The sequence below is a fragment of the Quercus robur genome, chromosome 4, assembly GCF_932294415.1.
Source record: "Quercus robur chromosome 4, dhQueRobu3.1, whole genome shotgun sequence".
Taxonomy (NCBI): Eukaryota; Viridiplantae; Streptophyta; class Magnoliopsida; order Fagales; family Fagaceae; genus Quercus; species Quercus robur.
The window spans coordinates 19,606,627-19,750,805 of record NC_065537.1 but is presented as its reverse complement, the minus strand read 5'-3'; the positions used below and the strand labels follow the sequence as shown (position 1 = coordinate 19,750,805).

At 38.1% G+C, this 144,179-nt stretch overlaps 6 protein-coding genes, 1 long non-coding RNA gene and 1 pseudogene across 9 annotated transcripts; 1 reads left to right on the top strand and 7 right to left on the bottom strand.

Annotated features, from left to right (window-relative positions):
- Positions 1 to 34,508: 34,508 nt before the first annotated feature.
- Positions 34,509 to 35,751, bottom strand: LOC126721510 (leucine-rich repeat receptor protein kinase EMS1-like). The gene has a single exon (XM_050424558.1). It carries the CDS (start codon positions 35,529 to 35,531, stop codon positions 34,509 to 34,511), a length of 1,023 nt encoding a protein of 340 aa, XP_050280515.1. The 5' UTR covers positions 35,532 to 35,751.
- Positions 35,752 to 36,643: 892 nt separating this feature from the next.
- Positions 36,644 to 38,348, bottom strand: LOC126720802 (probable serine/threonine-protein kinase PBL1). Its single transcript, XM_050423625.1, has one exon. The coding sequence runs from the start codon at positions 38,149 to 38,151 to the stop codon at positions 37,111 to 37,113; it is 1,041 nt and encodes a 346-aa protein (XP_050279582.1). The 5' UTR covers positions 38,152 to 38,348; the 3' UTR covers positions 36,644 to 37,110.
- An 8,649-nt stretch (positions 38,349 to 46,997) lies between these two features.
- On the bottom strand, positions 46,998 to 48,379 carry LOC126720801 (phytosulfokine receptor 2-like). Its single transcript, XM_050423624.1, has one exon. The coding sequence runs from the start codon at positions 48,155 to 48,157 to the stop codon at positions 47,093 to 47,095; it is 1,065 nt and encodes a 354-aa protein (XP_050279581.1). The 5' UTR covers positions 48,158 to 48,379; the 3' UTR covers positions 46,998 to 47,092.
- Positions 48,380 to 50,748: 2,369 nt separating this feature from the next.
- On the bottom strand, positions 50,749 to 62,273 carry LOC126720800 (probable glutathione S-transferase; annotated as a pseudogene).
- A 17,810-nt stretch (positions 62,274 to 80,083) lies between these two features.
- LOC126720799 (uncharacterized) lies at positions 80,084 to 82,734 on the top strand. 2 transcript variants are annotated; one of them, XR_007653691.1, is made up of 3 exons: positions 80,086 to 80,247; positions 80,766 to 81,145; positions 82,300 to 82,734. It is a non-coding gene; the product is annotated as an uncharacterized LOC126720799 (long non-coding RNA). The 2 variants fall into 2 exon arrangements; XR_007653690.1 differs by lacking the exon at positions 82,300 to 82,734 and having other exon boundaries at positions 80,084 to 80,247; positions 80,766 to 81,534.
- A 1,740-nt stretch (positions 82,735 to 84,474) lies between these two features.
- Positions 84,475 to 86,201, bottom strand: LOC126720798 (serine/threonine-protein kinase WAG2-like). The gene has a single exon (XM_050423623.1). It carries the CDS (start codon positions 85,980 to 85,982, stop codon positions 84,624 to 84,626), a length of 1,359 nt encoding a protein of 452 aa, XP_050279580.1. The 5' UTR covers positions 85,983 to 86,201; the 3' UTR covers positions 84,475 to 84,623.
- A 14,138-nt stretch (positions 86,202 to 100,339) lies between these two features.
- Positions 100,340 to 111,984, bottom strand: LOC126720795 (lysine-specific demethylase JMJ25-like). Of its 2 annotated transcripts, XM_050423619.1 has the most exons (14): positions 111,339 to 111,983; positions 110,571 to 111,050; positions 110,369 to 110,484; positions 108,371 to 108,470; positions 108,126 to 108,267; positions 107,744 to 107,807; positions 106,855 to 107,662; positions 105,776 to 106,105; positions 104,425 to 104,952; positions 103,724 to 103,796; positions 103,553 to 103,638; positions 102,405 to 102,524; positions 101,541 to 101,602; positions 100,340 to 100,709 (listed from the first exon to the last, which is right to left on the bottom strand). In XM_050423619.1, the coding sequence occupies exons 1-14, from the start codon at positions 111,570 to 111,572 to the stop codon at positions 100,667 to 100,669; spliced, it is 3,186 nt and encodes a 1,061-aa protein (XP_050279576.1). In that variant the 5' UTR covers positions 111,573 to 111,983; the 3' UTR covers positions 100,340 to 100,666. The 2 variants fall into 2 exon arrangements, with proteins under 2 accessions (XP_050279576.1, XP_050279575.1); XM_050423618.1 differs by having other exon boundaries at positions 110,571 to 111,984.
- A 22,530-nt stretch (positions 111,985 to 134,514) lies between these two features.
- LOC126721507 (uncharacterized) lies at positions 134,515 to 135,072 on the bottom strand. The gene has a single exon (XM_050424555.1). It carries the CDS (start codon positions 135,070 to 135,072, stop codon positions 134,515 to 134,517), a length of 558 nt encoding a protein of 185 aa, XP_050280512.1.
- Between the last annotated feature and the right edge of the window lie 9,107 nt (positions 135,073 to 144,179).

Here is a 144,179-nt window from a genome sequence, read left to right as displayed (position 1 = left end):
GACAAAGAATTGAACATTCAAGACCATACCGGATCAGGCCAAGGAACAATTGGTACGTGGCCTAGTCAAAGGCATAGAACTATACATTCCATCAGGATTCATCACATCATACTGCCATGCTAGAAAATGAGGATAAGCCTCCATGAAGGAACTAGAAGAACTACCAACATGGTGGGGAGAGGGAATTTCTTCATCTTCCTCTCTCCCTTCCTCTCCTTCAAAAGATGGAGGTTGAAAATACAACATGCAAGTATTGTTACTGTTGAGGTCTAAAAAAAGGTCATAATAAAATAAGCCCAAAACAGAAGAACAAGTCAAGCCCAAAAGGAAAAAATTCAGGCTAAGCCCAAAGCAATAGATACGGATGACCCATGGGGGAATAAAAGGAAGGCCCAGAGGATCCTGAAGCCCAGAAAAGAAAGAAGCATCCAAAAAAGAGACCACGGTAAAGTATAAAGAAGCAAGGATCCTCAATAAGCGCAGATCCCTTTAAGCACAAATAAAAAAGAAGACTGGGACAGATCGATAGAAAGAAGACAGAAGAAGAAAAACAAGAAATAAAAGCAAAAAACGCGAGCGACCTCTCATGGCACAGACAGAAAAAGGGCCTCGGGGAACCAGGACAGGGAAGAAGAATGGTAACAAATGACTTTCAAAAATGGCAGAACAGGATTTCGCCCAAATAGGAAAGAAAGGGAAAAGAGGAAGACGCCAGAAATAGGGATGCCGAGAAGGGCATATCTCAGCACGTCCCAAAGAGGATGGCCAACCAGAAGCTTTCGAAGGAATCAGAACCAAGAGAAGGAAAGAATGAGAGAAAACAGAAAAGGGACTTACCGAGACGATGGGGACAGAACATGCTCTGTTTGCAAAAGAACAAAACAGGGGAACCAACGGTTCCCCAGGACGCCCAGAAGACTCCATTATAAAAGGAGGGGATGGGTTATGAAGAAAGCAGCGAGAAAAAAAGAAAGAAACGCAAGAAAGAAGAAATTCTCTAGGAAAAACTATCAGAAAAATCTGTGCAGAAAGAAAATACTAAGGGAAAAACAAATACTGCTTCCCGATATCCTGTAAAGGCCACTATTGCACATACTCGGATTCAACGAGAATCAAACTTTGCAAGTTTTGAAGGCTGAAATAGCCATTCAAGACTGCAATTTTTGAGCTTGATTGGACCTTGTATCACGTCCTAGTGAGCTTTCTGTAATCAAACAGATAATGTATTAATGAAATACTGTTTCATAATTCCCAGGATCCCCACAGCATTTTTTTTTATATCGTCTTGCTAATCCTGTTTTCCTTTCCTTCTGAACTTACGTTGTTAATTTTTGGCACTCTTCGATATCCTTGTTTGTCATTTTTCTGTATATTGTCAGAAGTATTCTCTGCATTCGCTTGATTCTTAAACAGCTCGTTAGCTGCGGTAAGTCAAGGCCCGGTCCACCAAATCCTTCCTTTTCATTCAGGCCCGGGATCCTTGGGCCTGAGTATCCCGAAAAAGGCACCCTCACATTTTGGCGACTCCGCTGGGGACTGGGCAAAGAAGAAGGAAGAAACAACCCCTTCACAGAGAATGCCTCCAAGACAAAGAAACAGCAAAGGAACTAATGTGCCACCTACGGCCTCTGAGCCTGTAGGAGAAAACGAGGAAGTCTCCAGGCAAGGAGGTGGGATACCCTTGGTAGAACAGGAGGTTGTGTCAGAACAAAGACACGCAAGACAGGAACCAGACCTAATGGCTAGGATGACAACAATGTTAAAGGATCTGGAGCAAGAAGTTCGTCTTCTCAAAGAAGGCAGGACACAGGAAATCAGAGACAATATTCCCCCTACTGGCCACCAAGATGGGACACAGCCAGAAGGAGGGTCAGCAGTGGGAGGAAGAGCCAACCCTCAGTACTTGACATTGGCAGACGTTAATGCCCCCCTGGAGCAAGAAAGGGAAAAATTCTCAGGGATCCCCAAGCAATTCTCTCGGGATCCCCCGTTCCCTCCAGAACTTCTTGGCAAACCATATCCTAAGGGATACGAACCCCCAAAGTTCCATCCTTTCGATGGAAGGAATGGAAGTGCCGTGGAACATGTGAGCAGGTTTGTCCACACTATGGGCCCCTATGCAGGAGACAAAGAATTATGTCTAAGGGAATTTGCCAAATCCTTAGTGGATAGGGCATACACTTGGTACACCACACTGAGACCCGGGTCCATCAAGACCTAGGATGAGATGATGGAAAAATTCTGCGCCAAATATTACCCTGGTGAAGACAAAATCACTTTCCAGAACCTGCAAATGGTGAGGCAGAGACCTGGAGAAGATCATGTTCAATTCATTAAAAGATTCGAAGATGTGTCCCTAGACTGCTATGGAGACCATGAAGAAAAGGAGCTCGTGGAAACCTGTATAGCCAACATGCTTTTTGATTACAAGCTCAACCTTGAAAATTTATGTATCACACAGTTTGCTGACCTGCTACAGAGAACCAGAAGGACAGCGCAAACCATGAGAACCAAAAGGCTGCCCGCGTCCCAAGCTATGACAGCATCAGCAGGAGAGAAAAGGAAGAGACCAGATGGGAAGGTGTTTGAGGAACCACCGGTGATCCCATGCACAGCTGAGGAGTTAAGCCATGTCCTAGACAAATGGATTGGAGATGGGGTTGTCAGGCCATTCACTGTGTCCAGGCCACCAACCGAAGAAGAAAGGAAGAATCCTTTATTTTGCAGAATCCATAATTATGTGAAGCACTCCACTAAGGACTGCTGGACCCTTCGCAGACTCTTCCACAAAAAGTTGAGAGAAGGAACCTTGGAACTCACTCAGAAGGAGCCAGAAGTGCAGAGGAACCCCTTGCCTAACCACAAAGGAAAAGGGGTGGTAGCAATAGTAATACACGGGAACCCGGCAGAAGCAGGAGAGTCTGAAGGATCCTTCCACCCGAGCACAGTCAGAACCCTCTAGAAGAATCCTAAGTTCAGGTCACTATTCAATCAATTAGGATTCGGACCAGAAGCAAGAAGGGTGGCCATAGAGTCTCTCATGAGCATAGCAGCAGATTCAGTGATGGAATGCTTTACAGCTGAGTCGCATGCTAGTCGAGCTTTCCTAGAAACAACCAATGCAATAACCTTCACTGATGAAGACATGGAGATTGAGCACCCAGACCACCGTAGATCCCTTTATCTCATGGCCACCATAAACGGTGTTCAAGTCAGAAGAGCACTGGTGAATACGGGGGCATCACTCAACCTCATAGCCTTAAGTACCCTGGAAGCTGTTGGCTTAGTTGACAGAAGGATCCTGGGGGCTCCCATGGAGATAACAGGATTTGGAGGATCGGTAGAATCAACAGAAGGATACGTGCAGCTAGCCTTAAGGGTGGGGCCAATAGTAGCTCTGACAAGGTTTCATGTGATTGATGTAGAAGTTTCTTATCACGTGTTGCTGGGACGCCCGTGGCTTCATAAACATCGCCTTATTCCATCCACGTTCCATCAATGCATTAAAGGGAGACTGAATGGGAGGCCCATAAGGATCCCTGCCAATCATAATCCTTTCAGCCAGGGAGAAGTGAACTTTGCAGAAACGATGTTTTATGATGAGTTGGAGCCAGATGATGAGAACCCCACCCCGGGGACCCCGGGGGCACCTATCCTAGAAGAAGAAGGAGGAAGGGGCACCCGTGACCTGAGAAACCTTCTAGAAAGAAAAAGACAAAAGAGGGAGCCCAGCTCTTCAGGATCCCGAGAATGTGTGGTGGTACGGGAACTTGGGGGAAGACTAATTTATTGTTTGTGAAGGTGCGCGGGACCCGAATGTATTGTGCAAGAAGGTCCCGGACCACCAAGCTACATGATGGCCCAAGAAGAAATCCCAGAAGAACCAGTTAAGGAGGCCCAGATTCAGCCTGAGGAAGAACTAAAGGAAGTAGACTTGGGAACAGAACCAGGATCCCGAAAACCTATTTTCATTAGCAGTCAATTGGTGGCTCAAGAAAGAGAACAACTGGTAACCTTGCTTCAAAAATACAGAGATGTGTTTGCATGGACCTATGATGAGATGCCTGGTCTAGACCTGGAGTTGGTAGTCCATTCTCTTAATGTGGACCCAGGGATGAGGCCAGTAGTCCAACCAGCTAGGGTCTTCCACACTGAGGTAGAAGCTCAAATAGTCCAAGAGGCCAAGAAATTACTAACAGCTGGTTTTATCAAACCCATTCAACACCCAAAATGGCTTTCCAACATTGTACCTGTGAAGAAGAAAAATGGTCAAATCCATTGCTGTGTAGACTTTCGCAACTTGAACAAGGCATGTCCTAAAGATGAGTTCCCCTTGCCCAATATCGACCTCCTTGTAGATTCAGCTGTTGGAAACTCAATGTTCTCGTTTATGGATGGGTACAGTGGATACAACCAAATCCGCATGGCAACCAAAGATGCAGAGAAGACGGCATTCAGAACTCTGATTGGGAACTTTTACTACACTATAATGCCCTTTGGCCTCAAAAATGCGAGGGCTACGTATCAACGGACCATGACAGCCATTTTCCATGACATGATGCATGAGGAGATGGAAGATTATGTAGACGATATTGTGGTCAAGTCAAAAACCAGAACAGGACATTTCCAAGTACTTGAGCAAGTCTTTGAAAGATGCAGGAAATACAAGTTACGTATGAACCCCATGAAGTGCGCCTTTGGAGTGTCTGCTGGAAAGTTCCTTGGGTTCCTGGTACATCACAAAGGCATAAGCGTGGACCCAGCCAAGGCCACAGCTATTGCCACGATGAGAAGACCAACTACTGTTAGGAAACTCAAAAGCTTCCTGGGAAGGGTCTCCTATATCAGGAGGTTTGTGCCTGGTTTAGCCTCAGCTACAGCAGGCCTATCCAAACTATTGAAAAAGTGAAATGAATTTACCTGGGGAACAGAGCAGCAGGAAGCTTTTCAAAGAATTCAGGGCATTATGAATCATCTACCCACCCTCCAGGCACCAGTACGTGGGCGACCTCTGTTGCTATACTTAGCATCAAACTCTCAGGCAATAGGAGCTTTGCTGGCACAAGAAGATGACCAAGGAAATGAGCAGCCCATATATTATGTAAGCAGAACACTCAAGGATACCGAGACCAGGTACCCCAGAATAGAGAAAGCCTGCCTAGTGATCGTTTATGCATCCCAAAGGTTGAAGAGGTACTTCTCAGCTCACCAAATCCTCTTGGTAACCAAGTCCCACCCCATAAAAGCACTCCTGCACCAGCCCCTTCTCACGGGAAGGATAGCACAATGGCTAGTGTTGCTCTCACAATATGATATAGGTATGAGAACTCCTAAGGCTGTCAAGAGCCAGGCCATAGCAGATTTGCTAGCTCAATTCCCAGGGAAGGAAGAAGGCCCGCTGAGCGAAGAAATCCCTGGTGAGGTAGCAGTGATGGAGATCCCAGGGAAGAAATGGACCATGAGGTTTGACGGGTCAGCTACAGCAACTTCAAATGGGGTAGGAATTGTACTAAGCTGTGAAAATGGGGATATCATGCCCCTGTCTTTCAAGCCTGGTTTCTCATGCTCTAATAATGCAGCTGAGTATGAGGCATACTTAACTGGGTTGACTATAGCACTCAGCATAGGAGTGAAACATATGAGAGTGCTGGGAGATTCTAATCTTGTAGTCTCCCAAGTGAAAGGTGACTTTGCATTACGGGAACAAAGCTTAGCAGCCTACAGGACTTGGGCACAAAGGCTGGAGATGGAATTTCAAACCTTCAGCATAGAATACACTCAAAGAAGTGAAAACAGGTTTGCAGATGCTCTCGCCACCCTGGGATCCCAAATACCATTTAATGGGAGGGATACGCTGATAAAAATAGGAAGGCAGGAACATTCTATTGTAAGGATCCTCCAAGGGATGTACCCCGGGGAATCCAAACAGTGGGACTGGAGGGACGAAGTCAAAGAAAGGATGAAAGAGGCGAACCCTAGAGGGAACATCAAAGAACTAATAAATTACACTCAGATAGAAGGAGAATTGTATAGAAGACTGCCAGGAGGAATATTGTCCAGATGTATCACCGAGAAGGAAGGAAAATCGAAACTAGAAGAATTACACGCCCAAGCATGTGGAGTTGCAGAAAAAGTCAACCTATACAGAAGGATGCAACGCATGGGGTATTACTGACCAGATATGGACAAGGAAGCAGCAATCATACAGGGGAAATTCCAGGAATGTCGTTTGGCAATCGATAAAGAAGAAAGCTACGCGGTGTTTATTGCAGAAGATTGGCGGGTTCCTTTCATAGGATACCTGGCTCGGGGGATCCTGCCAACCGACAGGGAACTGGCCCACAAACTCAAAAAACTAGCGTGCAGGTATTTCTTGCAGAACGACATTTTATTCAAAAAAGGATACCAAGGGGATCCCCTCAGGTGCCTGGGACCAAAGGAAGCTAGAGAAGTAGTCAGAGAGGTGCACTCTGGAGATTGCGGAAGTCACCCAGGGAAGAGAAGGCTGTACAAGCAGTTACTGTTGTTGGGATATTACTGGCCAACGATGAAAAGAGACTCTGAGGAGCTGGTCAAAACATGTCATGCTTGCAAAGTCCTAGGAGATGCAATTCACACTCACCCAAATGTCCTACAGGATATGACGACGCCATGGCCTTTTCATACTTGGGGGCTCGATCTCATTGGGCCCATAAATCCTCCATCCAATGGTTATATATGGATCCTGGCAGCCACAGAGTACTTTACAAAATGGGTAGAGACCATCCCTTTGAAAAAAGCTACTGGAGCAGCTGTAGCAAATTTCATTCGAGACCACATCATTACAAGGTTCGGGATCCCCAGAAGATTGATCAGCGACAATGGAACCCCATTCATGAACAAAGATATGAAGGGATTAACTGAAGCATACCACATCAAGCATGGAAGATCTACCCCATACTACCCACAAGGAAACGGCCAAGCTGAAGCTACTAATAGGGTAATATTAAAAATCCTTAAGAAAATGAAGCATGAGTATGGAGGAAAATGGAGTGACCATCTGGCAGATGTGCTTTGGGCATGTAGAAGCTCTGTAAAGACAGCCATAGGATTCTCCCCATTCTCCCTGGTTTATGGAACAGAAGCCATCAGCCCTGTGGAGTTAGTCATTCCTACACCAAGGGTAGTTCTGGAGGAAAATCAGGGAGAAAGTGAGGACGCAAGCAATGAAAAGAGGCTAGTATATCTGGAAGGAGTAGAAGAAGAAAAAGAGCTGGCCAAGAAAAGGAGCCAGAGATACCAGTAAAGAATGACCAGAGCATATGCACAAGCAGTACGCCCAAGAGTGTTCACTAAAGGGCAATTAGTGCTAAGGATGGCGGAGCACGTGAGGAGGAACCTGCCAGGGCCTTCCAAGTTCACCCCAAAATGGGAAGGACCCTACATCATCAATGCAACTCATGAAAGTGGGTATTATTACCTTGCCAAAGAAGATGGAACAGTCCAGACAGAGCCCATAAACGGGAAATGGCTGAAGCAATACTATGCATAAGGACAAGGGGATCCCGGTACCTCAGGGTCCTTTCACTAGCTTCACTATCTGCTAAGTTCTTTTTATTTTTGTCTTTTTATTTTTCAGCCTTTATCATGAATTCTGGTCTAAGATAATTTTGTTCAGGAACATGTGATAGATTGACACTTTGTGGTCAATACTGCACCAAAAAACTTTTTCTTTGTTCCTTAAAAATGACCATGTTTTAATGAAATTCCTGTTTCTTCAACATTTAAGTTTTTCTTTAAATACTGCAAAGACCAAATTTGGATAAATTTAAGGAAGGATACCTAAGTCAAAAAGGGGAGAGTATGTAATACCCTTTTACATATGGACCAGGATCCACCTCACAAATAATTTCAGATATCCCACAAACAGTCCCAAGTGCATAGGTCTAGGATCACAGAATAAAAGTAAAATATCTAGGATACCTAGCCTAGCACTTGGCAAAAGGGGAACCTGTCAAAGTTCATGAACTGGGACCGTATCTCAAAAAAAAATATATACATAGGGAAGGATACCAGTGTACCTAGTTCAGTACTTGCATAATAGATTACCGGGTACCTGGACCAGAATTTACAGTGAAGCCTGTGGAAACCATGGTCCAGGACTCAGGAAAGAAAAGAGCCATAGGAAAGAAAAGGTAATATACCAAAAAAAAAAAGGCAGATTCACATACTAAGAAATAAGAAGCAGTTTTGAAATACAAAAGAGAAAGCAAAGAGCAGAGCAATGTTCAAAAAAAAAAAAACTTATACAACCCCAAATTGTTCATGTAAATCTGAAAAAAAAAAAAAAAAAAAAAAAAAAAAAAAAAAAAAAAAAAAAAAAAAAAAAAAAAAAAAAAAGAAAGAAAGAAAGAAGAAGAAGCTAAGGAATGAGGCCGGCCAACAGGGAGGCATCCGGAGAAATACCAGGCACAGCCAAAGTAGAAAGGATCCTCTGCCGCTTGACCTTCAAGTCTTGTAAAACCTTGTGAGCATGAGCCAAAGCTTCCTCGGCAGCAGCTATCTTAGTGTCTATACTCTTGAATGATTGCCTCTGAAACAGCATATGAGCCAGCAGACGCAAGTGATCCAGCAGAAAAGACAAATTGAACTTGGCCTCTAGAAGGTCTTGCACCACCCCTCTCCACTCCAGAAGCTTTTCTTCAGACAAGGAATCTACAGAGGAATTCCTTAGGGAAATCAGCACAGCACACAGCAACTCCATCAAAATATTGCCTAGAAAAACGCCTCCCCTGAAGCCGCTGGTAAAATCCCCGTGACTCTTGAGCAGGCTCTCTAGCAGCGGCAGGCCTTCCACAGGAACAGAGAAGCGCAGGAAGCTGCCATAAGAAGACCCAAAAACATGGAAGTGGCTGGCAGGAAGACTGTTGAATTCCAAGAGATCAAAGCGAGCCAAGAAAGAAGAAAGCCTTGAATCAAGATCTGAGGCAACCATCTTCGAGGCATCCCCCATCGCCGTGTCATCACTTGCAGAGACAGGAGGACTTGCAGCCTTTTGCTCTGGATGAAGGTCAGCAACTTGAACATGTCTCACAATTCCTTCAGGGATAACAGGCTCAGAACCTGCAAAGCCTGTATCAATATTCAAAAAAAAAAAAAAAAAAAAAAAAAAAGGAAGAACAGATTTAGTCTTTTTTTTTAAAAAAAAATGGAGAAAAAGAAGAACAAACCGGTTCCAGTTTCTTGGGGCAGAGCCTCTTCTTCCTGATCTCCTGACTTCCCCGAAGATTCTAGGAAGGAACATAAGGCAAGTTGAAGAAAAGGTGAAGGACCAATGGCAAAGTGGCTAAAGGAAGGGATAGATGCAGGGGGCTTCGCCATATAAAAGAAAAAAAAAAAGAGGGGGGAAGAAAAGGAAACACGATGGGAGCAGCTTGCACTCACCTTCTGAACTTTCTGATTCTAAAGAAGAGGTAACACTGGGAGCGGATTTCTCACTGGTTTGACCTAAAAGGAAAAGGAAAAGGAGGAACTCAAGAAAAACTGGAAAAGAAAGTAAAAATATAACGCTATTTCAAGGAAACAAGGTTTACCTGTTTGTTTGGATAAAGGAGTGTCTCCCAAAGCACCTTTATCTGACAAGGATTGAGGAAACACAGTCCTGATAGGACTAGGAGTGCGTTCAAGATGGTGACTTTGAAATGACGGGATCCTAGAAGCTTTGGGATCCTGAGAATCCTGGGAACCTTGCGTCGGTTGCCTGGTTTCCTCAGTTGGATCATCAGTAGGGGGCTCCTCCCCCATAACAAGAAAAACAACAGAAAGAGCTGTGATAATTTCCTCCCCCAGAGCCTTGTTAGTTATAGGAGGGGATACCTCCACCTAAAGGAAGAAGAAGCGGAGAAGGCAGTGCCAAGTGAAAAAAAAAAAAAAAAAAAAAAAGAGAAAAACACAACAGCAGGAAATGCTAACAACACAATGTCAGAACAAAAGGGAAAGAACAAAAGAAGGGGGGCAACACACGTACCACGTCGTCTCCAGAAGATTGGCTCTTACCCTTCTTGTGATCAGACTTGCGCTTGGACTGCAAAGGAAATCACCACTCGTCAGCAAAATAGAAATAAGTGCAACAAGGTGAACAGGTAAAAAAAAAAAAGAGAGAAGAAGGAAAGAAGTCTTGCCCTTCTCTCTCTCTCTACAGATTCTCTGGAAGTCTTTTGCTTACTACGAGTACGTCCAGAGGGTCCTAAAGGAGGCTGGGATACCAAACCAGAGGATCCTAAAGAACCATGGACTGAAGCAGTCACAGGAACCTGGGGAAAAGAAGACTCTACCTTGGTCTTCTTCCGGGTCCTTGAAACCAAAGGTTCCCTGACATCCTTGCCTTCCTGAGATGCCAAGTGTGCTAGAGATTTCCCCGTTTTTCTTCTTTTCGCCTCAGAGCCTATCTCCACACCCCCTGTACTTTCGCCTACATCAGCAGCTTTCATTTTCTTCGACTTGACATCCTTACCTTTACTCGGAGCAGTGGCAGCGCTTATTGTCTCTGTTGCACCCTTTTTGATGGGCACCCCAGAGGAAGCACCAATGATGAGACTATCACCCAGCTAGGTCTCAGGAAAATCCTGACCATAAGCCACCCAACCTCCCCTGGAGGCATGCCACTCCGCAAACCCAATCTTGTTGCTTGCAACAGTAGAAACAATCCCAGCAGTAGGAAGGGATAAACGTCTATTGGATGTCGGAGCAGAAACAATGCTAGGATTCGGGGCTTCCCGAACTGTACCAGTGCCAACATAATCAACAAAAGACTTTTGTATTCTTCTCCAATAACTGGTATAGCCACTAGAAGCAAAGACTCCTCTCTGGGAGTTAGGCACTGCAAATTGGGGGCTCCTCCGTGACCAATAAGAAAAGGCCTGCAGCCTCAAGAAAGAATCCAAGGAAGGAAGGGATGGCACCACATCCTTAAAAACTGGAGGAATGTCCTGATCAAAACCAAATTGTCGGAGCACCCGGTGTGCTGAATAATGAGTATATTTTGGGCCACTTGAAGAAGGCACAGGAAGCCAGGAGGGGCTAATGCAGGCAAGATAAGCCAGACTGCCCTCATCACCACGGCGCAAGTCAAAGGTATTACCTGTAGAAGATAAAAAAGAAGACAACACAGAATCACACGCAAAGCCAGGACCAAACTCACTAGGGGATCTCCAATATAAGCTCCCTGCTTGGTCAAACAACTCCACAAGATTGAGGTCACCACCTTTCAAGCTAATCCAACGAAAAATAATGGGAAAGACATCGGTAGAATTGCCACAAAGACCCTTCACTATGTCGGGGGATCCTTGGAACTTATCCTTCACAAATTTCAAATTCCTGCACTTAGCCAAAGTAGCTGCAGAACGGTCCCACATGAAAATCTGAAGAATAGCACAATGAAGAGATGAAGTGATCACATAACAAGAATCACCCTCAGCCTCATCTCCATGAAGCTGGTCCAATTGAGAATAAACATGACCCAAAAACAGAGGGGCCAAAGGATACTGGGTACCTCGAGCCAACTTGATTGCCAACGGAAAAAACGAAGACTTAACTCCGTACCCAGGGAACTCACTAAACAAAAACTTACTAAGCCAAAAAGCCAGGAAACCGGCCCACCTCACTTCCTTATCTTTTTCACGAGAGAGGGTCATCACCCATCTCCCCATCCTAGCCGGCTTACCACCAGAAGAGGCGGCGCGACCACCAAAATGACCAAATAATTTTTCTTCTACCACGAGATCCTCACCAGAAAGGTTAATATCAAAGGGATTCTCTTCACCAAACACCGGGAGGAGGAAGTTATTAACCACATCCTCCAAGGTGATCGTCAATTCACCAGTAGAAAAGAAAAAAGTATGAAGGGAAGGACACCAACGACGTACCAGATGCCTGAGCCCTTTGGCGTCTCTGAAGCCCTCAAGGTTTCTGGAAATAGCCACTGCCTTTAGGATACCGGCGCGCTCCAAACGACCCACAAACTCAGCATCAGACAGTTCCTTGTCTACCCATATAGGCCAACCCTAAATCTTTCCCGGAACAAAATCAAAGAAAATAGGAACCGCCTCTCGGATTCCTTGTCTGATCTGGAGATCGAAAATCTCTCTAGGATCAGGAACCTGGGCGGGACCAGCGAAACCCGCTTGGCCAGAAAACATCCAAACGTGAGGGGATGGAGGAGCCTCACCATGAGATATATGAGGAAAAAATAAACTGAGAGAATACCAAGGATCCCGTAAAGGGAAGGCCGGACGTTCAGTAATCCCGTGAGAATCACTCAGAGCAGAACCAGAAGAACCTTCACCCTCAGAAGGACTGGGAGTACGCTCTCTCCTCTTTCGAGAAGAAGAAGAAGCCATCAAAACAACACGCACTATGAGAAGAAAAGAGATTGAAAGTGCGAAAGGGAGGAAGACCAGAGTAACAGAGAAGAAGAGAAAAAGAAAGAGAAACACAAAGAGTGAAAAACTCAGAGAAGCAAAGTGATAAGATGAAACGGCTACAATAAAGGCGCAAATAGCAGTTGGGGAAAACAGTTTATGGAAAGACGCGCCAGTTGCCAAGAAATTTAATTTGAAGTAGGGATTAATCAGCAGTTATTAATGAGAAATAACGGGAAACGAGAAAAGTGGGTAGAGGAGTTTTACCTCAAATACCCAACTGCCACGTCCCGTATAAAGAGGAAGCTGCAAAAAGTAATAATTATAAGGGAATGCAACACGCAAAAAGGAGGTGACTAAAAGCAGCAGAAAAGGGTCGGGATCCCAAGTAAAAAGGAAGGGAACCCAGTAGAAGTTGAAAAAAAAAGGGGGATACCACGAAAATCTTAGGAAACCTAAATCACTCACGCGTGGGTTTCAGGCAACCCACGAGCTCGGGGAGCTAAATGTTGAGGTCTAAAAAAAGGTCATAATAAAATAAGCCCAAAACAGAAGAACAAGTCAAGCCCAAAAGGAAAAAATTCAGGCTAAGCCCAAAGCAATAGATACGGATGACCCATGGGGGAATAAAAGGAAGGCCCAGAGGATCCTGAAGCCCAGAAAAGAAAGAAGCATCCAAAAAAGAGACCACGGCAAAGTATAAAGAAGCAAGGATCCTCAATAAGCGCAGATCCCTTCAAGCACAAATAAAAAAGAAGACTGGGACAAATCGATAGAAAGAAGACAGAAGAAGAAAAACAAGAAATAAAAGCAAAAAACGCGAGCGACCTCTCATGGCACAGACAGAAAAAGGGCCTCGGGGAATCAGGACAGGGAAGAAGAATGGTAACAAATGACTTTCAAAAATGGCAGAACAGGATTCCGCCCAAATAGGAAAGAAAGAGAAAAGAGGAAGACGCCAGAAATGGGGATGCCGAGAAGGGCATACCTTAGCACGTCCCAAAGAGGATGGCCAACCAGAAGCTTTCGAAGGAATCAGAACCAAGAGAAGGAAAGAATGAGAGAAAACGGAAAAGGGACTTACCGAGACGATGGGGACAGAACATGCTCTGTTTGCAAAAGAACAAAACAGGGGAACCAACGGTTCCCCGGGACGCCCAGAAGACTCCATTATAAAAGGAGGGGATGGGTTGTGAAGAAAGCAGCGAGAAAAAAAAAAAAAAAAAAAAAAAAAAACACAAGAAAGAAGAAAATCTCTAGGAAAAACTATCAGAAAAATCTGTGCAGAAAGAAAATACTAAGGGAAAAACAAATACTGCTTCCCGATATCCTGTAAAGGCCACTATTGCACATACTCGGATTCAACGAGAATCAAACTTTGCAAGTTTTGAAGGCTGAAATAGCCATTCAAGACTGCAATTTTTGAGCTTGATTGGACCTTGTATCACGTCCTAGTGAGCTTTCTGTAATCAAACAGATAATGTATTAATGAAATACTGTTTCATAATTCCCAGGATCCCCACAGCATTTTTTTTTATATCGTCTTGCTAATCCTGTTTTCCTTTCCTCCTGAACTTACGTTGTTAATTTTTGGCACTCTTCGATATCCTTGTTTGTCATTTTTCTGTATATTGTCAGAAGTATTCTCTGCATTCGCTTGATTCTTAAACAGCTCATTAGCTGCGGTGAGTCAAGGCCCGGTCCACCAAATCCTTCCTTTTCATTCAGGCCCGGGATCCTTGGGCCTGAGTATCCCGAAAAAGGCACCCTCACAGTTACCAAGCAAAAATATGAAAAGGAATTTGCAAGATTAAGAAATTTGACTTTAGAAGGGAAAAAAATATCGTTCTACCAACTAAGCAACCTTGCAGATGAAGTCAGATGAATTCAGAATAATTCCCTTCTACTCCTGCAATAGTATAGCCATCATGGGCCCGAGCAATCTTTTCATTAGCCAGAAAGTCAGCCAACCAGACAGTGTGACAAGGAGGAGTTGGAATTGTGGTAGGAGGATACTCATGTTCAACTTGGGGCAACACTTGATCACCAAGATACCAATACCTTCCATGCCCACACTCAAGCAACACTTGGCGGCCATTCAACTCTAGAGACTACTCACACTCTACATACCCCTCACATCCAACCCAAGGATTTAAATCCATCTAAAAAGTCATAAAGGAACTCAGAATGAGAAGAGACTGAACCATAGCCAAGTGCCAAAGATTTCAAAAGAAAGAGGAAGGAGAACTCACATCATCAATAGTCAAATTATCAATCACCAAGCGCCAAATTTCCAAAGAACGCCTAGAAGGTGTAGACAAACGATGTTTGAGCAACCAAAGCAGAAATCTAGGAAAAATGCCAACAACTTCTTCCTGGATTTCAGGACCAACTCCAAAGTACTCGTACATCCAGACCTAAAAAATTCACAACACCATTACCACATAGCCAAAATAACTTTCCAAAACCCACATGACCAAAAATTTCCATAAAAAAAAAAAAATATATATATATATATATATTCTCACAACCAATGCCCCACCAAAATTTCACCACAATCAAAATTTTCCACACATCCATACACAACTACCAATTTTTTTCCATAGCCATGCAAAAAAATTCCCACAAGTTCATGCCCATGCACAAATAAATTCTCACATAGCCAAAATCATAACCACAAAAATTTTCCATGAACCAAAATCACATACCCAACAAAATTTTTCACAGTCGAAATTTTACCATAATCAAAATTTTCCATATTCATAAATTTACCCACAAAATTTTGTCATGTCCATAAAACAAAGTTTACACATACCAACAAGTTTTTCCCACATACATCATGAACATATTCATATAAGACTAACACAAATTTTTCACAATGCCAATACTCCCAAAATCCAAGCCAAAATTCATCCAACAACATCACCATCTACCTACATTGTCAAAATTCCATAAGCCACCAACATTGTCCAAATTGCACCATGATTAAAGAAAAAACAACACTTCGAGAATGCTCCAAAGCCAACATTCTCCAACATAACCAATCATGCAATGCCCCAAAAATTTCTGTTAGGACATATGTGATTCAATGTTAGGAATATATGTCAATATTTTATGTAATTGGCTAATCTTTTGACAACATGCACTTTACTTGTAATTGGGTAGATCTAGGATGTGTTTAATACTTCAAGGAACGAGATTTCAAGTTCAAGTGTTAAAGCCATGCAAGTCTGTCCGAGAAACAAGTGAAAGAGTGCTAGATTTTAAAGCTCGACAACTAGCATCTATAGAGTCTTAAAAGTTGTTTCAGCCTGTGGCTCAATAGCTAGCTCAATAGATGGCTATCTATCGAGGTTTATGAAATTCAATTTTTCAGAGCTGATTTTCATCCAATGCGTGAGTATGTGTTTAGACTTTCTTTTCTCACAACCATAAACATATATTAGGATTATTTTAAGGGTCATTAGAGGTTACACAAGTTGCACGAGTGTGAAGCAAGGTTTTGTTCAAGCAAATTGTGACCGGAGACAGAATTTGCCATAGTTCATCTTTCTCTTGAAGAAGCTGCTATGTTTGTACACCATAGGGTTTTGTGACCAAGGAGCTTCTTGATCTTCATCGTGTGATGAATTGAAGAACTTTACAGCCAACATCCTTCTCAAGTTGGTGATTAAATCACGTACTGAGATTCGCGCATCTATTGGTTAGTCACGTACTGGGAGCCGTGCATTGAAAAAGAGAGACTGTCACTACAGAACAAGTCCAATTGGGTATTAGGGTAAGGGTTCAACTGTAGGTTGGTATAAGATACTAGAATTCCTTTACTTGTAACCGCTTGTTTTGATAATAGTGGATTCTCGGAAGTGGTGACCTTAAAATCACTCGGTGGGGTTTTTGCGGTGTAAATTTTCCACATTCGAAAACAAATCAACCATGTCAATTTAATTTCCGCTGCATTTAGATTAATTGGTGATTTTTTTGTGCTGCCACGCATATTGTATGTTAATCTTATTAATTAATCAACTTGGCTAATTAATTGGTTAATCTATCACAAGGGGTCAATACATTCTTGGCCTATCAATTTCAAAATAACCAAATGACAATATCTCACCATGAAACTTTCAATGAAATATGAAATAACATTTTTTCTAAGCAAAAAAAAAAAAAAAAAAAAAAAACAACCTAACCTTGGTTTCTACATGACAATATGGAGCATAGGTCCTAGGGTCTTGAAGAAGCCCATCATCATCATGCCAATCAAATGTTGGATCATATTTCTTACCATGAAAAGCAAGAAAAGAAGATCCTTTGGAGGAAGAAGCCATCTTGATGCAAAGAAAATGGGTTTCACCAAAAATGGGTGTGTGATGAAAATGCTCAAAACACAAGGATCTAAAGAAATATTGATAGAGATGGATGATGGAAGGTTAAGAAGCTTAGAAAAGTGTTTTTTGTGAGAAGAAATGGTGAGATGAAGAAGAAAAATCAAGTGGAAGAAGAAGGTGAATAGTCTCAATGGAGGAAGCGAAGTTGATAAAAGATGAAGCAAAAAGGAAAAAGGAAGAAACAAAGAAATGAGGGGCCAAAATTTCGGCCTCCACACTTAAAACTCAGCCAAAAGTTGAGTTGACTCAATCAACCCAAAAAAAAATCTTTTTCAAAGTTTTCAAGTATCTTTCAAACTCAATTTGGAGTTTTCATTCCCAAATTTTCAATTCCACATTCTCAATGCCCAAATTTTAAACTCAAATCTTTAGTTTTCAAAAAAATCTAAACCTCAAATTTCATGATCAAAATTTCAAGCCTTAATTTTCAAAATTCTAAGTTTCAAAATTTCAGAATTTAAGTTCCAAATTCCAAGTCAAAATCTCCAAGTTCCAAAGTCTCAAAATATTAAATGTCAATTTCAAAACTTCCAAGTTTCAAAAAATCAAATGCTTCTCAGAAGAAGAATCTTTTGTCAATCAAACTTTTCTTAATAAAGATTCAAATCAAGAAGGAACAAATGAAAATCACACATCTCAAAAAACAGTGGGATCAAAAAGCTCTCATAATTTAAAAATCTAGCCCCCAAATTTTGACTTTTTGTAGGCAACACTCCAGATCGAAGTAGAGAAGCCCTGGATTGACATTTCAACAAACTCCAGATCGAAGTAGAGAAGCCCTGGATCGACATTTCAACAAACTCCAGATTGAAGTAAAGAAGACCTTTGATCAACATTTCAACAAACTCCAGATTGAAGTAGAGAAACCCTGGATTGACATTTCAACAAACTCCAGATTGAAGTTGAGAAGACCTTTGATTGACATTTCAGCAATTTGGATCAAAGTAAAGAAGACCTTTGATCGACATTTCAACAAAATCCAGATCGAAGTAGAGAAACCCTATATTGACATTTCAACAAACTCCAGATTGAAGTAGAGAAGACCTTTGATCGACATTTCAACAGTTCGGATCGAAGTAGAGAAGACCTTTGATCGCCATTTCAACAATTCTAGACTAAAGTAGAGAAGACCTTTGATCACCATTTCAAAAGTCTAGATTGAAGTAGAGAAGACCTTTGATCGCCATTTCAACAGTCCAGATTGAAGTAAGGAAGACCTTTGATTGCCATTACAACACCTCCAAATTGGAGTAGAGAAGACCTTTGATCACCATTTCAACAACTCCAGATTGAAGTATAGAAGACCTTTGATCATCATTTTAACAACTCTAGATTGAAGAAGAGAAGACCTTTGATCGACACTAGAAGCCCTTGGGTCGTAGACAACTCTAGTTTCAAGGTAGAGAAGCCCTTTTGCCCTTTAGTTTCCTTTCATCAAGATCGAGGTAGATAAGCCCTTGGGTCACAAACAACTCCATTATCAAGATCAGGATTGAAAAGTCTCTTAGTCACCCCAATTGTCAAGAATCATTTCTAGAGTCTTCAACTACCAGTTAAGTCAAGTATTTTCATTTTTTTCAAAAGATAAGGCACTAGTTCTATGTTCCAAAGTTTTAGGTTCGAGGGCTAGGTACTCTTTGAAAATTCAACTTGAATTAAATCATGGTTGCTAAAATCAGTGTCTTTGTCTACCTTGAAAGATATCGCATGATCAAGTTGCACAGTCAACATACATTGTGTCTAGGTAGAGTCTACCACACATGATCAATTTAAATTAATTAAATAATTTTGTGATTGGTTGATAATTAGTGTTTAAAATAGGGATGCATGCATAGGAATAAAAGGGATGATTGGATAACAATAAAATTGTGGATAATCTGAACTTTATGAAGATTTATTTTAGGGTATTTATCTACAAGATAATTGTTCCTGGAAAAGCCTGAATTATCCAGAAAAGAGATTAAAAAAAATAAAATAAAAACATAGACTAAGGATGAAAATACGTCAAGGTGCGGGGACCGGATCAAAAAACCCTAAAAGGAGAGTCCAAAACACTCCCAAACACGGAAGAATGTTCGATGTCCAAGAACCCATTTAGCACTTTTGGAGTGTCGAACAACACTTTAAAAGGGCCAAATTTCCCCCTTTTGGGCTTTGGCCCAATGCCCTTCGGGTGATGATAAGGCATACCCTTTTTAATCTTTTCGTAAAAGGATGAGTCCCAATTTGTGTTCTACACGTCGGAGCTATTTTTTAGAGGCTTCTGGCCTCTATAAATAGAGGTTGGGTCTCATAATTAAGGACCTTTTTTTATGCTTTGAGAGGCATACGTTGTGAGGCTCTCAAATTGCTGATATTTGCTAATTCTCTCTAAGATTTGCTACAAAAATTAGGGATTTTAGGTTTCAAAGATAATTGAATAAGTTTCTTTGAACCCTAAAACATCCTCTCAAGAACAAGGAGTGCTCATGCAAGAGGTTGTTTTCAATCACCCTATCTTTTTTATACTTCTTTTTATGTTGATGAATGTTTTTATCCATAACATGAATGGTTCATCATTGTTTTGTTTAAAGCATGATTGTTTTTTTATGCAATTTTTAAAATTTCTTTCTTAAATATCAATAATCTGCATGTGAACAATTCTTTTTCTTAAAATAAAAACAAATCTGCATTGTAGGAACCAAGTACAAGACTTCTGGGCCTTAGATCACTTGGGCTCACAATTTATTTGTAGTGGGCTTAAGGATTTCCTACAATGGGTCGTTCTCGGCAGAGAGACTCAAAGCAACACTCAGTTGATACTCTCTCCTTGACTGTTTTCTCTCAATTTTTCTGAACCCTTTCTTCTCCCAACTTTCTTCTATTTATAGTCAAGGTTAGTGGGGAGATTATGATTACAGCCACCGTTAGTGCTACTGAAGGTCCAATATTATCTGATTAAAGTGGATGTTTAGGTGAGAGGGCGGTGCAGCATTTATGATCTTGGAACTTGGCTCCATCTTGACCGATTATGTTCGGCAACTCAGTTCCCTGTGAATATCACATTTTCCCGGGAACAGTTCATATATTTGACCGGGAACGTTTGACCGATCACCTCTTGGAATTCAATACTCTACGCTTGTTTGTACATTAAGGAAGCTCCAAGAAGGGCGCAGTATAACTGGACCTTTCTACTAGGCCTGTGCCCAAGGCCGGTATGGGACTCGGCCCAGGGCCTGTGTGGGACTGGGCCCAGGGCCTATATGGGACTGGGCCCAGGGCCTGTATAGGCCTAGGATCTCGGTGCTGTACAATAGCCCCCCCTTGATTCATACTCGGTCGCCGAGAAGAATCAAGGAGCTATCTGGGCCTTTTGACCTCGGGAATCTTCTAGCCTGGGACTTATGACTGTTACTTCTTATTAATATTCATCTCAAAAGACGCGCCGTTTCGCGGCGCTAGGCGCACTCGTCATTATTGCCTGACGGTTCGTGGACCGAAGCGACGCGCGAATCGGTTACGTTTGGCATTCGCTGGGTCGCTCGTAAATTGTGCCCATTTATTGCTTGATTAAACGTTTCTTCTTCCCCCATTTCTTTTTGGCTTTATAAATAGTCCCTCTCTGAACACCATTCCATTTTTCCTTCGCCTCTGATCTTTAGTGCTTACTCTCTGCCGACCACATTTCTATGCGCTTGCTTGCTCAGTGTTCTTTTCCTCCTTAGAACCCAAAGTAAGTTTTTCTTCCCCTTCCTGTTCCTTCAGCTTTATTTCTTTGAGTTCACTTTTGTAGTTTTAGGCTTTATAGATGGGTTACTCTTACCTTCTAGAATCCTCGACTGCTTTGGCCACCTTTAGGAGTAAATTTAATATTCCCGATGACGTGGATGTGGCTTACTGCCATGAGAGTGATATGGAACTCCACCGAGGGCAGGGTACAGCCTTCTTTCCTTTGATGTCCATTTTAGAAGGTGGGGTCAGGTTCCCCGTAGATCCCCTCTTGATAAACACACTCACTTACTATGGGCTGTGCCCTGACCAGCTTCCCTCCAATTTTTACCGGGTAGTTAGTTGTGTCAGTAAGTTGAACCACACCTTTAACTTACAGTTAGACCACCATGACATTAACCAAATGTACAGCCTCTGTGGGAGCAAAGCCACCAATTATTACCTAAAGACAAGGGATGCTCGGGTACGGCTAATATCATGCCTACCTGATTCGAACAGGAACTCCGCCGGGGAGTTCGTCAGGGTGCGTGGCAATTGGTTTGCCGGGGAGATCCCTTGCCCCCTTACACGGCGTGAAGTGGGTTTGTACCATCCCCTTCATATAATTGCTTTCCTCCGCCTCTTCTTTTCTTCCTAAAAAAATTTTTTATTGTTAGAGACTAATGCGCCACCTGTTCTTTTGCAGACGGCAAAGTGTTTGTTCAGGACCTCAGAGCCGTCCACGCCAAGGATTTAAACTTCGTCCTCCGTTCCGAGATATATGTGCATTGGGACGGACAACTCCAGGCCTCGCACTTGATCCTCGGAGTGGAGCCGATTTATTCTACTTGGCAGCCTTTCAAGCAGGCACTGATAGTTGACAGCCCCCTGCTATCATACATAGACGTCCGGTACGTAAACTTTTTGCCGTCGAAGCTTACAACCGAGGAAGCGAGGGAATTTGGTCGGCGGTTTACTTGCGCAGACGAGCTAGCCCCTTTGCGAGACGAATCCGCAGAAAAAGCATCTCGGCGTCTTAGGGAGATAGCCCATGAAGCCATACAGCAAGGAGACCAAGCGCAAGGGCAGCCCATTCCCGAGAATCCAGCCGCCGTGCCTCAACAACAAGTGACAGAAGCGGCTGCCTTGCTAGCTGAAGCTATCCAACCTAGTGGAAGGATGGTATCAAGGAAGGTGATGTCAATAGAACAGTTCGTGCCAGGTGCCCGGCAACCCAATCAGCCCCCGCCTTCCCAGGGCCGGGGTCAAGTGCCTCAGCCCCCACCCTCCTCGCAGGCCGGACGTGCCCGAAAGAAACAAAAAGTTACCGATCAACCTTCCACGGGCCTGGGAGATGCCACTGTCCAGACTCCTCCCCGACCAACAGGTGGAATCGTTATCCACGAGCCGCCAACCGAAGCTGGCACGGGGGGCGCGTCCTCCTCCCAAGTGGCTCCAGCGTGGAAGCCAAAGTTCCTTTTGGACGGCAAGCCATTGCCCTCAACCGCCTGTGTTCGGATGTGGGAGAAGGGCGAGGGCGGCCGTATTGCCCAAACTTTGGCCGAAGCTCTCCTACTTCCCGAGGACGTGCACGCTTTTGAGGAGGGGTCCGAGGAGTCTGTGGGGCGCCGGTTAGAGTGGCACGCCATTGCGGTAATTCTTTTGTCTATCTACTCCTTCATATAGATTTCCTTTTGCTTCTTTTCTAACCTTCGTGCTTGCTAGGCCGCTCAAATGGCTCACATTGTGGCTGCCCGGGCACGGGAGCTTGCCGAGGAAAACGAGCACGAGAAGGGGGCGCGGGAGTCAGCAATTAAAACGGCTAAGGAAAAGATGAAAGCTCCTGAGTCTGCTGAGAAGAAGGCTGCTGCTGCGGAGAAGTACCGGGCATTGGCCGAAAAGAGGTATGCGGAGCTCCTGACCAAGCAGAATGAGACGGAAGTCAAATTAGCCGAAGCCATCAGCCTTAACACTTCCAACGCCGATGAGATAGCCGATCTCAGGGCAGGCTTGGCGGCCGTGGAACAAAAGTGGTATGACATAGGTTTTGCTGATGCCGAAAATTCCGCAGAGCCGGTGGTGGCTCGGGCTCGGAATATGGGTTTCGAGGCCGGGTGGTTTGCCGCTCTCCAGGCAATGGCAGTTCCTGAAGATTCGCAGCTGAGAGACCCCAGCCAAATTCCATTTCCAAACCCTGTACCTGCCGTCCAGGACGCCCCGGCTGCTATTGACGAGGAGGAGACGGCCAGTATGAGGAAGCTGGTTGAGCAAATCGATTCTCACGCCGAGCCCGAGGAAATGGAGGCCACCAGCATCCCGACTGTGCAGGAGCTTCTCGGTGAGGACCCGCCTTTCCCTCTGACCGTCCAGCAGGAAGTGACACCGCCGACCCAACCTCCCAGCTGATTTTACTTTTATTTACTAGCTTATTTTTAATTTGTTGGTTTTATTTGCCTATGTCACCGGGATGTGGTGACTGAACAATTGTCTTATTTTGCTGGTTTTATTTGCCTACGTCACCGAGATGTGGTGACTGAACAATTGTCTTTATTTGTTTAATTAGCAGACCGTTTTCTTTTCCTGTTTCAATTTGTTGAATGAATTTATATCTATTTGTGTGTTTTGCTTGAATTATGCCAGTGCTATGGCTGCTTAATAGAATGGTACCCCCGAAAACCTGTTGTGCGGCGCTTTGGGTAATTTGAAAGCGCTAATGGACTTAGTATTTGTAAAAGAGTTAGGTTTTCTTCAGGCTTTAGTATAACCGAGAATCGTGTTTTCGTCCTTAGAGTATTCGCTTGTAAGGTTTCCACCTGTTCGGAGATTTGAGTTTAACCGAGAATCAGGTTTCTGTCCTTAGAGATTTATTCATAAGGTTTCCACCTGCTCGGCGATTTGGATCGAGCCTAGAGTCAGGTTTCTGTCCTTAGAGATTTATTTATAAGGTTTCCACCTGCTCGGCAATTTTGATCGAGCCGAGGGTCAGGTTTCTGTCCTTAGAGATTTATTTGTAAGGTTTCCACCTGCTCGGCGATTTTGATCGAGCCGAGGGTCAGGTTTCTGTCTTTAGAGATTTATTTATAAGGTTTCCACCTGCTCGGCGATTTGGATCGAGCCGAGAGTCAGGTTTCTGTCCTTAGAGATTTATTTGTAAGGTTTCCACCTGCTCGGCGATTTGGATCGAGCCGAGGGTCAGGTTTCTATCCTTAGAGATTTATTTGTAAGGTTTCCACCTGCTCGGCGATTTTGATCGAGCCGAGGGTCAGGTTTCTGTCCTTAGAGATTTATTTATAAGGTTTCCACCTGCTCGGCGATTTTGATCGAGCCGAGGGTCAGGTTTCTGTCCTTAGAGATTTATTTATAAGGTTTCCACCTGCTCGGCGATTTGGATCGAGCCGAGAGTCAGGTTTCTGTCCTTAGAGATTTATTTATAAGGTTTCCACCTGCTCAGCGATTTTGATCGAGCCGAGGGTCAGGTTTCTGTCCTTAGAGATTTATTTATAAGGTTTCCACCTGCTCGGTGATTTGGATCGAGCCGAGGGTCAGGTTTCTGTCCTTAGAGATTTATTTGTAAGGTTTCCACCTGCTCGGTGATTTTGATCGAGCCGAGGGTCAGGTTTCTGTCCTTAGAGATTTATTTATAAGGTTTCCACCTGCTCGGCGATTTGGATCGAGCCGAGAGTCAGGTTTCTGTCTTTAGAGATTTATTTATAAGGTTTCCACCTGCTCGGCGATTTGGATCGAGCCGAGGGTCAGGTTTCTGTCCTTAGAGATTTATTTATAAGGTTTCCACCTGCTCGACGATTTGGATCGAGCCGAGAGTCAGGTTTCTGTCCTTAGAGATTTATTTATAAGGTTTCCACCTGCTCGGCGATTTGGATCGAGCCGAGAGTCAGGTTTCTGTCCTTAGAGATTTATTTATAAGGTTTCCACCTGCTCGGTGATTTTGATCGAGCCGAGGGTCAGGTTTCTGTCCTTGGAGGTTTGTTTGCAATTCTCTGGGTGTGCGGTTACGAAATCAAAAACAGCATATAAAAAAAAAACGTTCATCATGCTCTTAATTTCAATGAAATACAAGTTCTGGCTTACATGGATGATCATGCATAGAATTTCTTCAAGTTGTTGGCGTTCCATGGTCGGGGGAGCGGCCTCTCGACAAGGTCCTCCAAGTAGTAGGCCCCTGCACCCGCAATGGCTGTGACTCTGTATGGCCCCTCCCAGGTTTGAGCAAGCTTCCCTGCAGCCACGTCCCGCATGTTCCCCACTACCCTTCTTAACACTAGTTCCCCGGCACTGAATTCCCTCCCCCTTACATTTCGGTTGTATCTTTGGGCCAACTTCTGTTGATTATCGGCGAGCCGTACGGTCGCGACCTCCCTGCATTCTTCTAGCCAATCCAAATGCTCCATTATCAGGTCGGCGTTCTGGACGGGGTCAAACCCGGCGACCCTTGCACTGCATAAGCTCACCTCGGTTGGTATCACTGCTTCTGCTCCGTATGTCAGAGAAAACGGGGTTTCCCCCGTGGATCTCCTAGGGGTCGTGCGGTAAGCCCACAATACACTAGGTAGCTCCTCCGCCCATCTTCCTTTCGCCCCATCCAACCTTCTCTTGAGCCCGTTCAAAATAGTCTTGTTTACTGCTTCAGCTTGGCCGTTGCTTTGTGGATATGCCGGGGTTGAATACTTGTTCCTGATGCCGAGCTCGCTGCAGAAGGTCCGAAAAGCGTTGCTGTCGAATTGTAGCCCATTGTCTGTTACAAGCGAATTCGGCACCCCAAACGTTGTAACTATGTTTTTCCATACAAACTTCTTCACATCCGTATCTCGGATATTAGCCAAGGCTTCGGCTTCAGCCCACTTCGTAAAGTAATCTACAGCTACCAATACAAAACGGCGGTTCCCCGTTGCTCGGGGGAATGGCCCGAGGATGTCAAGCCCCCATTGTGCGAACGGCCACGGGCTGCTGACAGGGTTTAGGTGTCCTGCAGGCTGATGGATCATTGGGGCGTGCTTTTGACACTGTTCGCAGCTCCGAGCGTATTCAGCGGCATCCTTCTGCATCTGTGGCCACCAAAACCCCTGTGTCATCGCTCTGTGCGCTAAAGATCGTCCCCCAGCATGCCCGCCACACACTCCCTCATGTAGCTCGGTCAGAAGCTCTTTGACTTTTTCGGGATGTAGGCACAAGAGGTAAGGGCCTGCGAAGGATCTTCGGTACAACTTTCGATCCGCAGAGAGCCAGTATCGGGGAGCCATCCGGCGAATCTTGTTGGCCTCGGCCTCATCCTCTGGAACTTTATCTTCGGCAAGGAAGTCTATGATCGGGTTCATCCAACACGGACCAGCCACTGCTACCTGCGCAACTTCTACTCCGGCCTGGTCGGGAACACTCTTCACATAGATGCTTAGCTCCCTTATAAGTTCTATCGTGATAAGCCGCGACGTGTCCTCGATGGCCGATGAGGCTAACGTGGCAAGAGAGTCAGCGTGCTTGTTTTGTGACCGAGCCACCTGGGATATCTTTACCGTTCCAAACTGACTGATAATCTGCTTTGCCGTACTTAGGTAAGCTTTCATTCGGGGGTCCCGAGCCTCGAAGTCCCCCGTGATCTGATAAACGACCAGCCGAGAGTCCGAGTAAATCTCAACATCCTTCGCGCCCAGATGCAATACGGCCCTCAATCCAGCCAGTAGGGCCTCACACTCGGCTTCATTGTTCGAGGCTTTGAACCCCAATCTGAAGGAGTGTTCCAGTCGTATACCCTCAGGGGTGATTATGACAACGCCAGCCCCAGCCCCCATAGCATTTGATGCGCCGTCCACAAATACCCTCCACGGGCGAATCTCCGCACTACAGATTACCTTGCCTTCGCTCTTGGGTGTGAATTCTGCGATGAAATCAGCGAGAACCTGTCCCTTCACCGAGCTTCTAGGTCGGTATCTTATGTCAAACAATCCCAACCGAGTCCCCCATTTGGCAATCCGACCTGTGAAGTCCGATCTCTTTAACAGTGACTGCAAAGGATACTCGGTGAGGACGAACACCGTGTGTGCCTGGAAGTAATGTGGCAACTTCCTCGTGGCGTGCACCAGGGCTAAAACTAACTTCTCAAGGGGCAGGTACCTTGTCTCGGCGTCTACTAAGGTTTTGCTCACGTAATACACTGGCATTTGTACTCCCCGGTCCCTTAGTAACACAGCACTTACGGCATGTTCGGTGACTGCAAGGTACATAAACAGATCCTCCCCGGGCTCCGGGGCCGTCAACCTCGGCGCCTCTGCCAAGTATTCCTTTAGCTCTCGAAAAGCCTCATCACAGCTCTCGTCCCATCGAAACCCCTTCCACTTTTTCAAAAGTTGATAAAACGGCCGGCTATCATTCCAGTGAGCACTTGCACCTCTTTAGGATTGTTTGGTGGTTTGAGGCGGTTCACGGCCTTTATTTGGTCGGGGTTAGCTTCTATTCCCCGAGTAGAGATCAGATATCCCAAGAACTTACCAGCCCCCACTCCGAAAGTGCACCTCTCGGCATTCAGGCGCAATTTGTGCCGTCGTAGTATCTCGAATACTCCCCGGAGGTCTTCGGTGTGCTGTGACTCGATTCTGCTCTTTACCACCATGTCGTCGATATAAACTTCAACCGTGCATCCAATCTTTTCTCGGAACATTCTCGTCATCATTCGCTGATACGTGGCCCCAGAGTTCTTCAATCCAAACGGCATGACCTCATAGTGATAGTTTGCATTCGGGGAGATAAATGCTGTCTTTTCTCGGTCTTCGGGCGCCAAGGCAATCTGGTGGTAGCCCTGGAAGGCATCTAGGAAGCTCATCCTCGGGTGCCCGTATGTTGCATCTACTAACTGATCAATCTTGGGCATCGGGAATGGGTCTTTGGGACATGCCTTGTTCAAGTCTGTGAAGTCCACACAAACTCTCCATTTGCCATTCTTCTTCTTCACCACGACAGTGTTTGCCAACCACTTCGGGAAGAATATCTCCTTTATGACTCCGGCCTCCCTCAGCCGCTGTACCTCCAGGTTTACTGCATCGACGTGTTCTTTTGACGCTCTTCTTGGTTTCTGCTTCTTCGGGGGGAATAATGAATCCACATTGAGTCTGTGGACAATGAATTCGGGATCTACGCCGGGCACTTCATACGGGTTCCATGCGAAGACATCTATGTTCTTCAACACCTCCTCGGCAACTTCCGTCCCAGTTTCTCGGGGTTTCCGTAATTGCTATGCTGTCTCTTTCTCGGCGTGCTCAGCTTGACCGAGCTGTTCCTTTTCCCACCTGACCGCGGCTACAAGGCATTGCTTCGCCACCTGTTGGTTCCCCCTTACCTCTGCAACTCCATACTCAGTAGGAAATTTTACTTTCACGTGAAGGGTGGACGGAACAGCCCCCATGGCGTGAATCCACGGCCTCCCCAGGATTGCGGTGTAAGGTGCGAATGATCGGACTACTATGAATGTAACTATAACTCCCTTGCCTTCCATGTCCACTGGGAGAGAGATTTTCCCCTTGGGAATCACAACTCTCCCGTCAAACGAGACCAATGGCGTGTCATACTTCGCCAAATCCTGGGTCTTTAACCCGAGCCCTTCGAAGAGGTTCGGGTACATGACGTCAGCCCCGCTACCTTGATCAATCATCACCCTCTTCACCAAGAATCCGCCGATCCGGGCTGTCACCACCAAAGCATCGTCGTGAGGTTGGATCGTCCCTTCCAAATCATCTTCTCCAAACGAGATGGCCAGCCGTCCAACTTTCTTTTTCTTCTTGGATGATTCTCCCTCCGTGCAAGCCACTGTCATTACCCTTTTTGCCGCTGCTGCTCTTCTTGGTGCGGCATGGATGACGTCGATTACCCCCAGGGGTGGTGGAAGGGGGTTCCTTTTCTGTTGGGCGCCCTGCCCGGATTCTCGGTCAACGGAATCTGCTACAAACTCTTTCAGGTGCCCTGCCTTCACTAGCTGTCCGAGATAATCTTTTAATACCCTACACTGCTCGGTGGTATGCCCCTTGTCTCTGTGATAGGTGCAGTATAGGTTTTGGTTCCTCCGAGATGGGTCACCCCCCATTTTGTTCGGCCATCTGAAGAATGGCTCGTTCCTGATCCGTTCCAAGATTTTGTGCACGGGCTCTTTAAACACCACATTAACCCCTTCGATTTGCACCTCTGGTTCCTGCATTCTGAAGTCTCTTTTTGGCTTTGGCGGCAAAATGCTTTGCCGAGATCTCCCCGCAAAAGGAGCTTTCCCCCTGCTTTGCAGCCGGTCATCCTCCAGGCGTTTGTACTCCTCTATGCGTCTCATCAGTTGCCTCATGTCCTCCGGGGGTCTTCTCGTCAGCGACTCCCGCAATTCAGAATCTTCGGGGAGCCCCATCCTGAAAGTGTTTGCAGCAATTTTCTCATTTCCTCCACCAATCTCGTTGTAGAGTTCCCAGTATCGGCTGGCATAACTCCGAAGAGTTTCCCCGACCCTCATTTTCATGGAAAGCAATGCGTCGACCGACTGTTGCACTCGGCTGCATGTCACGAACCTGCTGTCGAATTCCTGAATCAGCTCGGCGAAGCTGTGTATAGAACCTTTCCGCAACCCATTGAACCATCTCAGTGCGGTAGAGCCGAGACTAGAGGGGAATACTTTACACATCAATGCATCGTTGTGCGCATGCAAAGACATCATGTGGATGTAATGGCTGACATGTTCCACGGGGTCCGTCCTCCCCTCATACGAATTGAATGGCGGTCGCGTGAATCTGCTCGGCAGCGGGGCCCGTTCAATTTCATCGGAGAATGGAGACCGGGCCGCCATCCGCAAGGCTCGGCTCATGGCATCCACGGCAGCATTGTGGTGCAGTCGTTCCTCCGGCGATTCTGATCCTTGGTCATCGTAACCATGCGACCGTGAGCGGTTTCGTTGATGACGTAGTCCCCGTGGTTGCCGGTGTGACTCTTGGGAACGCGATCGGTCTCGGGATCGTTGCGTACCAGATCGGCTGGAGCCCTCGCCCTGATTTCTCCTTTGCTGGGGGTTGCGATTCCTTTCATGTCGCCGATCCCTCGCTACCAGCTCTAAATCCATTACCAGTCTGCGCAACCACTCCAACTCTCGGTCTCTATCATCATGCTGCCGATGCGCCGAGACGCCGGAAACCATCCGATGTGTCTGAGCCGACCCTTCTCCCAATCCGGACCTTTCCTCCTCCCTTGGTTACTCCCTATCTTCCCGCCGTTTCTGCCTTCTCTCCCTCCACGTTGACCCCCGAGAAGATCCTATGGAGCCGCTCGGTGCCCGCTCTCCTGAACGCTCCTCAGACATTCCTTTCGTTTGAGTCTCAGTCAAACCACGGCTTCGTAGGAGGGCCCCACGGTGGGCGCCAATTGTAGGAACCAAGTACAAGACTTCTGGGCCTTAGATCACTTGGGCTCACAATTTATTTGTAGTGGGCTTAAGGATTTCCTACAATGGGTCGTTCTCGGCAGAGAGACTCAAAGCAACACTCAGTTAATACTCTCTCCTTGACTGTTTTCTCTCAATTTTTCTGAACCCTTTCTTCTCTCAACTTTCTTCTATTTATAGCCAAGGTTAGTGGGGAGATTATGATTACAGCCACCGTTAGTGCTACTGAAGGTCCAATATTATCTGATTAAAGTGGATGTTTAGGTGAGAGGGCGGTGCAGCATTTATGATCTTGGAACTTGGCTCCATCTTGACCGATTATGTTCGGCAACTCAGTTCCCTGTGAATATCACATTTTCCCGGGAACAGTTCATATATTTGACCGGGAACGTTTGACCGATCACCTCTTGGAATTCAATACTCTACGCTTGTTTGTACATTAAGGAAGCTCCAAGAAGGGCGCAGGATAACTGGACCTTTCTGCTGGGCCCGTGCCCAAGGCCGGTATGGGACTCGGCCCAGGGCCTGTGTGGGACTAGGCCCAGGGCCTGTATGGGACTGGGCCCAGGGCCTGTATGGGCCTAGGATCTCGGTGTCGTACATGCATCTTTATTGGATGTAGATCTGAATTTTTCTTAATCAAAAACAGATCTACATCATTATTAGATGTAGATCTAAGTTTTTCTTCAGACAAAAATAGATCCATATCTTTATTAGATGCAGATCTGAATTTTTTTTAGGTTAAAAACTTATTTGTATCTTTCTTAGATACAGATCTGATTTTTCTTTAACATATGCAGATTTTTGAAATAAAGAAAAAGATTAAACATGATTGTGTTTGTGTTTGTTTGATTTAATTTATGTTGCATAAATTTAAATTATGGGTGAAACTCTCTTCTTAAACAATCTTTTCCATATTTTTTAAAACATATACAAAACAGATCTGATCTTTTACAAACCAAAAAACCTTTTTTTTTAGTTCTTAAAAACAGATCTGATATTTTTCAAATCAAAAGACTTTATTTTATGTAATAAACACAGATCTGAATTTTTTATCTCCAGAAACTACTTTTTTCTACATACTACAAAATAGATTTGGTATTTTGACAAATCAAAATCAATTTTTTTTACCAACCAAAACAGATCTGATTATTTTCAAAAGAAGAGACTTCATTCATAAATAAATTAGTGTGATTTAATTTTTGTTTCACATGTTCAACATATCATTCATGACATGCATAAAAAGGTACATTTGTCACAAGAGTCTAGAAGACCAGACTCTGTCTGGGCAGAATGGGTGCCTAGCACCTTCCCATTTCGTAACCTAGCCTCCAGATTTAGGTCTTTGGATAAGTAGATCTAGCCTGTCTGTATTTTATTTTGGGTAGAATGTAACTTGGACAAAATGCCATGTAATTATTTGGTAGTTTGTAACTAGGACCCAAAGCCATGTAATTTTTCAATTTTTCAAATATGTAATTTTTTATTCAATCAATGAAGAGAATAATTCAGTCATGTATTTAGTTTTTTCTTATCTTTTTGAATAAAAAATAAGTGGCGACTCCATACCACTTACCCAAAAAGAGAGGTGCCCTAAAAAGCACTCCAAAAATCTCTCTTTTTTAAGAGGCAACTTTCAAGGTCTCTCACATTGGAATTAAAATTAATATGGGATACTATTCTTTGGATAGGTAGTGTGGGGTGCCTAACACCTTCCCTACTCATAACTGAACTTCCAAGTCCAAGATTTTTGGTTTGAGAATTTAGTTTACCTTAATTAATTAATTACTCTTGAATTAGTTTTTAGTTAATTAGGTAACTAAAAAAGAATTAGACAAATAGGTGACCAATCACACCTAATACAAAACCCATGGTTAGTAACGACTCCTAAAATTAAAATAAGAAAAAGTGACTTACAAACACACCTCACCTAAGAAGCACATGCACACAAGGAGCCATGTCACTAAGGACCCAATGTGCGACAAACCTAAAGCCTTTTTTGGGGTGTCCACAATGTCACCTTAGGGTCATAATATAATATAATCTCACGGAGCATGTCTAGGAAAGTGGTCGAGTGTGAATGAATTGACATGAGTTTATTATTTAAAACACACCATTCATTTTATGCCTCATAGCTCGTGCAATGATGAAGAATCTATTTTTCGACATAATCATGAGTAAATTATATTGTATGGGATCAAGTGTTGCTTGAGTTTTGAGCTCATGAGGGATTAAAGAAACTTAATTGGGTGTGATCAAATAATATGGGGCATAAAGGTGATATTATGAGCAATGTATTATGTTAGTTTAGATGATGACTTAATTTAGTACTTCTACCCTAAAAATTCCCGTTGGATTGCACACTCTATTTTCTATATAAAGAGAGGATTGGACAAAAGATTAAGAGAAGTCAATTTTGACTCTAGTACCCATTGTGAACAAGTGAGAGATGTCAGTAATTGGGCAAGATTTGACCAAACCTATAACCTATGGCCCATGTATTGTCGACATGGGTTATCGAATACATGGACTTAATTTGATGAGTTCAAATTTAAACTAATCCTAAGATAAGTTGTCAAGATTAGTGATCAATAGTGAAGTGATTTAAGATGAGTGGTTGAGCATTTTTAAGGACCACTCATCTGATAGTAGTTTTATCCCTATTTGTATTTAAATACTCCTACAACAGTCATATTACTATAGACTAGGAGAAAAAACATACATATAGTTTTTGTAAGTACTCTCTCAAATAGATTGTCTCTCTCTAGGGATACCAACTACAATGCCCTAGGATTTGGAGAATGGAATATACGGAAAGACCTTAGCAGGGTCGGCCCTAGACATTTTGGGACCTTAGGCAAGAACTAAAATGGTGTCTTTTTTATTTTTATGTATTAATTAAATTAATATTTATTTAATATTTTTATATTATAATATATTTTATTTAAAATCTATACTAATTTTGTGTTGTATTTTGTTTAAAATCTATTTTCATCTAAATTTTGTGTTGTATTTTGTTTATTACTAATAAAAAATTTATTCATTTTGGAGCCTTAGGCAAGAACTAAAATGGGGCCTTTTATATTTATGTATTAATTAAATTAATATTTATTTAATATTTGTATATTATAATATATTTTATTTAATATCTATTTTTCTTGCCTTTTGAGATGCAAATTGACTAATTTTGTGTTGTATTTTGTTGAAGCAGTGGAGAGAAAGAATGAGAGAGGCAGAGAGCAAGAGCTGAGAGAGAGAGGCGGAGAGCAAGAGTGAGAGAGAAAAATGTATGAGTAAATTTAAGGGATTTGAGATTTTTTATTTGTTTTGATTTGAGATTGTTTTGTGGGTAATTTTTTAGACCGAAATTGCACTTTATCTAGTTGAATTTTGATTTTCTAGAGGTTAAGGATGATATTTTTGGGATAATTGATTTTGTTTAAACCAAAAAAAAAAAAAAAAAAATGGGTACCAATGTTTACAAGGATGTTCTAGACTTTTTGTTTTTTAGTCACAAGCATGTATCAAATTATTTGGAATTTCATCTGAAACTTTTTTTTTTTGTACTGCCCATTATTTTTCAAAATTTTGGGGCCCCCTTCCACTAGGAGGCTTTAGACAATAGCCTAATTGACGTAGTGGAAAGGCCAGCCTAGGACCCTTGTAGCCCCTTCAATGACTTGAAGGTGTACCAAAAGGTGAAGAGATCGTAAGGAAGAATTTGTAAAGTTAGCAAAGAGCAAGATTCAGCAAATGTATGATTCATTCTACCAAAGTACGTGCACATACAATCTATTTAATTTATTCTTCAACAAACAGTCTAGAAAACATATAACACATATAATTTATTCTTCAACAAACAATCTAGAAAATGCAATACAAATTCACATAGGAATTGGATTTAGCAATCGAAAAACCTTAGCCATAGTTGGCCTTTCTCTTTTTATCTCACTAGTACACATTTCTGGCGATTTTGGCCCATTAGCATTTATTTTTAAAATATTTAGGCTCGAAACACTGTTTGGGAAATATATAGGAATATATCACTTTTTAGGTACTCGAGCTTGGCAAGCTCGAGTACCATGTTTTTTTAATCCACTATCGCCCCATATTCAAGGAGCCTTATACTGGCGTTTTTAAGCCCTATAGTGACGTTTTCGGGCCCTATAGCGGCGTTTTCCTGCAAAAAAATTTTTTATAAGTCCCCATAACAGGTTCAAGGGGCCCTATAGTGGCGTTTTTAAGCCCTATAGTGACGTTTTCGGGCCCTATAGCGGCGTTTTCCTGCAAAAAAAATTTTTAGTCCCCATAACAGGTTCAAGGGGCCCTATAGTGGCGTTTTTAAGCCCTATAGTGATGTTTTTTGTCCCTATAGCGGCGTTTTCCTGCAAAATTTTTTTTATAAGTCCCCATAACAGGTTCAAGGGGCCCTATAGTGGCGTTTTTTGGCCCGAAAACGTCACTATAGGGCTTAAAAACGCCACTATAGCGTTCCTTGAATATGGGGCGATAGTGGATTAAAAAAACATGGTACTCGAGATTGGCAAGCTCGAGTACCTAAAAAGTGGTATATTACTATATATTTTCCAAACAGTGTTTCGGGCCTAAATATTTTAAAAATAAATGCTAATGGGCCAAAATCGCCCACATTTCTGCAATTTCAAAATACTCTTTCACATGGGCCTCTATTAGGCCACCCTCCGTCAAAATACTAGCATCCACCATTTGCATATGCTTATCTTGGGCCAGCATTTTCCTAGCCCATTCAACTATCCCAACCTCTTCCCCGTCCAAAAGTGTAGGCAAATTGGGACGCTTTCCAGTAGCAATCTCGAACATCAAGATCCCAAAACTGTAAACATCAGCCTCGAGTGTAGCTGTAGTAAGGCCTGCCTTGTACTCAGGGGGCATGTAACAGTAACCCACTGTCCCCGCAGATTGTGTGGACGCATAAGAAGTGGAAGTGTCGATCCTCCTTGCATGGCCGAAATCACAAATATGGGCTTGAAAATCGGAGTCCAAGAACACATTGCGGGACTTAATATCCTGATGAGCAATGGGCTTGTCCAAACTATGCAAAAAAAAGAGGCCATTAGCCACACCCTTGACAATTTGAATCCGGGTGCCCCAAGATAACGTTAACGTGTCCACGTCCTGCTCCTGCTCCAAGTGCAACCAACGGTCCAAACTGCCATTCTGAAAAAACTCGTATATGAGGAGCCTATCGGAGCCGCTAATGCAATAGCCGAAAATCTTAGCGATATTTGGGTGATGGAGCATCCCCAGTGTCACCATCTCCGCCCAAAACTCCCTAAAGCCTTTGAAAGCGTCTGGGTTGAGTCTCTTGATGGCCACGGTGACGCCGTTGGAGAGCTGGGCCTTGTAGACGGTTCCGAAGCTGCCACCGCCGATGACAAACTCTGGGGAGAAGTTTTTGGTAGCCGCCCTCAGCTTAGTCATGGAGAATTTGAGGTTGGGGTCGAAGGAAGCGCTCTGATCGACGGTGGTGATGGAAGGTAGCTGGGTTGTTGTGGATACGAGTTGGGTTATCTTGGGTTTTCGACACCGGAACACCCAGAAAGTAATGATCCCGGTTAGAGAGAAGAAGAAGAGTAATCCGTAGGCTGTTGCTAGGAAAACGTGATCCATACGGATCAGAAGAAAAAGGTATTCAACATAAAAGAGAAAGACAAAATATGTTATTGTTTGAGAGTTTGAGACTTCTTAACACCAGATTCATTGTTCAGAAACGCGTTCGACTGGAATTGGAGGGATAAGGGTTTTTGCGGTTTCATGGAAGAAGCTGGGTCTTTCACTCAACAAGTCTTCGGACAAAGACTTTCGTGGATAATCAATTAATGGTTGTTTAAAAGAATTCTATCAACTACAGTACTTAATTAGTAGCATGATATATAAAAAGGCCAGCATATATTAAACCATCTATTTTTAGAAATATTTTCTTGAGAATTGAAAAAATTATCAATACTTTTTTAATTTTTGATAAATTTTTTTTCAAAAATGATTAACTATTGTGTGCCCTTCAAATAAACATTAGCAAAATCCTATATAAAAAATTTAAAAAAAAAAGTTTGAAAACTGACCTTTTAATATCTCATTTATAATTGATAATATATAGTTATTCCATTTAATCTTCTTGTGACAAAATCAACTAAAAATATGATTTTATCCATTTTAATTTTGAAATTATTATTATTTTATATATATATATAGAATAATACTAGAAAAAATTTTGTGAGAAATTTTGTAAGTGATACATATATTTGAAAAAAAAAAAAAACCTAGTTGTTTTATATAATCAATAATTGTTGTATTACATGTTTGAATTTTATTATGATTACTTTGATTATTATGTTTATATTGCAACTCACTTGGGTCGCAGTTCTCACAGATGCAGTAGTTTGACGTGCACTTATACATGAGGATGACTTTTTTGATGAGTAGAACCGGATAAGGATTTAACTGGAGATGTAATTTGATTGTGATTTTAGGAGGTTTTGTATTGTATGTAGCACACTCATAGAAGACGATGACCTACCTATTGAGTCGGAGTTGGTATTAGCTTTAACCGAAGATGGGGAATATATTGTGAATTTGGGGACATGGTGGGCAGCCCATGGCTTGGTGGGAATTATCATGTATGGTGGCTGTACAGGAAAAAAAAATTAAAGAGATGTTCATTTTTTTTTTTTCCCACATTACATAATTGTTTATTTAGCAGTACGAAATGCAAAGATCCAAAATTCAGAAAGCACACCGAAATTTTTTTTTTAATGGTGTTCTTATTCTTATTCAAATTGAAAAGCCACTTGCAAATACACACGTCCAAACAGAAACAAGCCTAGAAAACAAAGAAACCACAACCTCATTAAAACAAACATTGACATTTTTAACTGTAGTTTCAGGAGCAGTCCCATACCCAGACCCATATGATCCTGGGGGATTATTCCCTTCCACCCTGGTATTATGGGTTGTGTTTCTCCTGGGCCCAATAGGATGAGACTCCTCCACCACACGCTCATGAGTCACTTGACCCAGCTGTCCCTGTCCAGTCCCTTGTCCCGGCATTGCTCATATGGTGTGCCCCAATTGTGGTCCCACGAACAACCGTGGTAGCAGTATACCCATTATGCCCTCCAGCTGGAGTGGCTGCAGCATTGTGCTGCCTTGCCTGCTGCAGCCAAAAAAATCTAGACAATGCAATACAAATTCACGTAGGAATTGGATTTAGCCATTGAAAAACCATAGCCATAGTTGGCCTTTCTCTTCGTATCTCACCAGTACAGTTTGCTGCAATTTCAAAATACTGCTTCACATGGGCCTCTACTAGGCCATCCTCCCTCAAACTACTGGTATCCACCATTTCCATATGCTGTTTTTGGGCCAGCATTTTTCTGGCCCATTCGACTATCCCAACCACTTTCCCGTCCAAAAGGGTTGGCAAATTGGGGCGCTTTCCAGTAGCAATCTCGAACATTAAAATCCCAAAACTGTAAACATCAGCCTCGAGTGTAGCTGAAGTGAGGCCTTCCTTGTACTCAGGTGGCATGTAACAGTAACCCATTGTATCCGCAGATTGTGTGGACGCATAAGAAGTGGAGTTGTCAATCCCCCTTGCTAGACCGAAATCAGTAATATGGGCCTGAAAATCGGAGTCCAAGAACACATTGCGGGACTTAATATTCTGATGAGCAATGGGCTTGTCCAAACTATGCAAAAAAGAGAGGCCATTAGCCACACCCTTGATAATCTGAATCCGGGTCCCCCAAGATAACGCGGCCACATCCTGCTTCTGCTCCAAGTGCAAGCACTGGTCCAAACTGCCATTCTGAAAATACTCGCATATAAGGAGCCTATCGGAGCTGGTCATGCAATAGCCCAAAATCTTAACGATATTTGGGTGGTGTAGCATACCCAGTGTCACCATCTCCGTCCAAAACTCCCTAAAGCCTTTGAAAGCGTCTGGGTTGAGTCTCTTGAAGGCCACGGTGACGCCGTTGGAGAGCTGGGCCTTGTAGAAGGTTCCGAAGCTACCACCGCCGATGATAAACTCTGGGGAGAAGTCTTTGGTAGCCACCCTCAGCTCAGTCATGGAGAATTCGAGGTTGGGGTCGAAGGAAGCGATCTGATCGACGACAGTGATGGAGGATAGCCCGGTTTTTGTTGTGGACACGGGTTTTTGGGCTTGTGGGGTTTTCTTGGGTTTTCGACACCGGAACACCCAGACTACTGCTTGGAGAACGCGATCCATACGGAACAGAAGAAAAGGATATTCAACATAAAAGAGAAAGACAAATATGCTATTGTTGAGAGTTGAGAGTTGGAGACTATATTCATTGTTCAGAAACGCGTTCGTTTGGAATTGGGTGGAAAATGTGTTTGCAGTTTCATGGAAGTTGGGTTTTTCACTCAACAAGTCTTCGGAGTTCGGACAGAGACTTTCGTGGATAATCAATTAATGGTTGTTTAAAACAATTCTAGGAGAAATCTAGCCTTTTGCCCTTGTTTGGTAAAATATTTGGTAATATGTCTTTGTTTGTAAATTATATAGGGGGATGTCCCTGTTTTGGTACTCGATGACCTTAAAATCGAGTTACTTAAAGAACTCGGTTACCTTAAAACCGAGTTATGCCCTATCAAACTTTAAAAAATAAATAAATAAATAAAAATTGCATAGAACTCGATTTTAGGGAGATCGAGTTCCAAAACGTCACTATAGGGTTTTAAAACGCCATTATAGGGTTAAAAAAAATGCACTATAGGGCTCTCTCAACTTGCCATGGGACAATCACACTTAAGAAAAAAATTTGCAAGAAATGAGGAAAACATGAGTTAGAGAGAGAAGAAAACTTACAGAAATGAGGAAAAGCTCCTTGGACAGGCTTTTTATGCTGAAAAGAGACATGAGTTTGGCTGGAGATTTGACCGAACTCAGAATATGTGCACAAGAACTCTTGAGTGTAAAAGTAAAGAGGCAAATCGGTTCAAATGGGTATTTATACCTCCAATTAAAAGTAACCGTGCGAATTTTCACTACAATAAATCTGGGTTTAGGCGACGTTTGTAAAACGTCACTAAAAACCCAAAAAATATCGTTATAGACACAAATGGTTTACAGTGACGTTTTTTTTTTTTTTTTTTTGACGTTCGAAAACGTCGCAATAGAGCGGTCGCTATAGGTCTATTGCGACGTTTCGAAAAACGTCACTATATATTACTCTTTAATGGCGTTTAAAAACTTTTAGTGACTTTTATAAAACATCACTAAATAATATAACATTTTCGTACATGACGTAGGAAAATACATTTAGCGACGTTTATAAAATGCCGCAAATAATCACACCAATAGCAACGTTTCAAAAACGTCGCAAAAGAATTTGTCCTTTTGCTTTTTAGTTACGTTTTTAAAACATCACAAAACCTACTCATTATTTTTCTTTTAAAATATTAAAAATGCTATATAAACCTACTGAAAATTCAACAATAACTAACATATGCTTGCCATAAGCTTGTAATAGATCAAATAGACCTATCATCATTATTCCACAATATCAAATGTTCAATGTTAATGAGTCATGGTGCATGAAAATTTAGTAACAATATATAGATATGTATATATATATATATATATATATATATATACACACACATATAAAGAGCATTTAGTTGAGATTATTTACACATTAGTGGGTAGTGAGCTTTTAAAAAAAATTAATTTCAAGCTAGCTAAACCTCAAAACTAATAACAAAAAAATTCAAAATCTACACACTACAAAAAAAATTGTAGGGAAAAAAAAAAAACAAAAAACAAGATTTACAAACTTGTACATAAACTTACAATAATTCAGCCTTTGATGCTCAGGTCTTTTTGCTCAAAAATCCAAATTTGAATAAGAGTTTTCTATACCAAACTCCAACAAAAACAAGCAAACAACAAAAATTAGCACAAAAGTTCCATGACCTATTAAAGAAAAACTAAATCAAAACAAATTCATAAGTCAAAATACAAAGACTCCATGACCCATTAAAGAAAAACCAAATCAAAGCAAACCCATAAGCTAAAACACAAAGACACTTTAAAGAAACTTGAACACCAAAAAAGAGGGAAAAAAGAATAGTGGTGGCAGTGGGTGGTGGCAACGGGTGGTGGCTAGAGAGGGAAGAGCTCATCCATCAATGGGTCAGCAATGGCAAGGGCGGTGGTGGTAGTGACTTAGTGTGAAGAAGTGATAAGGGTGGGGGGGGGGGGGGGGGGGAGAATATGGAAGTGGGAAGGGAAGTTTGTTTGAGGAAAAAAAAAAAGAATGATAAGAAAGAAAAAGGAATGAAAAAATGTGTAAGGAAAGGAGACCAAAAAAAAAGGGATAAAACAGTGGGAACTTTCCCACTCAGCGAAATTTTGAATGGGAAAATGACAAATTTTGGGGAAACGTATATGTTTATCCAAAAAGTCACTATTTGTTTCCCCAAAATTTTTTGGACTATATGTTGGGTTAAAAATGTCACTATAAACAAAAAATATGCCACTAAAACTATACTTTTTGCGGCGTTTTAAGAAACACTGCTATTGTTTTGGGTTACAACAACGTTTTTAGAAAAACGTCGAGAAAGGATCACTCTTTAGTGGCGTTTTTTAAAAACATCACAATATACTACTTATAGTGGTGAATTTAAAAACGTCACTAAAAAAAATGCCACCTAAATCCAAATTTCTTGTAGTGTTTCCCGCCCATAAAGTTAAAGAAATCTCCACCGTTAGATTATCATCACATCGTTGAATGTGGGGAGCATAGAGCTGCCAGAATTTAATGAGGGCGCGCTTCATATACAGAAGCACCGGGAACGTGCCTTGGACAGGTGAAAAGATTCTGGCACTGACGGAGGACAAGACCTGACAAGCCATGACAAAGGCCTGAGGACATCAAAATCCTCCTCTCTATCTGAGGAGCCATATAGCAGGATTTTAAGGGGCTATTGTGGGGTCAAAGAATTTGGCAACCTCAGCCCACTTTATACTAAGCCCAAGGCCTACACCGAGGAGGAAGAAATGCCCAAGGACGAACGAAGAAAGTCCAAATTGCCAAGAAACATCGCCGAGGACAATCCTGTTCTTGGCCAACCGAAATCGTAGAAGGGAAGAGCGGCACGCCATCAAAGGTAGCCTTTCAAAGCATCCCAAGAAAAAGGACAAGTACAGTAGGTCAGTCATAGGAGCATGGTGGAGGAGCAATTCAAAGAGAAACTGTCACCTCCACATTAAATGCCCACAACTAACGTTCTAGCCGCATTAATGAGGAAATGACCCCTGAACAATGCTGCCTTGATTGATGCAACTCACAGAAGGCTTGGGAAGGCGGCTAATGGGACAAGCACTCAAGTAGTGACCTGCATGATCAACAAATGGAGGGCCAAGATCAACTGAAAAGGAATATATAATGTAAGAAATCCTCTAGGAAAAGATGGAGGGGGAGTTAGAAAGAGAGAATACGGTAGCAATTTGTATGATCTTTGAAACCTTTTTAACCAAGTACTGAAGATATAATAAGAACAATAAGCTCCTTGGATGAGAGCCGAGGACAGAATTTCACACTTTAGTCCACGTCCTTGTTATTCAACCCACTCATAACCATGCCTAGTTGTTGTAACCCTCACTAAGGCCTAGTTCTTAAACCCATTCTCTATAAATTTATTGTATTGAGCTAGTTGGGCCTAAGTCCACTCATCTAATAGAAGAAGTGCTCAAACCCAGTCCCTACATACATAATATATAAGCCAATTTATTTCTCATCATCTTGCGAGTTAATTTCATCTAAGTAAATGTTATCTTCATTTTCATCATCTTATAAAATTATTTTTTTTCATTAGCATTTTCTTCATCATTATCAAAAAAAAAAAAAAAAAATTATCTCTTCTTGTTCTTCTATGTTTCAATTACTTTTTCTTTATCTTTCTTAGTGTCATTTACAAATGTGAAAGCAAAGTATCATGTATGTAGTACAAATTTTGTAAAGGAAAAGAGAAAAAAAAAAAAAAAACTCATGGACATATTTTTTTACTAGGCTCAATCAAGTAGCCCAATATTTTGTATTAAAAACAAGTCTAGAAACTTTTTGGACTCAAATTAGACCACAAATTTTCACCCAAAAAAAAAACAATAAACCCAAATCTCTATGTATTGTCCAATACATACAATTCACATGATACGAAATGATTCATACAATACACATCTATGTATTGTATGATTCATAAGCATGGTTACTACATATTTATGATGAAATATTTTTTTTCACTTGATGTATGTATCGTATATTATACGATACCAAAAACTATATATGCTAATAGTATTCAACCAAAAAAAAATCTACTAGTAGAATGTCTTTAAACATTAGAAAGTTAGAGAGCAAGAAATGGAGCATATAAGTTATTCTTGCTTGTGAGTGAGAGATAAAAAGAGAGACATACTACCCAACTCTCCTAAAAATTAAAGGACCGTGTTTGTTTCATACTCTGTGTATACACATTCCTTTCACATCATGTATAAAATGTGGACTTTCTTTAAAATGTAGACATTTGGTTTCCGCATTTCACACAAGTGTGTACAATATGTGTATAGCTAAAGCATGAAATAATAATTTTCCAAAAAAAAAAAAATAACAGGCTACCAGGCCTTCTTGAAAAGATAAGGTGACTAATGTCAAGAGTAGGCAGAAACTAGGTTTAGATTCGGTGCCAAAAATTCAACATGGTCATTATGAAAGGAAAATAGAAACAATCAATTTATATTTTTGCCTCCTATTTAGTTCATCTTTTTTTTTTCTTGGACAAATTACAATTTTTCCACTTAAACTATCACCCGATCACACTTAAACCCCCTAAACTATCAACCTTCATCCCCCCAAATTTAAATATATGTTACACCTAACCCCATGTAGTTTATTTAGTTGTTAAGACTAATGAAATTCAGCATTAAAAGACTAATTTATCTCTTTCCATTATGTTTTGGAGAGGGGAAAATAGTTTTTAAATAGTAAATTTCATCATACTTAACATCCAAACAAATAGCAAAGGGGACATTGAAATAGAGTTAAAACTTTGGGTATTAATCATGTGTTTCAATATTTCAGAGAGTTATGTGTAACTACGGTAATAATTTAGGGTGGAAAAGTTTAATTTTTCCTTCTTCTTTTTTGTCCAATGACATGTTAGTAATCTCTTAAAACATGGGTTCAACTCATTTTCATTTCAATCTATAAAATAATAATTTCTAATACAAAATTTAGTTATGGTTCCTTGTGTATTGTACATTAGTACCTCAATTAAATTCAAATATATAATTGATTGCATTAAACATAATTGTTCTTGGAAAATATAACAAAGTTTGTGCCAAATTGGTCAATGCTTTCATGTGTTTGAATTTATTTAAGAAACCTAATGGATCAGAAGTAATAGCTCAATAATTATGTTATCTTTTATAATGCTCTATATTTGTGGTAAGAATATTATCTCTTTCTCAACTAATTACTTATTTAAAAAATAAATAAGAATCATAATGTAAAGTAAGTTTTGCGCTAATATTTATATGACACAAGAAAAAATATAACTTTAAAAAAATAAAAAGCAAAAACGTACTTTTTTATCAACAAAGTCAGCCCAGAACCCAGCGTGAGCTCTCTGGCATGGATCAGAGGGCGGCAATGGAGACTTGTCCTTCTTGTCTAGTACTGAACGATAACGAGAGACTCACACACCGGCTTTTCCCATTGTGGATGAGAACCGAGATCTTCTTATGAACGGAGTTCATCTGCAGAAGCAGAGGGCTCTTGTGCTTCCCCAGGTTCCGCTCCTTGTACTCATAGTTAATCCCCTTATCGGCCAGCGCAATCTTGACCCTCATCCCATACATGCTAGGCCAGAAATCTAGTAAAACTACCTCGTCTGCCATTGTCACGAAACTCAAATGATTGAAGCAAATGGGGCAAAAGTGAGCTATGAACCAAAGGGACGTGCAACAGACCGAGATTTATATTGCATAGAAGAGAAACTATGCTAGGAACCTAGGAGCCTTACGTCAAAGCACCAAGATAAGTTTATTTTAAAAAATGTGGCGGGTTAATGTGAAATTTTTTTATTTGGTTTAATAACACAAAATTAAACTATAAATCCACATCAAATTAAACATGAAACATGAAAACAAAATTTAAAACCCAGAAAATTAAAACCTAAGAGCCGAAACCCAGAATTAGAATTCATGCCAACATTCTTGAAAACCCCAATTCTCTAAATTACCCATTCCAACACATTATATATTTGGTTTACCTTAATTAATTAATTACCCTTGAATTGGTTTTTAGTTAATTAGGTAACTAAAAAAGAATTAGACAAATAGGTGACCAATCACACCTAATACAAAACCAATGATTAGTAGCGACTCCTAAAAATAAAATAAGAAAAAGAGACTTACAAACACACCTCACCTAAGAAACAATGCACACAAAGAGCCAGGTCGCCAAGGACCCAATATGTGACAAACCTAAAGCCTTTTTTGGGGTGTCCACACTGTTGCCTTAGGGCCATAATATAATATAATCTCACGGAGCATGTCTAGGAAAGCGGTCGAGTGTGAATGAATTGACATGAGTTTATTATTTAAAACATACCATTCATTTTATAGCTCATAGCTCATGAAATTATGAAGAATTTGTTTTTCGATATAATCATGAGTAAATTATATGGTATGGGATCAAGTGTTGCTTTGAGTTTTGAACTCACGAGGGATCAAAGAAACTTGATTGGGTGTGATCAAATAATATTGGGCATAGATGAGATATTATGAGTGATGTACTATGTTAGTTTAGATGGTGACTTAATTTAGTACTCCTACCCTACACCTTCTCGTCAAGTTGCACACTCTGTTTTCTATATAAAGAGAGGATTGGACAAAAGATTAAAAGGAGCCAATTTTGACTATAGTACCCAATGTGGACACGTAAGAGATGTTATTAATTGGATTGGATTTGACTAAACCTATAACCTATGGCCCATGTATTGTCCACATGGGTTATTGAATATGTGGGCTTAATTTGATGAGTTCAAATTTAAACTGATCCTAAGATAAGTTGTCAAGATTAGTGATCTGTTGTGGAGTGATTTAAGATGAGTAGTTGAGCGTTTTTAAGGACCACTCATCTTATAGTAGTTTTATCCCTATTTGTATTTAAATATTCCTATAACAATCAGATTACAGTAGATTAGGAGAAACAACATATGTATAGTTTTTATCAGTGCTCTCTTAAATAGATTGTCTCTCTCTAGGGATACCATCTACAGTGCCCTAGGATTTAGAGTATGGAATATATGGAGAGACCCTAGTAGCCTCTTTGGTGACTTCAGGGCCGGCTCAACACTAGATGCAAGAGATGCAACCGCCTAAGGCCCCCAAATAAAAGAAGGCCCCACTTGTAAAAAAAAAATTTATATATATAATATATTTATTTATATATTTTAGTTAAAAAAATTTTAAGCATTTTTATTGGTCAATAAAATGCATTAAAAAGGCCCCATTGTATCCTAAAATGCAAAAGATTAAACTGAAAAAAAAAAAAAAAAAAAAAAAAAAAAAAAAGTCAAAGTTCAGCTAACACAATTAAATTTTAGGAGACAAATGTATTAACCCATTCTTGAAATATGTTAAAATTAAAATTAATAGCAGACAAATTCATTAATAATATAACGTAATTGTCTTGAAATATGCTAAAATAGAGATTATAAATGTCAAAAACAAAAGAAAAACCTCTCATCTCTCTATCTCTCTACCTCTCCATCTATATTCTTACGGTCTTACCTTTCTTTTCTTCATCTTCATCTTGATTTTTGATCTTTTTCCATCAACTCAGTTAACCCCTCTAGCTTGAAATTTTTCTTTGTTGATTCCAGCATACCAGCCGACATTCACAGAAGGTGTTCTTCTGCTTCAGTTCTTCCCCTCTTTCTCTTTGTCTTTCTGAAAATAAATACTCAAGAGTCTTCTATTTCTTTAACTTAAATTATATATATTTTTAGTCTGTTTCATACTTTCACTGCACTGCCTCTTTGATGGGATGGGACACGTTTTTTTTGCTATGATGCTTTTCTAATTCTGCCCCTCTCCCTCTGTGGACCTTTTTCTGCTTTAAAACTTAGCCATAGAAATATAAGATCTAGTGGAGAAAAGGCTGGATGGTTCTCATTTTTTTTTTTTTTTTAATAGGAGTACAAGTTTGTCACGTTTGTGGGCTGTACAGTACAGCCCACAGTCCACAGACGTGACAAACCACTGACCAGAGTTTTTTTTTTTTTGGTTAAAGACCACTGACCACAGTTATTTGGTCCGACGGTTTCTCACCCCTTCTTTTTTTTTTTTTTTTTTTTTTTTACTCTTTATCTATCATTATAAATTATAATGCCAATTAATAATTTGATGTGTATCATATTAACTCATTTGTATTATAGTGACACTAATTTATTAAACCACGTATTAAATTAATTTTTATTTGTGCAGGTTTAAACTTTCAAGTGATCATGGTTTTAGAAAAATTATAATAACCAGGTTCTATTGTTCTATACTTTAAATTTTTATTTTTAGTTAAATTATCATTTTTAATTATAAATTGTGTTTTATTTATCTATAAATATTTTCTCATTATAAATGTCTACTAGGAAATATTTATCCAGATATGAAAAACTTATTAAAATTAATAAAATCTTATTTAAGGTCTATTATGTCACAATAAAGATTAAGTGGATTAGCTATATTATCAATTGAAAAAGAAATGTTAGAAGAACTTAAATACAAAAACTTAATTAGTAATTTTGCATCTCAAAAAGCAAGAAAAATAGATTTTAAATAAAAAAATTTAATATATAAATATATTTTATTTTATTAATATTTAATTATAAAAAGGCCCCATTTAAAATTTACGCCTAAGGCCCCAAAATTTGTTGAGCCGGCCCTGGGTGACTTTAAGTTATTCCAAAAGGTAAAGAGATTGTAAGAAAGAATTTGTAAAGCAAGCAAAGAGTGAGATTCGGCAAGTTTATGATTCGTTCTACCAAGGTATATGCGCATACAATCTATTTAATTTATTCTTCAACAAACAGTCTAGAACATTTAAAATATTCTTCAAAAAAAACAATCTAGAAAATGCAATGCAAATTCACGCAGGAATTGGATTTAGCAATTGAAAAACCATAGCCATAGTTGGCCTTTCTCTTCGTAACTCACTAGCACACATTTTTGCAATTTCAAAATACTCTTTCACATGGGCCTCTATTAGGCCATCATCCCTCAAAATAGTATCCACCATTTGCATATGCTTATCTTGGGCCAGCATTTTCCTGGCCCATTCGACTATCCCAACCTCTTTCCCGTCCAAAAGGGTTGGCAAATTGGGGCGCTGTCCAGTAGCAATCTCGAACATTAAGATCCCAAAACTGTAAACATCAGCCTCAAGTGTAGCTGAAGTGAGGCCTTCCTTGTACTCAGGTGGCATGTAACAGTAACCCATTGTATCCGCAGATTGTGTGGACGCATAAGAAGTGGAGTTGTCAATCCCCCTTGCTAGACCGAAATCAGTAATATGGGCCTGAAAATAGGAGTCCAAGAACACATTGCGGGACTGAATATTCTGATGAGCAATGGGCTTGTCCAAACTATGCATAAAAGAGAGGCCATTAGCCACACCCTTGACAATCTGAATCCGGGTCCCCCAAGATAACGTTAACGTGGGTTCCAAGTGAAACCAACGGTCCAAACTGCCATTCTGAAAAAACTCGTATATGAGGAGCCTGTCGGAGCCGCTCATGCAATAGCCGAAAATCTTAGCGATATTTGGGTGGTGGAGCATACCCAGTGTCACCATCTCCGCCCAAAACTCCCTAAAGCCTTTGAAAGCGTCTGGGTTGAGTCTCTTGATGGCCACGGTGACGCCGTTGGAGAGCTGGGCCTTGTAGACGGTTCCGAAGCTGCCACCGCCGATGATAAACTCTGGGGAGAAGTTTTTGGTGGCCGCCCTCAGCTCAGTCATGGAGAATTTGAGGTTGGGGTCGAAGCAAGCGCTCTGATCGACGGTGGTGATGGAGGGTAGCTGGGTTGTTGTGGATACGAGTTGGGTTATCTTGGGTTTTCGACACCGGATCGCCCAGAAAGTAATGATCCCGATTAGAAAGAAGACGACTAATATGCAGGCAGCTACTGCTAGTGCTTGGAAAGCGTGATCCATACGGAACAGAAGAAAAAGTTATTCAACATAAAAGAGAAAGACAAATATGCTATATTGTTGAGAGTTGAGAGTTGGAGACTATATTCATAGTTCAGAAACGCGTTCGGTTGGAAGTGTTTGCAGTTTCATGGAAGCCGGGTCTTTCACTCAACAAGTCTTCGGACAGACTTTCGTGGAACTCAGGTATAATCAACCAGATAATCAATTAATGGTTTTTTTTTTTAAAGGAAGACAGGTCTGTCGGGAACTTCGTGTATTATACAATCCTAACCATTATGCTACTAGTATTCGACCAAAAAGAATTAGTAAAATTTTTTTTAAGTCCGTTTGGTTGAAAAGATAGAAAAGTAGAAAAATAAAAAATTGTGAAAGAATAGAAAAATAAAAATATAGAAAAAATTTATTTCCTCATTTGTGTTTGGTTTGAGGGGTAGAAAAGTGAAAAGATGGAACACTTTTTTATTTGGTTAAGATAAAAAATGAGAGGATGAAAAATAAAGTTGATATAAATTTATCATTATATTTTACTAAATATATAAACAAAAAGTGACACATTTATTATTAAAAAAAAATGTATGAACACTTTAATTTTTTTTAATTTATTTATAAAATAAGCAAATGCTAAAAGGATATTAAAAAAAAATAGATAAAAATAAACAAAAAGAACCAACGTGTACTGTGCAAAATTTTATCCAAAAAAAAAAAAAAAAAAAAAAAAAAAAAAAAAAAGAAGAAGAAGAAGAAGGGAAAGGCAAAAAGTAGAAAAAGACAAAAGGTTGGCTATTGGATGGAGAATGGCAATTTTGTCCAACACACATCTTCCTTTTCTCTCTATTTTAGAGATATTGAATTTGTTGCGCCCAGAGAGAAAACAGTTAGGCCCCACCACTTTTCTCTCTCCCCACCACTTTTCTCTCTCCCTCCCCCTCTCAACCAAACACCTTTTCCACTCATTTTCTCTTCTATTATCCACTTTTTTTTTTCCATCCTCTAAAATCCACCCAACCAAACATACCCTAAAACAATAGTAAGTTAAAGAGTGAGAGAGGGAGCATGTTAGCTATGCTTGCTTGAGAGAGAGAGAGACTTACTACACGACTCTCCTAAAAAGTAAAGGGTCGTGATTGTTTCATACTCTGGGTATACACACTTCTTTCATATCATGTATAAAATGTGGTCATTCTTAAAAATGTAGACATTTGATTTTCACATTTTACACTATGTGTACGATGTGTGTTTAGTTGAAGCGTGAAATAATATTTTCCAAAAATAAAATTACTGATTACTTGGCGTTCTTGAAAAGATAAGGAGACTAATTTTCCAAAAATAATTTTCACTCAACAAGTCTTCAGACAGACTTTCGTGGAACTCGAGTTTAATCATAAACCACATAATTAATGGTTTTTTACACTTCTGATAATAACTCTTTATCATCAGACCAAGACACCAATCGATTTTTAATGTAGGCAAAATTGAATTCTAGATCTCTTATTCAACCATCAGAGACTTTACCAATTTAGCTAACTGGAACCCATGCAAGTGGTAGTATTTATATTACACATATTGTACACAAATTTTAGTTCAAAAATTAAATTGTGTGTAAGGGTTTTGCATTAACAAATACCCTAAAAATAATATTGTTATGTGAATTCTTTTTTTTTTTAATATCAAATAAATATATTTATTTCAAATTTTTTATTATAATTTTTTATTGCAAACTTTTTCTTGTTGTTCTTTTAGATACAAAACTACTAATTAAATTTATGTATTTACATTATTAATATCTCTTCTATAATTGATAATAGTAATTCCAATATTTAATTTTTTTCTTGAAAAAATCAATTAAAATATAGAAGAAAACTAGAAAATTTTTTGTAAGTGATACATATAATTGAGAAAAAAAAATCAATAATTGTTTTATGTTGCAACTCACTTTGGTCGCGGTTCTCACAAATGCAGTTTGACGTGCACTTATACATGAGGATGAGTTTTTTTGATGAGTAGAACCCAATAGGGATTTTAATTGGAGATGTAACTTGATTGTGATTTTAGGAGATTTTGTTATGTATGTAGCACACTCATAGAAGACGATGACCTACCTAATGAGTCGGAGTTGGTATCAGCTTTAATCGAAGATGGGGAATTTATTGTGAATTTGGGGACATGGTGGGCAGCCCATGGCTTGGTGGGAAATATCATGTTTGGTGGCTGTAAAGGAAAAAAATTAAAGAGATGTTCAAAAAATTTTTTTTTTTATCACATTACATAATTGTTTATTTAGCAGTACGAAATGCAAAGATCCAAAATTCAAAAAGCATACCTACTCCGATGATACGAGCCCAAGCTAAAAAATTTATACAATATATTGCATGACGGTCAAAAGCCATGCCAATACAACAATTTTATATATGGACACACTCGGTTTCACACCTTATTAAGTTGGCAACTTATGATAAAAGTAACTTTTATACAAGTTCACTATTGATACTACTTTTTTTATGCACTAAACACAACTTGACACATTAATTAGGTGTGTCCCTGCACTTATTGACGAGTGTATGCTAACACTTTCACACTCGGGCCTAATTACTCTAATCCAGGCCAAGCTTCTTCCTCAATTGCACAAAAAACTCATAAATCTTCTTTTGTTCAAGAAGACTCTTGGCAACACTATGCTTTTGCATGCACCTCTCTGCCCATGCAATAATTTTGGGGCACTCTTCTCCTATACTGAATTTGCCAAACATCTCAGAGGCATAGAACCGACTGTAGGTAGTGATCAGAACAAGATCTACAAACCCAAATGTTTCGTCCCCAAAGTAAGGCTTGTCACCCAGCTCTGCCTCCAATATCTTAAAATTTTCAATAAATTCCTTCTTTACCATGTCGTGTTCTTCTCCTTTTGTGGTACATATCCTATTTTGAACATCGTACACCTACATTTACACCAACATTGTATTATCACTTTTCCAAAAAGAATGATCAATTAATGCTAAAATATTTATTTTCAAATTAAATCAAGTCTACTAGTAGACATAGTGAAATCGTAAAGCATATCGTAAATTGATTTTTTTATTTTTATATGTATTGTAAAATGCATAGATACTTAATAATAATAATAATAATAATAATATATAAGGCATTAAAAAAATCGGAATATATTCAAATTATGACTAATTTAATTCTTCACTTATATAATAATATTTAACAAAGCTAACAAAATATATCAAATCAAAATATATTTATAACATTCACATTAAAATTGGTCCAAAAAAAAAAAAAAAAACTCAAAAGTGATAATACATTATACATGATATATAAACCAATTTATTTCTCAATCATCTTGCAAATTAATTTCATCTAAGCCAATATTATCTTCATTTTCATCATCTTATAAAATTATTTTTTTCATTAACATTTTCTTCATCGTTATCAACATTTTCTATCTCTTCTTGTTCTTCTATATTTTAGTAATTTGTTCTTCTATATTTCAGTAACTTTTTCTTTATCTTTCTTATTGTCATTTACAAATGTGAAAGCAAAGTATCATGTATGTAGTACAAATTTCATAGAAGAGAAAAAAGAAAATTAAAAAACTCATGGACATATTATTTTATTGGGCTCAATAAAGTAGCAAATATTTTGTATTAAAAACAAGTCTAGAAACTTTTTGGACTCAAATCAAACAACAAATTTTCACCCAAAAAAAATCAGTAAACCCAAATGTCTATGTATTGTCTAATAAATACAATTCACATGATACGAAATGAGTCATACGATACACATCTATGTATTGTATGATTCATAAGCATGGTTAATACGTATTTATGATGAAATTTTTTTTTCACTTGATGTTATATTTTTCATGTATTATACAATACTAACAACTATATATGCTAATAGTATTCAACCAAAAAATAAATCTACTAGTAAAATTTCTTTAAACATTAGCAAGTTAGAGAGTAAGAGATGGAGCATATAAGCTATGCTTGCTTGAGAGAGAGAGAGAGAGAGTTACTGCCCAACTCTCCTAAAAAGTAAAGGATTGTTTTTGTTTCATACTCTGTGTATACACACTCCTTTCACATCATGTATAAAATGTGGATATTTTTAAAAATGTAGACATCTGGTTTCCACATTTTACACCATGTGTACATTGTGTGTATAGTTGAAGCGTGAAATAATAATTTCCCAAAAATAATTGACAGACTACTAGGCCTTCTTGAAAAGATAATGTGACTAATGTCAAGAGTATGTAGAAATTAGGTTTAGATCCAATGCCAAAAATTCAACATGGTCAATATGAAAGGAAAATAGGAACCATCAATTTATATTTTTACCTCTTATTTTGTTCTATCTTTCTTTTTTGGACAAATTACACTTTTTCAACTTAAACTATCACCCGATTACACTTAAACCCCTAAACTATCAACACACTATCAACCTTCATCCCCCCAAATTAAAATATATGTCACACTTAACCCCATGTAGTTTATTTAGTTGTTAAGACTAATGAAATTTAGCATTTAAAGACTAATTTACCTCTCTCCATTATGTTTTGGAGAGGGAAAATTTTTTTTCAATAGTAAATTTCATCATACTTAACATCCAAACAAATAGAAAGGGGGACATTGAAGTAGAGTTAAAACTTGGGAGATTAATCATGTGTTACAATAATACAGAGAGTTAAGTGTAACTGGGGGTAATAATTTAGAGTGGAAAAGTTTAATTTTTCCTTCATTTTTTTGTCCAATGACATATTAGTAATCTCTTAAAACATGGGTTTAACTCATTTTTACTTCAATCTATAAAATAATAATTTCTAATACAAAATTTAGTTATAGTTCCTTGTGTATTGTACCTCAATTAAATTCAATTTTTTTTTTTTTCTATAGGAAACTAGAAACTTTCATTACTTAAAAAAAGAAATTACATCATGATTAAGAGCTTGTTCTAAGAAACAAGGATTCTCTTCCATCCAAACTAGAAAATCAACAATGCCACAAGCATGCTTAGTTAAAAGGTGAGTAGGTGTATTCCCTTTGCGTCTCACATGAGGAAACCTAAAATTACAAACTTCATGACAAGAATCAATAATCCCATATACTATAGGAGCAACCACGGCTACTGCATGAAATAAACCAGTAAGAGCCCTATAAACATTAAGAGAATCATGCTCTAAAATGAAGTCCTGTAATCCCAAATCCTTTGCAAACTACAAACCAGCCTCAAAGGCTTTTGCCTCAACTTCCAAAGGACCCAGCGGAGCTTTAACTTTCATAGACATTGCAGCCATCACCAATCCTTGACTGTCCCGAACAACAATCCCAATCCCTACTTCCTTCTTTGTCAAGAAAACTGCCCCATCTACTTTCACTTAATACAAATTCTCCAAAGGTGGACACCAATACTCAATCTAATTCTGATCAGGCTTAATTGAAACCTTTTTGGCAGCAACATACTCCTGCAAATAATGCCATGACCATTGCAGTAGCTCTAGTTCCCCTTTCTTCTTTCCTCCATTTCAAACTTCATTGCGATTAGCCCAAATGCTCCAAGCTATGGTGACCACTAAAGCTATAATATTTTCCTCTCAATCATCTACCATCATCATTTTCCATAACAAGTGAAGAAAAGAAAGGAATAAACCAACAAAACCAGGTTGGAAAATCCCAGAGTAGTTCCAAATTTTTTGAGCTCTAGGACAAGACCAAAACACGTCCTGTAGTTTCTGAATCCAACTTGCACTCATCACACATATCCTCGGCTAGAACCTGTCGGTGTCTTAAATTCCTTTTTGTAGGTAATTTGTCACGACATGCCCTCCACACGAAATGTCGAACCTTATAAGGCACATCTAATTTCCAAACACGCTTCCAAAAACATCTCATATTGCTCTCATCCGAGCTAGAACCTAGAGAACCCAAAGGAGAAGCAGCCAAGATATCAACAGCCACCTTATAAGCGCTTTTGACAGTGAACAGCCCATTATTAGTCTCTGCCCATTAGGGCTGTAATCGGTTCGGTTCGGTCGGTTTTTTTTTATCCGACCAACCGAAACCGAAATTTTCGGTTTTTAAAAGTCTCGACCGAAACCGACCGAAATAGTTGAAAAACCATCGGTTTCGGTTTATTTCGGTTTCGGTTTTTGGGCCTGGAGTTTGGGTCAATTAGGCCTTTCAGTTTTTTTTTCAAAAAATTTTCTGTTTGGGTTTTTTTTTTTTTTTTTTTTTTTTTTTTTTTTAAATGCAGTATTCAGGCCTTTAGGCTCTTATTTTATGGCCCTTTTATGCTCTAATTAAGTTTTTTTTAGAAACCTATTTTGGGCCTTTGTTAGGAACCAGTTGTGGCCCAGATTTGGGCCTTTTCTATTTTGGCAATGGCCATCTTTGGGCCTTTTTTAGCTTTCTGTTTTGGTCCAGATTCGGGCCTTTCCTATTTTGGCCATTTTAGGGCCTTTTTACACATGCATTTTACAAACAAGAAAAAAATCACAACCTGCTTTTCATTTGAAATTTTTCATAACTTTCTTTTGCTCAACATAAATCTAGAAATACACATTATAGCAGATTCTTCAAAAAAAATAATAACCTGTTACAAATTCATAAATCCAAAAATACAACACATATAGCAGATTTATAAATCACAACCTATCATAAATTCATAACCTTCTTTAGAACTTCTATTATACTCATTAAAATACACATCACATTCATAAATCCAAAAATAACCTGTCAACATGATATAACCTATTCACAATACATTTGCACAGGTGCTCAATGCCTCAAACTATTCTGTAACTTGTTACAAGCACCCATCAAATACAAACAAGATTAAAAAATAAATTGTACAAGTCAAAATAAAATAACTAGTGCATATTTCATTACTTCATTAGTAATATGTCAAAGTTCACATATTGTCCATATGTTACCTACATAATAGCATTATAGCCAAAGACTCAATAAATTGGCTATATGTCAGTGTCAATGTCAACATATACACTGTCCATATTTAATATTTGGCCAAAGACTCAAAATAAATTGGCCATATGTCATTGCCTATTGCCTAATGTATCATATATTGTCTATGTATTATGTATAGGCCAGCCACTGTCAAAGCTCAAAATAAAGCCCATCTCTATATGTAGGCCACTGTCTACTAGTGTCTAATAGCAAAAAATGTACATATCAAAAGTGTACAACTATACATATCAAAAAGTGTACATATCAACATCAATACCACCCGTCAACCGTCAACTTCAATCGGTGTTGGTGTGGACATGCCAAGTTCCGACGTTAATGCAGCATCACTCACGAGTTCTAAAAACAAAAAATGAAAAAAACATAAAAGTCACTTGTACAATACAACAATAAATATGCCAAGAATCCAAGACATTTAGGTTTTTTTTAATAAAGAAAGAAGTAGACATGCAGAATGTACAATAAAATAATAAAGATGCCAAGAATCCAAGACATTCAGTTTTTTTTAATAATAATGATAGACATGCAGAATTTTTTTTAATAAATAAAGAAATAGAAAGTCATTTTTTTAATATAATAAATAATAGTCACACCTCCATCAAGCTTTTCAAACTCCTCAACATCATCCATGGCAGCACGAAGGCAGATTGGAGTCAATGAAGGACGGAGCCAGTTTTGACCACAAATGAGGGCTTCCACTATAAGTGGAGACAATGAACTCCGGAAGGGATCAAGGACACGACCAGCCGTACTAAAGGCAGATTCTGAGGCCACAGTGGATACCGGAATTGCAAGAACATGTCGTGCAACTCTTGAAAGCACACGGTATCGTGGGGAATTAACCTTCCACCAAGCCAAAATATCAAAATTATCATCAAAGACATCTTCACAACTCTCTAACAAGTATTTATCAACCTCTGATTTGGTATTTGAAGAATCAATAACCTTCAAGTGCTTCTTAAATCCCATCATCCTCATTGCCTTCGCATCAACCACACTAGAATCATCGCCCTCTATTGATCCACTTGGGTTTTGGGCCTGTGCAGCAGCACTAGTACTACTACTCCCCACTTGATTTTGAGTATAAGATTTATATAAATCCTCCAAAACAGCCTTCACTTTTCCTGCCATATCAACAGCCTTTTGCCTCTCATACAAAGTACCAAAACAGTACTCAAGATACCTTAACTTGTATCGAGGATCAAGAACTAAGCCTACATACAACAAGTGATTCATATTATCAAAATTCCCCCAATACTTTTCAAATTTGTTCTTCATGTAATCAGTCATTTTTCTCAACAAATAACTATCTTTTTCATGCTCCAACTCAATTGTGTCATGAATTGACATAAGCTCCAAAAAGAAAGAGTTGCTAGTGACATAATTAGCACCCGAAAACCGCAAGGTTGCATCATAGAAAATTTTAAGAAATTTTGAAAATATCCTAATCTTTTCCCAATCCACATCATCCATTCCCCAAGCAACCTCATGTCTATCATTTCCTTCTTCCTTTGCCTCCTCTCTAATTGTCATAAGAAAATTTGGATCATCTTCCTCCAATCTCTCAAAAGCCTTTTGATACTTCTCGGCCTTCTCCAACATAATATAGGTGTAGTTCCACCTAGTGGGCACATCTAAACACAACTGATTTCTAAAGTCAACTTTCTCCTTCTCTGCACATAACTTAAATGTGCTTTGTCTTTGTGGAGATGATCTCACATATTTCACAGATTTTCTCACCTTCACTATTGTCTCATCCATTTCAACTAACCCTTCACGAACAATCAAGTTCAAGATATGAGCACTACACCTCACATGCAAGTATTTATGCCCTAAAATTGTTGCCTTCCTATTCTTAGTCTTTTTTTGAATAAAAGAAATCAGCCCACTATTAGAGGCAGCATTATCAACTGTAATAGTTAGAATTTTGTCTATCTCCCAATCAAGTAAACACATCTCAACCGCCTTCCCAAGTGTTTCACCCTTGTGATTTTCCACTAAACAAAAACTAAGAATCCTCTTGTGTATTTTCCAATCACTATCTATAAAATGGGCAGTGAGACACATGTAGTTCAAATTTTGAACGGATGTCCATGTATCTGTGGTAAGACAGACCCGCTGCTCTCTTAGGGCTTCTTTCAACTTTTGTTTCTCATCTAAAAACACCCTAAAGCAAGTTTTGGCAATTGTTGTGCGGCATGGGATTGGATTGAACCTAGGTTGGGTAACAGACATAAACTTCCTAAAACCAAAACCCTCTACAAACCTAAAAGACAGCTCATCTAGAATAATCATCTCTGCCAATACTTTCTTACATTCCTCAAAATTAAACACCCAAGGCACAAGTTTACTACTACTTTCTCCTTCTTCTTTAGGTTTGAAAGCTAGGGTTGATTGATTTTTTTTGTCTTCCCTATAAGGATATTTCAAACATTGTGATTGTATGTGATTTCTCATGTTTGTAGTGCCATTACATTTAGTGTCACAAGCATAGGTTGTGCCACAGTAGTTACAAGCTGCCCTAGGTTTTTCCCCCCCTTCAATAATAGTAAAATGACCCCAAACAATAGATCTTTTTTTACCAATATTACCTTCACTTGGTGGGAGTGGGGGTTTGCCTTTGTCTTCATGCACATTGGTTGCCCCTTGACCCGCTTCATTGTGTTGACCCTCTGGGATTTCTCTTGTCTCATTCATCTACAATATATAATAAAACACAATAAGTCAGCAACTATAAAAAGTAAAAAATAAAAAGAATGAAAATGACTCTTCACTTTACTCTAGTATACAATAACACAACAAGAAAGAAACAAAAAAAAAAAAAAAAAAAAAAAAAAAAAAAAAAAAAAGAGGAATGAGAAGGACTTTAGTATACAGCAACAAGCCGACAATAAACACGTCAATAAGATAATAATAAACACATCAACATCAAGGCAATAATAAACAAATACCCCAACATCACAGTCAACTATTAACAAATACACCAACATCACAGTTAAGCACATGGGGTTATTGATTTTCAAATCTGTAACATCAATAAGAAAATAACAACTTAACATCACAGTCACAGATTCACAGCATGTCAACAACAATGAACAAAAATATATCAACAATAAATAAATAAAAAAGCAGCTAACTTTATATATCAGAACTCAAAGGCAATCAGCTAACTTTACTACAAAACAGAGATTCAGTATTTTAAAAACTCTAACTTTATTGATTCAGTATTTTAAAAACCCTAACTTTATTGATTCAGTTTTAAACAAAACCTAAAATACAAAACAGAGAGAGGGTTGTCGAGATTTTCAACAACCACATGAGACAAAGGCAATCAGCTGAGCTAACTTTAATAAATAAACCAACTAGCACAAGCAGCCAAGCACATGGTTATCAATTTTTTCAAAACCCTAACTTTATTTGCATATAAAACATTAAAACTTGAAAAAATTAACATCTTGATCTTATGTTGTTTCTACAAAACAGAGATTCACTATTTTCAAAACCTAAAACCCAAAACAGAGAGAGCTAGAGAGGGTACGAAATCAACATTATATAAAACTAAATTACACTAACTCAGTAACTCAAATCATTCACTAGCTCAACAAAAGAAGGAAAAAAAAAAACCCTCAAATCATTCACATGCATACACCCTGGATGGAATAAATAAAAAAAGTGGCTTTTTGTCATGTTTTCAACGTGTTTGAAAACCCCTATTTACTTATCATCATGCATCAAAAGAAAAGAAGAAAAGAGCATCATCAAAAGAAAAGAAGAAAAGAGCATCAAAATAGAGACTCACCGTGAGATCACTGAGATGAGAAGTTGATGATCAAGCCAGCGTGAGAAAAGAGCATCAGAAGAAAAGAAGAAAAGAGCATCATCAAAAGAAAAGAAGAAAAGAGCATCAAAACAGAGACTCACCGTGAGATCACTGAGATGAGAAATTGATGATCAAGCCAGCGTGAGAAAAGAGCATTAGAAGAAAAGAGCATCATCAAAAGAAAAGAAGAAAAAAGCATCATCAAAAGAAAAGAAGAAAAGAGCATCAAAGCAGAGACTCACCGTGAGATCACTGAGACGAGAAGCTGATGATCAAGCCGGCGTGAGGAGGGTGGCTTGTGGAGGCGGCGGCAGAGGGTGATTCAGCGTGAGAGGACTGTGGAGTGGAGGCTGAAGTTTGATGAACGTGAGAGAGAGTGGAAAGTGAGAGTGAAACTGAAGAGTGTGGGCTGGGTTTGTAGGGTAGGGTTTTCATCTTATAATTTTATACTCTAATTAGTTTTAATTTAATTAGTTTAATTAGATACTTATTTAGTTTAATTATAGATGATTAAGCTAATGGGTTTTAAAATATTATGTTTAAAAAAGGTAAGGCCGGATCATTTGTTTAAATTTTGAAATCTTGAATGGCTGAATTGTGAATCACTGAACGTTGGAAAGATGAAAGCCGAATGGTTGAATTGTTTAATATGAAAACGTTGGAAAGATGAAAGCTGAATGACTGAAATCAGAATATGAAAAGATGGAAGGCTGGAAGCCCACTGCCCCACGCAAAAGCTGCGGCCAAGCAAATCTCTCTTTTCTTTAGGCGTATCTCGGAGGACAAGCTACAAAGTCACAAAGTGACAAATGGTTAGTCACTAGTCAGAGTCAAAGTATATATTTAATATTATATATTTAATATAAATTATAATATAATATATATTTCGGTTCGGTTCGGTCGGTTCGGTTTATTAAAATTTGAAACCGAAAACCGAACCGAACTTTTCGGTTTTTTATTTAATAAAACCGAAACCGAACCGAACCGAAATCGAACCGAAATTTTTGCATCAGTTCGATCGGTTTGAATCGGTTTTTTCGGTTCTTCGGTTTTTTGCACACCCTTATTGCCCATATCAATTTATCAGTAGGCATACGCATGCTCAACGGGATACTTTTAATAGAATCCACCTCACAAGGCAGAAAGAGTTTTTTAATTAAGCCCGAATTCCAACAAGAATTATTGGAGTCAATCAACTCAGAGACTCGAAAATCTGGAGAAACATTAATTGATTGCATTAAACTTAATTGATCTTAGAATGATAACAAAGTTTGTGCTAAATTGGTCAAACCTTTCATGTGTTTGAATTTATTTGAGAAACCTACCGTGGATTCAAGTAATAGCTCAATAATTTTTTTTTTTTTTTTGGTTTAAAAAAGAGGGGGGGGAGAGAGGACGACCAATGTGGCTTCTCTACCTTAGTGTAAACATAATAGCACCTTACTCGCTCCCAAGCAAAACCCCATCTTTTATGGTCCTCTATAGTTATGGTTAGAATTTTTATTTTTTAATTTTTTATACAAAATAGAAATTCTACTTTAGCCTAATCCGAGCGAGACCCCATCTTTTGTGTATATATGTGTGAAACTTCTTCCTAGAGACTTGAACTCCAGCCCTTACCCCCTCTCACACCTTACAAGTACTTATACTTATAGAGTGACTATCGCACCAAAGATGTGTAATGGTATTATGATTTGAATCTTATCTCCCTCTTCCACTATTTACATTTTTAAATTTTTTTTTTAAAAAAAAAAGGTAAATTTCATTAACTATCCCTGAAGTTTGGGCAAATACCAAACAAGTCCAAAACTTTTTAAAACTAATCAACTTAGTCCGTGGCCACTATTTGGTCCTAAACGGCTTCGAGATGGTTAACTATTCTTGACTCTCTCTCCTTTGTTGCTTCTCTTGCCCCTTTCTCATTCTATCTCAGACCAAAAAAAACAAATACCCACAGCCCACAGATCTGCTAGTTGAGACCAGTAGACCACAACCACCACCTCAGTACCTCACCACCATCGCTACAAAGCCACGCTCACAGCCACCCAAATCAAACCAATCTCAAAATCCACGGCCAAACCAAACCACACTAAACCAATTCCAGCCACCCAGCCATGCAGATCTGAAAGGACACCCACCAAATTCAAACACAAACAGCATCCAAACAAAAGAGAGTCCAAGTTTGAATTCATACCCACAAAGAATTGTTCACATAAACAGGAAATACACAGCACCCAAACAACACACACACCGTTCATAAGCCCACACCTAGAAACACCAGAAATTTCATCAAAACGCAGCTCTTCTCAAACCTAAACCCATCATCAACAAGAGCCCCAAACAGAAGACTACCGCCACCATTTCAAAAAGAAAAAAGAAAACCAACCCATAGAGAAATACCATATCAAACACAGCAACCAAACCCAACAAATACCTAAGCCAATCCTCAACCATAGAGTAGAGAAACCAAGATTCAAAGCAGATCGTTGTGGTAACTTGCAAGCAACTCTCGCCGCAACAACCTTGCGGAGACCATCACCGACGTCCATTGCGGAGACCTCGCAGAGAGCATCGCCCTCAAGCTCCACTTAATCGCCTTCAAGAACCAACCATGGAGTTAGTCTCGGTGGAGAGTGGTGTGGAGGACTTGATGGATGACTTGGCTGAACAAATTTGTGATCTAATGGTGGAGCATGTGAAGGGGCTTAGGGATGATTTTGTGGGTTTTAATTTCTGGTCTGAGATCCATGAGAAAGGGATGACAGATAAGAGAGGAGAGAGAAAAGAGAGTTAAGAGTAACGTCCTTGTTGACACCGTTTAGGACTACACTAAGCGATCAAATTTGATAGTTTTAAAAAGTTTTGGACTTGTTTGGTATTTACCCAAACCTTTGAGGTTGCTAATGAAATTTACCCTAAAAAATAAATTGAGAAACATAATGTACAGTAAGTTTTGCACTTATTTCTAATATGTTCTAATTATCACACAAAACCTACATTTTTTATTAAGAAAATCAACCCAGAACCTAGCATGAGCTCTCTGGCATGGATCAGAGGGCAACAATGGAGACTTGTCCTTCCAGACCTCGTCTATGTATTGAACGATGACGAGAGACTCACACACCTGCTTTACGTTGTGTATGAGAACCGAGATCTTCTTATGAACGGGGTTCATCTGTAGAAGCAGAGGGCTCTTGTGCTTCCCTAGGTTCTACTTCTTGTACTCATAGTTAATCCCCTTCTCGGCCAGCACAATCTTGACCCTCATCCTATACATGCTAGGCCAAAAATCTAGTAGAACCACCTCATTTGCCATTGTCACGAAACTCAAATGATTGAAGCAAATGGGGCAAAAGTGAGATATGAACCAAAGGGACGTGCAACAGACCAAGATTTAGGGGGTGTTTGGTTTGTGTTTTCAAATAACAATTTTTAGTTTTTAAACAATATTATACGTATTTTTATAAACTTTTTCACTCATATGTATTTCCACACATGTTTTTAAATAACAATTTTCAGTTTTTAAACGCATTCACCAAACGGGCCCTTATATTGCATAGAAGAGAAACTATGCTATGAACCTAGGAGCCTTAGGTCAAAGCACCAAGATAAGTTTATTTTAAAAAATGTAGTGGGTTAATGTACTTTAGAACTTACCTCATTTTTATCGTAGAATAATAAATTTTTAATTTAAAAATTGACCTCATTTTAACATAGAATAATGGTTTTTTTGTTATAAAATTATATCATTCATTTGGTTAAATATTTCTCATTTGAAATAGAAATTAGCTAAAATTATAAGAATAATATTTGTTATAATTTAAATAAAATTATTTTTATATATAAACTACTTGATTTAATTGAAATACAATAATATTTTTTTCTTCCAATTTTATATCTCAACTCTCAAAAATGACAAATTGTCTTTCCTCATATTTTATGAGCATATTTAAAATGACTTGATTTTTTTAATAATTAAATTAAAATCTAGTCCCTTAAATTCCTTCAGCTTACCACATGGTTTTCCCGTCAACAAATAAAAGGTAAATGTTCAACAAAAAAAGGCTCGCAGCGGTCAATGGGTGATCTTTGGATACCACGATTGCATATATTGTATCGTTTTCTATAGGGGTATCAAACAATGAGTAATTAATATATTATCTTTCGAGGTGCTTCCACTGTCCGCACAATTTAACCTTAGAATTTGTTTGGCAATTAATGAGAAAACAAGCTAATTAGCGACCATTTCAACTAATAGGTTGACAATCCCAAAATCTATAGCCAAGGATTACTTCGCATCACTTCATAACTTGAACTTGGCATCAACTGATTTGGATCTCATGCAATTATAATAGAGTTGTGAGATATAAAAGTAGATTTTGAAAGGTTAAAATTTTTCAAATATAAAGCTGATATTATTCGCCTGTTTGAAAGTTTAAAAAAGGAGGGGGAGTAGAGTAAAGAGGGGGAGTAATTAAATTACTTTATTTGGAAGTTTTTTAAGGAAGGAGGGGGAGGGTTTGGAGGGGTTTCAACTACCTCTAACCCCTCATTTTTAATTCCCCTAAATTGGAGAAATTTTGAGAAAAAGTAGAGTAGATAAATTATTAATCAAATGAATTCCCCAATTTACCATTTCTAAATTAACAAAATTACAAACCAATTATATAAATAATCTTTGTTTGTTTCTTGAGAAAATTTCACAAATTTTCAAACAATGCAACCAGCTTAGCTCAATTCAATTCACACAATTCACCAAACCAGACCAAAAATTACTAGATCAAAGCGAGAGGGTTCCAGATATCAATAGTCCCATCGACCAAACCACCAGCAACGAGACCGAGTGAGAACTTTTCCGCATCGGCAATAGGCTTCCCCCACGTAATCCTATTGAACTACTTGGAGCTTGGCATCTCTCCAACAAGCGGCATCTCATGATCGTCGAACTGGAAATTGAGCTTGAACAGCTCAAGGCTCGCCGACGAGCTGAACAACAGATCCACCGCCCCTGCCATCGTCCTCGCCACCTGGAATTTCACTTAACTCTGTGAGATCGGTTCTCGATAATATTTGTTGGATTTTGAATCTAGCTTAACTCTGCGAGATTGTTTCTCAATCATATATAGGTTCTGTTTCTTTGTATATTTTTTTGATATTACATTTGGTTCCCAAGAAAATTAGCTAAGAAAGAGAGGGAAAAAGAACTTAACGTTTATTCACGTTTCTATTAACGTTAATTCTAAAATTTTCACTTTCTCAGCCTAGCTAATTAATCAGAATGCTTATTATAATTTTTTTTTTGAGGTAATAAAAATTATTTTATAATAGTTAATAGTAGTTTTATACTTTTATTAGTGGTATTTGATGGAATGAAAATGTTGATTAGATAATTATTTAATCTAACAAATTAATAATAGACTTGTAAGTCCATTTTCAAATAGGGGTAAATTTGTCTATTTAAATTATTTTCTCTCATTTCCATCCTAATTTTTAAAATATCCAAACAAGAGGAAGGGCTAATTACTCCATTTCCCCTTACTAATTTTAAAAACATCCAAATAAGATAGAGGATAACCATTCCCCTCTACTCCCCTCTACTCTCCTCTCTCTCTCTCTAAACTTCCAAACAGGCCATAACACTCCTTTTTTTTAAAAAAAAATTCTGAATTTTTTTTCCCCATTTTCAGCTGTTTTCTTGCATGTAAAATATAGTCAAATTTGTAAAATATTTTTTGTTGATAGTAAAATATTTTATAAAAAGTTGTAAAACATATTACCTTTAAAAGTTTGGTAAAATATTTTAAAAAAAACACACAATAGCTTCCACTCACCCTATTTAGTGGCTAGGTCAACGGTCTAATGGGCTGGGTAGCAAGTGTCGACAATCCAATGACCGGAGTCGCTACTCCGACAATCGATGCTAACGGTCCAGTGGCTGAAGTTGCCATTTCAATGACCAGTGCCAGAGGTCCGATAACTAAAGACCTCATTCCAGCCACCATTACTAGCAATTCAATGGATGAAGACACCGTGCAAAGATGGCTATCAGCAATCCGGTCGCCAAAGCCACCTCTCTGGTTACCGATTTCATCGGTCCAATCACCAAACCTTCAACACCGGTGGCTTTGGTGGCTAAGCCACCTATTTTAGCAGTTTGCTTAAAAAAATTTACGTGTCATACCAAATACCTATAAATATTTTGCATTAAAATAAATGGAGCGTAAAAGTGAACTTTTATCTTTCAATCACCCATTGATTCAATATTGCATAGTGAAATAATCCTACCTGTTGCACCAAATCTGGATTTGATACCGATGGCCCCAAAAATGCCACTAACCCTTTACCCATATCTATGATTGTATCTCTAGCTCCAAATACCCACTCCCCCTCTTGATGGCCCTAGGCGTCCATTATTGGGCTAAGATGAATTTAGGTTGGGTTTTTGCTAGCTAAGATTCATAAGTGCAAGTGGGCCTCATTGTAATCCAATCCCACCCCTGAAAAGTAGATTTAAGTTTAGATTTGCCCATAGAAAACTTCCTTCATTAAAAATTCCCGACATTTTTTTTATTTGAACATTAAGGAAAAAGAAGCCTAAACATCTATACAAAAACTCAAGGCCGACTCCAAAAAGATAACTTTACCATGTCCACAATCGTTACAATTTGAAACTATTCATTTTGAGATTGGTTTAAGACTCGAGCCCATAATACCTTTCATCCATTTTGTCTTAATTAATTAATTAGTGAAAATAATAATAATCACTTCTTCTTCTTCTTCTTCTTTGTTTGTTTTTTTGTAATAATTTGATAAATGGGGAAAGAAGGATTAAAATTTAAAACATTGATCATCTCCTTTAGAAATACCAAAAATGTCAATTGAACACTGTTGAGGTAAAATTTTTTATTCATGCCACGTGCCACAATCATAATTAATCACATTTACTTATTCACCAAAAATACCAAAATTTCACCTCCCTGAATATTTCTCATCTCATTGGCCCACAAATATTTCATATCTCATTATCTAAATTGAACCACGATATAAATTAAACAAAAAGTCCAAAAACTCTTTGTTTTTCCAATTTCATTATCATTATTTAACTAAGCTCAAAACCGGTCCTACGGGCCCAATGCACATATCCCATTCTTTTTAAAACCCAAGACTACTTATGCTTCGCAATATTTCAAAAGCCCAATTTATGTTGGCACTATTAAAAGCTCAAGCTAGCTACTTAGCACTATTTAGTAAAAAAAACCCAAAGTTATCTATACTTGGCAAGATACTATATCACAAGTCCAATAATGAACAATGCTTTAAGTTCTTAAACCTATTACTATAATATTACAAGCTCATGGAATCTATTTTATAAAACCCTCATGGTGACTATTTATGTTACATAACATTATTCATTTTTCCAAAACCCATGGCAAACATATATCAACCCTATGGAGAATTATGAATTTGTGTTACTAATATAAAAGCCCATGAAAAGTTATGATTATTTATCTTAAATCCATGACATTTATTTATTTCATACCATATTATGAATGTTCAAAATGTGTGTAAAACACCCTTGAACGTTTAGACCCCTAATTTTCAAATTATCAATTCAAGCTTATTATCAAACAATTAATGTGCGGAATATGAACATAAGCATATAACAGAATTGATAAACAACCTGAACCAAATAAAATCACATCCACAGCAGAAATTAAATGGCAAAGATTAAGGGAAGAGAGATGTAAACACAAGGATAATATAACGATGTGTTATCAAAAAGGAAACTGAAGCTCTCGGCGTAAAACCTTTCCACCGCCCTCCAAGCTGTAAATAATCCACTAAAAAATGTAGTTGGGATACATGAATAGTAGAAGACCCTCCAAGCCTAATCTACCCAATGTACCTAAGCCCTCCAAGCTTCTACTCCAACGAGGTTACGCCGAACTTATTTCTTCTTTAGCTTACCGGATTTCGCTATAACCCATAGCATCAACCAATATGAATTGGTTCCTTCCAAACTGCTTCCCAAAGCACCAAAAAGCCTTCTCACAGATATGGTTAAGGTGACAAAAGGATTTGGTTAAAGAACCTCTCAAGGATATAACAATGGAGAGGGTGAGAGTTAAGGAATTTGAAGAGTCACTATGTGAAGATTGTGGATGAATCAATCTTGTTTTTCTCTAGGGTTTCTCTCTCAAATTCTCTCTGGAAGCTCTCAATATTTCATGGGTATAAGGGGTATTTATACTGGAGTGAGAAAGGAATGCGAAGAGTCAGATTTTCCATGACAAAGTGGACTGGCGACTTGGCCTCGCGACTTGACTAAGTCACGAGCCTAAGCCGTGAGCTAACTGCATGGCCAATCTGGACTTTTTGTCCTGTAGTGCTACAACTGGCATAATGGTTCAGCTTCTCTGCATGCTTCACTCGTGTGCATCTTCTGGCAGCTTGTAAGTCGCGAGCCACCCGCGAGATCCAGCCGCGAGTCCCTGCTTCAATGCACAGTCTTGATCATTTCTTCACACTCTCTCACACACTACCCTTACATGATTCACACCTAAATACAAGGTTACTAATTGCTAAATTACAAGCAAATTTGGCACGGAATAAAGCCAATAAGATGGTTGATTAAAATTCAACCTTACATATTATAAACCCATGGTTATTATTTATGTTACGTAACACTATTCAATATTCCAAAACTCATGGCAAACATGTATATAGCCCATCAAGAATTATGAATTTGTGTTACTAATATAAAAACCCATGGAAAGTTGTGATTATTTATCTTAAACCTATGACATGTATTTATTTCATACCATATTATAAACCCATGAAATTTATATAATAAGAATTCATGGTCACTATTTATCTCATATCCCAACATTCATTACCAAAACTTATGGTAATTATTCATCCTACAAGCCCATTATGATTATCTATAGAAAAACTCATGAGAATATCACATTATTCCATTATAGTGGTTGTTACCATATTTTATTTGAAACCCATGCATATTGCCTCTATTAAAACCCATGGTAAATATTATTCAAGAAACATTGGAGGTTATTATTTAAAAGCCCCAAAGAAAATATCATTTACAATTAGGCCGAACAAGATGGGGGGCAACCCCAATAAAAGAAATCAAAGCCTGTATTGTCAATATCACCAAGATTGGGGTCATACAACCAAGGATTGCAAAACCTTACAAGCCTTTTTGGACCAACTAGTGAAAGCGGGCAAATTGAAACAATTTCTGCAACAGTCAAATAATCAGGCAGACCAACCTAGGTGTGAATCACATAATGGTGGCGTCCCTCGGGCATCTTTAGGGACAATAAGTGTTATTTTTGCAACCATGAAAGAGAAGCCACACCAAGCTAGAGGGGTAATGTTGATGTCGACGTAGGAGGGAGGCCCTGAAGGAGAGGCCTCGAGTAAAAGATTCAAAGTCTCAAATCAACCAATCATAGGATTTTCCATGGATGACAAGTTGGGAACTATTTAGCCACATAACGATGCTTTGGTGGTGATCGTGTAGATAGCAGGGTATGATGTCAAGAGGGTGATGATTGACCAAGGCAGTGGGGCTGAGATAATGTACCCGGACTTGTTTAAAGGTTTGGGGCTCAAACCCGAGGATTTGGACCAGTATGATTCCCCGTTGATTGGGTTCGATGGGAGTGTCACTATCCCCAAGGGAAGGATCTGATTACCCATTTTAACTGGGGATAGGATGGTAAGCGTGGATTTTATAGTAGTTGATGCCTTTTCGCCGTACACTACCATTTTGGCCAGACCATGGTTGCATGCTATGGGGGCAGTTGCATCTTCGTTGCACGTCAAGGTGAAGTATCCCACTAATGGAAGGGTGGATGAATTGGTGGGATATCAGTCAACAGTTAGGCAATGCATGCTGGCAATAGTTAATCATCGCGTTACTGAGTTGAGTTCTTCGGAGGCTGTCCCGACGATGTAGCAATCATAGCTAGGGTGGCCAGCGTCCTCGAATAGTTCAATATCGTGTGAGGAGTTGGAAAGGGTCATTATTGGGGATGATGAAGATCAATACTTTCAGGTTGGATCTCTACTCCAACAAAGGATAAGTTGCAATTGGTGGAATTTTTGAAAGACAATCTTGACATCTTTGCATGGAGTGCGAATGAAGCCCCTAGGGTCCACCCTGAGTTTGTTTGTCATCATTTGAATGTTAACATAAGTGTTACTCTAAAGAAGCAAATACCTCAGCGGTCCTCAAAAGAACATGCCGAAGCTGTTAAGGACGAGGTCCGTAAGCTTAAACAGACTGGAGCAATTAAAGAGGTTTTCTACCCTGAGTGGTTGGCCAATACGGTGGTGGTAAAGAAGAAGTCGGGAAAGTGGAGAGTATGTGTATATTTCACGAACCTCAACAAGGCCTGTCTGAAAGACCCATTTCCGATTCCTAGAATTGATCAATTGGTGGATGCAACATTTGGACATCCGAGGATGAGCCTCCTATATGCTTTCCAAGGTTACCACCAGATTCCTCTGGCATTGTCGGACCAAGAGAAAATTGCCTTCCTCTCTCCAACGGGAAACTTCCATTATAGGGTAACGCCATTCGAACTAAAAAATGCTGGGTCGACATATCAGAGAATGGTGACGAGAATGTTTGAGAGTCGATTGGGAAGAAACATAGAGGCTTATATTGATGATATGGTGGTGAAGAGTAAAGAAGAGACCGAGCATTTGTCAGACCTCGGTGACATTTTTGCAATCTTAAAGAAACATAAGCTACGTTTGAATGCTTCAAAATGTTCCTTTGGAGTCAGATCATGAAAGTTTCTGGGATACATGATAACTCATCATAGGATTGAGGTTAAGCCCGACCAAATTAAGGCCATACATGATTTGCATCCTCCTCGGAACCCGAAGGAAATTTAGTGCCTAACCGGAATGATGGCAGCTCTGAATAGGTTTATATCAAAGTTTGTAAAACGGTGTAGACCATTTTTCCAGCTATTGCATAAGTGGAAGGACTTTACATGGTCTGAAGAATGTGACAGAGCTTTTACGGAGTTGAAGGCATATCTGGCCCATCCCTCAACCCTGTCCAAACTGGAAAAGGAGGAAGTTTTATATGTTTATGTGGCTTTAGCTCAGCATGCTATGAGTTTGGTCTTAATACATGTGGACGAAGGAGTTCAGAAACCAATGTATTACGTCAACAAATCCCTACAAGAGGCTGAGGTTAGGTATCTTTATTTGGAAAAAGCAATTCTTGCCATCATCCATGCCACAAAGAAGCTGCCTCATTATTTTCAGGCGCATACTGTGGGGGCCAATTGGGAGCCATGCTCAGAGCATTCAATGTCAAGTATATGCCTCGAACAACTGTGAAGGGTCAGGTTCTAGTAAATTTGGTGGCAGAATTTACTAGGAACTGGGAAACTCGGAGGTGGGGGAAAGACTTGAAAGGTCTGTGCATGTGGAAACGGTAGTAGCTGAATGTACCTGGCAGTTATTTGTGGATGGTGCAACAAACAAAAAGGGATCAGGAATAGGGATTGTGATGGTTTCACCAAATGGCATTACTTTGGAGAAGTCACTTAGGCTCAGATTTGTAGCAACAAATAATGAAGCAGAGTATGAAGGCTGTGCAAAAGCTTGGTGGCAAGATTATAAAAGCATATTGTGATTCAAGACTTGTAGTTGGACAAGTCCAAGGGGAGTATGAAGCAAAGGATCCAAGGATGCTTTGGTATTTAGGTCGGGTAAAGAGATTGTCAAGGGACTTTCATTCTTTCACGCTTGAGCAAGTTCCTCAAGGCAAGAATTCCCATGCTGATTCACTGGCAACCTTGGCCCCGGTTAGTAGGGAGGATTTACCTCAGATCTTGCTCATAGAGAGTTATGTGTCGCCCGCTTATAATGAGCCGTTTCCAGTAGAGATTAATTCTATGAAGGTAGGCCCTAGCTGGCAAGACCCAATGGTTGCATTTTTTAAGGATGGAATTTTACCCAAGGACTGGGTCGAGGCGGAGAAGGTTCGTAAAAAGGCCCCAAGGTTTTGGCTTTTTGAGGACCAAAAATTGTACAAAGGCTCATACTAGGGACTATACTTGTTATGTGTTCATCCCGGGGCAATTGAAATGTTATTAGAAGAATTACATGAAGGGATTTGTGGTAGCCATACAGGGGGCAGGTCACTTGCTCATAGAGTTTTGACACAAGGGTATTGGTGGCCAAACATGCAAAAAGGCTCACAAGAGTATGTTAAGAAATGTGATCAGTGTCAGAGGTATGCTCCTAACATTCATCAGCCAAGAGGACTGCTGAACCCACTGAGTAGCCCTTAGCCTTTTGCCCAATGGGGATTGGACATTGTAGGACCTTTCCCTAGAGCCACAGGGAATCGGAGGTCTCTCCTGGTGGCTACTGACTATTTCACTAAATGAGTAAAGGTTGAACCACTAGCAAATATCCGAGATCAAGATGTAAAAAGGTTTGTATGGCGGAATATCGTCACAAGATTTGGGGTCCCGAGCATACTTGTTTCAGATAATGGACTTCAATTTAACAGCAAGGCTTTCCAAAAATACTGCTGCGAATTGGGAAGAAAGAACAAATACTCTACTCCGTCATATCCTCAAAGTAATGGGCAAGTTAAGCCCACAAACAAGGTTATACCGGACAGTTTGAAGAAGAGATTGGAAGATGTTTGAAGAAGAGATTGGAAGATACAAAGGGAAGATGGGTGGATGAGCTACATGATAACGCCTTAAAATGTATACTTGTTATATTTTTATGTGGGCGTTATCTCCATATTACTATGCTTAATTTGTATAATTAAGCCATGATTTGCATTAGTTCCTATTATTTATCTTTACATAATTTCTTGAATAAGATGCTATTCATTGTGTGTAATTTTCTACTTTCAGGAAATCATGTGAGAAAGATGAGTTTACAGGAATTTGTAAGAGAATGGAGGCCAAACTAGAATTAAAGTGGAGCTAAAGTACCATGCTTAAATGTCTAATGAGGTGCAGCTGGAGTGCTTGGATCACCTACCATGATTGGAAGCTTCAAATAAGGAAAGAAATCAAAGAGGCAGAATCTGAAAAGGAAAAAATCTGATTTGAGCACTGATCAGTATTTTAGGCGTATCTCTCTCCTTAAAAATCCAATTGACACAAGGCTAGATGGGTTGGAACCGTGACTTAAATATCTACAACTTTCCAGTTTTGAGTTTTGCGAAATTATCAATTTTTGAAGGTCGAAATTAACTCACAATTTACTGCTGTAAACCTAGACGGAAATTAAAATAGTAAAAGTTTTATTTTCTTTGGACACTTAGACGTTGGGGTTTTGGAAGGGAGGCTGTGTAGAACAAATTTTGGAGAGAAAACCTTGTATTTTTATTTCTCTAATGGCTACCTAAACTCTTTGCTTGGGCTAGGGGCTGTGTTTCTTCTATATGGTATGAATATTCAATGTGATTCTTTCTAGGATTTTATCAACAATATATTTAATTGTTCAATTAGATTTCTTTTAATGTATTAGTTCTTCCATGCTTTCAATAAGTTCAATCATGTTTTTCTTATTGTTTAGATGAATTTCTAATAGTTTCAAATAGAAATCAGGTTTTAAAGTGAATGCATTTTTCTGAAAACTTTTCTAATCGCATTATTAATCTAGGTTATCATGCGTTCAATCATAAGTATTTAATTGTATAAGAACAATCAATTATGAAATATATAATTTCTTAGATCACAAAGAATTTCATATCGATATAGGGAAACACCCCGATGCCCTGGTATTCACATTATTGATTTTAATCATCTTTTATTATTATTCTTGTTAATGATCTCCAAGCAAAAGTACTTTTCTTCTTCACCCAAATTGTTATTTAATTATATTGTCTTTGAATTTATCCTGCTCCTTGTGGTTCGACATCGGTACTCCAAGAATTATATTGTTACGATCTCCTGCACTTGGGAGTGAGCAAGCACTACACCAAGAAGATCCACAGGTGAGACCCCTTTTTCCATAATCTATGGAGTTGAGGCAGTTATCCCTACAGAAACAAGGTTCCCAACTCTAAGGTCCGACCAACCCCTTGGTGATGGCAATGAGCAATTCTTGCTCATAGCCTTGACTTGGCTAAGGAACTGAGGGAGGTAGCCGCAGTTAGGTTGGCGCAATATCAGCAAAAGCTTAGGCAGGGGTTCGAAAAAAAAGGTAAAGGTAAGAGCTTTTATTCCAGGGGATTTGGTCCTGCGAAAGGTTGTTGGGAGTGCAAGAAACCCTTCTCGGGAAAAATTAGGTCCTAATTGGGAAGGGCCATATCGAGTAACTTCAGTGGCTAGAATGGGGGCTTATAGGTTAAAGGATTTGGATGGACTTGTTGTACCTCATCCATGGAATGTAAATAATTTACAAAAGTATTATTTCTATTCCAAAAGTATTGTAAGGTTTTTTTTTTTTTTTTTATGCAATCAAATGTGTTTTTAAGATACTTGTTTTCTCACTTAGATTATTTTCATGTTAAACAGAACCTCGGCCAAGTTCGATTCCTCGGGTCACCTGCCTTAAGTAAATTAACACTTAGATTATTTTCATGTTAAATAGAACCTTGGCCAAATTCGACTCCTCGGGTCACCTACCTTAGGTAAATTAACACTTAGATTATTTTCATGTTAAACAGAACTTTGGCCAAATTTGACTCCTCGGGTCACCTGCCTTAGGTAAATTAACACTTAGATTATTTTCATGTTAAACAGAACCTCGGCCAAATTCAACTCCTCGGGTCACCTGCCTTGGGTAAATTAACACTTAGATTATTTTCATGTTAAACAGAACCTCGGCCAGGTTTGACTCCTTGGGTCACCTGCCTTGGGTAAATTAACACTTAGATTATTTTCATGTTAAAAGAACCTCAGCCAGATTTGACTCCTTGGGTCACCTGCCTTGGATAAATTAACACTTAGATTATTTTTATGCTAAACAAAACCTCGGCCAGGTTTGATTCCTTGGGTCATCTGCCTTAGGTAAATTAACATTTAGATTATTCTCATGTTGAACAGAACCTCGGCCAAGTTTGACTTCTCGGGTCACCTGCCTTGGGTAAATTAAAATCTAGATTATTTTTATGTTAAACAGAACCTTGACCAAGTTCGACTCCTCAAGTCACCTGCCTTGGGTAAATTAACACTTAAATTCTTTTTTATGTTAAACAGAACCTCGGCTAGGTTCAATTCCTTGGGTCACCTACCTTAGGTAAAGTAACACTTAAGCTATGTTTGTTGTGTTCAATTTGACCTTGGTTAGGTTCGATTTCTCATATCACCTACCTCGGGAAATTAACACCTCGGTACAAATACTTAATTATTTATGGGCATGGTAAACAAATAGTAAATCATAAAGATATTAGTACAGATTTGTAAGACAAGGTTCCAACAGAAGTCTTTCATTAAATGAAGTTCAATTGGGTACACATAAAAAAGAAGGTAAGTAAAGACAAAATGCCTTCTCCAAAAAAAAAAAGTAGCAAAATAATCCCACTATTAAATTCCCTAAGCCTGGGGAGTCTTTTGTATTCCTATTCCCGTGATAGGTTGCGCCCCAACAGTCAGAGTTGGAGTAAGGGGAGCCACTTTAGTTGTTGAGACAACTGTGGAAGAGCCTTCTTCTGTTTGAGGCATCTTGGCTACCACCTTGGTGCTTTGTGGAGCCGCTGCACTGGCTTGGAGACAGGTGGCTCGGTTTGCTTGGCTTTAGTAGGGACAGTGGTGCTCTACTGTTGTTCAGTTGGTTTAGGTTAGGCAGGAGCAGTAGCACTGGACTTTGTTGGGGGGTTCTCGCTGGAGCCGGGCTAGAAGTATTGACAGGAGGCTGAGTGGCTAGACGCACCCTAATACCTAGAAGGTAGAAGGCTCTCTCTGGATTCCTTAGCTCAGAAGTACTGAGGGCCTCAATTCAAGTTTGAAGGCAAAAGCTACAGCATACGACAAGGAGTTGAGATTTAAGGTGGGCCTTAATCTCCTTCTGCCCTTGGTCATATGCAGTCTGCTCAACCTTGTTCATCTCCTCATCCTTCTGACTTAGCTCCTTCTTCAACTCAGAGATGATTGTCTAAGCAATTACGAGCTAGCTCTCTACCTCCCTTAATTGTAAGAGCTACTCCAAAGCTTGCCTCTTCGTGCTCTCTATCGAGGCTTCAACACTCTTTCTGGCCTTGTCGCTTTCTGCCAACTTGAGAAGAGTCTCCTTCAACTTCTTATCTGTCAAGGACGAAGATTTCTGCGCGGCATAGCGCTTGGACTCCTCTTCCTTCAGATCATTGAATGCCTGGTCGACCCACTCCTCTGCTACATGTGCTGCTTGGGTGGCCTGTGCGTGAATAGCTGAGATAGAAATTAGTAGGAAAGTATGCATATAATAGACGAGACAGTAATAATGAAGTTTTGGAGGTAGAAAAATAAGTATAAGGAAATCTTACCAAAGTAAGGTCCCTCTTTACGAATAGCAAGAGCTCATGCTTCTTTAGGTTCTAAAGTTCATCTATATCATTTGGGAGAAGAAGCGCTTGTTCCACAGCATTGGCCACATAGCCCGCTCTTCCACCGTCAAAGTTACGGATTGAAGCATCTTTACTAAGAGGCAAGCCGTCCATTTCAAGCGCAGGATTCCAATTTGGAACCCGAGCTTGTCGCTCAGAGACAGCATCCGAGCTTTCCCCTCCCCTTCTTTATTGGGCTTAAGTCATCTTCGCCACCTTGGTAGGCTCAAGAAGTGCTTTCTTCGCCCTCTTCAATGGGGCCTTTACCTCCTTTCTTGTCCCTTTTTCGTTTTGATCAGCTAGTTCGATTTATGTAAGGGTTGGAGGAATTGGAGTTGGAGGCTTGGGAATTATTGTGACCTTAGGAACTGTGGTCCCAGTGTGGGATTCTAGTAGGGAGAGTAGATCTGGCAATCTCTTCTTTATCACCATCCCTTCAGGCACTTCGATAGGCTCTTAGTCTTTACTAACTAGGGTTATAGCTAGATATGGGCTGAGTCCTTCCTCCTTGGACTCGTTTGTATGGTAAAAAACCTCAAAATCGTCGTCTCGGACGAGATTTTTAGTGTCCTCCTCTAAAGTATTATCCTTTAATTTTGACTCAGTTTCTTCTACGATGGGTTGAGGATCCCTGAAGGTAGGAAGCTCGACTAATTGCGTTCCCTCTAGAGGAGGCTTACATATAAAGCCTTCAATAGCCACGTCAACTAGGACAAGACAAGAGTCTCAGGCCTTGATTACATGCTTGGACACTTGGAAGCGATTGGAGATGGGTTTAAAACCCAGAGTCACATGAACTGCGCAGAGCTGACTATCCTGATGTAGGAAGATCTTGGACCTCAGAACTCGATTCAGTGGATCGAAGTTCACCAAGCTTCGTCTCTTGGTAGTGGCTTTTTTATCAGCTAGTTCGGTTTGTGTAAGGGTTGGAGGAATTGGAGTTGGAGGCCTGGGAATTATTGGGACCTCGGGAACTATGGTCCTAGTGTAGGATTCTAGTAAGGAGAGTAGATCTGGCAATCTCTTCTTTATCACCATCCCTTCAGGCACTTCGATAGGCTCTTGGTCCTTACTAACTAGGGCTACAGTTAGATGTGGGCTGAGTCCTTCCTCCTTGGACTCATTTATATGGTAAAAAACCTCAAAATCGTCGTCTTGGTCGAGATTTTTAGTGTCCTCCTCTAAAGTATTATCCTTTAATTTTGTCTCAGTTTCTTCGTACAAGGATGTAATTTCCTCTACGATGGGTTGAGGATCCCTGAAGGTAGGAAGCTCGACTAATTGTGTTCCCTCTAGAGGAGGCTTACGTATAAATCCTTCAATAGCCACATCAACTAGGACAAGACAAGAGTCTCAGGCCTTGATTACGTGCTTGGACACTTGGAAGCGATTGGAGATGGGTTTAAAACCCAAAGTCACGTGAATTGCACAGAGCTAACTATCCTGATATAGGAAGATCTTGGACCTCAAAACTCGGTTTAGTGGATCGAAGTTCACCAAGCTTCGTCTCTTGGTAGTGGCTTTTTTATCTAAGGAAGATCAATTAAGAATTCATGTTAGTTTGCGGACCGGACAAGCTCAAATTTTAGCAAGTAAGACAAAAAATATATGTACACAAAATTAAAACGATGATGATCCGGATATGTAAATGAACTGTTTATAGAATTCCTTAAGCTAACATAGACTTTTTAAGTGTCCCTAAGCCATCCCACCTGGAGTTCCATCCTAGGTAGGACAATGGAGTCCGTCGTGCCACTCCCTTGAAACGATGAGAAAGTCCTCATCCATGCCTTTGTTCGTCTTGAGAAGACAAGAGATTAGCTTAACTACAGGAGCCCTAGTTTTTAAGTAATACCCCCCATCAACGCCTTTCTAACAACTATACACCCAGTTTATGTCGTGATGGGTAAGATGTATACCCAACTTTTCATTCAATGCATCTACACTACCTAATATTCTAAACATGTTTGGAACACATTGGGTAAGGCACAATCTAAAAAGATTTTAAAAATCTCTAGTGACTCTACCCATAGGAATCCTCATACCGCCTTCAATGAAAGCAATCATGGGAATTGCAATGGCTCCTGTAGGCCTCTTCTCGTGCCACTTACTTAGGTTGCAATGCTGTATTGACACATTGCTAGGAATCCTATAGTATCTCTTAAACTCCTCTCGATGTTCGGGATTGTCAACCAAACTAAAAAATCTACCCATTTGAGAAAAAAAAAATCTACTAGTATGAAAAAATAAGGGAAGAACTCTTGTTAACAAAAATGTACACTTACAAATTTGGGGAAGAATGACTCCTTGGACGAGGTTACTAAGTGTAAGGAGCATATTTATGTTCTTTTCTGCTTCTAGGGAGGCGAAATGAAGATAAGAACCTTACATCTCTCAATATATAGGCTGGGAAAAAAGGAGCGGTAATCTTCCCGCCCCTTCTAATGACGAATTTAGAACCGTTCGATCATGATCTCACCATAGAACGTGGGAAATAGTAGGCCGTCTGTTGCATTTATTACGAAGTTGGGGATTCCGAAGCGTCAGGAGCGGGTCACAGTCAGTTGAAAAGACGAGCTCATGTGGGAGCCTATTTGTGAGTGTGCCATTGTCAACAACTTTTATTAGCCAAAACCTCACTTTTCTAGGTTGAAAACAAAAAATAAGGTCCTAGGGAGCTATTGTGGGGACGAGGATCCCAAATCTAATTTAAATAGGCAGTCAAGGTTATTTCTGAGAATGCACCTTAGAACTCAGCGACGAGCACTAGTTACGTGAGGCGCATAAAATTAAAACATCAAAAAGAAATGAAAGTAGACTTGGCACAGATACGAGAAAGATGAAGAAAGAAAGGTATAGAAGCCATCCCCTCCGCATTAAATATGAAATAACCACTCCTCTAGCCACATTAATGAGGAAATGACCATGAATAGTGGTGGCACAGTTTAGATTATAGGGTAAAGCTTGCTAGTTTGTTCTGGATGGGATCAGAGTTCTGGGAGGGCAATCTCAGCCCTCCAAGAGTAAGATCCAGATAAGTTGTAGCTGGATATAAAAGCAAAAGGAAGATCCAGATGCAGGGGGAGAATAAAAAAATAAAAAGAATCTATCCATTTGTAAACCCAACCTTGAACTAAACCCGAGGTCCAACACTTGTATTTTTTCTTAACCAGTTCTTAGACTGTGAATTAATAAAAGAGGCACCCTTTCTTATTCAATTCTATGACGTAAACATTCTAAGTTCGCGCACTGGATATCATAATCATATTTGACTTCCCATCTCTAAACAAATTTATTGTGATAGCAAGCGGTAAAACCCTAATTTATTTCCATTTGTTGACTAATTGCTTTTTTCCGCCGTTACATCTTCTAACTAAAAACTAATCAGTATTGCGAAGAAAAAGATTAAGGATATATATATATATATATATATATATATATATATATATATATATATATATAGAAAAGGTGGGTATTAGATTAGGATAAAACAGGTGGGTTTCAATTAACTCAACTGATAATGTCTCTAATGGTTGAATAAGAAATTTGGGATTCAATCCCCATCTACACCAAAAACCGTTTAGTGTCTTAATCTTATAATAAAGAGTCATTAAGAGCGAACGTCATAGGTTAAAACTCCTTCAAAAAAAATAATTAGGAAAAAACATGGGTTTTTAATTTTTTTTTTTAAGTTTAATAAAATAAAAAGTGGTAAAACTGTAAAAGTGAAATTGAGAAGAGAAGGAAAAGCCTATAATTTTAGGCTGCGTTTGGCTCTATGTAATCGAATTCCGAGTGTAAAATGAATGCAGGGGAAAGTGAATTACCGTAAGGAAAATAAAATCCGGGTGTTGGTTCTACAATGGAAAATAGTTTGGAAAATGATTTCTGGTGTTTGGTAACATTCTAAAAATGCTATTTTCTTACAAATTTTTCACATTTTCTCAACTATTTTCTCAGCATCCAAACAAATTTTATAACAGAAAATTTCAAAATATACACTTAACACAACCAAAAATCAAAATAAAAACATTTACATGATAGATCAGTGAGAGGAGGAAGAAAGAGTGAGAGATTGAAGGAAAAAGAGATAGATCAGGAAAAAGAGGATTGGAATGGATGAAGGACAGTGGCGGCCAGATCGGGTGGGTTTAGGGGTGGAGTGGAGTGAGCTGGTGGTCGGTGGCAACCAGATTGGCGACATTGAGCAAGAGGGAGAAGAAGAGTGAAGGAAGAAGAGAGAAAAAAGAGGAAGCTTCGTCGGCACGTGATTTGGGCGATGGGGCAGCGTGAACTGGGCGGTAGGAGTGGCACGACTAGGGCTTGCCAGAGCTTGGCTGGACGGCTACCTATGCAGAAATCATTTGAAGGTAAAATGGAAACTAAAATGAATTTATGGCTTGGGAAGTTTATTTTACAGTCAAACTGAATTCTATTTTTAGTTTGACTGTATTTTCAAGTGGTGCCAGACACACAGCTTGGTGTAAAATGTTTTTAGATTTTAGTTTACTAATGAAACAAACGCAGCCTTAAATGAGTTTTTTTACAACTTTTTCAATTCCCCTTAAATATTTCTAAAAATAAATCATTTTAACAGGACCCTAAATTCAGGAAGGGTTTTCACTTCTCATACAAAAAGTCAAAAACATAGACATACATCTCCCAGAGCAACTGGTGCGTTCGTCGTGCTCGGACTGCTCGCCCAGCCACCGGTACCTCGCTGCTGCTGCTGCTCCCCTCTCAGGTATTTCTCTCTTCTCTGTCTCTCTCTCTTATAGAAAAGTCACTATGCTTTTTTAGAAAGTTAAATTCTAATCACCACTCATATCTCACATTTATTAAATCCTCAAATTTCTCAAATTGTCGTTGCACGGTTTTGAGTACCAGGTAGTAGACCACGGCCCCAGTTTGAGCACCTTATCTTTTTGTCACTAAATTTGAACAAATAAGCGTTCTTGGGTGATCTCTATATCTCAATCCTTTTGAATGGATAATTGTAACTAAATTCAAAATATTACATTTGGAAAGCATTGAAAATTATTGTCATTCTAAAAATTTTGAGTTTTTTTGTTTCTTGGGTGATGGGTTAGATTAGATGTCATCATTCTATTTTGATATATATATATATATATATATATATGCATTTAATAAAATTATAATAATAGTCATTATATGAACAATATATATACTTTGCTTTGATTATAAGATGATAATGATTTAGAGAGTCAATATACGATACTAAAAATGTATTGGGTCATGTAGGTGGGAGATCATAATTCATAAACAATGAAGTCAGATTCAAATAGACTTTCCAAAACTCACTCCCACCATGGTATTAATTCCAGCAGTTTTAAGCTCAAACAAACTGCTTCCTGTTTTGACTTTAGAGAACTTTCAAAGGCCCTGAATGTTGCATCTTCCTCTTCATCTTCATCTTCATCTGATGCCATAAATATCGCTTCCAACCAAGAAGGGACTGCTATTGCTTCTGCTTATGATTGCAGCAAGCTCTTGGAGGCACTGCATGGCATTCAAGAGGTGTTCAAATCTAAAGAAGAAGAATATTGTAGAGGAAATGTACAGAGATGCGAAGGGCGAACCAGAGTAACCGGAAAGAACAGAAAAGCAAGAATTGAAAGAAGGTTACAAAGACAAAGATTGCTATTCGAAAAATGCCAGTAGGGTATAATATATATAGATCCCACAAGGTCTAGGATTAGGTGTAGATGCGCTTTACACTAAATTGGTGCCCATACTTGCACACACACAATCCTCATATACACTCTCACAGTCTTTCTCACCTATTTGTCTCTTTAATTTCTCTGCTCCTACTTGCCTGCTCTAGTTGATTAATGTATTTACATAATCTGTTTTTTTTTTTTTTTTTAAATTTATTCATTTGTTTGGTTATGCAAATTTCATTGTTTCCTACTTGATTTTTTTTTTTTTTTTTTTTTTTATGCTCTTTTTTAGTATTGATTTTATGGGGTTAATGGACTATATCAGTATTTGATGTATTTGCTTATATAAATTGTTGTGTTCTGGTTAGTTTTTAAGCAAAGCCTTATATCCCAAAGTGGAAAAAAGAAGACAACATTAAGTTGAATCTTCATTTTGGGTATCTAATTAATTCCACAATTTGAATCTTTGTTTCGAATATGGCATATACATTATGGCTTGCTTATATTGTTAGTCTGATCAGCATAAATGAATTTATAGCTGCTGAATTTAGTCCCAAAAAAATTGTACACTGTAGGCTAATAATAAGTGCACTCTTGAAATTAATGACATGATAGTGGTCATTTTCCTTTTAATTACAAAGTAGAATTGTGTGGTAGTTTGTAAAGGATTACTCTGCTGCCAAATTAAGGCTTCAATGTTGTTGTTGTTGCTGTTGTTGAAGTATAATTTATTTGTCGAGAGCTCTATGGTGTTTATCATTTGATTTCCTTTTTCTGAGCTTTGGATAGGATTTGATATGGGTTTCTTCCTATTAACCTCTTATAAGTCTATGGTAGATTTTTCTGAACTTCCTTATGGAAGTTGCTTGCCTTTGTTTCCCTCTCTCTCTTGGTAAAATATAATATGACTTTTTAGAGTAGAGCTGCAATTACTCCCTTTCTTTGACTATTAAGTTTTGTCCCTCCAAATGATAAACATACCAAGACTTTAGGCTCCTTACAGTTTCCGTTGATTCTCTACCCATATTCATAGCACCTGTAATCTAGAAAAGAGCAGCCTTTTTTATTGTATCTTATTGTGTCAATTGTTATAACAAGTTTGCATTTTATTGCAGAAGTGTATCATCATCCTTACATTCCCTTTTCCCACTTTTCTTTTATGGGGCCAGATGAATTGCTATTGATAACTCCACTTATGGTTGTTGAAGGTTTCCAATGACCAGGTCTATTTGAGTTGTCTTTTGGCAATGAAATTCTTGGACTCTCACCGGGACAAATGCCAACAATTCTTAAAATAGTTTCTTGAAGTTATTGACTTTCTTGTTTTGTCATTTAGGGCTATGTTATTTATGTCACTTCTTAGTATTCTATGTCTTGAATTGTAACTTCTATTTTGGCCCTTTGCTCTGCATTATTTTGTCTCTACATTTTAGTATTACTTGGAATATGTGATTGTGATAATGGGGGAGACTTGCTCTGTTGCGATACATGCCCACGTACTATCATCTGTGCACTGCTAATATGATCAGTCAGTTTTGCAGATTCAAATATTCTAACTTCAACCACCTTTGGGGTGAACATGTGTATTGTCTAGCAATGTTCCTTTGGAGAATTGGCATACCAGATAGGATAAAAATCTGCTAGCCGTTAAGTTCATTATGTCATATACAGAGTAGTACAATTGATTGGCATAGAGAAATTTTAACATACTTGTGCATTTAGGGTTAGATCTATATTGGTAGCATGATGGAGATTGTCTTAAAATGATAATCTCCATCAGGATAAAAAAATGGAAATAAAGTTTTCAGAAATTAAATTATACAACCAATGGATGTATAGATCTAATCCAAGCAAAATATTAAGGATTTCTTTTAAGCAAAAGTCAATTTTGCCACAATCACCATTATTGTCACTCACTCTCAAACAATGCTATTGCTCAAAACCCACATACTGGATTTCAGTGACAAAAGCAAAATCTCAGGAGGTATTTCGGACCCATTCTCCCCAATATTGAGAAATCCCTTTTCTTTTCTTTTTTTGAGATCGAACCTCACACCCTTGAAGTGTTTGTAAATGAATAACGAAATATTGATAAGGGCTTTTTTTAATCCTTAGGAAGAATCATCACTTAACAAAAAAAAAAAAAAAGGGCTCCAAGCAATTGAACAAAAATATGTGCCAATCCAACCTGTGTAAGCAACAATTCTGAGGACTTAGATATTTACTTAAAGATAGGAGTAGCCCTTATTGAAGAAAAGATGAGGGAGGGTCGTTTAAGATGGTTCGGTCATTACCACCGCACTCCCTTGGTGCAATGGTCACTCCACAAGTATAAGTGCTTGTGGGGTGTGGGGGGCAAGGGTCGGGATTCAAGTCTCCAGGAGGGAGCTTCACACACACATATATACTTAGATTAGGCTAGAGTAGAATTCTATCTTGTATAAAAAAAAAAAAAAAAAAAAAAAAAAGAAGATGGTTCGGTCATTTCCATTCAGACGCCCTTTTTTTCATTCTAACCAGCCCCCTTTGTAGAAAAAAATCTGAACACAAGGTAAGAATTCCAATTCGCTCCATCACAAAGGATCCACAACTTGGCAACAACACTAGTGGAGCTTGAGATGCCAATGGCCCAAAAAAGGGCCACTAACCCATCGCCCACTACTATCTCCAATTATCCCCATGTGTCAAATAATGGGCTGAGCTGAATTAAGTTGGGCTCTTACTAGCTGGGACTCTTTTTTTCTTGATAATTAGCTTAGACTGATTTTTTTTTTTTTTTTTTAAAGCAATTAGCTAAGACTATAAGTCCTATGTGCTTAAGTACAAGTGGCGTAAATGTGTAATTGTAGTCCTACCGATGAGAACTGTAAACTTCCCTCAAACTTTAACCCATTGGGTCTAAAATTTAGCCAAGCATATTCAAAACCTCTTTATTAAAAAATTATTAAATATAACAGTTAAATTGGTATATGAAAAGAACAATGTTAAGACTATAATTTTTGTTACAACTTATCCACGTAATAAGTTATGAATAGTAGAGTAAAAGTGGAGGATCAATATGGATCCACAACTCCACCACTCATAATTCATCACTTGAATAAATTGTAACAAAATTATAATAAAAATTGTGATCTTAACATTATTCATATAGTCATATGAAAGGCGCGACTTATCACTTATATTTAATTTAAATAATAGTGGTTAATTACTCATATAGTCATATGAAAGGCGCGACTTATCACTTATATTTAATTTAAATAATAGTGAAACTCAAAAACGGAAATCAACTCTTTTCAAAAACAAAAATCTGAAATTAACAACTCTAACAAAATTGGTAAACTTTGTTATCTCACTATCTATTTTTACAAAATCCCAAGCTCAATCTCAAACATGATTCCTATCAAAAAAAAAAAAAAAAAAAAAAAAGACCTTAATAAATCTACGAACATTTCCTAACCTTACTATAACTTTTACTATCTACGTAATTGTAGTAATAATTCCTTTTACTATTACTATTAATTTTACTCTTACTATTATTTTTCAACAAGCACCCAAATCTCTTACACCACCGCCACAACCCGCCTTGCCTCTTCACGTGCGTCACGTGCGGTGACTTTCCTTTCCTCACCACCTGATGATGTGGCAATGGAGGCCTATAGTTTCTGATCAACGACCACTTAATCCCATCAAAAAACGGGTGTCGTTTAATCTCAGTGGCACCTTTGGTACACCCAAGCCTTCTTTTAGGATCCTTCACCAACAGTCTCTCTATCAAATCCCTCGCCTCCTCAATCCCTTCCTCGTTTTCTCTCTCCGCCACGTGGAAGAACCTCACTTCCTTATTCGACGAAGCTATGTTACGCAGAGTGCTCTCCTTGTTCCTTCCCTTAAACGGCGTCGTTCCGTACAGCAACTCGTAGATGAAAATACCGAAAGCCCACCAGTCCACCCCGTTACCGTGACCGTAACCGGAGACTAACTCGGGCGCCAAGTACTCGTGCGTCCCAACACACGACTTCGAAAACGCCGTCGTTGGCTCGGCGACAAACTCGGACTCGTCGAAAGTGGGTGCCACGTGGGCTCTGAAGCACAAGTCAAAGTCAGAGAGCATGACGTGGCCATCTTCGCGTAGCAAAACGTTCTCCGGTTTCAGATCGCGGTACACGATTCCGAGCGCGTGCAAATATTCCAAAGCGATAAGGATTTCGGCGGCGAAGAACTTGACCGACTGGAGCGGTAGCCGGTAATGGGGCTGTCTACGTAGGAAAGAGTGGAGGTCGCCGTTGGGACAGTAATCGATGAGGAAACAAGTGTAGTGAGAGACGTCGAAGTGGGAATAGAGAGTCGGGAGGAAAGGGTGGTCGAGGAGGGAGAGAATGTGGGATTCGATTTGGACTTGCGAGAGCTTTTTGGGGGTTAAGGAGTCCTTGTCGATGACTTTGAGAGCGAACTTGAGGTGTTCGAAGTGTTTAAGGCTGCAGAGGAAGACGCGTCCGAGGTTTCCCGTGCCGAGGTGGCTGAGGAGTTTGAGGTGTTTGAGGTGGAGCTTGTGGTCGGAGGAGAGGTTGGTGATGGTTTTAATGGCGGACCAATGTGGGTCTGAGGTGTGGTGAGGGTGGGGGAGGAGGGTTGTGGTTGAGAGGTGGGACTCGTTGAAGCTGAGAGTGAGGCTCGAGCGAGCTAAGCTGGTGCGGGCGGAGGAGGAGGTGGTGGTGGTTGTGGTGGTGGTGGTGGTGGAGCTGTTGAAGCTGAAGTCGAGATCTGCGTCTGAAGGGAATAGAGAGTTGTCTTCGTCCATTATTGACGGATGGTATTATTATTGGGAGCCTTGAGACTATTGGGAGGGGTTGGGGACGGTTTGGATGTTGTGTTTATAAAGAAGACTTTGAAGAGTGAGAGAGGAAGGTGGGTGACTGGGTGGGGTCAAAGTGTGGTTAACGAAAGGAAAGAAAAGTTTGGTGCGATATGGAGTAGGAGGAAGAGCTTGCTGGAACCTGGTTGTGTGCAGTGTTTACTCCCAAATCAATTTTCCAATTGTGGGGGCGCATATTCATTATGTTTTAATATTTATAATTTATAATTTTTTTTTATACCAGATAAAATTCTATTCTAACTTAATCTATTTCTAACTTAATATACTGTATATGTGTAAAGCTCCCTCCTAGAAACTTGAACCCTAGTTTTTGCTCCTCACATGATTAAAATTTATAATATTAGTAAAGATAAAGTTTAGATATAAAATTAGTTCTAATTATATTACATATTTTGAATGAATTATATGTTTTTTAATACACGTCAAATTTTGTGTCAATTAAATATTATTTACTATATGATTTATAACCTATATTTTATGAATAATTTTAAACTATAAAAATTTACAATTTATTAATGAAAAATATATTGTATTTTAATTTTCTATAAATTTTGCAAGTATAAAAGATATAAAAAGAAGATGCAATAAAATGGTGGATTTGTCAAAATTCACCTCTAATAAAAAAATATTGAATAAAATTGACTACAATAAATTTTGTAACTAAATTTTGTCCTATTCATAATATATTCAGAATTTGCCTCCCTTAAATATTTTGTTGATATGAAACTGATATGTATGGTGACCTTTACTAGTCTCGGATGTAATAGACTATGCAATGAGCCTGGCCCTAAGGCTGTATAGTTTTCTGTTTCTATGTTTATAATATTCTCTATTACCAAAACAAAAAAAAAAAAAAAAAAAAAAAAAAAAAAAAAAACTGACATGTATCTTAAAATGATCTTGTAATAATATTTATAATGGATTACAAATATTAGCTATATTATTCTCATTACATTCGTTTAAGTGCACTTATTCATATTTTGTATTTGAAATTAAGAATATCATTATTTTTTGTGTCTTCTTGGTGTTAGGAGATCTCATGACCCTTCTATAAAAAATAAAATAAAAAAATCATGATTGAATTTTGTTGTTGCTATGGAAATTACCATCCCACGAGGTGCGGTTGACGCTCCTCCAATGGGTACTATCTCTTTGATATTATGTGATATATAATTTAATATTCCTTCTTGTGTAGGGTCTCTCTTTCTATGAGATATATATATCTTTCGTCTTATGCAATTTTTTCCATGTTATTTATATGTGTTTCATTTGAACATCATGCTAATAGTTCCATTTTTTATTTCATGTTATAGGATTTGGGCAGACAGCCCAACACCACCACCGAGTGAAGCAACACTTCAGGGTAAAGATGAACGCTCTCGCATTCTATTGTCGTGCTTCCCTCACTTCGCTCTCTACTTACGTGGCAAGTACTATTACGAGTTAGTAGCTCCCAGATTCAAAACGACATTAACGCTAACAGTGACAGTATTTTCAAACACTGCAAACAGAAGGAAGAGAGTAGGGAGGTATACTAATATATTTAGCAGAAGAGATATACAAAAAATTTATAATCTTTAATTTGTATATTTTTAATTTCCTCCAATATTTCATATGAAAATTTATATATAAAATGGATTAGTATTTTATATGCTTTGATCACATGCATATCCAAAGTAAGTTGTATTTTATGAGTAATGGAATTCATAATAAATATATGCATGCATGAAACTTTACTTATGTGTGTGAAATTAATGGAACTTTAGTTTTTTTTTTTTAAGAACAAATATTGGAGAAATCTCTCTCTCTCTCTCTCTCCAAAAATTAAGAAATGCAAGTCTTCAAACTTAAAAGATTTTAATCCTTCATCATTTGAAAATTTTTCTTAATAAATTTTTGAATTACCAATTGTGGGGAGTGGAAGAGTCCCCGGCTAGGGCCTTATGCCTAAAAGGAAATTGGGCCACGGGAAACAAATTGGGTCCAACTCGTATGTTAGAAGAAAGACCCAGTGGGCAATGGGTTGTGAGAGAAAAGAAGCCGAACCATCTCACATGCTTAAACGAGGAAAACAATACAGGAAAATGGATCCCATGGAAAAGGTAAGAAATTAACCTTATTTGAAGCAAGGTGCATGGATGATCCACGTATAGTTTCCAGAAGATACCCAAGACCACGTAAGAAGTTTGAACACGTAGAAGTTTGAAGATTTTTTCCTCCGCATTAAAGAAGAGGTTCCTACCTAACCTCTGCCATATTAAATACATATAAAACAGCCTGAGTAATATAGACATCCCCCAAGAGTTAGAGTTCAAGGATAAGGGAGGGGAGGAAATCGATAAAATAAAGAAAAATATCCCTAAGAGTTTAGCTGGCAACAAGATAGCTGTATAAATAAGGGCAAGGAAGAGACCTATAAAGGGAGGAGGAGAAACAAAGAGCGAGGGACAGCTTCTTTTCGAGGAAAAAAGTAAGGGTGAGCAATCTAAGAGAGAGAGAAAAAAAAAGGGAATGCTAAATACCATGGGGATAGTAGAATTTCTAAGGGGTAATCCTTGAGGAAAAGTTGTAGTGTATGTTATCAATGAAATCAACTATTTGAGTTTCCGAATGTGGAGTGTTTATTCCCTCTTGTTCAACTATAAATTGATTGTGTATTAGGGCATTTCAATTGTAATCTGTGGGATTCCTTGGGGACCAGTTTTGTCTGCCACACCAATGTTAAAGTGAAAACTAAATTAATAAGACTATGTATTGCAAAGAAATCATTAACAATCATGATCACAAATGGATGTAAAAAAAAAAAAACGAGATGTGAGAAATATATATATACACACTACCAAAATTATAAAAATCTATATAAACCAAAGTAATGACTATTATACATTTTTAGAGTTGGCGTACGTTCCCAACTTTACCACCTTTTATGTCCTTGATCAAACAACAAACAAAGTCTAGTAAACATGCTTAATTCAATTTCACTACTTTTGAAGGATATCCAAATATCATTTTCTATGCAATAAGTTGCATACAATTTTTTCTCTACTTTTGAGTTCTAAAAAAATTAATAATTTATAGTTTGATGGTCACCAAATGAATGTTAAAAGAATCAACTCAATCAGTTATTACAAAAATATCTCCCAAAAGATACATTGATATTCTTTTATTCCAAACAACTATAGAAACATTTTAATTTTTCTTGGGCTTGAAAACCACATATCATGTGATCACTTGGAGACTTGCTTTCTTTCTTGTTAAATCTAACTTGAATTGCTGATTAATTTGATGTCTTCCTTTTGTGCTTACTCTATCACCAGCAACATTACCCTTCTCATCTCTCTTCCTCCTAATCACACTCTTCATGTAATCGGATTTCTAGAATAAATAAAGAATAAAAACAATTCAACAATTTTATCAAACATCTTATATACATCAAATACAATTTTTCTCTGCTTTTATATAAATTAATAAAGCAACTAATTTGTTGGGTAAATATATTAACCACAATACCATCATCGTCATCTAAACGAATCCACATACGAATTATGTATGTATAAAAGAAATTAATATTGGTAATTAGTAAATAAAGACTACTTATTCTTTTGACATAAATTAATCTAAATTTATGGTTTTCCAAAAATTGGTATTAGGTGCATTTTGAATAGTATTTCCAAACACGGCTATCTAAAAACAATTTTTTTTTTAGTATCATCCTTTGAATAGTATTTCCTTTGAAATTATTTTTCCAGTGGTTTCAAGGAGATCATGGCTTACTTGAAAGATTGCTCATTGGAAGGCTTGGAAAAGAGAGAGAAGTTTGTTTTCTTGCTTTTTATAGAACATGGAAGGACGAGTTCTGGAAGAGGAAAACTTTTAAAATCCCCAAACGGATAATAAAATTTTGGTTTATGATGTTTGTCTCATCTTATAAAGCATTATAACGGTTAACGGACCAAAGAATATATAATTATACAAGGATATATTTTTTTTGTTGAAAATGCATTAAATAATTGTTTTAAATGGAAATAAATTAATGTATTTAAATTTTTTTTTTTTTTTGAGAAACAAGAATTAATGTATTTAAGGATGGCATAAAGTTTAGTTACAAAATTTGTTGTAACTTACTCAATAAAATTAGCATTATTACATATTTTGAAAATCTAACCGTTGAATTGTATGTTCTTTACGCTCTTAATACACATGTCAAATTTTCTTTCTCAAAAAAAAATGTCAAATTTTATGTCAATCGGATATTATTTACTATATGATCTATAAGCTTATATTTTGTGCATAATTTTAAACTACAAAAACTTGCAATTTAAACAATTTATTGATAACATAGCTATTGATATTTAATTTTCTAGAAATTTTGCAAGCATAGAGGATATAAGAAGATGTAATCTAATGGTAAATTTATCATAATTTACCTCCAATAAAAAAATATTGAGTGAGGTTATAATCTTAGGTTACAACTAATTTTATAGCTAAATTTTGTCCTTATCTATATATATATATATATATATAAATATATATATATATATATATATATATATTTTTTTTTTTTTTGTGGGGGGATTAAGGATGTAGTTTGTGTCGATGTATAACTAATAAGCACATATTTTTAGCCAAACAAAAAATGGTAGAAATGACAAGTGCAATTTAAGGAGTATTATTACTCATTTGTGGAAATATGTATTTAAGGTTGATTAACATGAAAATGGTAACAAGTATCTTGCTATTTAAGCATATAATGATGCATTAGTTTTAAAAATGAATAGACAATAAAGCTGATAAATGTCCAAATTATTGTTTGTCCAAGTCACTACTTGTAACATGTTACCATAGCATCCGTTGAATAAAGGACATATGTTTGTCTGATTTTTGTGTTGTTTGTTTGCTGAAATACATTATATATTTTTGTTGTACTTGCTTGGTGCTTGGAGTTTGGGTGCTAAGAAAATGTGGAAACACAAAGGGAAATAGATTTTCTTTTCTTTGTTCTTTTTGGTTTCTAAGAAATTAGAAAAAACTAAAAGCCGACCAAACTGAACCAATTGAAATCCAATCAGTTCGGTTCGATGTTCCTCTCCTACAATTCGATGTGGCTGCTAAATTTGGCAAAACCGAAAATTTCAGTTCAGCAAAAATAAAATTAAATTAATTAATTAAAAAAAAAAAACAATTCAACCCGACTGAAACTGAACTATTACACCTATTTACCCTTTCTTTCTTTTTTTTCTTTTTTTCTTTTTTTTTTTGGTTAGAACCTATTTACCCTTTCTTCTCTCTAATTTATTTCAATGGTTCTGCTTTACTTATAATTTACGGCACATTTTAAAAAATAAAAAATAAAAAAAATTAGAAGACTTTTTACGGCACAATAATGTTTCTATTAATTTGAGTTTTTTAGAGTATTCTAGCTTGTAGGCCAGTAGCTTCTATCATAGTCTTAATCTACTGTTAGAGGATGCATTCACTTGGTTAGAAATGAGTCCAAATTTAATGTAATATGTCCAACTTGTATTATTTGCGCTTCAACTGCACATTCTAACCCGTACACACCTAGACTTCTTCTATGGCTAACCTAAGATTAATCCTGCACATTCTAACCTATACACACCTAGACTTGGTGCAGTTTTTGAAGATTTAAATGCAACGAGCATCGGGGTCATGGTTCGTAATTATTTAGGAGAAGTGGTGGCAGCTTTATCTAATGAGATTATCCCTATCTCCTCTTTTATGGTCGCTCTTGAAACCATTGCGGCAAGAAGGGCTGTTCAGTTTGTTCAGAAATTGGATTTGCATGGTTCAATGTTCAAGGGTGATTCAGAGATCTCCATTTCTACCATTTGGGACCGATGTTCCTCCCATCCTGCTTGTGATCATCTGATAAAAGACATTTTGTCTTCAACTAGTTCTCTTCAAAACTTTTATTTCTCCCATATACTTTGGCAAGACAATGTTTTGGTACATGTTTTAGTCCAGGGAGTAACAAGATTTTGTTTTCCTATTTTAGTCTGAATGGAGTCTATTCCTACTAACATTTATAAGGTGTTTGTTTCTAATTTTTTAGCTATTAAATAAATTTGGCTACTCAGGCCTGTTTCTCAACCAAAAATAAAAAAAGACTTCTTCTATGGCTAACCTAAAGATTAATCCATTTAGGAAAACCTCATAATGCATTATTGTAACATAGTATTCATTATAGTAAAGTCCTAACTGCTTAGGAGAAACTTTCGCTGTTCTCTCCTTTCTCCATTCCCTTTATCAATCTCATTAACAATTCTAACACAGATATATGATCTCTCTAAGGATTAAAAAAAACCTACTACATTAGAGCCTACTCATTTATAACTTCAAGTTTAACATATAAGTAACTATATAACAACAGAAGTGATTAAATTTATCATACCATTTTTACTTTAATTTTTAGAATTAGTTTCCATTCATGAGAATAATAAAGAGAGATTATTCTATTTGTTGGGGTAGAAACCCTAACACAACCTTGATTAACGCACAATATAACATTTAAAGACACCCACTTGATCCAAAAGCTTAAATTATTAGTATTTAATATGAGACTTCGTTATACTTAACTAGCTATGCCACTCACGCATGAATATTACCACCCTATAGAATTCTTCTGACTTTGCTTTTTCTTTTTTAATTATTCGGTGTGGTAAATTCTTTTAATTCTCAATAATAATTTAATCGCAGTACAACTGTTAGAAATGTTTTTTTTTTTTTTTTTTTTTGGCTGAGAACAACTGTTATAAATGTTATTAACAGAAGTACCCCAGAGCATATATTTTCAAGTATTATTGCATTCCTAAAGAGAGGACAGGCAACCACAGAAGTGGGCAAACAATCAATTGCCACGCAACTGTGTAGTAAGATATTCTGCTATACACAGGTTGCAGGAAATTTTCTTCCATTAAAGAATGGTGTTAGGTTGACCCAACAGTGGTGGGAGAGAGAAAAGAGAGATGCATGTAAGGTGTCAGGTTGACCAAAGTGGGCATTACATTTACATGTTTAAGAAAAATTAAACAAATAAACACAAATATTAAAAAAATCAAAGAAAATACAGAGAATAGAAGATGGGTAGGGTGGTTCCAAAGATTTGAAGGCCGCAGACAAAGGGCTTTAATATTTAGCCGCGTTTGTATTGGGCACTGTGTGTGTGAGAGCAATAAGATATATTAGACTAAATATATAAAGAAGACAACAGCTAAAAGAAGCAACGGCTAGTCGGCTATAGCTACAATGTACGCAAGCAGTGACTTGGTGATGACTTTCATTCTACGTTTCTAATCATTCACCTAATTCCTCTACCTCATTAAATTACTACTTTTTTTAGTGCAAGTAAATCTACAGAAGTTACATTATTTTCACCAAAATGCAGTGTTCGATGTTTTAGATGAGCATTGGTTTATTGGTTGAGATGGAATGAGAATTAGGTGCATGGTATATTACTATATTGTGAGATTGTTAGATAGTAAAGAGACAGAACATTTAAATAGACATGTTGATCATTATATCTACAATATTAACTACGACTTTGTAATGATTCAGTTAAAAAAAAAAACCTAGTTTGTGATAAGAGCAATAGTATTTGGAGGACATAGGATACTCTTAGGGAATACATAGGAATTGGGAAAGATGAGCTTCTTCGTAATGGGAATAATATTCTGAGCACATAGGATTCGGCTTGAAGAGTACTGCAGTGAAGATGATCCCAATTAATCCTTCACCAATAAATTCTAAGAACTTGGATAGAGTGAACCCAGAAACGTACACTAGTTGAATACATAGGGATAAAAGTATCTTTAGAAAATAAAATAAATAAAACAAAATAAAGGAAAAATATCAATAAGATGATCCAGGTTTAACCTAATCTCTTCTTTTTAATGGGTTTGGCACTATGACTTTTGATCAATGCATTTGAGTATTGGACATGACACGAACACAACTTGTGTCTAAAATTAATCACGTATTAGTCACATGTCTCGTCTAATATTTCGATGCACTAGACTGAAGCATCTCCTCTTCTTCATTTTTTTTTTTTTAAAACAAAGTCAATGAATCACATTAGATGGCTTTATATTTGTACCAACTCCTTAGTCCTTATGCATGAGAATAATCAAATAGATTATACTCAGTTTGATTGAACCCGGATTAATTTCTTTTTCTTTTTCCCTACTATTTTGTTAGCATATATAATACATCCAACTTTCTTATATTAATATTGGCAGGATAGTGCTCCAACACCAATATTGTATTTCTCCTCTTTTGGATGGTTTTAAGATTTCTTGTTTCTAAAAGTAAGAAACAAGTACCTCTTTCATGTGCTTTTGATTTAAACTTAACTATATACACTCCATAAACGTGCTTAAAAATTAACAAATAAACACATTACAATGCCTAACTAAAGGCTATATATGAAGTATGGTTCAATCAATCATCGTATATATATTTAATGAACTAGAAACAGTGTTTGGATAACCCTTTGAGTGAAAAAATAACTAGATCAAGAAATAGGTAAACATTTATTAATCAACCATAATCTTGATTATATAAGTTGTGACAAAAAATAAATATGAAAGAAACTAAACCGAAAGTTACAGCACATGCAGCCGACTTGTACATTTTGTATATTATATTTTTTTGTAAGTGAAATTAAATAAAGCTAGAACCTTCTCAATCAAAACTTGGGTTTATATATATATATAATTATATATATAATAAAGTTATAAACATAAAAATGTTTTGTCAAAGCATAGGATTTATTCATTGGGTAATAAAATGGGAGATGGTGGACCCATGTGGATGGGCCAATATGAAGGCTTCATACTTTGGGCTGGGACCCACGTTTGGAGGGATGCGGATGCTGTCTGCCACGTGGTCAACACAGGCCCAACATCGTCGCTTACACCAAGTTAATAATTCAAATTCATTTATGAGTCTTAACAGAAATTTGAAAAAAAAAAAAAAAAATTACTATAGTACTGAATTAAGCACTGTATATCATCGTCCTTTTTTTTGTTCTTTGTAATAAAATTCAGCAAATCAATAATGCATTCACCTTCCAAGTTGCTGAACTATTCATCAATCATCAATACAATAATGGAGGCACAAAGAAAAATTATGAACCTGTCCTTTCCCTAGTAATCAGGGAGAGATAGAGCTGTGACCATTAGGTGGGTCCTGCTTTAATTTCACCTTTGGACTTTGACTCAACAGCATAATATAAATATGGTCACATAAGAATATCATCCTAAATTATGAGATTTTTTTTTACTTTTTACTCGAAACTATGAAATGTGTTAAGGTGTATAATAAAAAATGTGATAAGTTTACTTTCTTTCTTTTTTTTTCTTCCAAAAAATTACTCACATTATGTAAGTAAATATATATGTATTGTTGTTATAGTACTCTTATAAATTTATATTAGTACTATTAATTTTGAATTTAATTTTTTTTTTAACGTATCTCAAGTATGAAAGAAGAAGTAAGTGATTGTTGTGTATGAGAAAAGATAAATAATTAAAAATTTTGATATTTTAATGAAATATAGTATAATGTAAGGTATTTTGAAATGTGAGTATGTAAAATAGAAAAAATATGTTTTATGCTAAAATAAACAAAAAAAATATTTGCACAAGTTGGTGCGAATGCTCCAAGTATAATAAATCTTGTAAATGCTAAGAATTTTACCTCTCAATTGGCATATCTTAGTATTTCCAACAAAACTGTCTAAGGTTTAAATCCCTCTCCTCACAACTATTAAATTATCAATTAAAAAAAAAAAAAAATCTTGCAAATAATACTATGTTGTCTAATTGATTATTAAATTTCACAATCACATTACCTTTTGTTAGAATGTGGGTGAAGCTTGGCCAACCAAATCACTTATTGGGAGTGGGCTACAAATCGGATGTAATTAAACCCTATTTGTGTAACTAATGTAAAATGAAGAAATCTATCTCCACCACTCTCATATTCTACGAGTCACTTTAGCAAGGTTCTTAGGTCAAGAATTTTGTGTGCCTTGCTAGCAAGCACTCCCATGAGCAATGTATATTTGCATCTTGTCGGTATGAATTATAACGCAGAGAAGTCATATTCCATTCATTTTTTCCTCCCAAATGAACTGTTAACTGTTAAGGTTTTTTGACAAATATTGTTTTTTAGATGTTGACATGAGTGCCAATTTGGTCCTTAGACTACCGATTTGAATAATTAACCCTTGGATATTGATTTTATTGCAAATCAAATTATCAACCTATCTACTGCTAACATTTTTCGATAAAGCCTAAGATACTTTGTCACATGATGTGCATATTATGATAAAGGGATTTCAAAATTATTGAGTCTATTGACGATATGACATATACCATTTATAAATCATGTGATATATTATATTCTAAAATTTAAAAAAAAAAATTAAATAGAATGCCTAATTTGTCACAAACCTATTATTTAGGGATTCATTTTTCAAATAAAACAACCCAAGTACCAAATTGACACTCATGTCAAAGTACAAAGGATAATATTTGTAAAAATCTTTAATTTCTAATAAACTTTGAGATTGACATTAATTTTAAATTTAATTATGAAGTTCTAATTACATTCATTTGCTTTGTAGTCTCATATGTTTACAATATGAATCCTTTATGAGTCTTTGATAATTAAAAATAACTTAAATTTATGCAAATTATTAGAATTATTTTTAAGAACAAATTGGTGTCCTAGTCTGATGAAAAAAAAAACAATCAAATTAAAATGGGTGGGACTTATGTTTGATTCCTATCTATCTATAAAAAAATCCTTATACATAAACAGGAAGTACTAATATCTTGACTGCGAAAGTATAAAAAATGGCTAACTCAATCATCATGCATTTTTTTAATCTTAAAATCTAATGAATAAATACACTCTAATTAAGATGCTATCTTCACTAAAATACGGCTATATGAAAGGCCTTTCAATGCCAAATTGGTCACTGAGTGGTACTTAAGTAGCTTGTCATTACTTGGGGCATTATTAAAATTGAAAATTTAGAGTCTTACATGTTTAATGTAAAATCAAAATCAAACTCCAAGTGTTTTTTTTTTTTTAGAAAGAAACACTTAAGTGTTTAGTACTAGATACCACTTACAATTTCAATTGTTCTAGTCTTTCAATGTTAGAAATTTGAAAAATGAAATTCCACCCTAAACCATGTTTGTTTTGTCAAAGTTAAGAGCACAACTCATTATGGAAGTGGGTTATCATAGACTGAGAACAACTCTCTCTTTCGAATTACGGTTCAAAGGTACTGAACATTAGTCATTATGCCAAGCATCCTGTGAGATTTGAAAATGAAAAGTATTTCCTCTCCATAATAGTTCTAAATATTTAAATAAGCATACTTTAAGCACTATATGTGTATATCTTAGTGCATTTCATGTAATGCAACTTATCAAAGTCTAACCATGTGTGTTGCACAAGCCACTCATGATTATGGCTACCAATTGTGGAATATCCCACGTTGGATCATTACTTGATACTAACTCTAGAAAATATCCACCAACAAATTAAGGTTCTTTTTTTGCCCCTTTAAATGTTATGAAATAGACAATTTCTCCACTTTGCTTTTATAAGTGCGAACATGTAATATGCGTTTAGATATCATTTATTTTGCGAAAACTAAAAACAATAAAAAAATAATTTCTAGTTACTGTTTATTAGTGTTCACTACTGTTCAATACTGTTCATTGGCCTAAATACACTGTTCATGGGGACATGAACAGTGTATTAAGCATTGGTAAAAAAAAAAAAAACCCAAAAAACACTAGACGCGTGAATGCGGACACGCAAACCAAACGAACGCTTAACCCCTAAGATTTTTCACCAATAAAATCGTTAAAACTTATGAAACTCGCATGTTATGAGTGTGATGTTACATGTATTCAAAACATTAGATACTTTTTTAATATATAGATTTTTGTTATCGACCTTGGACCAATGGAGAATAGACCAGTCTAATGGTCATTCACAAATTGAGTTTTCGTTTAGGCACGCACCAATTATGCCATGTGCCATCAACTTCGGTTCATTTAATCTCCATGTTCTAAAATAGGGATTTAGACAAGACATTGTATGTGATAAAACATCCAATTGAGTTTGACAAGTACTGCATCCGTAAGATTTTTAAAGTACTACATATTCAAGCATATGTAATGTTTCTCTCACATAGCCAATTGAAACCTTGTCTTGTTAAGAGTTAAAAATTGGAAAGGGGGGAGGGGGGGGGGGGGGGGGGGGGGGGTGTGGAGAAGACATTTTTTGGACTTCAATGCTTTACATCTCATGACAAGAGCCTTGTATCTCGATTGATTGCCACTTTCTAATGTTTCCAACAAAGACATCGGATTCAAATCCACCCTTCCCAACTATCAAATTATTAAAAAAGGAAAATGCTTTACATCTTACAAAAGGACACATATACTTCCATTCCTTTCATTTTATATATTAAGTTGTATATCCCTATCACATGTATAACATATTTATGATCAATCTCTTGCAAAAAGCCGCCATTCTTTCTAAAAATGCAATCCTCGTGCAAAGAATAGGGATTTGAGATTTGTAATTTGTTCGAAGTCCAAATTTGATTATAAAAAAGCGATCCGGGGCATATAACCTCTGTTGCCATTTTATTAAAATACATATATATATATATATATATATATATATATATATATATCTACAATGGCTCCATCTTTCTCAGGGTCGAGACAATGAATATTACCTTTCCATATATTAGACCTGAAAGCTAACATACGGAAGTTTTTAGAGACAGTAGAAGGTGCATGCATGTTCTACAATATATAAGAAAAGGATTGAATACAAGGCAGACATCCTTCTTTTTCTCCCTCCTCTTCAAGATACAATGTATCCATCAACTTATACGTGTTAGTTAATGTATTATAATGGACAATAATACTTAAATTCTTACATATGTCCTCCATGTCTTATGAAGGTTTAATCAGCTCGTACACAGTCACATGCATCAACTTCCCTTGTTTAACATTATTAGAAAACCATAATCATTAAGTTAGATCCTATATATTATTTGGTCGGAGAGAGAGAGAGAGAATCAATACATGGAAGTATGGAACCAACACCACAAAATGCGACAAAGCCCTCAATTGAAGAAGAAAAATAAGAAGATGCCCATGTTAAAACCCTATTTTTAAAAGAGGATGAGAGTTTCTATAATACAGTTGGGTGTTGGTTATGGGGCTCCGTTTTTCTGGAACTCCACCAAATTGGTTGATCAAAGTATAAAAAGACAATCAATTAAGTGTAAGGAGAAGATGCCCAAAGGTGTAATTAATGTTAGGGTGAGGTTAGAGATAGTCCAATGATATCATAGAATCTGATTCTCCAACTCGGTTATAGTTACTTCAGTTACAACCTCCCATATCTACAGTAAACGACAGTTGTACAATATCATGACATTCCACCTAATATATGCCATTATGTATACTTCATAATCATGATAGTTATTTAATCATAGCTCATAGCTGTGTTTGTGTCGTTTACAAATACGGTTCTCCAGACGCATATAAGAAACTCGAAATCAAATTCTACTTATATCAAGATAAAAGGATCTATCTCTCTCCTTGTTTGTGCAGACCGTAACTTCAATTAATGAGCCTCCAATATTCAAAAAACTAATACGTGGTATCTAAAGGAAGAAAAAAAAAAAAACAAAACAAAAAAAGCTACAAGTGGAGATGGAGTCAAGAAATAACATCCATGATTTGATAACGAGTTCCATGAATTCAAAAGCCCATAAGAGTAGTACGCACATAAAAAGAAATCTCTCTTCAAATGGCGTTTGACAATCTTACTATAAGAGTTGGAAGTACAGTTTTGACTCGCTTAAAAATGATGGGGAAACAAACAAAGCAAAAATTCAAGATTGAAGTTTGATGCTATCTTATACCACATTTGCAGAGCACTAATTTATAACCAACTACAAGCAGGATACAAGTTTTTTACGATATGGGTATTAAATAACGAAGAATTGTTAGAATAATTTGCTTTAAGCACTTAAAAAGAAACTGTTATGTCATGTTCATGTCAGGCCAATATATCATTAATTAGGCTTCTTGTTTTGTTTCTTTTTTTTTTTTTTTTTTGCTAAGGTACTGTCAGTTCAAGAAGTCTAGAAATAAAAACAAGCAAAATTACGAGAGAGAGAGAGAGAGAGAATGAAATTCAAACACACATGCCGCCAACTAACATGATATACTTACCATATAATATAATTCATACAACAATTCATAATGAGTAATACCTGCAGTCAGTATCCACCCGGTTCTTGCATGTACATACTAATCTCCCGTGCTTCACATTCCCAAAAGATGGTAGGACTAGAACAAAATTCTCCATAACCTTCCAAGAACTAGGGTATGGAGTGCAGAGGACAAGAGGCCTTGACAAAAAGCACGTAAATAATATATACTGGAAAGTGTTATAGATGACCCAGCTGTATTTACAAACCACCAATACACTACCGTTTCACCAGCCAAAAATCTACACCAACGAAGTTGAACCTACTTTGAATCTTTGGAAACAGAAACTGACGTCGTCTCAGGCCTGAAAATCAAATATTAACACAATTGGTTATTTCAGTAGATATCCAGAAACGAGCATGAAGAAATACTTTCAGGAACCATTTCACTTCATTTTTGCAATAATATTCTAATTATAGAAAAGACAATTTAAAAGCTTGTCCTTCTTTGTCAAATACAAATAGATGAAGAAAGTTGACAAGCTTGTTTTCATCAGCAAAATTTGTTGATCAACCAAGAAGATGATCCCAGCAATTGTAAGACACAATATCATGTCATGAAAATATTTTTATTTGTATGTCAAGGATAGAGAGAACAAGAATGAAATACAGAAAGGTCATAATAGATAGCAAAGGTATTACAGAGGCATAAATATCCTTCAAAGAATTTGGAATGCAAATTTATTTGCAGATAAATTGTCTGATGCCAAATGCCATCTACAAATGAATCCAAAAAAAATCCCAAAGAGATTGATAGGCTCCTCTAAATAAGGAGAGATGCATTAAAAAAACAGGACAAATTATGCTAAAGTTCATAAAAGGATTGAAAGGAAGGTATATAAAATAAGAATTGAAATGGAGCATAATTAAACCAAGAAATATGATAGAAATGGCTAAAAATAATTAATGGAAAGCAGTATAACAAATTGCTATGTACAGCCACATTAATGAAATCATGGCTGGTCAGTAATACTGATAGAAACCAGAAGAGTTAGTTAAAAGAAGATGGCTACAGGTTCACAAACACACAGTAAGTTAAGAGATGTCCACTAAAAGACATTTCGGGACCATCTTTCCTTTAGGCTATCCTAAAAAAGCTTTACATACTATATATGAATTTATGGTGAATGACTAACCTTAGTTTCTGCTCCAAACATCCTACAACGTGTCTCATAGCATAAATAGACATTTTCTTCACCTGCTTCAAGCAAAGACAACAATCAAAAACCACAATCCACAAGATTTATACTTCAGTGTCTAAAAAAACTATTTCACATTATATAATTACCACATTCAGCCAACCAAACTGCATCAAGCACAAACCAGGATTAAATGAAATTTTGATGGGTATCCAACTTAATATCTATCAACATATCTTTCCATATGGGAATGCTGCAATTCTCCTACAATTTATATTCATTGGGCACAAGAGAAAAGCAATAAGGTAGGTGCCAGTGAATTGAGCACATAAAACATTTGTATGTAAACCAGTTCGGGTAGAATCAATAGCAGTGGAGTGCAGAAGGTGGGTTTTCCTGGTGCAATACACCAATGGTTAGATCACAATGAGGGAAAGCAGAATCCAATATAGGTAGCAAAGTTTTGCTTAGACAATGAGGGGAAAATTGCAATGGCATCAATAGGGATCTGGCAACAGTAATCAAGCAGTTTTAATTACGTTTTTAAATAGCACTTACCAAAAACATATTTGATATTTTATTAAAAACATATATTTATGACAAGCTCCATGACAATACCGCTACAAAGAAAACTCACATTGACACCAGCAAATCACTGAGGTGCAGGTATGAAAAGGTATAAAGCGTAACAAATAACTATAACAATGAACAGCAACAAAGTTCACAGCATTACTCATGAGCTGTTCAACCACCACTTGCACCATTGTACAAGAAGCACAAGTGGAAACATCCTACTAACATGGGGAAAAAATTCTTATAAACATTTATGGTCATATCAAACAGATAAATTCAATTACATACCTCCAACTTGTCCTCCTTTGCCCTATGATTCTGGGGAAGTGTACGGAATTCATCAGTCAAACGGATGCACTCACCAACATTTTCAGGTGAGACAAAATCAAGTGCAACCTTTATGCACGACTGAATAGAAAAGAAAAAAAAATTCATTAAAAATATATAATTATTTATATGTATAGGGAAACAAATCTATAAATAGAAATCAATTTCATATATTACAATCAACACCAAATTTAAAATGGAAGTCATGAGGCACACAAGCTCATCAATTAGAGATCTAAGTGTGTGATTGGTTGGGGTGATTTGTAAGGAGATGGAAAATGGAGAGGATAAAATAGGGAGTAATTCAAATAGTAAGGTGTTTGGTTGGGACTTGGGAGGGGGTGCAGGGTGATTTTTGGGATGTTTTCTTGTCTCCCTAACTTGGAGAGAAAATGGGGGAGGGAGAGGGGCATAGGTGGGAATTTACCCATCTTCTCATCTCCTCCCTCCACATTTTTTTTTCTTTCTTTCTTTCAGTTTCAATCAAACGTTCAGTATTTATTTTCTAAACATTAGGTTTTTTTTTTTGGCTTATAAACTATTAAATTAAGTTTTTATGTAATTAAGAGTATGAGAGTAAATTTATGCAAACTCCATTTTCTATCCTCATTTTTCTTCAAAACCAAACAAACTAGTTTTCCATTCCCCCACTTTTCCAACCCTCTAACCAAACACACATGAGGGAAACCTAAATATTTTTTATCCCACCAAACAGAAAAAATGATATGCTATTCAACAATCACATAATCAATGAACTAATGACACTCTGCAGGACAGGATATGTCCATGCCATGTCATTCTAGTATTAAAAGGCCACAATGTCAATGATAAGTGAAATATTAATTGCCCACATCCTAGTCAAACCATAAAAGAGCATCACTAGAATAAGAGGCGTGCAAGCAGAAGGGTGGACCACTAAAGACTAGAATGATTGATAAAGCAACCTGTTTCCAAAAATTCTCGTATTTAAGAAAACATTCACCCTATGTTGCCAGCTTGGAATTCATGAAAGGTGAATAATAAATCACTGGTGCAATATGTAAACTATCCCATTTTTATATACTAAACCATGGGGGAAGTGAAATAAACACCAAAAGCACTTACTTTACCTTTAAATTTCTTACTTGATGAGGACAGCCAGCAGGAATGAAGACAGCATCTCCAAGATTTTGGACAAATGTCCACGGTTCAATTCCTATATTATAGCATAGAAACATAAGAGTATGCCCAAGAATACAGCATTCAATCCAACTAGCACCATTAATACATAAGAAACTGACCATATTCCTCCTTCAGCTTTCTTTTGTGCTCCAAAGTCAGATAAAATGTTTGATCGTGTACAGGGTGAACAACCTATACAACCAAAAGATATGATAAATACAACAGAAATGTGCCAAGTATTAACAAGAGTAAAAAAATAAAATAAAACACACACACACACACACATAGATATATATATATATATATATATATATATATATCAAAATAAGTTCACTGAATAAAACACCAGCAATTATGCAGATTATAAACCATAGTTAATGAATTCAATATGCTACATTTCCAATCAAAGACTACTTCATTCACCTTGCTTTGCCCAGCTGGTACAAAGCCAGTCAGGCCTAAATCCTGCATTTTGTTACCCAATTTGGATTTCCCATGGTTCTCTTCATACAACAAGATTACAGCAATTTTTAAAATTTGAAGATTTTTTAGGAATAAAGCAAAGATAAATACGTGTTTCGAAAAGGAGAGCAGTAGGCAATTCAAGATGACTAGGTTTAAATCTTAACCATCACATCTTAATTACTAAAACAACTTTGCCAGACACTTAGCAATTCCATTAAGCAGTGTCACATTGATTGACCAAAAGAATATAGTACTCTTTAAGTAATTTATCACCACCATTATAAACAGAAAGTATGATATAGTTAAGCAACAAAAAGAAAATTTTAATATCCAATTGAAATTGAGAGACAATTACCTGCTGCAATGGACAACAATGGATGTGCCTAAATTCCCGGAAGTGCTTATTTAGATATTCCTGCAGCTTTGGAACATCTTGTCTCCGGAAAATGTCCCAGATGGCACCACCCGGAGAAGCTTCTAACCTGTCCAACTTATTTCCAGAAATTGTAGTATCACTCCCACCACTGTTTTCTTGGCCCACTTTTGCCTCTTCATTCTTTTCCAGCTCTAATCCACTTGAAAAGTCTTTCTCATTCAACCTTGACTCACCACTATCACCATTAAGTTCAACAATAGGATCAGCCCGTTCAACAGTTATACCAGTGTTTTGATCCCCAGATCCACTACTAATATTTTTATCATCAGCAGTAACTTTACAAGACTCAACAACAGAAACATTAGTCTCAACCTTTTCATCCACAGCTTGAAAATCTCCATATAATTCCCTTTGGTCTTGCTCAAAGTGCCTCTTTTTCAATTTTTCTATACTCTCAAGGTTCTCCTCTTTAAGTGGCACTTCAGCAGTATGTGTCAAAATATTTACCTAATTCAGTGAATTAAAAATAAAGAAAATTAGAACATCAAACAGAAGTTGAGTGTCAGCTATATTTGTGGATTAATACAAGAGCAATCAGACAGACAAAATATGATCATAGAATATCATCCCCACACTGCTGCAAGAATATCATGGTCTCCTTTTACTTCAGCATTAGTCAATACCGTACAAGATGTAGGATAGGGAGCAGGTAGAAGACATGACTAAATGATGTTTACCAAGAAAATTAAATCACCTTTTAATGAAAATAGACAGTCCATGCCCTCAAAATCAGGAACCCTCATTTGTCACAATTGCATTATGACAATTGGACCAAGATGAATCAAGGCACCAAAAGCAATTATTTTTATTCATTTCAAGTATGAGTAACAAAAAGAGTGAAAATAAAACCAGGTGTGAGAACATCATGCTTATCTAAAATGGGTTTGGACTTGAATTAGATTCCAACTAAACCACACATAGACATACCAATCTAACATTAAATCCAACACCCGACGCAATCAACTTTGAAAAATTCATTGGAATTTATATAACAAATTTAATCAAGAGACTAGATGATGTGCAACATAAAATTTCATCAATTACGGCATCAGAATCAAATCTGTAAAATCTGTGATTAGCAGTTATTGACAGGCACACAGTGTTTACAACATGCCAATCCTTACCCAACTCATCTGGCCCTCACACTTCAACCTATATAAACTCAAATAGGCATTTTCATGCAGTACCTCAACCAAGCAGAAGTTTTTCCATTGGCAAAAAAAAAAGAAAACAAACTGATTAGCAGGAGTTACAACAAGACCATACATACCGCATCAGACATGTCACAATGAAGTTTGGTGACAGAATCCCCACGGCCAAGCTCCTGAGCAGCTCCATACGCAATATATGTCTTGGGACCCATATCTGGCTTGAGAGAATTATCGGGCAACTGGACAGCAATGTTTAAAACACCCTTGCGTGGATGTGTGTATTCCTTAAACGGCAAGCAACAGACAAACTCAGCACCATGACGCGGCAAGCGTTCCTCAAATAATGTAGATGGAGGCCAATCTTTTAGTTTCAGTATCACAGGCCACAAATAACGGTCATACCGACCCTCTGTATACCCAGTAAAGAACTCATGGATATTGACATCAGTCTGCATTTCATCACAATAGTTAGTATCACAAAGCAAAACCATCAAGGACCATTTCCATATCATTTTATTATACAGAGTAGACAAGTGGGAATTTGAACAAACAAATCCAAAAACACTTAAAAACTAGAAGGGAAAGGTAAAAAAAACTATGAATATTACAAAAATAAATAATAAAAAAACGTATTAACAATCATCAGAGTGAATAACAAACCACCAGAAAATGGACCTAAATTTTTTAATAAGACTCTTCATATACCAATTTCAGAATAAAAGGTAAAGATAAGAAGGCAGTCATCTCCCCTAAAAATCAAGTAGAGGGAATACATACAGCTGCTAATTCTCAAGTAGAGGGAGTACATACAGCACCCATTGTCCGTAAATGACCCAAAACACTAATCATGAAAGTTGCAAGGCAGTATCTGCCTTTTTTAACTAACTTGGATTGAGTAAGATAATCATGCTAAACTCTATACTGGTTCTTCCACATCAAAAAAGTATTATCAGTACATACCAAAAGGTTGGAAATCAAATTACCATGTGCAAAACTAAAATAAATCTTCCATATAACAAAAGAATTGGAGAATTCCTAGAAAGAAAACCTTTCATTTAGATAATTTTCAAAGACAATCTCATTAAAAATGATAAAGTAGAATAAATTAAGCACAAACATCAATACATTAATGCTAAACAATTAAACGCCAAAAGGAAAGAATAATTAACACAAATAGAAAAGGATAAGATAAACTAACCTCACAACAATCCAAGCAATCAATGGCCTTAACTTCCAACAATCTATCATGTTTGAGATGTTTCAATTGACGGACCGCACGCCACATGACAAATGGCTCCCAGCTTAAACCAGATGCAGATTCAAGTACATCACTCACAATCACGGGCTCAGCTCTACTCCAATGCCACTGGAAATGCTTCAAATCCTCATGTTGTATATCCTGGGCCCCCAAGCAATACAAATAGTTGTCATCAGAACCTTCTCGAGAAGCTGCTTTCCGTAAGTTATTATTGCTTAAGTCCACTTCACCCACTGAATTGAAACACGGACAAAATTGTGAATGAGCAGCAGCCACATCCATTAAGTTGTAAGTTTTGGCAATTTCTTCCGCTTTTCTCACCAACTCTGAAACCGGAATTTCTGAGAACACAGGTTTCTTCTTCTTTTCTGTTGATGAGTCTGAGAACATAACTTTTTTCTTCTTTTCTGTTGATGAGTGTGAGAACATACATTTCAACTCAAGAATACCAAGACCACAACCACCCATGTCTTCAGGGGGGCAAGGTATGGTAGAATCATCATTGGCTTTCCACTCAGATTTTGACTTCATGTTATCCATTGAACTAGTCTCAGTAGGTAATTTCACTTTTTCCCCCTTTCCACCATGCAAATAGTCAAATCCACGGTCAATATACTCAATAACCACTTCCTCCTCACCTCCCTGCAGATGTCCATCACGAATCTCCCGGCAACAGGTAAGACATAGATCAAACGAACATCTAGGACAGCTTCGGTGAAAATCAAAAATAGAAGTTCTGCAGATATTGCTGCAAGAGCAAGAGATAACATAAAAACCTTCATGAAGCAATGTTACCATTAGAAACAGTGTTTTCAGGAAAAGACCTTACCAGTACACACGCTCATCAATAGGACAATCTGCTTTTTCAATCTTTAAGTCTGGAAGCAATAACCCTATCAATGAACATCCATACAACCAAATCAAAAGAGTACATCTGAACAATATTTTTAAATTAAGAGAACTAGGAAGTAACAATGAGGAATAATCAAATTTAAGAGACTTAAAGAAACGAAACTGTAGGTTATAATAGTCAGCAATTGCACAAGTCAAAACTACATCAGGCAGTAAAATTAACATTTTTTTGCCTTTTGCAATTATGAGACATCTTCCAATCCACATAAATACAGAAATCTGCCACATCAAGGACTAAATAATATAAGATGAAACACAGATGAGTTCCTAAGCTCATTTGACAGAGTAAAAGATAATACCCTGTCTTTTAGCCTCTAAATTCTTCTCAACCATTTGCTCTTCATTAATCCGTTGCAAAAATGGAAGAAGTACTTGTAGCATATACTTATAGTGCTCAAACTCCTCATCTTCACTGATATCCAAGTCTAAGTTCTTCAAATTCTGCAACAAGGCATAAATAATTTGTCAAACTTCTCACACCTAATCTAAAGACATTAAAGGGAATACCAATTATTCATGAGATGTAGGAAAAGGAGAAACTGACTTTTACAGGTACATCCAAACGCAGGCATGCTTTGCAATTGCAATTTCCACGGCATACTGGACAAGCTTCCGCAATGTAATCCTCCTCAATATTAGGATACCTACACAATACAACACAAATACTTCAAATAACTTGCCAAAACAATAAATGCAATAAAACAAGCAAAAGCTCCTATGCTTAAACATTCATTTTACAGCTTCAAGTATTTTGCAATGTTCCTTAACTCATATTTGAAGCCTTAGAGGCTGAGGTTGCAATCCATCAAAAATACATTTGTACCAATTTGGATGATACCTATTAAAAGCATAAATAAGGATTCTTCAACAGCAATGCTACATTAGTTTTTTCTTGTAATGATGCATCCTTTAAAGTATTCAGAAAATCATGTACTCTATAGTTATATAAGATTCAAAATTAATATTTTGTAATTTAACCCTCATGATATCATGTAATTTACAATGGTTTAGCTAATTTCAAGATTAAAAGCAAAATTTTCTAGCAGAGAATTATACATCAAGATCACTTTAATTCGGAGTGCCAAGTCAAACCTAAGTAATCGCACCAATAAATATTTATTTCCAACATAGTTCCATAACAAAGCTTCCATATAATAAATATTTATTTTTTGGCTACATTACAAGTTACACCCTTTAAAATAAAATTTTTTCAATTTGATCATTTTATCTAGCTCCATCCAATCTCACCGAGACACTGTTAATTATCGTTTTGAATCTCCAAAATGATTGTAAATTTAACAGGACATAATGAATGGAAGCAGAAAGAAGACTTACGTTAGAACAAAATGGAAGTTAATCTGTTGAAAAAATTCAAATGGGGGAAAATGAAACTTAAGAAACTGAATTGAAGATAAATCCAAGTTAAGAGGGTGTAATTTATAAAATGGCCTTTTGATATATAAAAATTGACAACCAAAGAAACAGAAGAATTGAAACAAAACAATCTTATATTGTTTTTCTCGTAACTTGGACTCTGATAACAGGGGAAGACACATGAAACAAACATTATGGAGAGCACAAAGTTATACAAGGGGGTTCAATCTATCCACCAATTAAATTTCCCAGAAGCACCAAATGAATGTCGTGACATTCATATAAACCAATTTCACTAAGGTCTTCATCCATGGGTAGTTATTCATTTGGCAGTAATTAAGATTTGCAGAAGAATTCTTGGGAGTTTTAACTCAATATACAAGTCTGATCATCACAACGCACAGACACTTGTCAGTGACAAAATCAACTTTTTCAACTTAATGCTATTGATTGAATCTTGATGTACTTTTAAACACCATGCCTTTCATTTCATGGGGGTATTTACTACCTTATTTTTTCAGTCTTTAAAACCAGTACACTATTTTCATGGACAGAGCCCATGCCATGAATTATGGACCAACTAGTTTATGAAAATCATGCAACTCAGTTTATGCAACACACTCCATGGATATTCTTTTACTTTTCAGATCAATTACTAATTGCAATTTTAGGCCTCAATTGAGCCAAAAAAAACATGTCACACAAGGGATGAAAGTAACTCACATCCAGCAACCATATTTGGAGGGCAAGTTACAAACACCCAGCAGGTGTTCAACCCACAACATAATCCTCCAACTAGCTCTTGCAAAGGAGAAGATACCATTTGAGCTAGAGCTCATTGGCAACCGGCATCCTACAACTATAGAAATCTATCATTAAAAAGAAAGTGACCTTATTCTCTTCATTTCAGAGTTAAGACTCTATTTTTCGAATTTGACAGTACACAGGGTGTCATGTTAATTAAAATTTTTAATGAATTGACATTAATACACTTTTAGATTTGTTAAGAGTAATGACTAAGTGATGAAATTCTCCCAATATAATTTCACAAACACCAATTAAATAACAGAAAGAAACTAAGTGTGTCATCAGAAAACTAAATGTCAAATACAACTTGGCATAGAAAGAAACTAACTTAACACAAAAGGAAAATAAAAGAAACCCATACCAATTATCTAAGCAAGGTTTACAATAACGCTTCCTCTTACACTTCTTGCACCGAACAACCCGGCCTTTATCATTCCTCTGACATTGATGACACATCAAAGACACCTCTTCAATCCACTGCTCAACAACATCCACAAATCAAATCAGTAATACACAACAAAACAAACCCAAACTAAACAATCACTACTACTAAAGAATGTTACCTTTGGATCATGCTTATTGATCTTTTCAAAAGTTTCTGAGTTTTGATTTTGAGTTCTCTTTGCTCTCAACGAATAGCCAGCACTCCATTCAGCAGATTCTTCATTCCCCTTCTCTTCTTCCTCAGCCAAATCTTTCCTCGCGCCACGCTTCCTCTTCGGCTTTTCCAATCCATCGTTTTCCTCAGCAGTTTTTTCAATCTTATTAGCATTCATTCGCTTCTTCTTCTTCTTCCTTCCTCGCTTACTCTTCACCGGAGAATCGTCATTATCAACTGCATAACTAACCTTCTTAATCCCGCCATTTCTCAACCTACTCTTCACTCCCTCAGTCTCTTCCTCCTCCTCCTCAACAGAACCGTTCAAGACCTCTTCTTTCTTCTCTTCCTCGCCATTTTGCTCCTCATGATTTTTCAAAACTTCTTCCTTTCCTTCATCCACAACCTTAGGCTTCCTTCCGCGACGCCGTTTTGCATTCACAACCTCTTCCTTCTTTTCATCTTCGTTTCCCTCCTTCGGTTGATCGGCCAGAACAGGATGATTTTCCTTTTCCTCGGCGGAATCCGGCTTTCCGTTCTCCACCACCTCTTTAGGTTTCCTACCGCGACGACGCTTCTCCTCCTCCTTTCTTTCCTCTCCGGCACCGTCCGAAACGCCGCCGTTCGACTCCTTCTGCCGATCGGCCAAAACAGAATGACTTCCTTTTTCCAAAACCTCTCCCTCCACCACAACCTTAGGCTTCCTTCCGCGACGGCGTTTCGCATTCACAACAGCCTCTCCTCCTTCTTTCTTCTCTCCCTCTTTGACATCCGAAACGTCATCGTCTCCGTCGTTTCCCTTCTTGTTGTTCAGCTCATCATCATCATCAGCATCAGCCAAAACACCATGATTTTCCACTCTCTCTTCCTCTTTCTGATCATCAACCTTTCTCGCTCTACCGCGCTTCTTCTTCACAGGCTCAACCCCTTTCTCATTCTCAGCAACACGCTTTCTACCACGCGCCATCACTCACACACACAGAGAAATCGATCAGAGACAGCAAAAGCAAAAAAGAGAGGGATTTCAAAATTTCAAACACGAAGAAATTAAAAACATTAAAACAGGAAGTAGTGGAAGTAAAAATAGATTGAAGTGGGGTTTGGGTTTCGAAGAGTAAAAGCAAAGTGAGGGAAAAACTCAGTATATATAGTGGGTGGGAAGAGAAGTGGTTTACTCCTTATTACTGGGGGGAAGAGAAAACAGTGGGTGGAATTTTTTTTTAAATTAGTGGCGCTAAGAAGGGTAAACAAAAATTTTTAAAACTAGGGTTTGGTTTTGTGGCCGGGAGAATGGAATTTCAGTGGGATTTGCTTTTTTTAATTACTTCTGTGTGTACTATTAGTACTCACTACTCAAACTAGGCTCATAGCCTAATACCCTAATTCTCGTAAAGTTGGTCAGAAACTCAAACTCAACTAGTTTTTTTCCTTTCTACTGCTTTATTAAAGTTTAAACCAGGTGGATTTGCAAGATGGGTATGGTACACTTTCCCACCCTTTAGTGCAAATTTTAGTAACTGTCTAAGCGATAGACTGTAATTAATAAAGAAAAATAATGAGTTTATGTAATAGAACAGTTATGGTAAATTGTATGTGAAAGTGTGTAACATTAGCATTAATTATTGTTTGAAGGTGAACTTATCATGCACATAATCAGACCATATAGAAAGTATAGGAATACAATTTTTTATGCCATTACTTTTGAGATAGATATGGATCCCTATAATAATGGTAGAGTAATGTTATGTTTATGATTAGTAAGGAAAAATAATGAATTTATATAATAGGACAGTTATGATAAATCGGGAAAATTATTGAATATTTCGGAAATATTATAAATGCGTATTTCCCCTCTCACGTGAATTGTGGATTTTATCATAAATTTAACTAGTGAGACTCACAATTATATGAGAGAAAAGAATACGCATTTCAAATACTCTAGGAATATCTAATAATTACCATGATAAACTGTGTGTGAAAGTGTGTAACATTAGCATTCATTATTGTTTGAAGGTGAACTCATCATACACATAATCAGGCCAAATAGAAAGTATAGGGATACATTTTTTTTATGCCATTACTTTTGTCCAAAGTAGATAGATATGGATGCCTATAATAATGTTAGAGTAATGTTATGTTAACAACAATTTTACGATAATTTCATAATAAATTTTAAATAGTAAATTATTATTGATGGGTAAAAAAAAAATGGTTTAAATAGTAGGCTCAAATTAGAACTAGTAATAACTTGTCATATAGAATTTGTTGAAAAACTTTTATGAATGTAACATTATTCATAATTGTATGGTGTAGTCCCACGAACTTGTAAAATGCATAGTTGTCAAAATGTGAATCGTATCATGAATCGATTTTTAATTTTTTCATATTATGTATCGTATCGTATTGTGCATCGTAAGATACACAAACACTTAATAAAATTTATAAAAAATTATAAATATACACATATATAAAGGGTATATTCCTTATAAATTTTGAATATATTCAACTAATGACTTAATTTATTTATCACTTATATAATAAAATTTAACAAGCTAATTAAATAAATCAAACTAATATGTATTCATAACATACACATTCAAATTACTTAAATTCATGATTCTCAAAAAAAAAAATTACTTAAATTCAAAAGTGATAATATATTACAAATGACCCAAAAATAATAATTTATTTTCATCATATTCATCAAATTGCCTAATCAACCCCATCTAAGTCAACACTATCATCATGTTTATAATTTTGCAAATTTATTTCTTCATTAAAATTATCTTCATTGTCATTTGTCATTAACATTTACTATCTCTTCTTGTTGTTTTTATTTTAATAATTTTATTTATATATTTTTTTGGCATTCTAGTTTTTTGGACTTATAACAATAACAATAAAAATAAAAAATAAAAATTTTAAACATTAAAGTGAAAGGTAAGTGTGTACTGTGTAGTCTAATTGCAGGAGAGAGTGGAAAAAAACTCATGAATATGTTATTTTAGTAAGCTAAATTAAGTAAACTAATAATTTTGTGTTAAAAACAAGTTTAACAACTTGTTAGATTCAAATAAAATTATAAATTTTAACAAAAAATCTCATTTTAAAGCATTTGTCTATGTATCATACGATTTTACGATACAATACGATTCATACAATACGCACACTGTATCGTACAATTCATGAGCATTTACGATATGTCGATACGATATGGAATTTTTTATATACGATACGATACGTATCGTATGATAATACTGACAACTATGGTAAAATGTAAAAAATTTGACATATAACAAAATAAACCGTTGGAGGTTAAAAACTTCTCTTATATAAGGGCCCACAATAAAAAAAAAAGAATTTTAACTTTCAATCTCACCCTATGCTTCAATATTGCATGGTGCACCAAATCTATCTCTCAAGTATATTATTATAAGTTTTAACTAATAAAGAAAAAAGTGATGACTTCAGGTAAGAGTCATTGTCCATCACTCAGTGACAAATATTATGGGTAGATAGTTCATGTGAAAGTGATGAGTTCATCTACTAGTTTTTTTTCCTTTATGTTTTTTTAGTGTTAACTAAAGATTTCTTTTATTCATACATAAATGAGAAATGAGGTATCATATATATATATATATATATATAACCACAGAGTAGGACCCAAGTCACCCAACAGCTTAAACTTAACAAAATTACAACCTCAGCAGTAGGAAGTAGGAACAAGATAGGTTACAAAGTATTTAGATTGTTGGCAATGGCATCCTCGTTTGGTATAATTTTGCAAATTTATTTCTTCATTAAAATTATCTTCATTGTCATTTGTCATTAACATTTACTATCTCTTCTTGTTGTTTTTATTTTAATAATTTTATTTATATATTTTTTTGGCATTCTAGTTTTTTGGACTTATAACAATAACAATAAAAATAAAAAATAAAAATTTTAAACATTAAAGTGAAAGGTAAGTGTGTACTGTGTAGTCTAATTGCAGGAGAGAGTGGAAAAAAACTCATGAATATGTTATTTTAGTAAGCTAAATTAAGTAAACTAATAATTTTGTGTTAAAAACAAGTTTAACAACTTGTTAGATTCAAATAAAATTATAAATTTTAACAAAAAATCTCATTTTAAAGCATTTGTCTATGTATCATACGATTTTACGATACAATACGATTCATACAATACGCACACTGTATCGTACAATTCATGAGCATTTACGATATGTCGATACGATATGGAATTTTTTATATACGATACGATACGTATCGTATGATAATACTGACAACTATGGTAAAATGTAAAAAATTTGACATATAACAAAATAAACCGTTGGAGGTTAAAAACTTCTCTTATATAAGGGCCCACAATAAAAAAAAAAAGAATTTTAACTTTCAATCTCACCCTATGCTTCAATATTGCATGGTGCACCAAATCTATCTCTCAAGTATATTATTATAAGTTTTAACTAATAAAGAAAAAAGTGATGACTTCAGGTAAGAGTCATTGTCCATCACTCAGTGACAAATATTATGGGTAGATAGTTCATGTGAAAGTGATGAGTTCATCTACTAGGTTTTTTTCCTTTATGTTTTTTTAGTGTTAACTAAAGATTTCTTTTATTCATACATAAATGAGAAATGAGGTATCATATATATATATATATATAACCACAGAGTAGGACCCAAGTCACCCAACAGCTTAAACTTAACAAAATTACAACCTCAGCAGTAGGAAGTAGGAACAAGATAGGTTACAAAGTATTTAGATTGTTGGCAATGGCATCCTCGTTTGGTAAGCATATCACAACACTTTTATTTGCTTCACAAAAAGCACGCCTCTCTCGAGCTTAATCATTAATCAAACGTGTCAGATTTGTTTTACGTTCATGATTCATCATACTTAATGTTTTTACATCAACTCTTTTAAACGTGGTGCTAATTAAATTATAATTGGTTGATTTTTTTTTTTTGGGAGAAAAAATTGGTTGATTAAATATGAAAATAGTGGTGATTTGTGATTCCATCAATTAGAACTTGTCAACTAATAAGTTGGGAAAAAAGTGTGTGAAATAGGTCAATGTCATTAGTATATTACATTTTACCTTATGACTTAGGATTAATGCAGTGGCAGCACCAGATATATTTTATTTTTAGGGGGAGCGATGTACATAACATTTTCACAATATTTTCCTAATAAATCTTAGGTGATAATTTGTTATTAGTTATAATTTAAACTCACTACTGAAATTACTTTTTTACCTATCAATAACAACCAGTAACAATCTACTACTTAAGATTTGTTTTGAAAATGTTTTGAAGTGTAAACATAGCGTTTCTCATATAAGAAACTATAAATTCATTGCATATTGTTTCTTAATACAATGAACATACTAATTATTGTTTCTAAGATTAAATCTGGGAAATTATCAATTGTTTTTAAATACAATAAACATATTAATTATTGTTGTTAAGTGAACTTCAAGTGAGATATAACTATAATAAACTTTTTTGTATTAGTTTATTTCAAAGTTGTAAAGATCTAAATGGGGTTTTTTTTTTTTTTTTTTTTTTTAAAATTAAGATGTAAAAATTTATACTTTGTTCATCTCGCAAAGCCCACAATTAACGGCAAACCGCCATAGCCTCCACACGGCCAAATGCAAGGTCACAAATACAAAGAGTAAACAGGTACGAGAATGTTACCTAACAAATTCCAAGATTCCTCCATAGCAAGGAGGACTTCGATAAGGAAGAACCCTAGTCTCCAGCCAACACACGCAGGGTCACACTTTCAAATCTAATCTAATTTATTTAATATTTTTATATTATAATATATTTAATTTAAAATATATTTTTCTTACCTTTTGAGATACAAATTAACTAATTAAATTTTTGTATTCAAGTTTTCCTAACATCTCATTTTCAATTGATAATATAGCTAATCCACTTAATCTTCCTTGGGACATTGTTGATCTTAGCTAGATATGATTTTATTAATTTTAATTTTGAAAAACTTCTTTCTACAAAAGCAACTGTAACATGTATTGTTAGTAAAATTCTATAAGCAATGCATGTATTTAGAAATGAATCTAACCATTTTATATAATTTAGTATGTCAATTGGAGTATGTTCTTTTATTTGTAAAATTTATTTTAAAACTTTTAACTCTAAAAATAAATCTAAACCATCAATATCATTATAAATATCATGTTTGAGAAAAGATTCAAGTTTAAGACAATATTTTTGCAAACTATCATCATCTAGTGATTTTAATTTCGTGAAGTTAAATAGAAAACCAAAAATTGCTCAAACCTATTCTCAATTGAGCTAATTGTTTTATCTACTATATATAAGAAATAATCAATTTTAAAAGATTTTTCAGTAGATCATGTTGTCTCATTATAAACATTTTTCATCAAATTATTTCTTTTTAGGAATTATACATTTCTCACAAAATATAGGTTCTATTTCCATTTTCAAATGCAATTTTTTTGGATGAATTCATAGCAGATGTAAACCCATTTGCTCTATATCTTTTAAAATAAGAAATGGGGACTTTTAATTGATCCACAGCCACATAAGTCTTACTGACTTATTTGATAAGACTCCACCCCAAAGTTTTGAATTCCATTCCGGAGACCGTTCCAGATTGGCCATGGAAACGAAATATTCTGATACCGGTGTGTACCGGTGCACCGTTCCGAGGTTATGCGCCGGATATATATATATATATATATATAGTAATGTGGGGCCCGGCCCGAAAATAATGGGCTATTCCAAATTCAGGCCCGTCCGAGGAGCGTCCTGTCCGAAGGGAAACCACATATGAAGCACTACGCAATCCCAATAACGCCAAGGAATCCTGTCCGAGGAGTAACTCCTCCTCGGACATCACGAATCCCAGACGAGGAACTCTCTCCAGCTATTTCAGTTCATCCTCCCAACATATAAAATGAATAAAATCCAAAATATCTCATGGAAAGCTACCACCACATTAATTGCGCCCCAACCACCCCCTTGGCCGCATTAATGAGGAAAAGACACCTGAACAGTACCGCCTTGGCCTCTGCAACTCACAAAGGGACTGATGAGGGCGTCTGATGGGACAGGTGCTCAAGTAGCTGCTTAGATGATCAACAGGTGTAAGGTTGAGATGAGAGGAAGGGAACTATATAATGTAGTGGAGTCCCTCAAAGAAGGGGACGAAAAAAACTGTGTAAGAAACTAAGGAAATAAAATCAGAGGAAAAGGATCCATTCTTGTGTTTTCATTTCTTTTTGCAAACAATACTGTCCATGCATTAGACCGGATAGGTTCACTGAGGCTAAGTTCTTTGACCCATCCTCTACAAATATTTATTATGGGTTGCGCTTTGGGCCAAGGCCTAATCAACAGAAGTTGGGCCAGGAAAATCGTGCAACCACAATTGGCGCCGTCTGTGGGGAGAACTAAGGCATCAGCTAGTACAACGGTCGAGCATGGCAGAGCTAGGCCCGCACCAGGAGGATCCTCACCAAGCTGACTCCCAACGAACACAACCCGCCGAGTCCCAAAGGCAAAATAACCCAACCAACCCAGGCGGCAGGGGGAATCGTGAGGGAAGTGTGCATACTATCCGAACGAGCCAGAGTCACACTCAGACAGGAAGTCACGTGTCTCAGAGGCGAAATAGTCACCAGGCCATGCAGCGAGAGATAGATGACCTAAAAAGGAAGTTACGACGTGTACAGCGAAGACGATCTCCCTCTGACTCAGGCGAGTCTTCTAATGCGGAGGACGTGAGTTACAGACAAAGGTCAAGGACCCCCCCAAGTGAGACCTTTTCTTACGAAAAGGAACCACGCCCAGTACGGAAGTATGAGAGCCCATCCAGCAAAGGTTCGGGGAACGACGCCATGAAGAAGGCGCTGGATCAGGTCTCGAGGTCACCCTTCACGAATAGAATCGAAGGGGCTAAGCTTCCCAGACGCTTCAACCAACCGGTGTTCGCCATCTATACCGGCAGAACAGACCCGGTAGAGCACGTGAGTCAGTTTAACCAAAAAATGGCGATCTATTCGCAAAACGAAGCCCTAATGTGCAAGATCTTCCCATCTAGCTTGGGATCGATGGCAATGAGGTGGTTCAACAGCCTGAAGACAAACTTCGTAGGCTCCTACAAGCAGCTCACTCAAGCTTTTTGCTCCCGTTTTATTACAAACACCAGAGTCCCTCGACCTCTCAGTTCGCTACTATCCTTATCCATGCATGAAGGAGAAACCCTGAAAGCATACTCGAATAGGTATTGGGAGGTGTATAATGATTTAGATGACAACCATGATAATGTTGCTATCAGCACGTTCAAAAGCGGTCTCCCCACCGAGCATGGCTTAAGAAAATCCCTCACCGGAAAACCAGTTACTGACGTCCAACAGTTAATGGATAGGATCGACAAGTACAAAAGAGTAGAGGAAGATCAGCTGCAAGGGAGGGGAAAGGAGAAGGTTATCCACCCCAAAGCAAATGATGTCAGGTTGGAACGTCACAATCATGGTCAGCCGAGGAGAGACTTTCCGCGATAGGCTGGGCAGAGCAACCCGCAAATAGTGAACGCCGTTTTCAGAGAGCCAGTACAATAGGTACTGGAGAAAGTAAGAGATGAACCCTATTTCAGGTGGCCGGGAAAGATGGCTGGAGATCCTTCCAAACGTAACCAGAACCTGTACTGCCACTATCATCGGGACCATGGGCATACTACTGAGGACTGCAGGAATCTGTGGAATCACCTAGACCAATTGGTCCGAGAAGGAAAGTTACGTCACCTGCTGCACCCATCGAGCGGCCATCCCGGCCAAACAGCACAAGAACCTCGAAGGGACGTGTCTTTAAGACCCCCCACCGGGACGATACATGTCATCCTCGCTGCACCAGGAAGAACAGGGCCACCCATCCCCAGGGCATTAGCTGTTGATCGGCTCCCCTCCGAGGGCAGGCAAAGGGAGCACAAAAGGTCAAAAAAGGGAAGCTCCTTGATACTGGGATTCTCGGATGAGGATAAGAGAGGAACTATTCAACCTCACGATGATGCCTTGGTGGTCACATTGCGGATTGGGGGCTTCGATGTGAAAAGGGTGTTAGTAGACTCGGGAAGTGCGGTGGAGATAATGTACCCTGACCTATACAAGGGGCTGAACTTGAAGCCGGAAGATTTGGTAGCTTATGACTCCCCCCTTCTCAGCTTCGAGGGAAGGATGGTTACACCAAAGGGGCAAATCCGACTGCCCGTACAGACTGGGGCGAAAGTGGTGGAGGTGAATTTTATCGTGGTCGACGCTTATTCACCCTACACCGCGATAGTTGCAAGGCCATGGATCCATTCCCTAGGGGCCGTGACCTCCACACTTCATCAAAAAGTAAAATACCCATCCAGAGGACAAGTGGAAGAGATCCGAGGAGATCAGGCCGTAGCCAGGAAGTGTATGGTGGCCGCCATCTTACATCGGCCCTTAGTCGAGTCCTCGGCCCCAGAAAGCTTATAGCAACCAGCCTCCTCGGCAAGACAAGATGATGGGCTGGTCGAGGAGATAAGGTGTGAAGGTTTAGATAAGATTGCTGTCAAAGATGACCCGGAGAAGTTCTTTCAGGTCGGCTCTGAATTGCCCTCTCAAGAAAAGGAGGAACTAGTCAGATTTCTTAGAGAAAATGTCGACGTATTCGCATGGGACGCCTACGATGCCCCGGGAGTTGATCCTAGCCTCATCTGTCACCACCTGAACGTTAACCCCTCTTCCATTCCGAGGAAGCAGCCACCCCGACGCCCTTCAAAGGAACACGCTAGTGCCGTAAGAGACGAAGTGGCAAAATTGAAAAGAGCAGGGGCTATCAAAGAAGTCTTTTATCCCGAATGGTTGGCGAACACAGTGGTGGTAAGGAAGAAGACGGGGAAGTGGAGGGTCTGCGTGGACTTCATGGACCTGAACAAGGCGTGCCCCAAGGACCCATTCCCCCTACCCAAAATCGACCGATTGGTGGATGCAACCGTGGGGTACCCTCGAATGAGTTTCCTGGACGCCTTCCAAGGCTATCATCAGATACCCCTTGCGCTAGAGGACCAAGAGAAAACGGCTTTCATGACGCCCATTGGAAATTATCATTATAAGGTGATGCCGTTCGGGCTAAAGAACGCGGGCTCAACCTACCAAAGGATGATGACTCGGATGTTCGAGCCACAGCTGGGCAAGATCATTGAGATTTATATAGACGATATGGTTGTGAAGAGTAAAAGGGTTTCCGAGCACGTGAAAGACCTCGGAATAGTCTTCGCTATCTTAAAGGAGCACCGGTTGCGGCTGAATGCCTCCAAATGTTCATTCGGGGTCGGGTCTGGGAAATTCCTAGGGTACATGGTCACCCACAGGGGGATAGAAGTAAGTCCCGACCAAATCAAAGCTATTAACAGCCTACAGACTCCTCGGAACCCGAAGGAGGTGTAGAAGCTCACTGGCATGATTGCGGCATTAAATCGGTTCATATCACGATCGGCGGATCGATGTCGACCTTTTTACCTTCTGATAAACAAGTGGAAAGAGTTCGAATGGTCGGAGGATTGCGTTCAAGCTTTCCAGCAGCTTAAGGACTACCTGTCCCAACCACCCATCATGTCCAGTCCTGAGACAGATGAGGTGCTGTTTGCCTACATCGTCGTAGCTCCCCACGCTGTAAGCCTAGTACTAATACGGGATGATAATGGGGTGCAGCGGCCGGTGTACTATGTGAGCAAATCACTACATGAGGCCGAGGTGCGATACCTACCTATAGAAAAGGCAATTCTGGCAATAGTGCATGCAACCCGGAAGCTTCCTCATTACTTTCAAGCGCATACGGTCATCGTTCTGACTCAGCTTCCCCTTCGAGCCGTTCTTCGAAGCGCTGACTACACAGGAAGGATCGCCATGTGGAGTGCTCTTTTGGGGGCCTTTGATATTAAATATATGCCCAGACCCTCCGTCAAAGGACAGGTCCTCGCAGACTTGGTAGCGGAGTTTGCTGAGCCCTCTATAGAAACGATGACCGAGAAGAAAGACCTGGGTGGAAAATTGGTTGAAGCAATTTCAGCAGGGGGGACCATGCATTGGAAGGTCTACGTGGATGGCGCGGCCAACCAGAGAGGATCAGGAGTTGGGATAGTTTTAATATCGCCGGACGGCGCAGCTATTGAAAAATCGTTAAGACTCGGATTCTCGGCTACGAACAACGAAGCCGAGTATGAAGCCTTACTTCAAGGGATGGCGATGGTTCAAAAGTTGGGTGGAAGAATAATAGAAGCATTCTCGGACTCCAGATTAGTGGTCGGACAAGTGATGGGCGAGCTTGAAGCTCGAGATACTAGGATGCAAGAGTATCTGGGACAAGTCAAACGGCTACAGACGAGTTTTGAATCCTTCAGTCTAACGCACATTTCCAGGAGCGTGAACACCCATGCAGACTCGCTGGCCACTCTCGCCACGTCCTTGGCGCATAATCTGCCGCGAATGATCCTTGTTGAAGATCTATCACAGGCAAGTCCCATCTGCAGAAACCCGGCTCAAGTCCATCAGATCAGAAAAAGTCCTAGCTGGATGGACCCCATAAAGAGTTTCCTCCAAAGCGACATCTTATCGGAGGAAAAACTGGAAGCAGAAAAGATACGCAGGAATGCTCCTCGGTTCTGGCTATCAGAAGACCACAAACTATATCGACGCTCTTACTCTGGGCCGTACCTACTCTGCGTACATCCAGAAGAGTCCGAGTCTTTACTTGAGGAGTTACACGAGGGGATTTGCGGAAGCCACACCGGAGGAAGATCGCTGGCGCACAGTGCACTCACCTAAGGGTACTGGTGGCCGAACATGCAGAGAGAGGCCCAAGAATACGCTAAGAAGTGTGACAAGTGCCAAAGATTCGCCCCGAATATCCACCAACCCGGAGGGGTTCTCAACCCCCTCTCTAGCCCATGGCCGTTCGCACAATGGGACCTTGATATAGTCGGACCTTTCCCCAAAGCTGCGGGGAACAAGCGACACATAATAGTCGGAACTGACTACTTCACTAAATGGGTGGAAGCTGAACCCTTGGCCAACATTAGGGATGTGGACGCCCAAAAATTCATCTGGAAGAACATCATCACCCGCTTCGGGACTCTGCGTACACTCATTTCCGACAATGGTCTGCAGTTCGACAGTAAGAACTTTAGGGAATATTGCCGCGAGTTTGGAATCATTAACCGATATTCCACCCCCGCCTACCCTCAAGGAAATGGGCAAGTCGAGGCCGTGAACAAGGTCATAGTGAACGGACTGAAGAAGAGACTGGACGAGGCAAAGGGGAGATGGGTAGAATAGCTCCCCCACGTCTTATGGACTTATCGGACGACGCCACGAATATCGACCGGTGAGACCCCCTTCTCGATGACTTATGGGGCTGAGGCCGTGCTCCCGATCGAGAACAACTTTCCCACGCTAAGGTCTAAATTGTTTACCCCAAACGATAACGACGAGTTATTGGAACGGAGTCTGGACATGGTTGAAGAAAGGAGGGAAAAAGCGATGATTCATATGGCCTATTATCACCAGAAGCTGAGACAGGGGTATGATGCTAATGTCAAATTGCGGCCTCTGGGTCCAGGTGATCTCGTGATGAGAAAGATTCTTGGCAGCGCAAAGAACCCCTCTTGGGGCAAGTTAGGGCCCAATTGGGAGGGACCATACCGTGTCACATCCGTGGCCGGAATAGGCGCCTACTACCCAGAAGATTTGGATGAAAAAGCTGTACCTCGACCATGGAATGTAAATAATCTCAGAAGATATTGTTATTAATGAGAATGGCTTAGCATACGTTTTCTTTCATGACTGTCCGCTGCTTGCTGTTCCACTGACAACTATTCATAGTTTTAAACAGAACCTAAGTCCTGCATGACTCCTCGGACCACAGACTTAGGGGAAATTATTACTCATGACAATCGTTATAAGTTTTAAACAGAATCTAAGTCCTGCGTGGCTCCTCGGACCACAGGCTTAGGGGAAATTAATACTTGAGGCAACTAACCATAAGTTTTGGACAGAACCAAGGCCTTGCATGGTCCTCGGACTCAAGCCTATGGGGAAACCAAATGCGCGAAAGAAAAATCATAAATTTTGGACAGAACCAAGGCCTTGCATGGTCCTCGGACTCAAGCCTAGGGGGAAACCAAATGCACGAAAGAAAAACCATAAGTTTTGGACAGAACCAAGGCCTTGCATGGTCCTCGGACTCAAGCCTATGGGGAAGCCAAATGCGCGAAAGAAAAATCATAAATTTTGGACAGAACCAAGGCCTTGCATGGTCCTCGGACTCAAGCCTATGGGGAAACCAAATGCGCGAAAGAAAAACCATAAGTTTTGGACAGAACCAAGGCCTTGCATGGTCCTCGGACTCAAGCCTATGGGGAAACCAAATGCGCGAAAGAAAAACCATAAGTTTTGGACAGAACCAAGGCCTTGCATGGTCCTCGGACTCAAGCCTATGGGGAAACCAAATGCGCGAAAGAAAAACCATAAGTTTTGGACAAAACCAAGGCCTTGCATAGTCCTCGGACTTAAGCCTATGGGGAAACCAAGCCCACAAGAAAAACCATAAGTTTTAAACAGAACCTAAGTCCTGCATGGCTCATCGGACCACAGACTTAGGGGAAATTAATACTTAAGGCAACTATTCATAAGTTTTAAACAGAACCTAAGTCCTGCATGGTCCCTCGGACCACAGACTTAGGGGAAATTATTACTTATGATGGATTGGGGGATTATTACTTAAAGGAAATCATTTTAATGCATGCGCACGGTCTAGCACCCTCGCAACCCTCAGATGCGCAGCCTAAAAACCCATTTTTATTTTGACCATTTACCTATATCTACATTGTTGCAAATGTTTAAAGTGCTACTGACGTACATCCATAGTAAGCAAAACGAACATTTTATATTAATATTCCGAGTACATTAGAAAGAGAGGTCCTTACAAAAGAATGAAAAAATAAGACGACTCTCATTAAAAAAGAAAAAAGAGTACAAAGATCAAAAGCCTAAAAGGCTAAGCCTTAGCGGGAGGATCTTCTTTCTGCTCGGGCTGAGGAGGAGGAACCTCAATGGTAGAGTCTGTGGCAGGATCCTTCGCCATATCAGGCACGAGGACGGCATCAAGCACCGCCAGGTCTTGCTCCGAAGCGACTTGGGCTTCATCAGGATTAGCTCGGATCTCCTGAGGATAGAAGATGCTCTCGGGCAGTCTTAGTGCCGAATCCGCAGGAACTCCTGCAGCATCGAGAGCATGAGCCCATGAAATACTGCAGTAATCCCTGCACACCTCGGGGATCTTCTCGGATAGCCTGGCTTCCGTCTCTTCAGCCCCGAGCTGGCGAGCAGCATTCTTCTCGGCCTCAGTAGCCTCTCGGATCAGCTGGGCCTCCTCTTTGGCCTGCTTCAGCTCATCCTCAACTTTTTGCAGGGCGGCCTTGAGTTCCTACACTGCCTGCCTCTCAGTGGCGAGGTTAATCTGTGTTAAGTACAGCTCTTTGCGCTGGTCCTCCGCCTGGGTCTCGGCACTCTTTAAACCAGCCTCTGCACTTTTGCGCCGGTTCTCCGACACCTTGAACTCGTCCGTGAGTTTAAGGTGCTCATGCTTGAGGGACCCCAAGGCTTTCTCCATCTCCGCCCGAGCCTGGGTCTCAGCCTCAACCCGACTACGGCTATCACGGCAAAACTCATCAGCCACGAACACCTGCTGAGTAATCTACGAACGAAACAAGATTGTTTTGAAAAAGAAATCTAACAGGGGTAAATAAATTAATAAAACAGTAAAAGGATTACTTACCAACGCGAGATCCCTTTTTAGGGACAGGAAGAGCTCGGGCTGAGAGAACCGCCTATAGGCCTCCATGTCCCGAGGAAGGAGTAGGGGTTGCTCTAAGGCATCCGCCACGTACCCTGCCCGGCCTCGGTTATACTCTCGGACCGAAGCATTGGAAAGGATGGCAACCCCATCCAGTTCCAACTTGGGGTTCCATGCACGAGGGGAAGCGCGCACTTCAGCAAGGTTCCCCTCATCCCGGCTCTCCGAGGAGTTACCCCTTCTGCTCCTTGGCGCTCGCGTGGTCTTTTGCTGCTTGGTCGGCTGGGCAATCACCTCACCTTCCTCAAGAGTGTCAACCGGCCTCTTCTTCTTCAGGTCCGGATTAACCTTAAGGCCAGGGTCCGAGACGCCCTGAGGGACCACAGGGGGAAGGGTCTTGACCTGTGTTGGAGTTGGTCCCTTCGATGACTGACCCTTCGATGACTGACCTTTCCCTCGGGAGGACATCAGCTCCTTTAGAGACTTTTCCTTTCCTGTCATGGGCTCTACCTCTTCGACCGAAGTATCGTCCGAGCAGATAACGATTGAGGGAATACCAACTGCGGAATGTTGGTCCTGCTCTGCGTCGGGATTAGAAAGCTCCACCAAGGGGTTTTGCTAAATTTCCTCCTCGAAGTAAAACTTATCTATCTCTTCCTCAAGGGAAAGATAAGATGATTCAGCCTCTTCTTCAACCAAAACAGCAGCGCCAGGCTCGTTTACCGGAGGTAGCTGCTCTGCTAAGTAGGGATTTCTGACACCAGGCAACACAACTGGAGGCAGATCGTGGTCAGCTAGGAACCCGTCCTTGGACACGTCAATTCTAGCCAGCCTCGGACTGCCAGCCCTTATAGCGTGACCGACTGCCTGAAAAGCGCATCTCAGAGGTTGATAGCCCAGAACCAGATGGGCCGCACGCAACTGTCCGTCCTCGGCGACGTAAATCTCCGACCTAAGGAGATAGTTCAACGCTGGCACGTTCACAAAGTTTATCCGAGGAGCAACGTGAATTTTGTCTGCAAACAAACCAAGAAAAGTGAGGTTAGACCATGAAATTTTCCAATTACAAAGAAAACAAGAAAAATAACCCCTCAACACTAAATCCTTTCCCAAAAAGGACCAATCCTAAAAGCGCCGCACCTGGGTTTCCTGCCCGAGTTGGACAATGAATACCGTCGAACCACTCCCCAGAAGCAATGAGGAAGTCATTCTTCACGGTCTTATTGGATACTGGAAGACAAGAGATCAACCTAACGTCCTCGTTCCGGGATTTAAGATAATACCCATCATCCCCGAGGCGGTGACATTCGTACAGATAAGCCACATCGTGCCAAGTAAGGCCTAGATTCATCCGCTCGTCTAAGACATCTACACAGCCTAGTATCTTGAACATATTCGGGGCACACTGATACGGCGTCAACCTATGGTTGAACAGGTATTCCCTTGTGATCCTACGCATGGGAAGTGTCATCCCTCCCTCTATGAAAGCAATCATGGGGATAACGACTTCTCCCTCAACTCTATCTGTCAATACTCCTTCCAGAGGACAGTACCGCAGTCCAACCCCAGGGGGAATGTGGTATTTAGCCCTAAAGGCCTCCATAGCGGCTGAAGTTTTTACTAATTTTTCGAATCTACCCATCTGAACTAAAATGGGGAAATGAAAGTAGGGACCAAGAAGAAAAGTAAAGTCCAAGGAGGGAATTGAAACGGCGAAAAGAACGAAATGTACTGGTACCTGCACAAAACGCTCAACGATACGCCTGGAAATCTCTCTTGGACGAAACGCTTCACAAAGAACGGCTACGGTGGCGCAACGGACGCAAGTGTTCGTATATCTCTGGGATTCGATGGAGTTCTCTAGAGTCCTTTGAAGTTTATGAAATACAGATAAGAAGAAGGAACTGAACCCCTCTGACGTCTTATATAGCCAGGAGGAGAGAGAAAAGATCGCTCCTGCCTAAAAATACGAGAAAAAACGATGGCCGTTCGATCCACGCCACGCCGTTGGATGAAAGGAACATAACGCCTCCAGAAGTTAATGGCCACGCCTCGTAAATTGTAGCGCGTCAAAAGTAACCGTCCGCACGCGCGCCACACGATCTCCTTATTTCCATCCTCTCATAAACATCAAAACCCCGCTTTTCTCCTCGGAAAAAGATAAAAACCGGAGTTTTGAGGGGCTATTGTGGGGCCCGGCCCGAAAATAATGGGCTATTCCAAATTCAGGCCCGTCCGAGAAGCGTCCTGTCCGAAGGGAAACCACATATGAAGCACTACGCAATCCCAATAACGCCAAGGAATCCTGTTCGAGGAGTAACTCCTCCTCGGACATCACGAATCCCAGACGAGGAACTCTCTCCAGCTATTTCAGTTCATCCTCCCAACATATAAAATGAATAAAATCTAAAATATCTCATGGAAAGCTACCACCACATTAATTGCGCCCCAACCACCCCCTTGGCCGCATTAATGAGGAAAAGACACCTGAACAGTACCGCCTTGGCCTCTGCAACTCACAAAGGGACTGATGAGGGCGTCTGATGGGACAGGTGCTCAAGTAGCTACTTAGATGATCAACAGGTGTAAGGTTGAGATGAGAGGAAGGGAACTATATAATGTAGTGGAGTCCCTCAAAGAAGGGGACGGAAAAAACTGTGTAAGAAACTAAGGAAATAAAATCAGAGGAAAAGGATCCATTCTTGTGTTTTCATTTCTTTTTGCAAACAATACTGTCCATGCATTAGACCGGATAGGTTCACTGAGACTAAGTTCTTTGACCCATCCTCTACAAATATTTATTGTGGGTTGCGCTTTGGGCCAAGGCCTAATCAACAGAAGTTGGGCCAGGAAAATCGTGCAACCACAAGTAACTAATAAAAAATATTGTTATTACTTTTTACTATAATAGATAAATTGTATAGATTAATGAATATAATGTTTTAATTATATATATATATATATATATTAAAAATAGTGTTTTAAAATATTAAAAATAAGTGGTCAGATTTATTTTTTTTAAAAGAACAAATTTGGTTATTCAGCAAATAAAACTACCTTCCTAGAACCTTCCTTTCAAATCATTTTTCCCATTCCCAAGCTTCCATCCATGTGACCACCTCTGCTCCTCAACTTTCACATTGCATTTATTCTCTCATATATTTATTTTTTACTTCTTTACAATTTAGTAAGTTTACAATGCTTCTTTCTTCTTAGTTCTTCAAACTCTCAACTTTCTCTTTGTCTTCTTTCTTCTCAATTCTTCTTTCTTTAAAGGTCCAAGATGATATTTTTGGGATAATTGATTTTGTTTAGACCAAAAAAATTTTTGGGGTACCAATGTTTATAAGGATGTTCCAGATTTTTTGTTATTTGATCACAAGGATGTATCAAATCTTTAGGAGTTTCATCTTAAACTAAAATTTTTTTTCTACTACCCCTTCTTTTTTAAAATTTTGGGGGCCCCTTCCACTTGGAGGCCTTAGGCAATGGCCTATCTGGCCTAGTGGAACGATCGGCCCTGACTTTAACATATGAAGGTCAGCAAGTTTTGTTGCAAGGTTTGAAATTGATGGGGCCAAGTTTTCAAGAGAGTGAAGATTTTTTTTAAAAAATTCACCTAACAAGGGTCTAGGACTATAGATTATGGTGTCAAAAATATTTCAACATTCAGCTTAACCTTAATGTAGCCTTGCAAGAGCTATTGCAACAATTTGCTCCTGTATTTGATACACCAAAAGGGCGAATTTTTCTTCCAAATAACATTAAATATCAAAAAATTTAGTTAGTTGTCACGTTTCAAAACAATGTTGGAAACTAGCATCTCGAGTGTCTAAAACTTGAGTTCCAAGATAAAACTCGAGTTTTTAAGTCTCGATTTGTAAGTGATTTGATATGATGTGGAAAAAAATCCATGTGGAACTTGAGTTTTTAAGATTCGAGTTCCACCATTTCACAAAAACTCAGGATTATCACTAGAAAAGAGATTACCTTGCAAGTACAGGTTGCACAAGTTGACACAAGCAGCGAGAACAGAAGGAAGTGAACCAATGAGAGCGTTGAGACGAAGACTGAGAGTGCGGAGACGAGTGAGGTTTCTGAAAATGCCATTGGGATGTTGGCCTAAGAGAGCCACACCAGGAAGACGGAGCACTGTGACTCAGTTTTGCTCACAGTGGTGGGCGACTCTTCGTTCTTCTTTGGAGCTATAGATTGTCCACCAGATCTTCTCCAACAAGATCTTCAGAGCTCCAGATTGTTTCAGATTGTCCTCTGTTCTTCGGAGCTCCAGATCGTTTCAGATCATCCTTTGTTCTTCGGAGCTCTCGTTTTCCCTCTTCCTCTGTTCTTCTTCATCTGTTCTTCCTGACAAAAATCAAGGCCCAAAGACTCGGTTTTGCTTTTTAGAACTCGAGTCTATAAGACTCGAGATCTATGTGGCATCATATTGCCAACTCACCAAGTGGTAATCAAGTCTTTAATCCTCAAGTTTTAGATTGAAATCGAGTCTATAAAACTCGAGATGCTAGTTTGCTACATTCTTTTAAACGCATCTTAACTTATGATATTCTTTCTCCTCACTATGCTAGTCTACACATTCCCTCCCAAAAGGGCTACCACCAAATAGAGGACATGAGCATCAAATAGTACTACAGAGCCCTCACCCATCTCTTCTCTCCATGCCTCTATAGCACTTCACCCATCTCTTATCGCTGGAGCTAGACTCCCCTAACCTTACCACACATCCATACCATAATTTACTCCACTTTACCAAATACCTCTGTCCCATCTACCCAACTCTTAATAGGCTTACCATTCCTTATATGCCCTAAACCAAAAAAAAAAAAAAAACCATCTGCTCCCACCTTATCCCTTCCTCTGAACCTATCCACCCATGGAAGTGTCATAACTCATTAATCGCACCAAAAACATCTCATGCCTAGACATTTATCTAGAGCTCCCTCCAAACCAAAAAGCATCTAAACCATTACAAAATAACCTATTGGGCAAACTCAACACAACGAAACTCATAAGCCACTTCATTGTACATATTCCAAGATTACAAATCATGACAAGGGAAAAGAAAGAATTTGAAAGGAAATTCCAAACAACATATAATAACAAAAATAGGGGAGATAGCTTATCGTACATACAAGATACAAGAAACAAGAACATGAACAGCTAGAAGAAGAATCTTTATCTCACTTTTACTTGAAGTTCACTCGCCTTATCAAAGGCGGTGCCACATTGGGAGCAATCATGGATGAACAATCAATGATGCCTGAGGTTGTGCAAGGCCAAGCTGGACTTAGAAAAAGCTTTCTCGTAGGGGTGGCAATAGTGAACTCAATGTCGGCGACGATCGTGGTTCACTAGATTTTTAGTCTCACACTTCTACTTCGGGCTTCATGTTGTTCTCTGAGTAACTTCTTTTCCTCTCAGTCTTTGCTTCTGAACATTCTTCTTGAAAGATGGATTGAACGGTCTTGACAATATATCTCTAGCTTTGAGCTTAGAACTTCAAAGAACTTCTTTGAATGTTGCCTTCTATTTATAGTGGTTTCAAAGGATAAGTCCCACTTGGGATTGACCTCCTTGTAGATAATTATTTCCATTTTTTTATTTATTTTAATAGAGATAATGATTAACTATTATCATTCCAATTTAATTGAGATATTTATCTCTATTTAATTAGAATAATTACCATCAAGATATTTATTTCTATTTAATTAAGATAATAATATTCTTAAATGACACATGTCAACACTTGATTTGTCTAATTTAATGACATATTAATTTAGAATTTGTCACTAAATTTTAATGTGGCATTTTATAATTGGCTTAAAATTTTGCCTCCTACAACTATCTTTTCAAAACTGAAAAAACATATCAATAAAAAAAAGAAAAAGAAAAAACACAATTTAGTGTTTGGTATGTGCTAATATCATATGAATCCCATAGTTTTAAAATAATTACAAAAATGTCGCTCGAAATTTTTATTATTAGTTTTCTCCAACATTTCAATAAGTTTACCAAGAATCTTGTAGCTTAATTACTTGGCACCTCAATTTCCAATAGAGATATTCGTGATTCAGATCCCCCAACTATCGATGTATAAAAACTTTTTTGAATAAATTTCCTTGTAAAAAATTGTAATATTTAGTTATTTTATAAACAAAATAGAAATCACACTATATGTGTGTGTGTGTGTGTGTGTGTTTTCACAGATTGAAAATTGCATAATATAGTGGTTAATATAGATAAGCATGTTTCATGCCTACTAAAAAGATGCATATAACCTTCAATTTTTTTTACATTTTTGATTGTGTGCTACTTATATTAAAATTTCATTATGCTAGAACAAAATATTTATTTTATTACACACACACACACACACATATATTATATGTGATTGAAAGGAGTTAGGAAATTTAAAAGAATAAGATTTATTTTAGTGAATTCACAAATATTTAATTTTTTATATTTTTAGAGAGTGTTAATTAAGTCCATAACATTTTCACAATATTTTCCTAATAAATCTTAGGTGATAATTTGTTATTAATTCCAATTTAAACTCACTACTAAAATTACTTTTTTGCACATCAGTAATAATTTACCACATTTAGGATTTGTCATGAAAGTGTTTTGAAGTGTAAACATAGTGTTTCTCATATAAGATAAACTATAAGTTCATTGCATATTGTTTCTTAATACAATGAACATACTAATTGTTTCTCAAAAAAAAAAAAATACTAATTATTGTTTCTAAGATTAAATATGGGTCCCCTCAAAAAAAAAAAAAGATTAAATATGGGAAATTATCAATTGTTTTTAAATACATTAAACATATTAATAATTGTTGTTAAGTGAACTTCAAGCAAGATATAAATACAATAAGATTTTTGTATTAGTTTATTTCAAATTTGTAAAGTTCTAAAGGAGTTTTTTTTTTTTTTTTTTTTTTTTTTTTTTTTAAAGATTTAAGATGAACAAATTTATACTTTTGTTGTTAGACTTACTATTTCCCCCCCATATTTTAGATAAAATTGGATTATTATTGGAGCTTTGTTTGTATTTAAAAAAACCAAAATATTATCAACATGATCATATTCAAGTTTATTTTAGTTGGGTTCAAAAAAAATTTAGGTCTAAAGGGTTCAAAATTTTATTTTAGGAGAAGTAAAAAAAAAAAAAAAAATTCATATATATATATAGTTTTTTTTCTTTTTTTTTTTTTGGGCCCAGCTCTGGGAGTTCATTTGAACCCGCAGACTGTACCTACAACCTAGAGCCGCCCATGTCAATGGAAGGAAAAAAAAAATCCAATGATCATAGAATCTCTACATAAAGCACACAAAAATCAAATAAATGTTAGGTGTCATAAATCTAGGTTAAAAAAAAGAATTGGATAATTTAAATGGAAATAAATCTGCTTCTAAAAAAACTGAAGATGAAACGGTTGTAGTGTACTAAATAGTCTTAGGTTTTTAGTGTATTATGTCCAATTTCCTTTTTCACTCTTGATCTTTACATGTTTTCTTATTTTCTATATTTCAAACACCAATGATTGAAAATTTTAATTAAGTTCTTAAAAAATGATAGATTTAATCATTTAATAGGTATAGATATCCACCTTCTTTGTGTTCGGAAGTTTTTTACGGCTACAAATTATTTTACAATATTTTTACAAACTGCTGATGCGTCTAATTTCTTATTGGTTTACATCTAAGCCCACCATTAATATCATTTTTTTATTTATCAATAATCATTCACCACATTAGCATTTTGTAAAAAAATTTGTATTTCTAACATTACTATTTTTATTTAGGGGGAGGGGATTACAGTACAATATTAGGCTATTAAAACTTACTTATCTATGATAGAAATAATTCTCCAAATGCTAAATTCATGTACAACTATTAGAAGAAAGTTAAGGTCCAAAATAGTATATAAGAGTTGAGTTAATTACAATTCATTAACGTAGTAGTTGTTCTCTCCCAAGTGAACCATGGAAATGTGGTAAAATTCTTGGGATGTTGTTTAGAGATTCATGTTCCTCTATTAGTGTATAGATTTTTAACCAATGATACCTTGTATGACCATACACACAGCACAAGCCATGCTTCCTCGCTTTCATGGCAATCATGTTTGCAAATAGTAGCAGAAAACTGCATGGGCAATTTCTTTTTTGCATTCTGCTACTTCCACGCCAGTCATTCATAGAGATATTAAGAGTAGTAACATACTCTTAGACAATATTACACAGCTACGATATTAGATTTGGGAGCTTCAAGATCAGTTCCTTTGTATCACACGCAGATTACAACATTGGTGCAAGGGACATTTGGGTACTTGGATCTAAAATACTTCCTTTCAAGCTAGTTAACTGAAAAGAGTGATGTGCATACCTTTGGTGTTCTCCTTATAGAGTTACTAATGGGTAAGAAATCAATTTCTTTTGAGAGGCTCGAAGAAGAAATTTTATTAATCTTTGAGAATCAAGCAAAGAGAAATAATATCAGAAGATAATGTTGAGCGGGTGCCCAATACTGCAAATACATTTTTTTTTTTTTAATTACAATGGGGGATCAGGGAATGTCATGAACACACTAGAAAGTGTCAACCAATTGAGTTATGGGGCTCTTGGTATCTTCAGATACTAGATAAAACTTTTTTTTTTTTTTGAGAAACATATATATATATATATATATATATATATATTGAGAAGATGATAAATAGATACTACTTGATAAAACTTAGACATTTCTAATTATTGCATAAATTGAGTAGCTATAGGATAAAATAAAGGGGTTTGGCTTACCTCTAATAAACCAGATACTACTTGATAAAACTTTAAAAAAAAAAAAAAATTCAAATTGTTTTATACATTTCTTAGATTTAGATTAAAGAAGTGTCTTTGAAAGTATTTAGCCACATAAACCAAAAAGTTAACTAAATTTACTTCTACAAGCTTTTTTTTTTTTTTTTTTTTTTTTTTAGAATCCGGCTCCAAATTATATAAAACTAAAATCAGCCAAAATCGGCTAAAAGTACATCAACAACTTGTGGTGGAACATCCTCCATCCACATAGAAACACCATCAATAGTTTTTGCGTGTTTTGCTAAAAAATGAGCAACTGAGTTTCCTGACCTACGAATGTGAAAGAAAGAAATGCAATTACAAGAAACTAAATAGTGCTTAATAGAAGAAATCAGATGACCAAAAGATGAGAGAGATTCCTCTTCACTTCTTAAGGCTGAAATAACCACCTCCGAGTCTCCCTCGACAATGAAAGAGGGTAGGTTGAGGTCCATAGCAAGGGTGATAGCTCGAACAGCTGCTAGAGCTTCAACTTCGTATGAGGATGATGGAAGCTCGATCTTCTTCGCCAAGGATGCAGGCACCTGACCATGAGAATCCCGGACAACCACTCCTAACCTAGCTTCCTCTGTTTCTCTGAAGACTGCACCATCAAAATTAATCTTAAGGAGTGACGGAGGAGGGGGTTCCCACTTTGGCCGAGACTGTTGAGGAGAAGAATTCTGCACCGGAGCTGCTGGATGCACCTCGGTAAACTCCTGAAGCATTTGCTTAGCTGACGGTATGATCTAGGATAACGGGAATGGCTTGTTGTTGGTTCGAAGTTGGTTCTGGCGAAACCAGATTGTCCACGTGATCGACGCAAACAGCTCTAGTTGTCTGTCTTTCTCCAACACGAATCTTGCAAGCTTAAAAAAATTTGAAAACTTCTTAGACTTGCAAAACAGCCACATAACGTCAGTTTCCCAGATTGCTGAAAGCTCAGAATAGTCCCACAAAGCATGGTAACCGTCTTCAGCCTTCAGTTTACAGTGGCAGCAAACGTCTTTATCAAGGACTCTTCTGCGGACCAGATTTTTCTTAACTGGCAGAGCTTCCTTGCTTCCAAAGAAAGCTTTTGACTTTGTTTGGCACTAAAAGCCTCCATATACGACTCCAAATACTTAGGCCTTCACCTTGGGAGAAATGATACGACGATGGGCTTGGTTTGTCTTTGACAAGGAACCTGTAACCGGACTTCACAGAATAGACACCATTAGGTACATGAGGCTAAATGAGCTTATCTTCAACCTTGGTTGGGCTGAGTGGAATTTTAAGGATCAAGTCAGCTTCCACAGGAGCAAAATAGCTAAACAATACATCCCTATCCCTGCTTCTAGATGTGGGGCTGATGAGACAATCCACCATTGCATCTTGCAAACCATCTATGACTGGGGGTAATATTCATGGGTGCTCTAAGCTAGGCAGCCACGGATAATCCCAAACCTTAATGGTTTCTCCAGTACCCCCTCTCCATCGAGCCCCTCTCCACAACACTTCCCTACCCTTGAGAAGACTATGCCAAGCATATGAGCCACTTGAATTATTTGGGGCTTCCATAAATGAACAAGTAGGGAAAAATTTACTTTTGAAAACTTTGTGCACAAGCGATTCCTTATTGTGAAGAAGTCGCCAAGCTTATTTGGCTAACAAAACATCGTTAAAAAGAGCCAAATCTTTAAACCCCATGCCCCCTGCAGACTTGGGTTGAATAAGAGTTTCCCATTTTACCCAATGAATCTTATGCCTGTCTCCTCACTGACCCCACCAAAATTTTCTGATTAGGCTCTCCAATTCATTGCAAAGGCCGAGGGGAAGTTTGAAGCAACTCATGGTGTAAGTGGGTAGTGCTTGCACTACTGCTTTGATCAATATCTCTCTCCCGGCCTGTGAAAGCAATTTTTCCTCCCACCCTTGCAATTTTCTCCAAACCTTCTCCTTAATAAAGTTGAAACTGGCTTTCTTTTTTCTCCCCACAAAAGATGGTAGTCCTAGATATTTCTCATACTGCTTGATCTCCGACACCCCCAAGGCTTGTTTGATGTGCTCTCTTGTTTCTTCAGAAGTAAGCTTACTAAAGAAGATGGTAATCTTATTCCAGTTGATTTGTTGTCTAGAACAACTCCCATACACATCTAGTATCTCCAAAATATTATTGCATTCCTGTTCTGTAGCCCTGCAAAAGAGAAGACTATCATCTGCAAAAAGAAGATGTCTTAGTCTCGGGCTATTTCTGCATAAAGCATAACCCTTGATGTCTCCACGATTGGCTGCTTGGGAAATCAGACCATTCAATCCTTCAATACATAATAGGAACAAAAAAGGAGATAGTGGGTCACCCTGTCTAATGCCTCGGGTAGGAACTATCATGCCTTTAGGCTTACCATTGATCAGGATGGAATATGATATAGTAGTAAGTTGAAAATGTATAAAACAATTTGAAAAAAAGAAAAAGAAAATACAAAACCCCAAATGGTTTCCATGTAAACACTAACTTGTTGGTGTGAGTGTGTGATCCAAACACTTTTATTATTGAAAGTTCAAATATGTGTATAAACACCCTTGAACGTTTAGACCCCCAAATTACAAATTACCAATTCAAGCTTTATATCAAACAATTAATGTGCGGAACATGAACAAAAGCTTAATACAGAATTGGTAAACAATCTAAGCCAATTAAAATCACATCCACAACAGAAAATAAAAGGCAAAGATAAAGGAAAGAGAGATGCAAACACAAGGACAACACACGATGTGTTATCGAAGAGGAAACCGAAGCCCTCGGCGTAAAACCTCTCTGCCGCCCTCCAAGCGGTCAATAATCCACTAGAAAATGTAGTTGGGATACATGAACAGCAATAGACCCTCCAAGCCTAATCTACCCGATGTACCTAAGCCCTCCAAGCTTCATGCTCCAACGAGGTTGCGCCGAACCTTTTTTTTTTCTAGCTTACTGGATTCCGCTACTTGACCATAGCATCCGCCATCCTTGGCATCTTCCAATGCTTCCCAAAGCTCCAAAAACACTCAACACTCTAAATGGGTGTGGGCAGTGTTTGGATAGAAATCTCCTCTCAATAGATATGACAATGAGAGAGGGAATGAGAAGAGACTACAAAGGTTTCTCTCTAAGAATGAGTAGCTCTCTCTAATTGGGTGGGTGTTTTAAAGAAACCTCTCTTAGGGTTTTTCTTTCTGAATGACCACACATATTTTGTGGGAATGAGGGGTATTTATACTGGTGCGAGAATGGAATGCGAAGAGTCAGTTTTTCCAAAACAGGACTGGCTGGCGACTTGACCTCGCGACTTGACTGAGTCGCGAGTTCAAGCCGCGAGTCAGTTTTTGTCCTGTAGTGCTCCAGGTGGCATGACTGTTCAGCTCCCCTGCATGCTCTGCGCGTGAGCAACTTTTGGTGGCTTGCAAGCCGCGAGTCACCCGCGAGTCCTAGCCGCGAGTCACCCGCGAGTCCTAGCCGCGAGTCTCTGCTTCACTGCACTGTCTTGAGCATTTCTTCACACTCTCTCACACACTACCCTTACATGATTCTCACCTAAATACAAGGTTTCTAAGTGCTGTATTACAAGCAAATTTGTCACGGAATAAAGCCAACACATGGTTGATTAAATTCAACCTTACAATCTCCCCATTTGGCTATTCCGTGACAAAACACCCTAAAACAGACTCTAGACTTAAACGTGAGTTTGAGAACAATGGAAAAACTCACTCACACCTAAATCTAGAAACTGTGAAGCTCTTGAATCATATGAACATGAATCTTCTGAAACACAACAATACACCATGATCATTGTATGCAGAAACACATGAAATGCATATGAAGCAGGCATGATGTGATCAAGCAAAGATGGAGTTAAGAAACAAACCATGGCTTGATCAAACAAGTAATCACTACAAGGTAGTGATCACAATGCTCATTCACACTTGGAATGAACACTTGAACATACAAGCAAACAAGAACAATGCAAGTTACTTGTATGCCCAACACTCAACCAATGCATAATACACTAAGTATATGCATCTAGAAACAATCCTACAAGGGCACAAGAGTGACAGTACTTAAAAGAAAATGCAAGACATTTAGATAAAAGTACTGATTTGAACAAAGCATAAAAGGCTGCATAAAGCATGGTACAAACCATAAAACCTACAAATAATGAAAACAAACCTTAAAAACTTACAAAAGCAACATGGGTACAAAGCACAAAATACTGAATATAACTTAAACAATATAAACAAAAAGTGTTTAAAGTTTCTCCCCTTCAAAGTGATGAGAAGCTGTGATGCACTTGGAACATATATTCTTGTAACCTGAAACACTTGCACAAAACGCATTAGACCCTCAAGGTAAAGCAAGTAATAAAAGGATAAGTATAATGTAACAAGTAAATTGCGATCAAGTAAACATGATGTGAAACATGTGAGCAACTTGATCAAACACCAAAATAGTCATATAGAAATGACTAGAATGATCACATAGCAAAGCAAATGATCATCCAAATATGCATTCAATGGAGCACAATAGCATAGGGATATATGCATGTTCAAAACACAAACACAATGCAATACAAGAAAACAAACACAAAAAAGTTTTATTGTTAACACAATGTCTTCTCCCCCTTGGTATATGCATCTCTCCTATGGAATATCTCCCCCCTACAAATGTGCATGAGAAATAGAATTTCTCCCCCTAAGAATGTGCACAAGAGTCATATAGAAATGACAAAACACTTCGGTATACTCTCTAGAGTATACTCTCCCCCTTTTTGTCAGGAATAGACAAAGGGTCAAGGAGAAACGAGGGCAAGAGATGAAGGAACAAACAATGATAATGATGCATGAGGGGTGTGAAATGAATGAAAAAAATGAAACTCAAATCAAAGACAAAGTAAAATGCTACAGAGCATAAGGTAGACATGACATGCTAGGATGAAGAAGCAAGGTCTAGACCAATGCATGACAATGGTAGCAAATGTGTGTGCAAGAGGTGGCTAAGTGCAATGCATGACCAATGCATGAAAAATGCACATGTGGGGCAAGGTGTGTTAAATACACAACCAATGAACCAAACATGTTCCTAATGAGGAAACATGAGAAACCCCAAAGTTTGGTACTCATCGGAGTCCAAACAAGCTAGAAAATGTCTAAGAGGCATTTTATCAAACACCTAGCATGCACACTATGAACAATAATGTGAAATAATGCATGAACATCATGAAATTCACCCTTAATACATGTTCTTTCTGTCACAAGGGGCCAACATCCAATGCAAATCAACAAAAGAAACCAATCCCATGAAGAAATTTGACAAAAATTAAGTTTTCCCAACCCCTATGATAAAAATCCCAACCAAGAGCACAAAACTCTCCAAAACATAATCTAAGGATCAAAATTAATGAAAAGAGTTTATAAATACCTTAGAAATGTTAATGGAATGAAAAATCATTCAAATTGGTTGGGTTTTGATGTAAAAATATTGAAAGAGGAGTTTTAGAGAGGATGGAAAATGTTTAAAACAAGTTTCCCACAAAAAGCCCTTTAAAAAGCTATTTCTGGGCGTTTCGCGACTGGGCGAGTCGCGAGGTTCAGTCACGAAAATTTTCGCGAGTCGCGAGTGAGTCGCGAGCAAGCCGCGAGTTGCGAGGTTCAGTCGCGAAAATTTTCGCGAGTCGCTAGTGAGTCGCGAGCAAGCCGCGAGTGAGTCGCCAAAAGCTTCTGGATGAACTTGCGACTGGGGTTTCGCGACTGGCGAGTCGCCAGCTGAGCTGCGAAAAACTTTGACACCTGTTTTTCAAAATAGAACATGTTTAAACAATGAAAAACAAAGTAAACACTAAACATGAACACAAAGAGTGATAAAAATCACTACCAAAAACATATAAAATGATCAAAAATCTTTTTAGATTAATCCATATAAGATTGAGCACACACACATCACATTTAGACAAGTACAATCTAACAAATGAATAAGACATTCATTGAACATTAGGCATGTGTGTTGTGTGTGTGTATCAAATGTGGAATAGTCCTTAATCTAGAGTGAAGCTTCAATGATCAATTCAATTAAGTCATATACAACTAGTACTAAGTCAAGTGGTCTATCTCAATTATAGAAGTGAACATATATGACCTCCCACAAGAAAATGATTACATAAGATTGAAGCTTTTCATTTGGCTTCTTATAATTCATATCATTTGATCATTTTGAATCAATACAACTCATTTTGAGCAATACATCTCATTTTTGAGATTGATGCCTGAAATTTTTGACATTTGAATTTGATGAACAAGCCTTTGGCTTTTTAGGCATCATACATTTTCATATAAGTAGCTTTCCCTTTTTCCTAGTCGAATACTAGTATGTGCGACGGTTTTTGCAGCTCATTATCTCTTTTCATTTTGAGATTTACATTTATTGAGCTCTTTAAGCAATAAAAATAAAAGAGTGGGAAGAGATATAAGCACAAGTCTACGCATGTATCAAAACCAACATGACTATTGACTAATCATTCATGACAAGTTTGAAAATCGATTTACAACAATCACACAAAGATGTCAAGATTTTTCCCACAAGATATAAGTGCAAAATTAATAAGCTAAGTTCGTAAATGCACAAAGCCATTTGTACAAAGGTACAAGGCCAAACTCACATGTGATATGTGCTCAAACATATACGATCAAACTTTTTGAATTTTTCACTTTTTATGTGGTTTTGGATTTTTTTTTTTTTTTTACTCACACAAAACTGAAATATAAAAGTAAGATCAAAAACAAAATAATGCATATAAATGAATGCAAGATGCACAAAATGCATGAAGATATGACATTTAATGCATGAAAGGTCTTACAAAGATCGAAAGAATTAGATCAAGGACCAAAAGAGCAAAAGCTCAACCATAGGAACCCTTCCTCATCCAAACAGAACGATTGTTTGGAATGAGTGTCTTAAGAGAAGTGAGACGAGGGTTGGAAGAATGAGAACCGGAGATGCACATAGTCAAGGAGTTAAGAACATTAAACATTTTCTTTAACAACATGCTATTTTCACTCAAAACCGGTTTACTGTTTTTAGCACAACTTCCAAAAAGCTTAAGTTTTTCTTTTCTTTTAATTCTTTTAAAAGCATGAAACTTAGAGCATTGAGGTCTAAGATAACCAAAGGCACTACAATGGTGACAAACAATGTGTTTAGGTCCACTAGGCTTTTTGGGAAGGGATCTAGCAACATGGTTTTGTTCTCTCTTCAACTTATGACATTGAGGTCTTATATGACCAATCACACCGCAATGGTGGCAAGTTGGAACAAACTTAGATCCATTCAAAACCTTAGGTTGAGACCTAAACGAAGGCTTTGACTTAACAGCCTTTCTCTCCACCTTTTGATTTCTTTTATGTGGAGGAATGTACACCGATTTGTCCTTTAAGGTAGAACACACACTAGGCCCAAAATCGGATACCACAACATGATTGCAACAAATATTTTCATCATTTTTAACAATAGGTTCAACAATCAAACACTTGGCATGCATCTTAAGAGATTCATTTTCACATTTAAGATCATCAACAAGTTTGTTAGACAAAACAGGTTTAGCATCCAAGTCCATATTCAAACATTCAAACTCTTTCAGCTTTTCAAAAGAAATTTCAGCAAGTTTTTTTATATTTCTCAACCAATTTGTTGGATTCATTGAGCTTAGCAATCAAATCATCATTTTCACAAAATAACTTGCTTAAATTCTTTTGAAACTTCTTAGCATTTTTCTTCAAGAGTTTGTCAACAGCACCCATAGATTCAAATAACATGTCATCACACTTATGAGGATTAACACTCATAGAGGCATTTTCACAAACACGTGGCATGTTACATTCATCACCAACCAAATCATGCAAAGACGCATACAAAGCACAATCCATGGCAAATAAACACAAGGGGTTAAGGATCACACTTAGGTATTTAAACCACAACAAGTGTACCCGCTCTGATACCAAATGAAAGTTCAAATATGTGTATAAACACCCTTGAACGTTTAGACCCCCAAATTACAAATTACCAATTCAAGTTTTATATCAAACAATTAATGTGCGGAACATGAACAAAAGCTTAATACAGAATTGGTAAACAATTTAAGCCAATTAAAATCACATCCATAGCAGAAAATAAAAGGCAAAGATAAAGGGAAGAGAGATGCAAATACAAGGACAACACATGATGTGTTATCGAAGAGGAAACCGAAGCCCTCGGCGTAAAACCTCTCCGCCGCCCTCCAAGCGGTCAATAATCCACTAGAAAATGTAGTTGGGATACATGAACAGCAATAGACCCTCCAAGCCTAATCTACCCAATGTACCTAAGCCCTCCAAGCTTCTTGCTCCAACGAGTTGCGCCAAACCTTTTTCTTTTCTAGCTTACCGGATTCCGCTACTTGACCATAGCATCCGCCATCCTTGGCATCTTCCAATGCTTCCCAAAGCTCCAAAAACACTCAACACTCTAAATGGGTGTGGGCAGTGTTTGGATAGAAATCTCCTCTCAATAGGTATGACAATGAGAGAGGGAATGAGAAGAGACTACAAAGGTTTCTCTCTAAGAATGAGTAGCTTTCTCTAATTGGGTGGGTGTTTTAAAGAAACCTCTCTTAGGGTTTTTCTTTCTGAATGACCACACATATTTTGTGGGAATGAGGGGTATTTATACTGGTGTGAGAATGGAATGCGAAGAGTCAGTTTTTCCAAAACAGGGCTGGCTGGCGACTTGACCTCGCGACTTGACTGAGTCGCGAGTTCAAGCCGCGAGCTAACTTAATGGCCAGTCTGGATTTTTGTCCTGTAGTGCTCCAGGTGGCATGACTGTTCAGCTCCCCTGCATGCTCTGCGTGTGAGCAACTTTTGACGGCTTGCAAGCCGCGAGCCACCCGCGAGTCCTAGTCGCGAGTCTCTGCTTCACTGCACTGTCTTGAGCATTTCTTCACACTCTCTCACACACTACCCTTATATGATTCCTACCTAAATACAAGGTTTCTAAGTGCTGTATTACAAGCAAATTTGTCACGGAATAAAGCCAACACATGGTTGATTAAATTCAACCTTATAATTATTATTTATTTTCTAGCCGTTGGGCAACAAAAGATAAAATAACCGTTGGGCAGTAATGAGTAAACTAGTTGTTAGGCTTTCATGAGTTACTAGTTGCTAACCCATGTGATGCACGGGATTAGCTACTAGATGAGTTTCAGGAAAAAAAAATTCCTAAAAAAGAAACAAAAATGCTAAATTACAACCATTTTCCAATTATGGCTTGAATGAAACTTACAAAATACACACTATATTTGAACAAAATAAATTAGCCAAACAAACTCTTAGAACCACCCATAAGGAAGAAAGGGCAAACACAAGCTCAAGATTAGTTTTTTGTGAATTTTTTGTGAACTCATAAAGAGGAAGGTGCAATTAATTAGAGATTCATCATTCTGCAAAATAATAAGAAAATACAAAATAAGAAAAATCGTATCCTAATATAAAATTGAGTACAAATAATTTTTTTTTTTATAGGAGAGTACAAATAAATATAATATAAACCATAAAGTCATCAAAAAACAAATTTTTAACAACGAAGTGTTCAATCTCAAAACTAAACACGATAACTTTACAAACCATGGCCTTGTCCCTTTCCTCCAAAAAATTTGTCATAAGATATCCCTCTTTAAAAAGGACAATATTCAACGTTGTCCACTATTCAAATTTGTGTAGTTTGACTAAATTAAATTTCTTTGTACGATATCTGATGATGCCGTAAAATCACTAGTGAGCTACACGATCC

Coding starts and splice junctions, on each gene's coding strand:
- LOC126720802 (XM_050423625.1), bottom strand. CDS start 38,151: ATGGATCGCGTTCTCCAAGCAGTAGTCTGGGTGTTCCGGTGTCGAAAA.
- LOC126720801 (XM_050423624.1), bottom strand. CDS start 48,157: ATGGATCACGCTTTCCAAGCACTAGCAGTAGCTGCCTGCATATTAGTC.
- LOC126720795 (XM_050423618.1), bottom strand. CDS start 111,572: ATGGCGCGTGGTAGAAAGCGTGTTGCTGAGAATGAGAAAGGGGTTGAG. Junction 107,808..108,125: donor TTTAGAGGCTAAAAGACAGG/GTATTATCTTTT, acceptor GTTCATTGATAG/GGTTATTGCTTCCAGACTTA. Junction 103,639..103,723: donor AAAGCTGAAGGAGGAATATG/GTCAGTTTCTTA, acceptor GCTATAATATAG/GAATTGAACCGTGGACATTT.
- LOC126721510 (XM_050424558.1), bottom strand. CDS start 35,531: ATGGATCACGTTTTCCTAGCAACAGCCTACGGATTACTCTTCTTCTTC.
- LOC126720798 (XM_050423623.1), bottom strand. CDS start 85,982: ATGGACGAAGACAACTCTCTATTCCCTTCAGACGCAGATCTCGACTTC.
- LOC126721507 (XM_050424555.1), bottom strand. CDS start 135,072: ATGCTTCAGGAGTTTACCGAGGTGCATCCAGCAGCTCCGGTGCAGAAT.